Raw genomic sequence first — 129,033 nt, forward strand, 5'->3', positions numbered from 1 at the left:
TTTTAGATTATTCATTATAGATGTGTTTAGGAAATCGCTAAGAGGAAATCCAGATTTCTACTGGGTAGAAAATATATTTTGCGATTCCCTATCTACCTTTGTACATATGGAACAGCAATTTAGCATTTCTTAATGGAACGAAATTCCGATTCAGTTCATTAAGAAATGCTAAATCCTTACGTACATATGGCCCCATATTCTTATAATTTGTGGATTTCAGGAACACGTACTCCTGCAGGAAAATCTTATGATAATATTTCGTTAAGTGGCCGTCTTTCGCCTTCATTTGATCTGCAGTGCAGTACTTTTGGCTTTAAAATTTGTAGTTTTATTTTATTTATTTTCAAAAGTTTTATATAGCGCTGGCTACACCCGGAGGTATCAGAGCGCTTTACATGAGCATCAGATCATAGTTACAGGTTACATCATTACAAAGGTTACATAGTTCTTAGAGCATGGCTACATAGTTACTTGTAAGGTCGAGATAAACAATAAGCACAAAAACGTAAGGGGAAAAGCAGGCAAGGTGAGAGATTCAGGGGGGGGTTGGAGCAGGGGAAGTAGTCAGATAATGAAGGCGGGAAAGAGGAGGGTAGGGTGAGAGACACTGCATGAGAAGAGGAGGGGTTACTTGAGGACAAACGTCTATAGCTTTATATATGTCCTGGATTCTGTGAGTGGCCTTTTCTCTTCTCAGTGTCATCTTCTTTAAAGAGACTCAATAAAATTCCTACCTATAGGGTTTTTCCTTGGTAGCATTCTCCACATCACAGGATTTAGAGAGGGGTCCTTCTCAATAAGATGTTGCAACAGCCATAAGGCCTCTATCACTCATGCTCAAATAAACAGAATATTCCAGATTCATTGTGCGTGTACGGTGGTAATACACCTATGTGTTTTCCTTAAATCTGCTGTACAGAGGAGTATAGTACAGCCTGCAGAGCAAAAGGAGAGGCAAAGGGAAAACACACCGAAATGTGGATGTGAAAATGTGAGTAAAAACACTGATAAACAGCAAGATGGATGTTTTCATCATCAGAGAAGTAACTCCCAGGGCAGGGAAAGTCCGAGGCGTGAGAAGAGTGAGCTAGCATTCCAACAGCTGCTCCTTTATTTGTGGTTATTGTTGTGGGTGATCAGCAGGCGCATAGCGCCACGCCTGTCACCAGAACGGAAGCGCTACAAACCTCGAGGTGGCGTGAGCGCCGCGGGTCCGGGGGTTTCCACCCCAGATGATGTTGCAATCTTGACACTGAAAGTCTGCAGAACTGTGCAGCCTGCGTGCCCTCCTGCCAGTGACGTCAGAGCTCCGAGCCCTGCAGTAGGCGCTGTGGGCGCAGGGGGCGCTGCTGCCCCGTCCATGCCCACAGGAGAGCGCCTACAGCGCAGGAAGGCGGAAGCGAGGCGCTGCAGCCGGAGCCGGGGTGCACGGGAAGAGGAGGGGCGCAGCGGGTGGTCGCCCCGCAGCATGGTGACGTCCAGGCTCGCCCCTGCAGCGCTCACCCTCAAACAGGTACTGTCTGTCTGTCTGGCTGGGACTGCGGGCCTCTGCGAGCACGGAGGCCACGAGGCGCTGCTAGAAGTAGCAGCTGCTACCCCTGGTACACCCTCTGCTACCCCCTTGCACACCCCCAGCTGCTCCTGGCACACCCTCTGCTACACCTCTACCAACCCCCTGCTAACCCCTCTACTACCCCCTGCTAACCCCTCTACTACCCCCTGCTACACCTCACACCCCTGGCAACCGCCTGCTACACCCTCTACACCCTCTACGCTACCCCCTCTGCTACCCCCTCTGCTACCCCCTCTGCTACACCCCCGGCTACACCCCCGGCTACCCCCCCCCGCTACCCCCCCCCCGCTACCCCCCCCCGCTACCCCCTCCGCTACCCCCTCCGCTACACCCTCTGCTACACCCTGGCACACCCCCTGCAGCCCCTGGCACACCCCCTGCTACCCCTTGGACACCCTCTGCTACTCCTTGGACACCCTCTGCTACCCCTTGGACACCCTCTGCTACCCCTTGGACACCCTCTGCTACCCTTTAGCTACCCCTGGCTCTGCCAGCTCCGGGTATCCCCTTTTTAGGAGTCACTAAGGCAAGAACAACAGAGGGGGCTCCAGGCTGCAGTAAACAGGCCAGCAGCCATCTTGGTATTTTGGGGCCTCCATGTTACTAAAGGTTCTGCTGTTTAGTGTGTATGCGCGTTGTAATACATGAAGACACCACACGAGGAACATGACAATCACCCAAGATACGCCCATGTGTGATGAGCTGTGAGGCCTGTTTTTTAATGTAAAGTCCACATTTGTAAAGCGGACTTGTAATCTTTAACTGTGCATCACATAATCTGCCGCCAGACTGCATACCTGCCAAATCACACAGTGCCACCGTGTGACACACGAAATCGGCTCCCATCACCCGGGTAAGGAGCTGATATCACACGGTGGCAGAGAAAACGAGCAGAAAACCTCTGTAAATAGTGGTTTTCCAGATCATTTTATGAGGCTTTGAACTGCCCACATCCATTGAGGGTTGAAAAAACACCAGGGCAAAGCACCGGCAAGTTTTTTTTGGTGGGGTGGGGTGGGGTGGGGGGGCATAGGGTGGTAGGGTTTGGTGGTGGTGGGGGGGGGGGTTCAAAAGTGCCTCCTAGCTACTTTTTTGGCACAAAGTCACCCCCCCCCTCCTCGGCCCTGCCCCCTGCTCACACAAAGAGATTGTTCTTCAAGTTGGTAGGGTTGGGACTGGTATTGTGCTGCTTCTTTGCACTTTGTTATTGCGTCCAGATATATAACACAATAAGTGACATGCACCCAAACTGGTAAACGTCGTTTACACCGCACGACCTTTACCACGCTGCCATTACAATGCAAGTCGTTACTACGACTTGCGCTTGATGGCGCTGTTGGTTAAGGAATATTGTAATTTTATATTCAAACACCTTCCCTACTGTTACGTGGACTGGTGTTGGAATATAAAATTATAATATTCCTCAATCCGCGCCCTCCAACGCAAGTCGTAACGACTTGCGTTGTAATAACCCCGTTGTTAAGTACCATACATCCCCTAAACCAAGCTAAGACTATTGTCTTTGTCGGTGGTTATTAGCTGTTTAAGATACATGATCGTATTGAAATCGTCTTTATGTAGCGCTTACTATCCTTGACGAGGCGTCAAAATATTTTTAAAAAAATGATATTGAAAATGTTCCAATTTTGAAATTATGAGACTGTGAATTAAACATTACTGAGGTCTATGTAAGGCTACTGGTCTTCGGAGTCTCAATCACTCCTGTACACGTCCCTTCACACCCAGGGCTCGAGTCGGGGTACCACGCGGGTGGACGGCGTCCCCCCACTTATTTTACCGGGAGCTCGATAACTGGAGCAAATGGAGCCACACATTCACTATTTGGCCTCTCTGGGGCAAGATCGGAGCTCATTCAGAACGCTGCTCACACGCTGGATTCTCTGATGCAATCGCATCTAAGGGGTGAGCAAGGGGAGGCAATGAGTCTGATGGTGCAAGCCACCTTTCGTGACGTCGCTTCCTGTTGTGACATCAGCGCCCCCCCACTTCTTTTTTTTAGGACTTGTGCCCTGTTCACACCACATTCCTCTGCAGTCGACGGTAGTCACTACTGCCCTTTTATTCTCCACCTCTGTCTGAAATCCTCCATCTGCATATCTCACACCTCCTCTCTCTCGTCTTCACACCTGTCCCCCGTATATATCTCCTCACATCCCCTTTACTTCATCACACGCTAATTGCACCCTCTCACCTCTAAGCACTACATGTTCTGTGACTTCCTCCTTGTCCGTATTATCACCACTGTTTATCCTCTTCACAACCACAGAATCACACTGGCAAAAGGCACACATGACCATTTCTCTGTGCGCACTTCAGAGATGGCAAGGATTGCGTGAACTTGTGTTTTTTACATTTTTATTTTAAAACTTTTTATTGAGATTTTGTATAAGCCGGATAAATAAACCACACTAAATGCACTGAGTTGGAATATTGTGAGACTGCATAATATTTAAACTTGCAGGGATTGCAACCTCAATGTTTTCTGAGAGAATCAGTGTGTTTTTGGCAAAGGCAGTAGTTTTTTGGGTGGCTGAACTAAACTTAATAGCTTTTATGTTGGCAGAATTGTTGAGAAGTGTCAATAAGGGATCATTGGCTAACAGGAACAGTAAAGGAGAAAGTGGCAACCTTATCTGGTTCCCTGGTGGAGCGGGAAGAGATCGAGAAGAAGCCATTGATTTTAACTCTGGCTAGAGGGGCGTCTTACAGAATTATAACTATGTTAATGAAAAAAGAATCTAGATTGTAAGATTTAAGAACCGCTTCTAAATGTGGACAAGATACTTTATCAAAGGCCTTCTCGGCGTCAAGGGCGATGGCGGCTGTTGGTGTGGGGATGGTTTTGGCCTTTTCAATAACATGGCAGACGGCGTGTGTACTGTCGCCAGAAAGTTGTCTTTCAGAAGGCCTGATTGGGCTTAATGAACCAATCTAACGGTAATCAGCTCCAGGCATTTAGCTATGATTTTTGCATATTTTTTAGCTCCCAAGTTAATGAAAGAAATTGGGTATTTTTTTTTACATCTGTGTGATTCTTGCCCTCCTATGCTAGTCTCTGCAGTAAAATAGACTTTACCATTTAGTGCAGAATAGCTCAGAGCGGCTTCAAATGAGGATAAAATGTTAATCCGCATTTGTAAAGCGCGAACTACTCACCCTTACTGGTCTCAAGGCGCTGGGGGCCGTCGTGGAAATTAAGTGAGCTATTGCCCAGAGTCACATGGTGCTGGGCTGAGCTGCGGCTGGAGCCAGGGATCGAACCATGAACCCTGTGCTCCGAAGTCAGCCACCCTGGCCGCTGCGCCACACCTCTCCAGAGTGTGTCAATCATACTTTTGTAGAAGACCTTGGGTAAACCATCTGGTCCAGGCGCCTTTTCAGTCGGTATGGGTCTAAATTCTGTGGAAATCTCCTCTCTCATATTGGGTCTATCGAGAGGTTCCCCATCAGAGAAGGAAACCGCATTAGGAGGCAGGTTATCGATTTAAGCAGGTCAAGCCCTCGTCTTTGAGGAACAAGCGCTAGCTTTGGGTTTAGAGATGTCCAGAATTGTGGGGTCTCTGCGTTTGAGACCATAGATATTTACAAGATAGAGATCGCGTTCACCATGCGTTAATCTAGTTATGGGCCAGCAACCTTCTTTGTCTCGTTCAGACGAGAAGATTGATAGGCCAGACATTTTAGAATTGAGATTGATGACCACATTTTTCTTTAGCGGGCTATGCCTTCTACCCAGCCGGATCTCATTGAGACAGCATCTTTATTGGTGATTTTGGTTTCCTGCAACATATTACTTACCCCTTAAGCTGGTTACTATATTCGCACAACCAGGAGTAGTGGGTTGGAGTGAGTGTGAGGAACGTTATGTGGCAAAAAGTATGATTTTAACTGGACGAGAGCCCATTATTGAAGGGATCTATTAATTGTGTGGGAACTCAGCCAATCTAAAACTCCCCTTAACTGGAGGAGGAGCTGATGCTTAGCTTGGTGTTTATAATTTACGCACCAATTTCAAATTACAATAATTCCCGATCCTCCATTCACAGTGTTGTTGACTTTCTATCCACACTGCCATAACTCTAACTCGCCACTCCACCATACACACAGTTCTCACAAATGATGTCAGTTGAGATGTCATCTGTGTTGCTATGAATGTTAAAATTTCACATGGTACAACTGATGGAATATGAAAGGGAATAAGCAGTGTATCCTAGAGGTGAGAGTTATAGTAATTTGAAGGTGGTGCGTAAATTATAAATTAAAGGTTTAACTATAACCTTAGAATCCTTAACGTTTGTGTAGTTTAAGATTGGTTTGCATAGAAAAAAGAAAGTTATAGTATTTAGACGGTGATGTGTAAATTAGAAGTTTAAAGTATAACTATAACTTTAGAATTTCTATTGTTTTTAAAGTTTAAGTTTTGGTTTGTATTGGAAGAACAAATAAAGTTATACTAATTTGAAGTTGGGGCTAAAATTCAAAATTTAAGATAAAACTATACATTTCTAATGTTTGTGTAGTTTAACGTTATAGTTAGTTATAGAGAAAAAACCTTAACTAACATTAAAAACATAAAATAGAAATAAAAAAAAAAAGCAAAGGTTAAAGGGACATTATAGTTAGGTAAAAATGACAGTCAATCTGGCATTTGAACTTTAAAAAATGGTGAAATTCGCCAGCTATATTTCAGTGACCTATAATTTACCCCACCATGCATTTAGTTGTCTAAACTTCCGTATGGAAATTGCATGGGGGGGAAGGCATTTGGAGACCTCAGTTTTTCCTCGGCCCCCGCTTGACGAATCTCCCCAAACCTTTCCAGTACGTAGCTCATCTGGATGAACATTTTGTTACATTTTCCATGAAGATTCGTCAAACGGCGCCAACGTTTTATTAGGCTTGGTAAAATAATAATAAACCAGTCCCATAATAGTGAGTACCTGTACTGTGGGACCCTTTCACAGGGTGCAGGCGTGCCGTTCCAGAGAATCTGAGCTCTGATGGAACACTGCATTTCGATGATGCGGGAGCTCACACGGGCAGTGGTAGATCGTGCTTAGTTGACCTCAAGAACGGACTCGAATGGGTACATATGGTTCATCGGAAAAATTTGACATTTTCCGATCAGGGGCACTAAATTCAAGCATTGCTTGGTGAATAATTGGGTGGTAATCATCTACACCTCCTACTAACATTGCACACTGCACAGAGTGAATGACTCATTGACTCACTGCGGTCACCTACCCTGAGCCTGTTTTGTAACTTTTACTGGAACCTTAAGCCAGACTCAAAGCCCTGAGTAGCAGGTGTGAGAGCCCTGTTATCTAGTGTACAGTGCCACCATTTTCTGCTCCTGAATCTCTATTTAGGCAAGGTTTTATCTAAGTCTACACGGCTATCAGCAAGGTCACACCATGTCTCAAAGTATATCTGTTGGACTTGGCCCTGTTTGGCAAGTTCACCCCTAAACTTTTTGCCTCTTCTGTGACCTGGTGTTGGTGGCTTTAGGCCTCTGAGCACCTTAGCACTGTGGTCCAGTGTAAAGTTCATGCGCTCTCGGTGTTACATTGGTGAGATTGGCCTCCCATAGGAATGCATTGGGGATTCCCTGATCAGTGTGTGTCAGTGGTAATTCCTGTTATGAGAGGAGCAGTGTGGTCTAGTCTGGTACGGTTGGAATTGTAATATTAAATGCTGCGCAATGGTGTGCGCAGATTTAGTATGACTATTTGAGAAATGCCACTTTTAGAAGTTGGCATTTCTGTGTGCTATGCGTCTGCCTGCCTGATGTGAATTGCATGTTTGACTTTTGAGTGACAGGGGCTGGTGAGGTGTGTGTGGCTCCTGGAGGGGCAGGGTGAGTCAGCGCTAGGCTAAATGGGACATCTGCATTTGGAGTAGGTGGGAGGAGAAGTCCCTGGGCCCTGAATAGGATGGTGCCTGCCCTAGTGAATGCTGGCTCTGCCCCCCCTGTGGTGTGTTTAATGACGAGACCCCACCTAACAATGGGGAAGAGGAGCCCTGTCAACAGAGTGCTCCAAATCCCCCTGAACCAGTTGCATCTGGTTCCCCCAAAGCCCTGTGTTGGCGCAAACAAAGAGAAAATACCGGGGCTGTGACCCCATGAAAAGGTGCTGCACCTGACTTGGGGGCGTGCTGCTGCTGAGGCCCAGGAGGAACCGCCATAAGGGCTTACCTCCCTACTGGAGGGCCCTGCGTGCTGGCGTCCCTGGGCCCAGCTATGCCCCTGGACCTAGGGGAACATTTTGCGTGGGCTTGTTCTTCAGGACCTTCAGGACTTTTGGTTGAGGAGCTGTGACATCCTGCGCCCTGAGAGCGCTACGTCTTGATGTTACCCAGAAGAGGAGTGCATGGGTTTTTGCAGCGCTGAGCTGCTTGTGCTAATGGAGGGAATCCCGGTGTTAGGGATTCCCCCTAGATGCCTAAAGCGGCGGGTGCCCACCCGCTTATTTGGTATTTAAATAGTGGGTGCCCACCCCACATGGCCGCTTTTTGTTTATTTCTGATGCGGGTGCCCACCCCGCGTTGCTTGCCTTAGCAGGAGCACACCCCGCGTTCTACATTTGAAAATCACCACGCGGCCCGAGCCGCTAAAGAAATCTTCTCCGGGTCACAGCTCAGTGCGACCCGGAAGTCAGTCGTTGCCTTTGCCTGGTTGTGGGCGGGGCCTCGTGATGGCCGGAAGCAGGGAGTCCTGAGCCACGCAGGCTCCACATCCAAGCCCAGGGGGCCCGGGTGAAGTGAGGAAAGCCGCCAATTGCAGCGCGGGGCTCCCGTGAATGAAGCCCGCGTGCAGGAGAAATGCTGGTGTTGGTCGGCGGGGCTCTCGTAGCGAAGAGAGAACCCTGCATATTGCTGAGCCAGCGAGGGAGGCGACCGGGAGAGAAAGGAAAGCGGCGCCTGCCTGAGCAGGGCTTCCGTGTGTGGTGAGAACCCTGCGTGTTCCCAAAAGGAGACGGAGACCCGGAAGAAGGAAGGAGCCCATGTTCAGGCTTGCAGGAGGACGTGAGCCTACCCCACCTCTGCGAGCTCCAGGCAGATTTCCCGGTCCCAGGAGAGGTACCGGGTGAAGAGCAGAGTGACCATTAGCCAGAGGAGCAGAGTCCTCCCCCGAGAGCCCCGGTGAATGGTGGGACCCCTTTGGGATTTGCCTGCACGGAGCCCCAAGGAAATGGGACTGGGGGCCATTTGATTTGCAAAGTCATGGAGTTGGGCTTGGGGGCACTTTTATCTGTAACCAGGAGAAAGGGAGTGTGTCAGGCACATTGTCAGTGCCCCCCCCCCTCCCCCCCCCCCCCCCGGGTCGTCCTAGGGCACAGAGGTGCCCGTGCTTCTGTTTTCTTCACAGCTGCACCACACCAGCGCGGGCAGCTGCAACGTTTTGGGCAAATTGTTTTCAGAGTCCCAGAGGGGGTCCTGAGGCCACGTTAGTGTCAGTGCTTCCCTTTTGGTTTCTCAGTTGCGCCGCCGTAGTGGGCAACTGCAACCTTGGTCTACATGTTGTTTAGAGAATCCCAGTGGGGACCCGGAGGGCACAGTGGGTGCCAGTACCCACATCTTTGCCTGCACAGCTGCACCTCAATTACCGGCAGCTACCATGTTTAGGCCTGCGCAATTGCACACTTTTGGGATTCTGCTGCATTGCGGCCAGCTTTGGCAGTTTGGGACAGAGGGCATTTGAACACCAGCGAACGGCCAGTTGGCCTAGTAGTCCGTTGTAGGTTGGTAGGGCGCAGGGCCCTACTGTGATTTATGTATGATGTGCCAAATGTGATTTATGCACCCTGATTTATGATGTTTAGGCTCATGAGGTTATTGCATAGTGTATTTGTACTGGTGAGGCCTAATGCGTATTGTGTTTATTCTTAGGAGGGTGTCTAACGCTAATGTGATTTATTGCCTAATGTCATGTTATGATAGTTTAGGATGGTGTCTTATGCATAATGTATTATATGCCATGTGATAATGCTTTGTTCAATATTGTACCAGTAGTTACTGGTTGTGTTTTGCATTTACTTACCTGCAGCTTGATGGTTCTGACCGTGGCCCGATTGGCCCAGTCCTGTATATAGTCCCCTGTGAATATTGCCTGTGCCAGTTGGCACAGTGTAAATGTGTGCTTATGTTTCTAATGTGTTTATGAGAATACAAAGGCTATTTTTTTATATAACCTTGTGTGGAGTTTCTTTTGTGGAGTGCCTACTGTGTTGCTGCTGTGTGTGTGTGTTGCGCAAACGCTTTACACATTGCCTCTGGGATAAGCCTGACTGCTCGTGCCAAGCTACCAAGGGGGTGAGCAAGGGTTATCTTCAGTGTGTAACTCCCTTGCCCTGACTAGAGTGGTGAGTTCAGCCTGGCTTTGGCGCAATCCTCAGCTAACCAGAAATCCCATTTCTAACAATATCCAGCTATGGACAACGGTGACTGTCAGTGAAAGAGTAGAATATAAACTTTTGTAAATTCTTAAGAGCTAAATGCAATTTCTCAGAAATAAGGTCATGAGAAGGTGGTGCACATGTATCGTACATCTGCGTATGTATTGTAATTGCATTTATGTAGCGCTTAATACCTCTGATGAGGCATCAAAATGCTTTTTCGTCAAGTAGCATGCTAATTTGTAGCCCATAAAGGATTAGTCGTGAATTTATATAATGAAATATGAAAGTAATTTGAGTGGTGGGTATGTTAATCTGTTTTTGGTTTGAGAAGGATATTGGAGGTATAGAAGAGGGAAAAGGTTTGCATTTATATTGCGCTTGCTACCCCTGATGAGGTGTTGAAGTGCTTTTTCGGTGAATAGCACGCTTCTCCGGAACCCATAAAGGATTAGTGGTACATTAGTATAGTGAAATATGAAAGTAATTTGAGTGCTGTTTTTGGATTGAGAAGCACGGTGGAGGGATAGTAGAGGGAAAATGGTTGCATTTATATAAAGGTTGTATTTATATAGCGCTTGCTCCCCCGATTAGGTGTTGAAGCGTTTTTCAGTGAGCAGCACGGTACTCTGGAACCCAAACGGGATTAGTAAGAATTAGTATAGGGAAATGTGCAATTAATTTGAGTGGTGGATATGTTAGTCTGTTATTTGGATTGAAAAGGAATGGTGAAGGGATAAAAGATGGAAGAGTCTAGAAATGTTTATGTAGAGTTTATAGCCGTAGGAAGGGGTTTTGGAAGAGAAAAGGGGAGGCGGAGGGGGAAGAGTCAGATGCAAGGGTTCAGAAAGGCTTGTTTGGGAGATCTAAATAGTAAAAGAGGTGTGAGATGATGCAAGGAGGGGTAGAGAAGGAGAGAGTCAAGAAAGGGTTATTTTGGGGATCATAGTAGTGGTATGGGGTTTGGGATGAATGAGAGAGTAGAGGTAGAGGATATATTGATAGAGGTACCTGGTGAGAAAAAGGGTAGTGCATTGGAAAGAGTAGTAAAATGAGGTTTGAGATGAGTCAGAGAGTTGCATATAACGTCTGATCTGTTAAGACGGCCATAACATTGAAGTGAAACTGTGGCAACATCAAAGAGGCGAGTACTTTGTAGGGTTTGTTATGGAAATGTAGGGGAGACGGGGGTTGAAAAGGCAGAAAGAACTTAGTGATTGATTCATAGTGACAAATTCCACTTAAGTATTAAACCTCAAATGAACACCCAAAGACAATAAACTTGTTGCTTGCCCGGCCAAAACGAAACAAAATGCGACAAGGGACTCTGCATTTCAGTTGTTTAAGTTTCTATGAGGGGGAAGAGGCCCAACAAACTACCCAAGGTAAGAAAGGAGAACGTTCAAAGCAGGTAGTCTTTGAGGAATAATGACTGAAACAATAACGATGCGCAGTGTAAGCAGAGACGGATCAGAGGAATGGAACCACACAAAGCACGGTCACTTACCAACCACCGCTTCTTCCTCATTGGAACGCGGTAACATACAGTATTATCTGGTTTTCGGAGATTACTAGGCTTCTGCAGCCAAAACCATGAGGGTAGAATGGCTAAAAGACAGCACAAGTACATTTTTATTTATTTATTTTATTTATTTGAGTTTTATATAGCGCTGGCTAGACCCGGGGGTATCCGAGCGCTTTACATACGGATCCACAAACTTACAAAATTACATCAGTTACAAGTTACATCAGTTACAAGAAAACATTTCAAGAGCGTCGGAAGACAGAATAAAAGGAGCTTAGAAGGGTAAGGGGGTGGGGTAAAGAAATAGGAGGGAGAAAGGACGGATAGAGAGACGAAGGAGAGTCTGCCCAACGTCCGGCTGGGTAGGTGACGGCCGTGGGGGAAGTCCACAGCCCATCTCCTCTATAGCTATCAGGTAGCTCCACCGGGCATCGGTCAAGCGGCTAGGTCTCAATGAGAAAACAATTAGAGATCAAAGAGGAGGGATAAATGGAGCACACAGAGGAAAGTGAGTGGAGTAAAGGGGTAGGAGGGAGAGTACTACGGAGAGACGAAGTAATGTCTGCCCAATGTCTGGCTAGGTAGGTGACGGCCGAGGGGGTAGTCCACAGCCCATCTCCTCTATAGCTATCAAGTAGCTCCACCAGGCATCGTCCAAAAAGCAGAAGATACGTTGACTGATGCTTTAAGAGTCACCTAAATATACTTGTGCCTGTATGTGTAGAACATTAACCCATTGCCGAAAGGATCTTGTTATTTGGATAAAGTTAGATTTCAACTCCTTTTTACTCACTAGATGTTTGCTGAACAGTACAAATGGCTTGGTGTTTAACAGCTTTTGTGACGAGTGAGTGTAATTCAGAATTGATTTCTGTGTAAATACATGGGTACACCTTGATAAATTGGGTGAAATTAACAATAGTTTATATAAATAATACTAAAGTACGTCTATATTAGGTGGTCTGAGGCAAAAACTCCCCTCGCAAGTGACTGAAGTGGTGAAGTCAATAATCTGGCTTGTAGATTATCCGGAAGCAGTTGGGAGTGGCCTTGATCGATAGAGCGAGGAGCAGGGTGCGGTGGTGGCGGTGAGCGATGAGGTCCCAGACAGCCGCACGGGATAGCAGCACCAGCCAAGGATAACCGACCCGAATGGCGGGTTCACGGTAACCTCAGCGGGGTGCCTGCTCTCGACCTCGCAGCCGCGCTGTGCTTGTGGGTTGCATACCATCCTCAACGCCCCCATGGCTACTCCTTCCTCCACCGTCCGCTCTCTCTTTCAAGTTGTATCGGAGCATTGATAAAAAGGAGGCAGAGCGGTAGGTGGCTCTTTGGTCCCCAGTGAAGCCAATTGGGGCAATACAGTGACCGCATGTAGGCAGGCTGCAGTCCTCTTGAAAGTGGTGCGTAATCAGTCGTCAATAGGCCAGTGCGGCTTGCACAACGTCCAGGGGCCGGCAGGCCCAAACGCTTGCCTCTGCCACTGCATTACTGCCTCCCTGTAACTTTAATTAACCTTAATCTACAACAAAAATCATTTAAAACAAGACCTGCCTATATCGATCATCTGGTGTCCTCGTGCCCCCTGTGACGTGACTCGTGGCATAAGGTGCATACAGGTAGGTAGCTCTTGTGCAGGAAGGATAAAAGCCTTATTAAGTGTCCCGGGGTGGCTGGGGATCCGAGGGGTTGGCTGACCTCCTCAGGGGGAACCTGCTCGGTGGCGGAAGGTGAGGCGGAGACCCGAAATAAGGTTCTTAAAGAAGGCTTTATTTTAGTATACGTCTTTCGGTTCCTGCTGGTGATGCGTTCTCTGGCGAACGCTGCTGGGTCGAAAGTAGGCTGTCGAAGCGGGTCCAGGATGGCTCTTGCTTCTGTACTCACAGTCGACCCCTCGTGCTCCGCATAGGAGGAAAGAAGACAGGAAAAGTATCAGGGCTGGATTCCCCGTTGATATCAAAGGGACCGGGAGTGAGGGAAACCACTGACAGGTGAAAACAACACGCTCTTTAGAAGGGGGGGGGAGTGCTCGTGAGAGGGAGGGGTCGGGGTGGCTTCTACCCTCATGGCACGTCACTCGGTGCTTGTAGGGACGTGACCGCCCATCCACCCTGCCATACGCCCCCGTACCTGCTGTAGCCACGTTCCTCCCTTGGGACCGTGGCGGGGCGGGTCGCCTAACCGTTGGCCTCCTGGCTTCTTCGGCACCTCTGTTCTCCTGGGCTGCTCGTCCTCTTCTTCCTCCGTACTGCTCCGATTTCTCCTCTCCTCTCCTGGGCTTGCCGCTAGGGAAACGCCGTCCGTCGCTTCCTGGATCCGGGGTTCTTTTGACCTCGCCGCGTCACACCCTGGGGGCGTGGTCTCGCTTCTCTGGTCCGTCTCCTTAAAGGGGTAGATGTCCTCCTTGTCCGCGGTCGGCCACCAATAGTCCGGGTCGCCTCCTCGCCAGTCGGCTTCTGCTTCTGGGTCCATGAGCTGAGGAGAAGAAACGGAGGTATGTGAAAATGCGGGGCCGGACCACCAGTCGGTGGCCGGGCCCCCGTCCATGGTCCCCCGGGAACCCGCCCCGTCACACATCTCCACCCCTGGACTCTCCCGATCGGGGAGAGGAAAGACACGGGAAAGGAAGTCCGCGTTCCCGTTCTCTTTCCCTTTCTTGTGCACCACTGTAAATGAAAAGGGCTGCAGAGAAAGGAACTATCGGAGAACCCTGGGATTGTGTCCACTATTCTGGTGCATCCACCTCAATGGGGCATGGTCGGTATGGAGAATGAATGGCTGTCCCTCCAGGTAATAACGCAGCTTCTCTACCGCCCACTTGATGGCCAAGCCCTCCCGTTCTATGGTGGAATACCGGGCCTCTCTAGGAAAGAGTTTCCTACTTATGTATAACAGGGGATGCTCTGGGCCTGTTTGGGATAGGACCGCCCCCACCCTGGACGCGTCAGTGGCTAGTATGAAAGGTTTGGAGAAGTTGGGGGACGCCAGCACAGGGGCCGTGGTCATCGAGACCTTCAGGTGTTTGAAGGCCTCGAGGGCATCCTGGGAGGGTTGTTGCAATTCCCGGGGCCTTACGTCATTCCTCAACAGATCTGTAAGGGGAGAGGCAACTGCTGCAAAGTTAGGGATAAATCGCCTGTAGTACCCTATTAACCCTAAAAAGGCCCTTAGTTCTTTTTTTGTGGAGGGAAACGGCACTGCAGCAATGGCTCTCACCTTCTCGGTTTGTGGGGCTATGTGTCCCTCCCCCAGCACATACCCCAGGTAGTTCACTTTCGAAAACGCAGCCCGTGACTTCTTGGCGTTGATGTGCAGGCCCGCCCGCCGGAGAGCGTTCAGGATGGTCTTTAGGTGTATTAGGTGTTCGGCCCAACTCCCACTGAAGATGACGATGTCATCAAGATATGCCGAACTAAAGGAGAGAAAAGGTCGTAACACATGGTTCATGAGGCGTTGGAAGGTGGCCGGTGCCCCATGAAGTCCAAAAGGAAGGACGGTGAACTCGTAGAGGCCGTCATCCGTCATGAAGGCTGTTTTCTTTCGGTCTTCCTCACGAAGAGGCACCTGCCAATACCCCTTCGTGAGGTCAAGGGTGGTGATGTACTGCGCCTCGCCGATCTTTTCTATCAGTTCGTCCACCCTAGGTATCGGGAACGTGTCAAAGGTGGAGACAGCGTTCAGTGCGCGGAAGTCCATGCAGAACCTTTTTGACCCGTCGGGTTTCGGGATCAGCACGATCAGGGACGACCATTCGCTGTTCGAGGGTCTGATTACCCCCAGGTCTAACATCTCCCTGACCTTCTGCACGACAGCCCGACGAGCCGCAGGGATCCGGTATGGCCTCTGTTTCACCACTGTACCCTCGGGAGTGTTGATGCGGTGTTCCACTAGACGAGTGTGTCCGGGTAGATCGGAGAAGATGGAGGCATACGGTTGTAAGACGCCTCGCAGTGCCTCCTCCTCAATAGGGGACAGGTCGAGGCTCACCACGAGCTTTCGTACGGTGGAAGGGGCTTCTGGTCTTGGAGAGGCGCTGTTGACGCTGCGAGGGGAGGGACCAACCATTCCTTCAGAAGGTTGATGTGGTAGCTTTGGGTTTTACGTGCTGACATGCGTAACCGGTAGGTGGTGTCCCCAATTGTATCCACGACTTGATATGGCCCCTGCCATTCGTTCTTGTTTTTGCCGCCTACTGAAGGGAGTAGTACCAGGGCCCACTTCCCTATGGAGAGGCGCCGCAGCCGCTTTCCTTGGTCATAACGTTTCTTCTGCGCCGCTTGTTTCCCTTCCAAGTTGGAGTAGGCCAGGTTCCTCAACTTGCCCAGTTTCCCTTTTAATTGTTGGGTATAGTCCAATACTGTTTTCTGGTCGTATATCTCCTCGTTTTCCCATAGGTCTTTTGTGATGTCTAACAGCGAGCGGGGCATGCGTCCGTACAAGAGCTCAAACGACGAGCACCCCAGGCTGCTTTGTTTTTGCGCTCGCAGTACGTACAGGGCCAAGGGCAACAATCGATCCCATTCCGGGCCCTCGGATGTCAGCATCTTCTTGAGGACGGCCTTCAGAGACTGGTTGTACCTCTCCACCAAGCCGTCGGTCTGGGGATGGTACACCGAGGTTCTCAAGTGTTTGATGTTCAATGTCTTGCAGATTTCTTTCATCAGTCTGGACGTAAACGGTGTCCCTTGGTCCGTCAACACCTCCTTAGGGAACCCGACTCTGGCAAACAGCTCCACAAACCGGTCGGAGATGGCCGCGGTGGTGGGGGCCCTCAAAGGAAACGCCTCGATGAACCGGGTGGCGTAGTCCACTAAAACCAGCGCATATACATGTCCTTTGGTGGTTCTGGGCAAGGGGCCGATCAGATCCATCCCTACTCGCTCAAAAGGGACACCTATGATGGGTAAGGGGTACAAAGGGGCTGCACTCGGGCGATGCGTGTTCCTTCGTTGGCAGACTTCACACCGGGCACAGTACTCCTGTACCTCTTTATAAATGCCCGGCCAGAAGAAACTCCTCAGGATGACATCCGTGGTTTTTTCTTTTCCTGCGTGGCCGGCAGTGAGGTGGGTATGCGCATAGAAAAGTACCTGCTCCCTAAAGGCCTTTGGCACCACCAGTTGAAGCAGGCTGTCTTTCAAGGCTAGCCGGTATAAGAGCCCGTTATTCATGAGAAACGTCGGGTAAACCATGGTTTGCACTCCCTGTTGGGCGTGTGCTGTTTCCCAGGCGTTGAACAGGGTTCTGTCCTCTGTCTGTGCGAACCTGAAGCTCTGGTCCGTAACCCACGGCTCCGGTGTGATATAGGCAGGCCGTGGACGGTTGCTGTTCTGGGAGGGTTTATGCAGCATGTCCCTAAACATGGTAAGGAATTCGGGATTATCAACACCCAAAATGACGTCTTCGGGTAAGGTGTCCACCACCCCAACCCGAATGGTACACGGCCCTCTAGTTTTGTGCTTCAGGGTGACTGAGGCCAACGGGTAGGACTTCACGTCCCCATGGACGCATCTGATGTGTACTAAGGTCCTAGGCACGTACTGGGTTGGGAACACATAGCGTTTCTGCACTACTGACTGGCGACAGCCTGAATCAAGGAGTACCCTAACTTGATAGCCATTCATCCCCATACTTACATAAAAGGATGCACCCATTTCCGCAGAATATAGGACAGTCCGGGGCAGATACCCGACTTCCATGGGTTCTTCGGGGGTCGTTTCCCTCGGCCACATCCGCGCGATGTGCCCCCAGCCCCCACACTCGTAGCATTGAGGACCTCGCCCCATGGGTGATACCATTCCCGGAGGTTTGGGGCGTGGTGGTTCCAGGAGGGGTTTGGGTTTTCGTTCCGACTTGAGGGGTATGGGATGCTTCGAGGTCTTCTCACAGTCCCATGGGAGCGCCTTCGGTTGCGCTCTCGCGAAATTCGCCGCCATCTCGATAGCCTGCTCAATCCCTAATCCTGAATGCTGTCTTAACCACCGTTGACTGGCATAGGGGAGGGCTTCCATGAACTGTTCCAAATAGACCTTTTTAAGTATCTCTTCTTTGGAGCAGGATTCTGGGGTCAGCCATTTGTCAGCCATCATTTTGAGTCTGAAATATAACGTTTTCGGGTTCTGTCCAGGGATGCCTCTCTCCTTCCGGAACCTGACTCTGTAGGCTTCTTGATCTAGGCCCAAGTGATCCAGGATCACTCCCTTAATGGTGGCATAAGGGGTGTTGCCCAAGGGGTTGGCCGCTTGATAGGCAGATTGGGCCTCTCCGGTGAGCAACGGGGCGAGGAAGAAAGGCGACTTCTCTTCGGGCCAGCCTAGGGCTCTGGCGGCTCTCTCGAAGTTCATCAGGAAGGCGTCAGGGTCTTCCCCGGGGAGGTATTTCTGGAGTGCAATGCCTGATGGATTAGGGGTATGCACACGAAGGTCCCCTAGGGGGGTTGCTGCAGCGGACGGCATCGTTTTCAAGCTTTCAATTTGGGCAGTGAAGGTGGCTTTGAAGAGCTCCCGGTCTGCCTGTGCCGACGAGAGTTGCCGTTCCACGGCCCACTCCAGCTTCTCCTGCCCTTTAATCATGTGATGAATCAGGGCGTCCATCTCGGGGGTGCAGACGGACTGATCTTCTGATCCCACTTCTGACACCAGTTGTCCCGGGGTGGCTGGGGATCCGAGGGGTTGGCTGACCTCCTCAGGGGGAACCTGCTCGGTGGTGGAAGGAGAGGCGGAGACCCGAAATAAGGTTCTTAAAGAAGGCTTTATTTTAGTATACGTCTTTCGGTTCCTGCTGGTGATGCGTTCTCTGGCGAACGCTGCTGGGTCGAAAGTAGGCTGTCGAAGCGGGTCCAGGATGGCTCTTGCTTCTGTACTCCCAGTCGACCCCTCGTGCTCCGCATAGGAGGAAAGAAGACAGGAAAAGTATCAGGGCTGGATTCCCCGTTGATATCAAAGGGACCGGGAGTGAGGGAAACCACTGACAGGTGAAAACAACACGCTCTTTAGAAGGGAGGGGAGTGCTCGTGAGAGGGAGGGGTCGGGGTGGCTTCTACCCTCGTGGCACGTCACTCGGTGCTTGTAGGGACGTGACCGCCCATCCACCCTGCCATACGCCCCCGTACCTGCTGTAGCCACTTTCCTCCCGTGGGACCGTGGCGGGGCGGGTCGCCTAACCGTTGGCCTCCTGGCTTCTTCGGCACCTCTGTTCTCCTGGGCTGCTCGTCCTCTTCTTCCTCCGTACTGCTCCGATTTCTCCTCTCCTCTCCTGGGCTTGCCGCTAGGGAAACACCGTCCGTCGCTTCCTGGATCCGGGGTTCTTTTGACCTCGCCGCGTCACACCCTGGGGGCGTGGTCTCGCTTCTCTGGTCCGTCTCCTTAAAGGGGTAGATGTCCTCTTTGTCCGCGGTCGGCCACCAATAGTCCGGGTCGCCTCCTCGCCAGTCGGCTTCTGCTTCTGGGTCCATGGGCTGAGGAGAAGAAACGGAGGTATGTGAAAATGCGGGGCCGGACCACCAGTCGGTGGCCGGGCCACCGCCCATGGTCCCCAGGGAACCCGCCCCGTCACATTAAGTTAATTAAGCTGTACTATTTTTGACACCCTCGGGCAATGCACGCTTTATAAAACTAATTCATTCATTCATTCATGCCATCCGTCCCAGCAGACAAACTGCTTCAAGCCCTTTGGCTGCCCCATCACCCGCCGGTGTGCTCGTGCCTCCTCTGATCCAGGCATGGTGCCTCAAGTGGAGCCTGCATAGGCTGCCAACTGCTGATGACCTTTTGAAACCATTGTTTGGTGGGCCTCAGGTCGGGTCAAGGGGCAATCGGGATGTAGGTATATTTACCGATTAAATCAGCTATAGTGACATAATTTTAGTGCCAAAAGCTTTGGACACAAGATCTGTACCAGGTTGGTGTGGCTACAGCGTTAGTGGCCATTGCATTGAAGTCGAGCAGAGGGGGTAGCGGAGAGGTCTGGCTAGGCCCAGGAGCAGTTTGCAAGCCCCTCGTGCGCTCCCCCGCCCACGTTTATTCCACACGGTTCATCATGGACCTGTATGAGATACAGGTGTTTGTAGATATGTTTTGAAAATACACTGTTGTCTCGCTTGCGTCGCTAAGGAACATGAGGTCTGGGCGCCCATGTGGGACCTTACAGTCACAGAAAAAATGGAAGATCATGAGAAAAGGTCAAGGTAATGCTCAGCTGATGAAGAGGGGGGCCCTCCAGATCCTTAAGTCATTTTAGCTGCAATGCCAACGCTGGGTGCTGGTCCAAGTGCCTCTTTTCCGCCAGCCAAAAATAATAACAGTGCTGCCAATCAGGCCTTGCAGTCCTATATGATGGAATTTTTTAAACGATCGGATAAAGTTAATCATGAGGAAAAAGTGTCTACCGCTGCATCAGCTCCAGTAGCTCTATGCCCATCATCAGCTGATTGTGGTGGCTCGTCCCACCATGGTGCCGCTTTGGGTGTTTGTCTGACACAGTCTATCAACGGCAAACGCTCAAATATCCCTCCATTGGTTAGTTCCAAATAAGGATCTATGCGGAGTCTAAGTGTTGTGCCCTCATCTTATTCAGCAACAGTGGCACCCGTTCAACAAACTTGTCCAACCATGGTAGTTTGTGCTGTCCAGGGCAGATCAAAACTCCATTTCAGTCTCAATAATAGTGACAATTCTGTAATATGTCTGGATGATAGTCAACCAATGTAATCATTTAACCATTTATATGTTTGGATGATAGCCAACAAAACCAAAAGGCCTCTAAGAAGCTGAAGCTTAAGATATCACCTCCGAAGTTAACAAGCAACGTTAAGCAACATCAAACCTCGAGCCCAGAGAGCTTATCAATCATACATATAAAAAAAACAAAATGGACGCCTTCAGTCCAATATCTAGTAAGTTGCAAGCACTTCAATTTAAAACCAACGTTCATACCACAAAAAAATATTTTTCATAATGTGATAGCAAAAGACCAATTCCCCACAAAGTTAGATCAAATGGATAGTTCACTAAACTCCGCTGTTCTATCCTTTTTGGATAAATATGATGTACTTAACCTTGAAGAAGTTAGTTCCCCCAAAGACCAACTCTCCTCTGATGTAGGAGTTCGGGGGAATTTATTAGGTACAATAGTTGCTATATAATCTGATTTAAACTTCCAATCTGACAAATTAAATATCCAGGTGGAGTTATTAAATACACTTGCCTTATATGTTGCCGGGATACCAAACTTCTCAATCTAGATAGTTTGCTCGTAAAAGCGCAATCTTCTGTAAACAATTAACAAATAAATTGCACGTGCACATATACTAGATAATGTCTCATAACTTCCAACTATAGTAGTTTCCTTAGTTGATGAGGTATAAAAATTGGCTCCACAACCAAGGTCTGAGTTACCTACACCATCCTTACCAGACACCAGCTTGGGAATAGTCGAGGGCTGTGATAATGGAAACCCAGTGCCCCAAACACTTCAACCTGTTACTTTTGAATATGCTCAAAATAAATAATCAGTTGATGTGCCATCACATTGAAGACAAGAATCAACTGAGAAGACTGAACAAACCTTGGGGTCAGATGATTTCGACAGTGAAAGTATCCAACTTTTAAATACTTCAGATCCCCCCATGGTTCCGACTTGCATCCTCCTCCAACAAAAAGCTAGGAAAAGGGTACACAAGGCCCGGAACAAACCAAGAAGGCACCAGAAAGTTTGATTGCAAAGAAGCCTATGGATTGTTTTCCCACTTTAAATTAAGCGGTCAGCCCCAACAACAGTGGGCGCCACCATCAGTGGGTACATGCGTGTCCACCCTCGAGCTTAGCCATTTAGACCAGCTTAAATCTCAACTAGGTCCTCAGTTAATGGAACTTTGAGTATAGGATAGTCTACTAGTGAATATCACCCAATGTAAGAATCCAGAGGCATGCATGATATATTGAACCGGGAAACACTATTAAAGCTTACATCTTCTATCCCTGAACTGTCCTTTATCACACCAGTGGATCTTCTGTCTGTACAATATAAACATGTCTCACCAAACTCTGCACATGAATATACGATTACTAATTGGTACAACAATGAAATTGCAAACAAAATATTTGCCCGCTGCTCATTTTTTTTTATATAACGGGGCATTGAGGTTAAGAAATCTTCCCCCTCAAAATATACTTCCGTGCTGGGATTGGTAATTCCAAATCCAAAGGATATTTTGCATAATACAAGATATGCAACCACTAAGAAACTAGCTCCTCTTCTTCGAGGAGCGAATAGAGGTCTTAACAATCCAATAAATGCCATAGGCCTCTCAATCACAAATTTTTCTGGAGTTCGCACCAGCGAATTACTCACTAAAAATAAAGTGACATTGGGAGATTGGGCTTGGCTTCTGGCTACTCTTACTAATAAAACATCTGGCGGTGGGGACTGAAGCTTGAATAATATCAACAAGGAAAATACGCAAATTAGACTCTGATCTTGGAATGTTCATGGTCTGGCTCGATTGTTGACTGACCCAGATCGATATCCTTTTTAAAAACCTTTGAAATCTTAGAGTTTCAGGAAACGTGGAAAGAGCACGGTACTCCATTGATCGGTTACAAGGACTTCGACCTCATAGCCCGGCGTTCAACTATTCGCTCCAAGGGCGGCCGCTCTGTTTACATTGCAACAGAATTGAGCGATCAAGCAGAAGCTAATGACCTCCAGCTGCCATGGTTACAAGGTGTGTTTTTACTGTTTGCTTTCCAGTTAGTAATATTGAAGATTTAGTTAAGTAGGAGAAGAATCATTATTATGACCCAACTGTTTACTCTGTGGGACACTGTTAAAACGTTGGCACTTCCCACAGGTTTAATCATCTCCGGTGATTTAAATATACATCTTGTCTTGCCCAGATCATCAGTTAAGTCAAGTAAGGCTGCAGCCAAGTATTGTTGAGATAACCTTCAGTAGCTAGGCCTAATAATGCTCAATGAATTCTTTCCAGCTAAATTGAGAGATATACCAACATTCAAAAACTCCAAATATGGTTCAATCATTGACGACAATCTTGTAGCAGAAGGATTGGGCCCAAAAATGACTGACTATAAAGTAATTCCAAGGGCTAAAAGCGATCATAACCCTCAGTCACTATTGCACATCTGCAAGTATGTTGTTTGAAAAGGCAATGTGCTCGATCAGCCAGTCCTTTTGGCTTATAGTCTGACAATGCTGGTCTGGCTCCCGGATAAACAGTCCGAAATATTGGAATTTGCTGATTTATTAGCAGTTGCAGTCCAGGCACGTCAAGTGGCGTAAGTATGGTGGATAAGGGGAAAATTATTTCCACAACATTGGTGGAAACATTTACTGCAAAAAATCAAAGTTCGACTGCTAACAATTGTTAGACCCCTAAGCTGTTCCACCTAAAAAGGCTAAAACAGGGCCTTCAGGGCTGCCTTCAGTCAACGCCATTGGTCAATCTAGCTCTCCCTTAACCCCTTCACTGCGGGGTGTTTCCCCCCCCCTCTGTGCAGGGGGGTAGAGGGACCGCGCGCGCCGCCACCGTGCTTGTGACGAGCTCAGCTCGTCATGAGGCACAGCGGAGCTGCACTCATGACGATCTGAGCTCGTCACGACCACACCCGTTTTCGAACGTTCAGCACAGTGGAGAAATGATCCCCACGTGCGAATGTTCCAGCGGCTGTGACCAGCTCAGCTCGTCATGAGTGCAGCTCAACCGTGCCTCATGACGAGCTCGTCATGAGCACTCAACGGGTTTAAAGGTGAGGTCATTAAGAAGGACCCAACAAGAAGTTTGGAAGGTGAAGGTACAGTACCAAGAGGTGCTATTAAGTGCCACCAAGCCTAACAATTCTAAAGCTTTTTGGGGAGTAATCAATGAATTGGGAAAAAAAGAGGTAATAGAGCCCACAATGTCAACATAACTGAGAATGTATGGGTGGAGTTCACCATTAATCTGTATTAACCCAACCCAATTGACCCAGCAAGGAACGAACCCCTTGTGAAGAATAATATGACGCCAGAAATAAGTTGCCATAGTCAACCTTCGTCTATATATAAGTCTGAACCGCTGAGCAAAAAAAGAAATTACCACTTTGCTTCACTAGATCAGATCAAATGGGGCCCCCGGCCCAAATGGTCTTTACAATGCTATATTTCGAGCCAATTCTGGTCTGTGAGCAGAAGTCGTGACTCCCCTGTACAATGAAGTTCTAGGGGACAGGAGTTGGCCTAAGGACAAGGGCGGTCAACCTCGAATCTGGGGAACTGGGTTCGAGTCTCGGCAATGACTCTGACCATCCTGTGTTTCTGGGCAAATCACTTAATCTCCCCGCGCCCAACAAAAATGAATGTGTCCTCATGTGATGCTACTGGTGCTAAGTAAAGCGCTCTGATACCCGGTTCGCGCTATATAAAACTCAGTTAAAAAAAAACAACAACATTCCAGAGCCCTGGTAAGGAAGCCTCCTGCAACCAATCTACAAGAGTGACTCAGTAGATAACCCTTCAAACAATTGGTTAATCGCTTTAACTGATGTTGAGGCAATGGATTTTGCTTCCTTTTTACTGGTCGGCTTGACAGAATGGGCAACAACACAGGAGCTAATTCCAATTAACCTTTTGGGATTTCAAAAAGGCCAATCTGCTATCACTTATTTACTGGCATTCACCCTGTAGGCAGAGTGAGCTGTTGTAAAACAATACAATGTATATATCTGTTTTATAGATTTAAAAGCTGCATTTGATTCTGTTCCATAAGCTACACTGGGGGATTCCCCAAAACCTTTGGGAATCTTTCATACTGTTGTACTCCAATAGATTTGTACAAATTAAATTCGAGGATGACTTAAGTTAAAACATTAAAACTTGTCATGGCCTTAAACAAGGTGGTGTATTGGCCCCGTGTCTTTTTAATATTTTTATGTTAAATCTGTTTCACCATCTAGAAGCCAATAATGCTCACCCTCCTAAACTCGCCAATTTCCATAAAAAATATCTTCAGTATTCCAATTATCTAATTTAGCCAAATCCCTGTAGGATTAAAGTGGATAATCGCTGCTTTTGATGAATAAATTGCAGCAAATCGTTTGGAACTGAATATAAAAAAAATAAAGGTAATGGCAATAGGTTAATCGACTTCTAAATATCGAACCTGGCAAGCTAGAGGAAGGCCAATTGAGATTGTGAGGTCATATAAATATTTGGGCATCCTATTTAATAATAAAGTCTAGTTTAAAAGCCATTTTAATGTACGGAGAGCGAAAACTTAATCTGTGATATTCACTTTTAAGTCATTACGAGATTCTGTAAAATTCCAATTGTATGAACATATTCTCAAAGTTATCGCAGCCAAGTTGCTCCTGACTATTTCCGATGGCTCCCCTGTCATTAAGGAAAAGAATGGCAATCTATTGGACGTATTGATAATAAAGGCCTACAAGTCTGTTTTTAAAATTTCAAAAGCTAATGGACAAGCTGAAATACGTCAGGAATTTGGACTCCGAAGACAAACTATAGTGAGCCAGGGGTTGTTCTTGAAATGTATGCATTCTTCTTTTTTATCAGAAGTTAGGTGTCGATTAGGATGGTGGACCCCCGAGGTGGATGGACCGTCCGCAGGGGCAGCGGCGGCCCCTCCATAGGAATTAGGATGTGACGCCACATCCTGTATATTTAACATTGCGGTGGTTGCTGCTTAAAGCAGCACCCGCCGCAAAGTAAAAAATGCATGCTTTGCATGTGCATGCACAAAGCGGCAGGCACCGCGCGGTGCCTGCCGCTTTCTGCATGCACATGCAGGGGGGTACCATAGGTACCCCCATGTGCACCCCCCTGCCCCCAACACACTGGGGGCCCGCAAGGGGCCACCAAAAGCAAAGGTCCACATGCTTTTCCACGGCGGAAAAACCGCTGCGGAAAAGCATGCCTCCGCACACATCATAATATGCAGACACCGCCACCATATTGTGGTCCACACCCCGCGGATCAGCGGCGGACGGACCTGCCGTCCGCCGCTGATCCCTCTGCCATCATAATCTGGCGGTGGGTGTTTTCAAGGACCGTGGCGGTGAATCCGCATCCTCCGGGCCGGCGGTGGCTTCCACCGGCCCGGAGGATGCAGATTCACCACCATCATAATCGACCCCTTAGTTCTTTAACATATAATTGCTGGTAAGAAATTATCCATTCTGAACATGCTGGGGCCTGGAGATCTTACCTGTCCGGGTGCTTCCAAAGCTTCGATCTACAGTCGGGGTTCCCTGATATGAATAAGCCATGTTTTAAACAGTTCCTAAATAGAAGGATAAAAGTGAATTTGTTCCCTGCTGATAAGGAGGCATTAGCTGCAAAAAAGTACGCCTGGACAGTGGTTCTCACCAAAGACTGGAAATTCAGCCTTATTTGATGTCCAATTTTCCATCACATATGAGCGATTACGTTTCTAAAATTGCGACTGGGCAGATATCCCACTAAGAGTGTTACTCCAAAATGGATCCGGCAGTGGGCATCTGGAGACAGTGCAATGTATGGGCTTATGCAAGAAACTTCATTACATATGGCATGCATCTGCCCAAACTTGCTCACTGGACATCGCATACTGTTAAAGCATGTGGAAACCATGTTTCGATGCTGGGGTGAGATCTCTCCTCCAGGCCCTCATATTATGCTTATCAGGTGCGTCAATTATATTGACTTGCCTGTTGATAAAGTTTTTTGACCATGGCAGAAAGAATGTTAGTATTTTACCATAAGCACCAGTCATTGCTGCTGCTTCTCCAATGTACATAATGTTTACAAGCAAGATATTGGTCGAAGACAATTTCAGCTTTATGTTTATCTTGATGAATGATGCATGAATTGGCTCCAACAGACTTGAATAATTTCCATATGGGACCTTGATGAATTGGTTAAATCACAGATACATTTCTGTGTGACACTTTGACTTAAGAGTTTTTTTCAACGATTTATGATTTTTATGTATATAATGTGCCTGCCACTTTATATAGCTCTTTGTGGACGCCTAGAAACGCAGCTTTATTTTTTATTGTGATGAAATCTATATGTATTGGTATTAATTGGACTTGCGAGTAATTTCATGTGGCACTTTGATGCATCGCTAACTTTGAGGAACATTTATGCATATAATGTCTATAAGCACTTGACACTTTGATGTAACCTGTATGGTTTTTATGGCTCGGGCCTACGCCTCCACGAAGTGGGGGGCGGAGCTTCCGAGCTCTTATGTATTAAAAAAAAAAAAAGAATTCTGAAAGGGGTCTGGGCTGGCACATTCCTTACTGCGCGCAGCCGTTTTTATGGCATCTGCCTAGTAATTCGTTTTCGCTGTGCTGTCTATTTAGTAGCCTTGACGTGATAGGCTATATGTAATTTACGGGCGCCATCTTGGGCATATTGTCGGCGGTTTCGCGCACGGCAGACTTATTAATCTTAATTAGGAGCTGTCAGAGTGCCCGTGTAATGCAATCCAGATGGTGCGAGCGCGTTCACCATTGCATTGCATGTATCATGCGCGCGTTTAATATTTACCTTTCGCGCACGGCAGTCCATTCATTTTAATTAGGAGCTGTCAGAGTGCCGCGTTCACTCATTAGTGTGAATTAAGGGGCGCTAAACACATTTGATAGTAACCTCGCGCCGGCCCACCGAGCTGCACGTTACCCCCCAGCAAGAAGGCACTTTTAGGAGTACAGCTGCGGCCCAAGACCACACAGCGCGCCGCCGAGGCAATGCAGACCCCAGATGAATGCGCACGTGATGCTAACTCTGCACACCGTGGGTGTTTGTCGGCAGCAGGACAGAACGAAGTATCACACACTATCACCGCGCAGGGCTGTGCACACTCAAAGGCGGTGAACCAGCGACTCCCCCCCCTCGCACAAGAGCCTCAGAGGCGTCTCCACCACGGGGTAGGAGCGGTCTGCAGCAGCCCCGGGGACGCTGGGAGCCAAGGGGCACAGACTAGTGCTCAGTCAACCACCACTCACTCCCGAGAGACGCATTACTGTTTCTTTCAGGACGTGTATTCCGCCCCCCCCCCTCTCCTGCGAATAAAACCGATGTCTGCAAAATCTAAACCCGACATTTCTATTTTTAGGACATACATATATATCTCCCAGTGGCGAGCTGCCTCATTGTCAACTTAAAAGCGAGTTTTCCAAATGAGAACCAGCTCGGAACTCAGAGCCGGGGTGTTTTTAAGTGATACTGTCCGTAATATGTGTGCTTTACCTAGCGCCAATATACGGCGCTAATCTGCGCCAGAGCGCTATAATTTGAACCCGTCAAGCAGTAATGTGCTGGAAGATACAGGAAACACGAAACTTTACAGCGCTTACATGCAGCAGAAATGTCGGTATGCGCTGTATAAAATAGAATCTCTTATAATACAGTTCGCGCGTTTCATTCCGAGGCTCCTCCGAGGGCAGTTCCGCGAAACACGTGTTTGCAGCAAACAATCGGTTCGTGAGGATTGTGTGAGGGACAATATTGCGGATTACACAGATTTCTACAACATGCCAAAGGAGAAGGGAAAGGGCGCGTGAACTGAGGCGCTAGCTTTTCCTCACTTTTCACTCTTCATCAAAGACGGCAAGATACGTTCTCCAAAGCAAATGAGCTTGTCAAAAACACACCTACCTAGCAATTAACAATTTGAAGAGAGCAGTGTCAGATAAAGGTTCCTCCCTGTCCTGGCTGCGCTTAAATCGGGAGCGCCTCGCGCTGGAAGATGCAGCCCTGGGCGCTGTATGTCTTCTGCTTCCCCCTTGGTGGGGCGCTGGAGGGGGCAGGACATAAGGGCCTGGGAGCAGATTGCTTTTTCAAAAGCAGATGTGTGTGGCGGCGATGTGAGACCACCTTACCCGGCAGCCCCGGGAGGAGGGCAACGCCAACTGACCTGACCGAGGGTCTTTTATCTCGTATACCAGGATAAATGACCGGAAGAAAAAGATGTCCCTGGAGACAAGGAGGAATGAGGACAACATTCGGGGACACCTCAGAGAGGAGAGTTTGTGGAGGAAAACACAAACATGTCGCTGGTCACTTGCTGATAAAACTTTCTGTTTCTGAAATGTTTCTGTTTTGAAGCACTAAGTAATGAGTTTGAGGCAGAGCGACAGTAATTGGTCAGATGGAGTGGTTGCCATTAAATAGGTCCAGCAAATACCGTGTTCTAAAGTCTGCAGCCAGACCCATAATTGGCTAATTGCTATTAATGAGTCTTCGGTGACACAAGCATGTTTATTTAACACATGGAGTCGGGTGCGAAGCTCTGCGGGGTACTGAAAGTACAAACACAGCAGAAGTGCATGTGAGGAGATGGGTGGCGCACATGCATGGAAGGGCATTTAAAAGGTAAACTTGAGAACTTTGCAAAAGATACTCAGATGAATTATACCTTCTTTCTGCAACTCATACAACCATGGCATTATCCATATATATCTACCAGGCTAGTAGTGAGTAGAGTAGTGAGTAGTGAGTAGAGTAGTGAGTAGTGAGTGTAGAGTAGTGAGTATAGTGAGTAGAGTAGTGAGTAGTGAGTGTAGTAGTGAGTAGAGTAGAGTAGTGAGTGCAGAGTAGTGAGTATAGTGAGTAGAGTAGTGAGTAGAGTAGTGAGTAGTGAGTGCAGAGTAGTGAGTAGAGTAGTGAGTAGGACATCACAGGCAGCAGCTGTGCAAGCTTCTTACACTCACAAGGAGACCACAGGCAGCTGAGTTGCAAGCTTCTCCCACTCACAAGAAGGACATCACAAACAGCAGCGGTGCAAGCTTCTCACACTCACAAGAAGGACATCACAAACAGCAGCGGTGCAAGCTTGTCACACTCACAAGAACGACATCACAGGCAGCAGCTGTGCAAGCTTCTTACACTCACAAGGAGACCACAGGCAGCTGAGGTGCAAGCTTCTCCCACTCACAAGAAGGACATCACAGGCAGCAGCAGTGCAAGCTTCTTACACTCACAAGGAGACCACAGGCAGCAGCGGTGCAAGCTTCTCACACTCACAAGAAGGACATCACAGGCAGCAGCTGTGCAAGCTTCTTACACTCACAAGGAGACCACAGGCAGCTGAGGTGCAAGCTTCTCCCACTCACAAGAAGGACATCACAGGCAGCAGCAGTGCAAGCTTCTTACACTCACAAGGAGACCACAGGCAGCAGAGGTGCAAGCTTCTCACACTCACAAGAAGGACATCACAAGCAGCAGCGGTGCAAGCTTCTCACACTCACAAGAACGACATCACAGGCAGCAGCAGTGCAAGCTTCTTACACTCACAAGGAGACCACAGGCAGCAGAGGTGCAAGCTTCTCACACTCGCAAGAAGGACATCACAAGCAGCAGTGGTGCAAGTTTCCCTTACACACTCACAGCAAGTACTGTGCCAAGGCAGCAGCAGCAACAGAGCAAGAGTCCCTTACAAAGAACAGGAACAGCACAGAGATGCACAATGCAATCTTCTCATACTCACAGGCAGCAGCGGTGCAAGCTTCTCACACTCACAAGAAGGACATCACAGGCAGCATCTGTGCAAGCTTCTTACACTCACAAGGAGACCACAGGCAGCTGAGGTGCAAGCTTCTCCCACTCACAAGAAGGACATCACAAGCAGCAGTGGTGCAAGCTTCTCACACTCACAAGAACGACATCACAGGCAGCAGCAGTGCAAGCTTCTTACACTCACAAGGAGACCACAGGCAGCAGAGGTGCAAGCTTCTCACACTCACAAGAAGGACATCACAGGCAGTAACGGTGCAATATTCTCACACTCACAAGGAGATCACTGGCAGTACACACCACATGAACACACTCCATAACACATAGCAACAATACATTGGCATTTACAATGCCATTAGTTCAAACTCAAATAAATCCGAGCCCAATTGCATTTCTAATGCTTGTTTGTATGGGCTACAACAAGTGTAGCTTTATTTTTAACTTTGATTAATTTTATGTGTTTTAGCTCTAAATCGAATAGTCGAGTGATACCACAACGTTGTATGGTTCATATAGGAACATTATATGTTTAATGTTGGAAAACGTATTGTAATGTATCTCTTTGTGATGATTTTAAATATTCAGACAATACATTTATTTGATTTCATAATAAGGTAAGGGCATGGGACAGCAGGGATTTTGTTGACTGTGATACTGGTCTTTTAAAGTGTCTTTGTGGATTGAGGGATGTGGGTTCATGTGCCCATAAATTGAAAGAACAACATCTGGAACTTCCACAAGGGCAAACAATGGCCTCCTGGTTCGGAAACCGCTGCTCCCTGCAGGATTCCAATACTTGTGATCTGAGAGACTTGATTTTAGAAACTGAAGTAGGACTAAAAAGGCAGCATTATCGAATAAACTCAAGGGCAATTATGAATTGAAAGATGTTTATGAAGACGCTGTTTTAGAGGTTTTGTTAGTGTCAAAACCTGCACCTCTTATTTTTAACAAAGGGTTGGATATTTTGAGCCCTGTTCTGTAATGTCTGCTGGTGGAATATAATATTGAAGTACATTTAAAAATAAATAAATTCTTGGTACTCACCGTGCCCACAACCCTGAGATATTAAATAAACAGTTGGTACTCACTGTGCCCACAACCCTGAGATATTAATTCAATCAATCAATCAAAGCATTTGTAAAGCACGCTACTCACCCGGAGGGTCTCAAGGCGCTTGGGGAGGGGGGGGTCCGCTACTGCTCGAACAGCCAGGTCTTGAGCTGCTTCCTGAAGGCGAGGTGGTCCTGGGTCAGGCGGAGGTGGGTCGGGAGGGAGTTCCAGGTCTTGGCGGCGAGGTAGGAGAAGGACCTTCCCCCTGTGGTGGCTCTTCGGATGCAGGGGACGGCGGCGAGGGCGTGGCCTGTCGATCGAAGCTGGCGTTTGGGAGCGTAGAAGTTGAGGCGGCTGTTGAGGTATCCTGGGCCTTGGTTGTGCAGGGCTTTGTGTGCGTGGGTGAGGAGACGGAAGGTGATTCTCTTGTTGACTGGGAGCCAGTGCAGGTCTCTCAGATGTCTGGAGATGTGGTTGCGACGGGGGATGTCCAGGATGAGTCGTGCTGAGGCGTTCTGGATCCGCTGGAGTCTCTTCTGGAGTTTGGCGGTGGTTCCGGCGTAGAGGGAGTTGCCGTAGTCCAGTCGGCTGGTGACGAGGGCCTGGGTGACCGTCTTCCTGGTCTCGGTGGGGATCCACCGGAAGATCTTGCGTAGCATGCGTAGGATGTTGAAGCACGACGAGGAGACGGAGTTGACTTGTCTGGTCATGGATAGGGAGGAGTCCAGGATGAAGCCCAGGTTGCGTGCGTGGTCCGTTGGTTTGGGTGCGCTGCCTAGTGCGGGGGGCCACCAGAAGTCGTCCCAGGTGGAGGGTGAGGATCCCAGGATGAGGACTTCCGTCTTGTCCGAGTTCAGTTTCAGACGGCTGTTCTTCATCCATTCGGCTACCTCTTTCATCCCTTCGTGTAGGTTGGCTCTGGCGAGGATCAGCTGGGTGTCGTCGGCGTAGGAGATGATGTTGAGGTTGTGCTGGCGTGCGATGGCTGCGAGGGGACTCATGTAGACGTTGAAGAGGGTTGGGCTGAGTGAGGAGCCTTGAGGAACGCCGCCGATGACTTCGGTGGCTTCTGATCTGAACGGGGGGAGGCGGACTCTCTGTGTCCTTCCGGAGAGGAAGGAGATGGTCCACTCCAGTGCCTTCTCCTGGATTCCGACGTTGCTGAGGCGCTGTACTAGGGTACGGTGGCAGACAGTGTCGAAGGCCTCGGAGAGGTCTAGGAGGATGAGGGCCGCTGTTTCTCTGTTGTCGAGCAGAGCTCGGATGTCATCGGTGGCTGCGATCAGGGCGGTCTCGGTGCTGTGGTTGGCCCGGAAGCCAGACTGCGAGAGGTCGAGGAAGGCGGCCAGCTGCTTGTTGACGGTCTTCTCGATGACTTTAGCGGGGAACGGGAGCAGAGAGATGGGTTGGTAGTTCTTGAGGTCGGTGGGGTGGGCTGATGGCTTCTTTAGTAGGGCGCTGAGTTCGGCGTGCTTCCAGTTCTCCGGGAAGGTAGCGGTGTTGAAGGAGGTGGTGATGATGTCCCGCAGGTGGGGTGCGATGACAGAGTCGGCCTTGTTGAAGACGTGGTGAGGGCAAGGGTCGGTCGGAGATCCGGAGTGGATGGAGTTCATCGTGCGGACGGTGTCTTCGGTGCTGATCGGGGTCCAGGCGCGGAGGGTGGTGGTGGGGGGCGGTGGTTCGGTCGTGACGTGCGTCGATTGAGTGCTGAAGCTGTTGTGTATGTCTGCGATCTTGTTGTGGAAGTAGGAGGCGAGGGAGTTGCAGAGGTCTTGCGAAGGGGTGATGTCGTTGTTTCCGGCGTTGGGGTTAGAGAGCTCTTTAACGATGTTGAAGAGTTCCTTGCTGTTGTGTGCGTTGTTGTCCAGTCGTTCCTTGAATGCAGTTTTCTTGGTGGTGTGGATCAGTTGGTGGTGTTTTCGGGTGGCGAGCTTGAGGGCAGTCAAGTTGTCCTGTGTTGGGTCTCTGCGCCAGGCTTTCTCAAGGGCTCTGCAGTTCTTCTTCGAGTTCTTGAGTTCGTCGGTGAACCATGGGGCTTTCTTGGAACCCACTGTGCCCACAACCCTGAGATATTTGCATGATATCTCCAGCTGCTATTAAACAGAGTAAATTAAATATGATAATTTAAGCAGTAGGGTTTCTGACGTTGTGCTGAATAGAGTTAGTCTACACAATCTTGTTTACTGCGCGCGAGCAGAATTGACAAAGTTTATGTATTGAGAAAAAGTCTTGAGATACTATATTACTTTGGCATGGTGGGTAGGTGGTCACGAGAAGTGAGTTAGTGACGGTGGATCGAAAAACACTTTAAAGGTAAAGGATTTAGAATTAAATCTGTGTTTCATAAGTTGAGCAAGATAATCAAATTTGACTCAGATGCATTGTCTAGTGGGCACTTAAATGACCGTGTCTTTCGGTTGCACCTTGTCATGTGGTCAGTGACAGGAAGTGATGTAAGCAGGGTGTTGTTGCAGTTCATACATTATCATTGCTGGACGAGGCGCTATGGCAGTGGGAAGGGAAATGACGCCGGGTAGCTGATGGGCTGGTTATCTGTGTGGTTTTAACTTTCTTGTGTTTCTTTCTGCACTGTAACAACAAAAAGAGAGATTTGATAACGTGAGGTTTGTTATTGTTGGCATTGGCGCTCATGAACTAGTTTGAGGTTTTTGCCCTTCTGTTCAGAGTGATTACAGGGTGAACCGAATCCCACTCCTTTTGAAATTACGCGGGTCCAGTACCCTCCACTTCCTACCCAGGCGAAATTGCTCCTGCAGCTTTGTGCTATGAGTAATGAGTGTGTGCAAAAAAACATTTACACATCTTATTCTGAACTGTATGTGGGAAAAGACATCCAGTAACGTGCTTAGTTTGTAAAAAAATAAAAAAGTCACCTCTGACTGCAGCTTACAGTTGAAGTTTTATAGTTTTTTAAAAAGATATATTAATATAGTTTAATGCTCCACTATTGAACGTTGCTTGAAAATACGCACACTGTGCCCCCGACATAGTAGTATGTGCCAGTGTTTACAAATAAGAGCTGGTGCTCAGCACCGGAAAACACCGGCACAAATTAAGCACTGCATGTGGCACTTATATGAGGGTGTTTTTTCATTTGTTGTAACCGGACAACTTTGAATAAGGCTCTTCATGGAAGTTTTGAACATCATGGCCCCTTCAGGGGTCCGGCCTACTTGAGTTGAGGGATAAATGTTGGTGTCTCTCCAGAGCTTCACATCTTCTAGGCGTGCACTCAACTCACCAGATCATCTTATACAAGATACCTCAATGTGTGGATAGATTTGACGAGCTGCAAGGTTGTTGTTTACCTTTGAGAAGAGTGTCACCCTCCACCTGTACCCAGGGTATCTCTGACGTCACCCCAGCATTCTTTCCTTTGAGTACCCCTCAACTCCCCTTGAACAGCTGCGCCGGCCCATATTCTATGCAGGTGATGGCTGGTGACCTACACCCCAGCCAGTGACCAGTCGCACCGCCCCCACCTCCACTGATTCCCACCAAGGGCACACAGACAGTGGCAGTGTGCATTACTGTGCATGAGATACGAACGGTTTACTCACCGGAGTCGTTTCTACAAGTGTTCAGTCTCTGGTGGCTCAGTGGACTAATGCGTCCACTGTAGGGCCCTGTGTTCCTTCTCATTGTCCCTGGTTCAAATCCCAAGTAGGGTGACCAACCATCCGTAAATTTCACGGACAGTCCGTAATTTTGGCCGTCTGTCCGTTGTCCGTGAAGGATTCTTTAACGGACGCCATTTGTCCGTAATTTTAACCAGGCACAGCTTCCACCCACCTCCCTTCTGGACACCGATGCTGTTCCAAAGCTCAGATACCCCGAAGCATTGGAGAGGCACAGCGGGATGGCAACCATCACACCTTCAGCCCTTGACTTTGTAGTGTAGTTCCTATTATCCCAATAGGCTCTGCGCATTGGAATAATATCTTCAATAGTATAGACCTAGGGCAGACGTTAACTAGGTCTTCTATTGTCGATATTAGACTTAAAGTTTTGGTTTTGCCAGCTAGCTCAGAGTTCACTAGAAACTTTCTCGAATAGACAAGGAGGAGTTTAACTTCCCTGGATAGACAAGAAGGGATTTAGTTTCTGACAACCATAGAACATGACAACTTTGCTCTCCCCCAATCAAGAGTGTATCTCTAGAGTCGTGTGAAAACAAAAGACAACTTATTTTACTCAGTCAGTACGTGCATTCTTAGTTTCACCAGTTTGTAGAGAAAAGGAAGAGACGGGCGTGTTCAATAAAAGATGTTATTTATTGATCAGTCTCTTTTCTCGTACAAGAGAAATGAATCGATATTATTGCGATACTTATGGTTAAGTAAAGTGCATACAATAAAAGCAGAAGTATAAAATAATACTGCAGAAGCATTGATATGGTTTCTAAGCCATATGATAGTTAAAATTGATAAAATAGATACATACATATATACATTTGACTAACCGTACTCAACTGGTGCTTCTAACCACGCCTACCCCAGTGTACCTGACCTAAGCCTAATACGTGGGCGGGAGTAGATAAGTAGCAGTTCAAGTTAAGTTTGTTTTGCCAAGTGACTGACTCAAGAATTCTCTGCAAGGGGTTGTTCAGTTCTGTACCTGAGATCTAGAATGGTTGAGGGCTGGTATCTCTCGTCTCTGGTCTTGATATTCCAGCTGCCTGCGAGGGCTGCTTGGAAGCGCCGGAGCTGGATTTCTCGGCAGGAGAAAAGCAGCTTCTCGTTCTCAGCGCGTCAGGAAGGCGGGGCAGTGCGTGTGGGCTTCGCTCTCTGCTGGGCTCCTCAGCGCGTCTCGCTGCTCCGATCTCGTCACCACCGCGTGTGTTTGCTTAAGGCAATGTCGGTAATATTTATACCTGTAAGGTGTCGAGATTGACGTAAGGATGGACATGGATGCGTCAATAAGGATGTCATACGAACGGGCTTGTTCGCACATTCTTTTGCTGAAGTTCTCGGTGAAATCAAAACAATGGCCGCAGGGATTTTCCCATGTTGTCATAGGTTTGATTTGTTTTGAGAACTCCGTATGCCTTATCAGGGGCTGGAGGAATAGTGCTTGTCTAATTAGATGGCATGCGTTATTACCTAATCAGATAACACGTTTCTGTGCCGTGGTGTGGCTTAATCAGATAACGGTTTTTTGCACCGTGGGTCGGCTGCTAGTTAAGTATTAACCAGAACAGGGCCGGGAATAGGGGAATCGATACAGAACCTATAGGAATACATCACAACTTCAGCCCTTGATGAGCTGTTAATAGGTGCTTGAAGGTGACAGAGGGGGGCGGCAGCTTCAGGAGCAGGGGCATCTATTCAGATGCAAACAGCCCTGAATGCATCATGTCTCTGCAATTTAGAGGGGGCTCACACATTCCATTTCTACCCAGGGCCCCAAACATCCTAGACTCGGCCAGATTACACCAAGGCAGCATGTGTTTCTCTCTCGTCACAGAGCTTAATTACTGTCACTAAATTGTAAGCAAACCTCGGTTCTTCAAACATGCAGTCTATAATGTAATAAAATTAAGAAATGGCACAATCGCACCCACACTGATTAACAAAGAATGGAGGACAATCAGTTAAACCAGTTCTCTTAGAGTATCTCCTGCAAGTACTGTACATCACAGTGGGGGGTGGCATTTTGGACAGAGAACCTGTCATCTCGTTGTCTAGTGCAGGAGGGGGCGCGTAGCCCTAGATGATACTAGAACACTGCATGCCCACCCCTGTGCCCACCCTGGTGGATCCTGTTCCCCCTCCTGTGATGGCTCCTGTCCCCCCTCCCCTCTGCCTGTAATGGCTTCTGTTCCCCCCCCCCCCTGTGAATGCTTCTGTCCCCCCACTGTGGTGGATCCTGTCCCCCTCCCCTGCCTGTGATGGCTCCTTTCCCCCCTGTGGTGGATCCTGTCTCCGCCCTGGGTGGCTTCTGTCCCAGTCCTGGAATGGCTCCTGCAGCGAGGGTGAAGTTCCTGATGGGTCTCTTCTCAAAAGGGCTCAGCTCAAATTAATATGGAAAGGTGGGCGAGTAAGTAAGTGAAGGGATGGGTTGATGGCTGGATGAATTAGTGAAAGGGTGAATGGATGAATGGATGAATGAAAGATTGAATAAATGGATAATGAGAGGATTGATGGATTGATGAGTGAGGAGAAGGATGGATGAGAGAAAATGTAAATAGCTGGGTATGGGTGGAAGGGTAGCTGGATGATGGATGACGAGAACGATGGATGAGTGGAAGGCTGGATGGATGAGTGGAAGGCTGGATGGATGAGTGGAAGGCTGGATGGATGAGGGGAAGGCTGGATGGATGAGGGGAAGGCTGGATGGATGAGGGGAAGGATGGATGGATGGAGGGGAAGGATGGATGGATGAGGGGAAGGAAGGATGGATGGATGAGGGGAAGGAAGGATGGATGGATGAGGGGAAGGATGGATGAGGGGAATGATGGATGGATGAGGGGATGGATGGAGGGGAAGGATGGATGGATAGATAGGTGAGGGGAAGGATGGATGATGGAAGAAAGGAAGGATGGATAAGGGGGAAGGATGGATGGATGAGGGGAAGGATGGATGGATGAGGGGATGGATGGATGAGGGGAAGGATGGATGGATGAGGGGAAGGATGGATGGATGAGGGGAAGGATGGATGGATGAGGGGACGGATGGATGGATGAATGAGGGGATGGATGGATGGATGAAAGGAAAGAAAGATGAGGGGAAGGATGGTTGGATGAGGGGAAGGATGGATGGATGGAGGGGAAGGATGGATGGATGGAGGGGAAGGATGGATGGATGGAGGGGAAGGATGGATGGATGAGGGGAAGGAAGGATGGATGGATGAGGGGAAGGATGGATGAGGGGAATGATGGATGGATGAGGGGATGGATGGAGGGGAAGGATGAATGGATAGATGGGTGAGGGGAAGGATGGATGAAAGGATGGATAAGGGGAAGGATGGATGGATGAGGGGAAGGATGGATGGATGAGGGGAAGGATGGATGAGGGGAAGGATGGATGGATAAGGGGCTGGATGGAGGGGATGGATGGATGGATGGGTGGGTGGGTGGATGGATAGATGATGAGGGGAAGGATGGATGGATGGATGATGAGGGGAAGGATGGATGGATGATGAGGGGAAGGATGGATGGATGAATGGATGATGAGGGGGTGGGTGAAAGGATGGATGATGAGGGGAAGGGTGGATGGATGGATGATAAGGGGGTGGGTGAAAGGATGGATGATGAGGGAAGGATGGATGGATGATGAGGGGGTGGGTGAAAGGGATGGATGGATGATGAGAGGAAGGATGGATGGATGGATGATGAGGGGGTGGGTGAAAGGATGGATGGATGGAGAGTGGGTGAAAGGATGGATGATGAGGGGAAGGATGGATGGATGATGAGGGGATGGATGATGAGGGGGTGGGTGAAAGGATGGATGCATGGATGGATGGATGATGAGAGGGTGGGTGAAAGGATGGATGATGAGGGGATGGATGGATGGATGATGAGGGGGAGGATGGATGGATGATGAGGGGAAGGATGGATGACGAGGGAGTGGGTGAAAGGATGGATGGATGATGAGGGGAAGGATGGATGGATGATGAGGGGGTGGGTGAAAGGATGGATGGATGGATGATTAGGGGGTGGGTGAAAGGATGGATGGATGATGAGGGGGTGGGTGAAAGGATGGATGGATGATGAGGGGGTGGGTGAAAGGATGGATGATGAGGGGAAGGATGGATGGATGATGAGGGGGTGGGTGAAAGGATGGATGATGAGGGGAAGGATGGATGGATGGATGAGGGGAAGGAAGGATGGATGGATGAGGGGAAGGATGGATGAGGGGAATGATGGATGGATGAGGGGATGGATGGATGAGGGGAAGGATGGATGAGGGGAATGATGGATGGATGAGGGGATGGATGGATGGATGAGGAGGAGATGGATGATGAGGGGGTGGGTGAAAGGATGGATGGATGATGAGGGGGTGGGTGAAAGGATGGATGATGAGGGGAAGGATGGATGGATGGATGAGGGGAAGGAAGGATGGATGGATGAGGGGAAGGATGGATGAGGGGAATGATGGATGGATGAGGGGATGGATGGATGAGGGGAAGGATGGATGAGGGGAATGATGGATGGATGAGGGGATGGATGGATGGATGAGGAGGAGATGGATGATGAGGGGGTGGGTGAAAGGATGGATGGATGGATGATTAGGGGGTGGGTGAAAGGATGGATGGATGATGAGGGGAAGGATGGATGGATGATGAGGGGGTGGGTGGATGGATGGATGATGAGGGGAAGGATGGATGGATGATGAGGGGGTGGGTGAAAGGATGGATGATGAGGGAATGGATGGATGGATGATGAGGGGAAGGATGGATGGATGATGAGGGGGTGGGTGAAAGGATGGATGATGAGGGGAAGGATGGATGGATGATGAGGGGAAGGATGGATGGATGATGAGGGGATGGATGGATGATTAGGGGGTGGGTGAAAGGATCGGATGGATGATGAGGGGAAGGATGGATGGATGATGAGGGGAAGGATGGATGGATGATGAGGGGAAGGATGGATGGATGGATGATGAGTGGGTGGGTGAAAGGATGGATGAGTGGGTGGATGGATGAGTGGGTGGGTGGATGGTGGGTGGGTGAAAGGATGGATGAGTGGATTGGATGGTGGGTGAAAGGATGGATGAGTGGGTGGGCGGGTGGGTGGATGGTTGGGTGGATGATGGGTGGGTGGATGAGTGAAATGATGGATGGATTGATAAGTGCAAGGGTGAATGAATGTACATATGAGTGAAAGGGTGGATGTAAGGATGGATGAGTGAGTGAAAGGGAGGGTAGATGGACAAAAGGATGAATAGATGTGTGAAGGAGTAAAATGATAGATGGATGAGTGATAGGGTCAATGGATGGATTCATGAGTGGATGAGTAGATGGATGGATTGGTGGGTGGGTGGATGGATGGATGGAAGGAAGGATGGCTAAGTGAAAGGGTCGATGGAGAGAGAAAGGGAGGATGGATGGATGACTAAAAGAGTGAATGGGTGGAAGGATTAGTAAGTGAAAGGATGGCTGGATTGGTGAAAAGGTAAATGGCTGGATGGATGAGTGAATGGATGGATGGGATGAAGAGTGGATGGATAAGTGTACAGATGGATAGGGTGAAAGGGTGGATGGATGGATAATGGATGGATGAGTGAAAGGATGGATGAGGGGATGGATAAAGGGATGGATGAGTGAAATGATAGATGGAAGGATACATGATGGATAGGTTTGCAAATGGTTGAATATGTTTGGAAATGGCTGGGCTTAATTATATACTATTGCGCGACCTCTGATGTGTCTGTAAAACCTACCTATTGTCCTGAAGGTTTGTCCTGAATTTTGACCTCCTGTCCTGAATTTGTGTCCTGAATTTTGACCCTTTGTCCTGAATTTTTACACTCACCGTCCTGAATTTGCACCAATGCCAGTTGATCACCCTAATCCCGGGGGCCCACTCAGCTTCTCATCCTTCTCAGGTCGATAAAATAAGTACATTCGAGTTAGTTAACATTAAACACCTGTCATTCAGCGCCAATATATCCTTCCTAGTGAACGAGCGCTTTACAAATACTACACGTCCTGTTATGCTTTGTGCAGTAATTCTTCGGTTGAAAGTGAGACTGACTCAGTGAAAATATTAACCACGAGGGTCTCCTGTTTGTTTGAGAAACTCGTGACAAAGTCTTTGCAGTGTGTTCTTCCACCTGCAGCAGATTTTCTTGCGTTTTTACATTCTAAAGCATTTAAATATTCTATCATCCCTTGTAAAAATAAATTGCCCATCCAACAACACCTTTACATTTAAAGTAATGACCAGGTTTAAAAGATCAGCGATTTAACTAAATGTTACTGGAGTAACATAAGATAATACATATGGCGTGGTGTTTATACAGTCACGAGACATCTCTGGGTTGCACAGGCGTTGCAAGCATGCGAGGTATGCACAGACATGCAGGGAGTGGTGACAAGAGAGAGTTTGCTGTTTCCGGTGGCACGCAGTGCCAAGAAGTTTTGAGCACTTTTCAGCTTTTGTGCCGCACAGTAACGAAGAGGAGTTAAAGGGCAGAGGGGGGGCTATTACAGAGGGCAGAGAGGCATCTTTGCAGGCCTCTGAGCCTGCTGGCCAGGGGGCACGCGTTGTTTCCAGAGAGGGGACGGCCACACGGACTCCACGTGCGTAACTTCACTAAGGGTCTTAAATACGAGGTGTGATGTGATGATGTGAGTTCAAGAACTTTGCGGGCATCTGATTAGACGCCACTTGGTTATCTAGATTTTCGGAAGCCATAAAGGCGTATTCAATACAGGCCAGGCAGGAAGTTACAACCGCAACTAAAGAACTGTGAGACGGTCTGATATATGCAGATTTTAGGCAGGGCCACTGTAATTATGCGGCAGAGGAGGGAGGGACAAATTATACTGCAGGGTTGCGTAAATTATGCGGCTAGAAAAGCCAATTTATACGGCATAATGCTGCACATTTTTTTTATTGTATTCCAATATTATTTTGTCATCTTTACACTTGTTAACACTGTCCGGGCTTCGGTTGCCCCTCATTTGCTCCAGTTTAACACTCGGATATAACAATAAGCAACAGAAGGGTGACCAGCCAAGCTTTGCAAAGGGCCTTACACTTCGTAGCAACACGTGTCACCGCGCTTTTATCTACTTTTAAACGGTTTGAGTTAGAAAAATGTTAAAATCTGCAAATTATGCAGCAGATGGTGGATTATGTGGCAAATGCGGCAAATTTATAATTATGTAAAAATGATGCGGCTACATAATTGCATATTTCGAGTGGCCCTGTTCTTAGGCCAGTTTCATGCATTTTATTTAAGCTTAACTTTAAGCCTCTTTTTTATGCTTGCCATGTGATCATCTTTCTTAGCTGCTGTGTGTTTGTGCGCAGTTTATTGTAAAATGTTTTGTCTTGCGTTATGTTAAGGGAGGTATGTGTGTTATATCCTGCTGCGAGGGGGGTCTAGAATGGAGGGGACGCTGAGGTCATGGGTGGGGAAGTGGGGCTGAAAGAAGCACCAATGGGCAGTAGAGTGGCTGTGGCAGATCTGACTTTGTTACGATAGTTATTTCAATAAATAAACTCCAGTTACCCACATGCTGCTTTCATTTTCAGAGCCTCTCCCTTGGAAGGGAGTTTCCAAGAATGCAGTCTCTTGTCACGAGACCTGCAAAGGCAGGATGCTACACCCACACTACCCCACAGTAAAAGTGACACCGGAGACCTCAGAGGATGTAAAGTGCTGTTGGCTTAAAATTCGGGACTGTCTGAAACTGTTGTACTTGACATTAATACTAATCAATGAGAATAATGTACCCACATCGGTAGGGAATATTAGGAACAAAGTCCACCCAGTTCTATGACCCTGGTAAAGCATGAACCTTCAAAGGTTTATTAAGGGACCCTCACCCATGACTACTGCGTTGCACGCATCATCATCGCAGCCCTCCCTCACAATAATGGTACATCTGGGTGGGCTCAGTCCAGTTCAGGGAGCTCTTGACATTGTAGGGATCGGATTGTCTAAAACTATCCAGTGTATTCATTAAATGTTAGAATTTATTTTAGGTTAATGGTAAGATTAAAAACAGTGGTACTGGTATAGTACCTGGGAAGATGCTTTGGCACATTCATCATTGGTCTACATGTTTCGGCTACCCTCTATAGGTCTGTGGGCCTTCGTCAGGACTGAAGAATTCCCGTAAACAATATTTTCTGGAATCCTGTAATGATTCCAGATTGGTGCACCATTTAGAAGAACAGGCAACATGCCACACTCATGGACGCTCACATGTGTCTGCTTTCCACAGGACTATAGAGTCTCACACAAACGTCGTGTTTGTGCAGTGCATTCAAGGCTACAGAGTCCCACATGACTATAGAGTCTGACACAAGCGCAATGTTTGCGTAGTGCAGTCAGGACTATAGAGTCTCCATGTGACTATAGACTCACACAGAAGTGCAGTGTTTGTGCACCACAGTAAGGACTTCAGAGTCTCCACGTGACTATAGAGTTTCATATAAGAGCAGAGTTTGTGCAGTCAGGTTAAAAGAGTCTCCGCGTGACTATAGAATCTCACAGAAGAGTGACGTGGCAATAGAGTCTGACACACGTGCAGTGATTGTGCAGTGCATTAAGGGTGATAGTCTCCACATGGCCATAGTGTTGGTGGAGCAGAGCAACAGGTACATTTGAAAAGGTGTACTTCGTTTGAATAAGTTGAAGGTGGGGGTTGTGTGAGCAGGTGGATGGTACAGCCTCAGCTGCAGATGTTCTACTGGAGCCAGAAGGGCTGGGGCGAACATGTGCTTTAGAAGCCAATGGTGTTTGCAATTCTTTGGTCCAAGACTGAATCTTCTTCTGGATCCAGATGGGCTGGGGTGACTGCAGGGCACACACAGATCTGTTGGGAGCTGCACAATCACGTGGCTGGTCTGGGGTTCAAACCCACATGACCAACTAGTGAACATCAGCCTAACTTCTCATGCAGGGTGTCTGGGGCCCCTCGTGAGTGGGCGGGGACATTGGGTGGACGCAGACATGGAATGGAGGTCACCTGGAGGGGTCGAGTGGCCGGATGTGTAGATCTGGAGTGAGCTTGGGTGGCATAAGGAAAGTATATTCACATTTTAAATTCAGTCACTTTCTCATTCATGCATTTATAGAAAGAATTAATTAAAGAACAATAACTCTTGGAGAATATTATTGTTTCTTTAATTGATTATTAGCACCCTGTCTCGGAGTGGAGGGGTCACTCCAAGGTTTCTTTTACATATTTATAGAAATAAAATATTGCAAAATGTTAGATTTATTTTTGCAACTACGTGTTTGGATAAAATCAAGGAGATTTCCTCTATCTAGTGGTGCTAATATCACCCCCACTGCCTCCCATGACAGAACCCGCGTGCACATGCCGGACCCCGCACCCCGTAACAAGCAGCTCTCTTCGCAGTCTTCCAATTGTGATCATATGAGGCCGTTTACAGCTTTCTGTTTTTTCTAATTCACATCAAAATCACAGGAAAAACAGGACACGCACCAAACTGTACAAGTACACACCTCACCCCGCACATCTTCATTAAGGCCAGCAACTCACTCTAAACATCTGCCAGATAACCATTACCAACTAAAACACTGACCGCGACAGGACCTGGGGTGATGCAGGGCCCCAGCAAGGACTGACAACTTTTTCAAACGGATGGTTTAATTTGATCCAAAATCAGCCGACACGTGTTTCATCGTGTTGAAGTGGAGTCAACACGACTCTTCAGGGCTGATGAAATAAAGTATGTGAAAAATAACCATCAAGTATGATATCACCAGGGAGGTAACGACAACACAAGGCGCAACATACAAATTAAAAGTACAAAATTGTGCTTTATTATTAAGTATATGTACTCAGGATAAAACCATTGGGGTTCAAATATATAATCAATTTATACACTTGACCTATTCTAATTAAAAAACAACACTAATTGACAAACAAAATAAAAATATCAATGACACAATTAATAAATTCATAAGACAGTGGCAAACAATAACAATCTTCGACGCGCGTTTCGGCGTTTGAACAAGAACGCCTTCTTCAGGAGCCACAATTAAAATCTGAAAAACATATATAAGGAGGATTAAAATCACCATTGGGGGAGAGGCATTTGCCTCTCTACATAGTTTTAATACATAAACATATTACCATTGGGAGAGAAGTACTAGCCTCTCTACATACTTTTCATACATAAACATATAACAATATTGTGAACCGCCTTGCATATCAGTGAAGTTCCCTGCTTAGTAGCCAAACTGTAGCGCTACATAAGTTACAACAATTATATTATAATATTTGAGCAGTAGTGTAGTTGCATCCTACCCAGGTCCTACAAGATACTCAGACCTGGACTCATTACTGTTACCTTCTCAACATTTACCAAAATTCCGGAGAATCTTATTTCAGACCGAGTTATATCGTGACACTATTTTTTTATAAATATAAAAAACAGCAAACTGGTAATTATAGAAAGGACAGTCTAATTTATCATTCCTTTTGGTATCTATTCCTTGAGATTATACTGACTCAAAGTACCGCTGCATATTGTTGATGCCTCCCATTATTTGGTTCATATGAACTGGTAGCTATATTTTAGATTAATCGGGAATATTTTCTTGTATTACACTTGATTCTAGCTACATTGTCCTTACCAGGAGATCGCGAGTTTTGACTTGTTTCCAAGTGATGGCTGGAACATAGGGGGACACTCTGTTTCTAAACGGGAGGGCAGTTGATGGACCCCAGTCCGTATCGATATATCCTACCAATCCAGCTAAAGTACTAAACAACAACAAAGTGGATAAATATTTTCTGTCTCTCGTATTAAATAGGATTTATTTTTACACATGTTATACAGGTCTTACCTAGTATTAGTTAGCAAAATGTATTGCGGTCGCCCTGAATGGAGGCATCCAATCTTTAAAAGTGCTGAGAATCACAAAAGATAAAAGAGGAAAACCGAACTCATTACCTCACCACAGATGGACATAAAGCAACAACTACTGTGTCATTGTATGATGGGTACAGAATCTTACCTACAGAGTGTAACCCAAGAGGGTTGCTATTTTCAAAGCAGACGGCTCTTCATCGGTATAGCGCTCGTTACTTTGGGTAATTTCTTTTTTTAAAATAATAAAAACTGTGGGTATAAGATAGCAGCAAACCCACCGTCAGTATTAAGATTCCACAACAGTGTCAACAAATTGCACGACACCATTTTCAAAACTGATAACTGCCCGACACCATTTTCAAAACTGATAACTGCCCGTGAATACACCCTTCATGTCCCCCAGCTGCAGGGACGCTATCAGTGGGCGTGGAGTCTGCGGGAATCAATACTACCGCAGCAACCTAGGGCTTCTCTATTTTAAGGTTGGAGAGCGCTCTTTACTCTACTATTCGCATCAACCGACCGAAAAAATAAAATCACGGGTATGGGGCATCTGCTGGGAAAGCGATAAATGAGATTCACCGGATCGGTATACAAGCTGACTGCCTTAAACACACACTTAATTTTGATAAAGAAAAGGCGCCAGGACTTACCAGCAGATGGTAAGAGGGGTTGATGGTATTAAAAGTCACAAGAGACCACAGTCGGTTGATCTGTTCCCTTGACGATATCTTTTGGACAAGAGGGAAAAATACAGAACTCAAATTACGGCAAAAAACACTGAAGTGTCTTTTCTTCCTAAGAAATACAATAAATCAGCCGTTCGCTTACCGAGAATAAGTAGGAATATAACGTTCACATCAACCCGCGGGCGTTCCCAACGATGGATTCCTGGCGTCCCGCGGCCGTTGGAAAAGATAATCGGTTCGCGGACACACCTACCTATGCTTAAATAGGCATGATGTAATTGTCCCTCGATGTGGTTGGTTGGCCGAAAAAGCACTCCTACATCACGAGTGCTCTCGGTTGCAGGAGTATAGAAGGTGGACTATGCGAGCCATATATCCGGGTCACTTAGCTAGATGTAGAAAAAGGACTAAATAGTACACGTGCCCTGGAAACGGTATGATGTGTGCTATGAGTACTCTCGGTTAAGGGAACATGGAAGTAGGACTCCGTGAATCCTATAGCCAAATCGCTCAACTGGATACAAAAAAGGGACTACATAGCGTGGATGCACTGCAACTCGCATAATATGCGCTACTATGTTGCAATCTATGTATACAAAACCACGTTTTAAAGGATATAGATTATTGGGCATAACACAAACTAATAGTTAACAATAACCTTACCATTATTGTCAGGAGATCGCCGATATCACAACAAACATGGGAAACTATCGTTACAGTGAAACATATTTCAATATGGTCCATCTAATAATCAAAATTTATGGGATGCTCAAAAAATGTGCATCTCAAGTGGAATGCAAAAGAAGACTATATACAATTAAGAAAAAAATAAAAATAAAAAATAGAGGTTTCAGTTATAACGGACTCCAACGGATGGAAGTAAATTTTGCAACTATTTTGCCAATGATGTCATACCTGCCCCTAGGGGCAGATGGCATTCTCCCACGGGATTTCATTATTTAATCCTTTTTTGTGTGTGTCCAAAACGAAAATCCAAAAAACTTCACGTTTTTTCCTAATAGCGCACCCTCCTTTACTGTCTGGAGTTTTAATTTTTTCTAGGATGCGCCAATGTACGTCCTCTGGTTTATGATTTAAATCCAGAAAATGTTTCACTAGTGGTGCGTTCAGTTTCTGCGTTTTGATTGCTGATCTATGTTCAGTGAGACGTGTTTGGATGGATCTACACGTCTCACCTACATATCCCATACCACATGGGCAGCAGATGAAATAGACCACATTCGTGGTTTTGCAATTCCACAGATCGTAGGCCTTAGAGGTGTAACCATTATGGGTGAATGATTCACCACCCAAAATGGTCTTACAGCATTTACAAGAGGAGCAAGGGACTGTACCCCGTACTGGTAAATTGGTCAATAATGATCTTTGGGTTTGCTCGCCATTCTGTCTAGAATTAAATTTTGAATGGACTATTTTATCTTTTAAGTTCCTATTTCTCCTATGTGCAAATAGGGGTTTGATTAAGGCAGAAGTGGAAGAAGGGTTGCAGTTCAAGATGTGCCAATTGGCATTGATAATTTGCCTAATCCGTTCGTTCATAGTTGAATGGGTAGTGACACACACAATGCGATCATTAGCTTGCTTATCTTTAGGGATGAGTAATGCATCGCGATCGAAAAATCTTGCACGTTTATATGAATTCCGTATTAATCTATGCGGATATCCACGCTCACAGAATTTTTTTCGCATAATTGCTGCTTGTTTGTCATAATCTTGTAAATTTGTGCAATTCCTGCGCACCCTCAAGAATTGCGAAAAGGGGATGCTCTCTCTTTGACATTTCGGATGAAAACTGCTGAAGTGCAATAAAGTGTTTCGTGCTGTTTTCTTCACGAACAGATCCACCTCCAATTTGTTCACATTTACACGAATGAGAAGGTCTAAAAACTCAACTTGGTTCTCATTATATTGAGCAGTGAATTTAAGATTGTCGTCTGTTAAGTTGATCCACTCCAAGAACTCAAGGAGCGTCTCTTTCCCATTGGTCCAGATAAAAAAGATGTCATCGATATATCTGGACCAATGGGAAATTGACTCAAAGAATGGTGCTACCTCATTGTCTATGAAGCGTTCTTCGAATCTGGACATGTATATATTTGCTATCGATGGGGCAACCGACGCACCCATACTGACACCTCTCAATTGGCGGAAAACATTTTCACCAAATTCAAAAAAATTGTCTGTCAGGACAATGAATAAACAGTCTATTAGAAAGTTTTTTGGGCATGTGATATTATGTTTGTCTATGAACCAATCTGTAGCTTTAATTGCTTCATCAATAGGAATGTTGCTATACAGGGATTCTATATCAAGGGTTACAAGTATATCCCTTCCTTGAATGATATCTAGATTTTCAACTAAGTTAATCATGTGGCAAGTATCCTTAACATACGATTTGATTTCTGGAATATGGGGACGAAGAAAATGATCTACAAATTTCGATAGAGGTTCTGTTGGAGTCCCCAAAGTAGACACAATGGGTCTATATGGGGGATCTTTCGGATTCTTATGAATCTTAGGTAGACCATAAATACAAGCAGTTTTAAACTTGTGTGTGTTTAAAAATTCATGGTCCTTGACACTGATGTCTCCGTCAGATAATGCACCATTAGTCAAGATAGTAATTTTTTTAATAGTGGTATTAATAGGGTTGTTTTTAATCTGTAGGTATGTGGTACTGTCACTCAACATTTTCTTCATGTTATGTTCATAGTCATTAGAATTAAGAACCACAATGCCTCCGCCCTTATCGGCACTTTTGATTGTTAGTTCTTTATTATCAGAAAGGTCTTTAAGGGCACGAAATTCATGTAAGGTGAGATTATATTTAGGTTGAGGTATATATTTTAATGTCTTTTCCAATTTTTTCATTACAACCAGCTCAAAAGCTGCGACTTCAGGCCCCACTTGATCTAGTCCGGGCGTAAATGTAGAGGGAAGGGAGATTGCAGTCTGTCCAGGTATAGAAATATCTGAGTCATCTTCTTTATTAAGAAAGAATTTTTTCAATCTAATTTTTCTAAAAAGAGCAATTATATCTTTATGTAGCTCAAAGATATTCACAAAAGAGTGGGGAACAAAAGATAATCCCTTTGATAGCAGGGCTTCACTATAACCATCTAACTTATTTGAGGACAGATTGAAAATGGGGATTACATCCCCTGTCCCCAATATTGCCTGTTGCGGGTTTCTCTGATGAACTGTGGTTCCTGTTGTGGATGTTGTTGGTGTTGAATTTGTTGGTGTGTAGATTGTTGTAAGTGTTGATTCATTTGGAAATGCCCCCGAGTTTGTCCTTGGTTCTGAAATCTTACCCTGGGGCGACCCCGTCGAGGCCCCCTGTTCGATAAAAAAGGGCGTCTTTGGGGTCTGGAGTTGGAATATGTATTAAAACCACCATCTGATTCATAGTAGGCATTGCTAGTACCTTCTCCTTCTGAATCTGAGGAGTCGGTGAAATTATTAATTCTTTGTGGTGCATTTCTGGACTCGTCAGTATAATGATTCTGTTGGTAGAAATCTTTATTCAAGAAGGGGTATGCCACTTCTTCTGAATAGAATCTTTTCTCTCTGTTTAGTTTATCTGTTTTACGCTTATTAAGGTAATTACTAAACGACTCTAAATCCTTATTATATTCTTCAAATTCCCTAACACGATGACAATAATTACTTAATATTTTTATTTATTTTACATTTTCCTATAGCGCTGCATTTTATAGAGCCATTGAACTTTCTACCACAAGATTTCACTGTAATCTTTTACTTTATTAAGGACGCTGACACTGGCCACTATGTAGAGTCAATATAAACAAGGGTTCTTATTTATATGGCTTGTGACTGAAAAGGGCTAGAGAGCACAGAAACAGAGACCTAATTAAGGCAGGTGTGACAAACTTTGAAGCTCGGACTTTCAATGGTTCTGGTCAAGGTACAAATACGAAGCATGTGCCATAGAGAGATGTTACTGTTTGTTAACTATAGAAATTGCCCCTGAAGTGCCACCGAGATCTACATTTTTCCCCATTGTCAAAGATTTTCATGTCTTCTGGAACATAACTTTCGGCCTCTGCCGTTGGTAAGAGAGGATAGCTCTCTCTCCTACGAACACTTTGTTCCAGCACCACTGGCTTGGGCGCCTTTGTGTGACGTTTCCATGCTTCCTGGTTTGAGTACTTGTGTGTGACATTTCCATGCTTCCTGCTTTGAGTACTTGTGTGTGACATTTCCATGCTTCCTGGGATTACAACTGACTTATAGAAGTGCCAGTTGAGGATTTGGGTGGAACCAATAGAGTAAGTGGGTGGAGCCAGTGGAGGGAGTGGGTGGAGCCCAGGGAAAGTAGGTGTGGCCTCCGACAAACATTTGAGCACCTGCACTTCATATTTTACAAATTAAGCACTGCTCATCGCATCAAAACAAGCAAGTTGTCAGTCCTTGAATGCAGCTCTTAGGGTTTGGAGAAATTTCAGATGTTGGCGCTCTACCTGTAGTATACGTTACACCTGTAGGAAAACAAAATCTAAAAAGTGGTGCGTAAAGAGCGAACGGAATCACCCTAAAACTGTCCCAAGACAATCAAAAGATTACCATAAACAGTACACAGCAGAGCTCTCGCAACCACAAAACAGTGTAAATAAAGACAATGTAACAATAAGGTAACAGAAAGCAGCAGATCTCAGAATTCGTGTTCTTTTTCAAACGGATGGTTTAATTTGATCCAAAATCAGCCGACACGTGTTTCATCGTGTTGAAGTGGAGTCAACACGACTCTTCAGGGCTGATGAAATAAAGTAAACATATGTATAGTACATTTCACTATAATACTTCTGGTACACTTGTCAGTAATACAGACGTGCACGGAAGTGAGGGTGACGAATCTTTACGTGCCTACCGACCAGATTCGCTGTGGGCTCACACGAAGATGTTATTACGTATGATGGAAATTATTCTTGACAATAACTACTTTATCTTTGACCGTAAATGGTTTAAACAGACAAAGGGGGTAGCTATGGGTTCGAAATTTTCCCCTTCCTTTGCCAATCTATTTATGGGGGCCCTTGAATCAGATCTCATTTGGGGCCCTAAAGGTGTAAGCTATATCGACTCCATTTTGTTTTGGGGACGTTATATTGACGACTGCTTTCTGCTTTGGTCTGGCACTACAGATTCTTTGAATACTTTCTTCAAACATCTGAACAACAACACATGGGGCATACAATTTACCATGCAGTTTAGCAGCCAAAAGATGGAATTTCTAGACTTGGAATTCTACATAAGAGATGACAAACTTCACAGTAAACTATACAGGAAACCCACTTCCTGCAACTCTATTCTCCACGCTTGCAGCTCTCACCCTACACACCAAATACAGGCTATACCTTATGGTGAATACTTGAGAGCGAAACGAAACTGTAGTGATCCTAGAGAATTTGACAGCTGTCTAACCAATATGAAAAACAGATTTCTGAATAGAGGTTATCCCCTCAAAACTCTGAATTCCGCAGAGAAAAGGGTTCGTCGCGCCTCAAGACCAGATTGTCTAAAGAAACGTGCCTCCAGAGATTCCTCCACCCATAAAATTAGACTCATTACTGAGTTCAATGCACTACATCATGCAGTCTCCAAGAGTTTCAATAAACATTGGAGATTGCTAACTGAAGACTCAACATTAAAAGAGTGGCTACCAGAAAGACCAGCCATTACATACAGGAAGGGTTGTACACTTAAGAACAAACTCAGTCCTACGGTCCCACATAACACCTCAGCCGTAGATTGGCTTACCACACATGGATTAGGTTTCTTTAAATGTGGCTTCTGTTCATTGTGTATTTGGGGCAAACATGGGACAAAAACTTTTAAAGGTCATGATGGGGTCGAATACACTATCAGACACAATATCACATGCTTAACGAGATACGTTGTATACATTATTGAATGCCATTGTGGCAAGATATACGTGGGTAGTACCATCAGGCCCCTTAAAGAAAGGTTAGCGGAACATATGCGGGCTATTCAAAAAAGAGATCCCAAGTACCCGGTTGCACTGCACATTGTGGCATGTCAACCACTTGAGGATGAGGTGAAGGTACGTTTCTTTGGTATTGATGTAATCCCCCCAAATATTAGGGGGGGCAACAGAGAACTTGTTCTGAGGCGTAGGGAAGCAACGTGGATCATGCGTTTGCAATGCGTGGAACACGGGCTGAACTATGACCCAGAGCTTCAATTCTTTTTAGGAGACTGATGTCCCTTGCTTCAATGAAATGTTGCATATGAATCACTAAACTGTAATGTGCCAATATATTTATGATGGATATATATTCGTTTAAACTGAAATGATAACTGCATGTACGAATCCATTTATAAATTGACCTTATGGTTTGTCAGGTGCTGAGTACCACGATGTTAACTTCCACTCATGACTGATGAAATCAATAGAAAGAAATTGCCATCATGAATTGTAATTGATAAATTTACATTCAGAGTTTAGGAATGCATACATACAGATTTTTATGTCACCAATCACTATGCAACTTCACCTTTCACTTATGGGTGCTTAAAACGAGGCTCACCATCAGGACGCAACTATTGACACCTATTTCTTATCACACACGATCTTCACGTGATCACCCAATTCACGTTCTCAATTTTACTAATGGGTAACTTTTTCATGAGACGTAGTTTTTGTCGTGAACTAAGCCCCTTATGGAATTTTCAAAAAATTTTTACTCAATCATCTCGACCTGATTCGTTATTTCTCCTTTTGTTCTCTTTGTTATTTAATTCTTGCTACATAGGAGATTTTGCCAATAGATCTGTAATTGATCTTTGTTACACTTTGATCTCATCATATACGAGAGCCTTGAGACGAGCACCCAAAATTTCTAACAGTTAATTTTCTCGCCTTTAACTGACAGTGTCTTCTTACCCAATGGCACCTTATATTGTGTATTTTTAATTTTGTTACCGCCAAGGAGGTGACTCATAGCGAACCTTTATCTACATCCAAGATGGCGTTTACGTTTTGGACGTGGCACTCAGACTGACACGCTCCAGTCTCTGACCGACTTAGCCTATATCATTACCTTCCCTTTTCCGGTCACGTGTCCGTCCATGGAACACGGCGACCGGGAACCTACTGAGGAGGGATATCGGCTGAAGGTAAGGACACAATCTTTTGTGTACTTGCGTTTTTTCATTACCTGGCTCTAAGTGTGGAAATATTCTCACTATCGTTTTCCCCTTTGTGTCCTTTCATTTTAGTTCATTTACCTACAGAGAGTATTACCCAGAACTCAACTTCTTAGCACTTGACCAGTCGGATCCCCTCCCGGTACTGCTAAACACCTACACGTGTTTAGGTATGTACCCTCTGACCTATAGATATATTTAACTGCTACGACAATTCTTAGAATGTTGACCACTACTCGGTTTGTCTTACTAGGTCATCGTCGCAACTTTATTCATTTTGCGATCTTTTCTTTTCATGCAGTCTCTTTTGGAAATAACGAGCAACATTGTAAAACTCACCGCCACAGCGTTGTGAACGTTTTTCTGCTAACCCGATACCAGGGTTCTCTGTACTCTTTACATATTGACATATCCGTCAATATCTACTTAGGGTAAGCCATGGCCAACACTGGGTTATCGCACCCTATGACACATACCGCTTGCCTCTCATTGAATTTTCTCCCTTCCCTACTTTTTCAAAAAACTTGAAAAACCTTTTTTCCTTTTGTGTACATTTAGATACACCAACCACCTCGTACGTTTTTTCATATCTACCCATACAAACCTGGGGTTACCAGGTAGGCGAATATTGATAACAGTGAGATTTTCACGAATTGCATGTTTTTAGTCTGCACATAGACCCGTTTTTGAGTTCGTGCATGACACACATACCTAGTGCTCAATAGAATGTAATAATGGACACTTTTACACCCTGAACCTTCACTAACGCGGTTCCCTCGTGAGCGAGAGACTGATAGTCACGTAATTCTGGTTTCTGTCAACAGTAAATGAACTGTTGGAATGGTTTTTATGGTTCACTGCAACCCTCGCACTTTACAACCATCACTGTGTTGCAAGTGTGGATGTGCATGGTACGCAAATCACTAGACGACCACTAGGCACGTAAAGATTCGTCACCCTCACTTCCGTGCACGTCTGTATTACTGACAAGTGTACCAGAAGTATTATAGTGAAATGTACTATACATATGTTTACTTTATTTCATCAGCCCTGAAGAGTCGTGTTGACTCCACTTCAACACGATGAAACACGTGTCGGCTGATTTTGGATCAAATTAAACCATCCGTTTGAAAAAGAACACGAATTCTGAGATCTGCTGCTTTCTGTTACCTTATTGTTACATTGTCTTTATTTACACTGTTTTGTGGTTGCGAGAGCTCTGCTGTGTACTGTTTATGGTAATCTTTTGATTGTCTTGGGACAGTTTTAGGGTGATTCCGTTCGCTCTTTACGCACCACTTTTTAGATTTTGTTTTCCTACAGGTGTAACGTATACTACAGGTAGAGCGCCAACATCTGAAATTTCTCCAAACCCTAAGAGCTGCATTCAAGGACTGACAACTTGCTTGTTTTGATGCGATGAGCAGTGCTTAATTTGTAAAATATGAAGTGCAGGTGCTCAAATGTTTGTCGGAGGCCACACCTACTTTCCCTGGGCTCCACCCACTCCCTCCACTGGCTCCACCCACTTACTCTATTGGTTCCACCCAAATCCTCAACTGGCACTTCTATAAGTCAGTTGTAATCCCAGGAAGCATGGAAATGTCACACACAAGTACTCAAAGCAGGAAGCATGGAAATGTCACACACAAGTACTCAAACCAGGAAGCATGGAAACGTCACACAAAGGCGCCCAAGCCAGTGGTGCTGGAACAAAGTGTTCGTAGGAGAGAGAGCTATCCTCTCTTACCAACGGCAGAGGCCGAAAGTTATGTTCCAGAAGACATGAAAATCTTTGACAATGGGGAAAAATGTAGATCTCGGTGGCACTTCAGGGGCAATTTCTATAGTTAACAAACAGTAACATCTCTCTATGGCACATGCTTCGTATTTGTACCTTGACCAGAACCATTGAAAGTCCGAGCTTCAAAGTTTGTCACACCTGCCTTAATTAGGTCTCTGTTTCTGTGCTCTCTAGCCCTTTTCAGTCACAAGCCATATAAATAAGAACCCTTGTTTATATTGACTCTACATAGTGGCCAGTGTCAGCGTCCTTAATAAAGTAAAAGATTACAGTGAAATCTTGTGGTAGAAAGTTCAATGGCTCTATAAAATGCAGCGCTATAGGAAAATGTAAAATAAATAAAAATATTAAGTAATTATTGTCATCGTGTTAGGGAATTTTCAGAGGAACACTTTGCCAAGCCTAGAATGAACCTGAGCAAAATGTATACTTTTGATGCAGTTGGGGCATAATTCTGTTGTCCTCTCTGTCTCGTGGTTACATTCTCTAGACTGAGATTGCATATTAAATGCATTGACATTTACTGACATTTTCAATAATCGATCATCTATTGGTAGCTAAGAATTATAAATTAAGATGCTGCCTTCAACAAACAGCATTTTCTACTAACCCACTTCAACTCAGCCTTGTATGCTCAAAATATACATTTTTTGTGCAAATTAAATGCTCCTTATACCAACGTTTGAATTTAAATACAATAAAACATTAAAATCTTCTCTTTTCTTCCAGCCACATGTAAAATGTAGACAGTGTTTCTTGGTCTGGTCATCATAGCACTGAAAAATAGTAAATTACATCCATGACACAATATTTGTGTCCATTAAAGAGGCTCTTTTTAACTTCTGAAGGCCACACGAGGAATGTGTGCCAGATTCAGGTTGTTGAGCAGCTGGGGGAGGGGGAAGACACTCTGAGAGGGCTCTCATGGTTATTAAAAGTTTTTTAGCAGCAGAAAGGGGAGAGTACGGTCGAGCCTACATTAAGACTGAACTTGGAGCGTTTTCCAATCTTGATTAAGGTATTTCCATAGTAGACACATACATACTGCAGCTCTGCCAGCCTCCGCCATAAATAAAAGAGTTAGGGCCTTATTTGCAAGCCGCTTGCGCCACTTTTGCATCCTTTTTAACATGGGAAAAGTGACGTACGGGTGGCGCAAGGGGCTTGTAAATAGGCCCCTTAGTTGGAAAAATACATCCGCACGACTCACTCAGGAAAGCCAGTGGCACGGAGAGCTTGTTTAATCGAATGCTCAGATGGCGCACGGTCTTCATTAGCCCCTGGCCAGGACTAGGAGGCGGGAAGCCGCTACACCACGCTGCAGGGCCGGCTTTAGCACTGGTGGCGCCCTGTGCGACAATGTATGTTGGCACCCCCCCAATGACCACCTCTGCCACGGATTCCCTCGCTACCACCAGCTAATAGTGCCCCTCAAATCTCCATAGCCAGTCTCTCAGATTCATTGAGTTTTATAGCGCCACTCATAGCAGTGTGAGGTGTCAGAGCACTTTACATCATACACACATTTAACAGAGACAATGACACAAGTAAATAAGTGTATAGGAAAGATAAGACCGAGGATTACAAGATTTAGGAGTCACATGTCATCCATACTGGTAGGCAGGATAGTTTAAGAGTTTTAGCTCTAGAAAAGCACAAATTCAGAATTTAAAACATAACACTAATTGTTAGGGGTTCTATTAATTATAATGATAATTTATTTCTACCCAAATTAATCATTTTTGCAAGATTGAGTGAAGGAAAGACCGGGCAAATAAAACATGTTGGTCTAATATAAACCTTGAAGTTTGCATTCATACCTTTGAGGACAGTTAGTAGCTCATTGCTCTATATTTAACTTAAGTTATAAACTGCAAGTAACAAAAAGATCTCTCTGACAATAGTAGTAAACCATTGAGCTTTTAACATTATATGCACTATGTGATCTGCATGGCACAAGTTTTTAGCAGCAGGCACATTAACTCTCTGAGCTACCTTACAAGGAGTCATATTCCAACTAGACAAAAATTCTTCTCTCTCCAGGAAGAACATTAATCATCTGAGTAATCTTGACATTTTTATTGATGTCTGAAAATTGCTGGAGGCTAGGAACTTGGCAGCAAGTGGTTTTCGAGCCATGGTAACCGTCACAACACTACACTCAACAAAAAAATGAGCATGGCATGACTACTTATTACTTATAGTTACTGGTGGTGGTTGGCCGGGGCACTGCCTCTTTATGTCTCGCCTACGCAGCGCGCCTGCGCTGCATAGGAGAGAAACCTACTGTCATCGGTACAGCTTTGGGGGCAAAAACGTGCACGTCTGGCGATTTCCTTGCGGGAGCGCGCAGCGCCATATGGTCGGACGCTCCCGCAAGGGAATAGTGCAGGCCCCCCTCCCCTGCTGCGTGAGGCGTGCCCTTGTTGTACCTGGTAGCAGTGTAACTCCCTCATTATTTATAAGGCAGCTGGCGCGCGCTTGTTGTACCTGGTAGCAGTCTAACTCCCCTCATTATTTATAAGGCAGCTGATTACCACCTTCACCATCACTAAAATAACAATATTTACTGTCTATCAATGACATAAGATGTTGCCCAGAAATCTATGTATTAAAATGTTGTCATATGTATCAACTTCTACTAAGTAATGTGAACCACTACAAAGCAAGATACAAGTAGTAGTTCTCTTACCATGTACCCTAATCGTGCAGCGCACTGAAGGAGTGTTTCCCCAGTATTTTTGTTTACAATCAATCTGCGAGCCTCGGGTGGGGCAAGGTGGGTGTTTGAGTCTGGAGAACCAAAGGCGCTAACCGGCCCTCGCTTGCAAGGTGTGCCAACATCCTGAGTCTTCTTGGGAGTTGGGGATTTCACTGCCACAGTTTTGGGTGACGATCCCCGCCGCCTCCGCTTAACCTATATTAGAAGAGACAAAAAAAAGATACTTGACACGGAATAATGAAAATGGTATGAGTGCTTGCTAAGGTACAAGAAAAAACTTTTTCAAGGGGGAAGAAGTCTTGAATATTTGACTCAACAGGATGTTATATTTAGGTTTCTTCCACTGTTTATGTTAAAGCTGTTAAATCAGGTTAAAGAATCCACACCAATTACCACAACAAGACATTTCTAGACCCAGTATCAATGTGCTGACAGTGCATTGATAGTACACAACATATGCGGGTGCAGGCAAAGCCGAGGTTTCGTGCCAGAGCTGGGGAAAAGCAGGAAACGATGTGTCGGTCCTGTACGAGAGGGAGGGAGGTCCCTACACAGTGCTGCCGCTATCTCTGTTCAATTCGGAGCTGGAGGGTACTTGGAGAGCTCGGAGAGAAAACGCTTTGATTCTTATTCAGCCAAGACCCCACCCCTCCCTGCAATTCAAAGCATCTGCAATGCAAATTAAAGTTCTGCTTCCATCAATATCTCTACTGGTCCTTCAGATCACCTTTTCATGGGCAGCACACTGCACCTAATGCAAACAAGCATTGGCATAGTTAATAGGTCTTTCTTTTGGGAACTTGTAAGTAAGTATAATACTTCACGTTTACATTTACTTCGTATTTAGGATGCAGTAAATGTAAACGTGAAGTCTTACACTTCTGTTTTTTTTTTTTTACTTACAAGGTCCCAAAGGCGAGACCTATTGGCTATGCCAATGCTTGTTTAACTGATAGGCCTGGTCTGCAGGTGCTGGTGCTGCTGCCTGCCCTCAGCGTCATCCACTGTTGACTCGTGTGCCGGGGCGTGCCATTCTAAAAAGAAATCTGCGCACGCTGCTGCCTACCCTCGTCAAACCAAATCTAGGCCAATCAGTGTCCTCCTATCCTCCTATCGGCAACACTGAAATAAGGGCCGGCGGCGGCGCCTAAGGCAGATTTGCAATGCGCATGCGATAACGATATTGGCAGTTAATAATTATGATAGGACCAGTCTGGGTTTATTCATATCATATGAATCTTGGCTCTGGAAGCAGCCGCAACACTCTTTACCGGGATTCATCATTAGGGAGATAAAAAGAACGGTCTCTGCACGGAGTCAGTAACTGAGTGAGGTAATTGTATGCTCAATGCCATATGACATACAGACGCATGTAGACCCGGCTATCATAAACAAGTGCCAGTGCTAAGCACCGGAAAGCACCAGCACAAATTAAGCACTGCCACTGAGTTTTCTGCAGATTGGAATTACCGCACTGGCCCCTGGCACACATTTGATGTCAGAGGCGCGCCTGAGTAACCAATGAGACAAGTCTTGGAGTCTGATGCCTGGAAGTAGATGAAATATCTCTGCTGTTGGAGGGGTGGGGGCTGCAGGCTGCAGAACTACTCTATCCACTAGGGGTGGGCGGAATTTGCGTAGTCGCGCTTCGAAAAGCTCTGCAAAACTGTAAAAAATCTCTGCTAGCACGCAAAAGTTCTGCGAACACGCAGATTTGCTTGTTCTGCCCATTCGCGATGCTTTTTTCCTGTTCGCGAACGCTGTTTGCGTACTCAGGGAGAAATATCTTGTGAACACGCATTTTGAAAGTGGAAACAAGCAAAACATTCCGCAGAATGCTGAATTTTTGGCAATTCTGCATTCTTTGCGGAACGCAAAATTACACAAATTCCATGAGCAGAGCGGAATTTACTGCCCAGGCCTACTATTCAACCTCTGCTTTTCAGGCTACAATAGACAGGCCACTGGAATTATGCCACAGGAGAGGGCCTAATTATGCCACAGGGTTGAGAAAAGTATGCGGCAAGAAAAGGCACAATTATGCAGCATAATGCGTCGCATTTTGTGATAGTATAATTTTATTATTTTGTACTTTTTACACTTACTAACACTGTCTGGGCATTGGTTGCACATCATTAGTTCCAATTTGATACCCAAATGTAGCAATAAACAAAGGAAAAGTGACCAGTCAACCACTCTGGAAGGCCTTCCTCTCTGAGCAACGTGTCACTGCGCTTTTAGTAACAATTGAACTATTTGAGTTGAAAAGAATTGTTTTTGTTAAAATCTGCACATTATGCTGCAGGCGGTGGATTATGTGGCAAAGGTGGTAAATCGATATGTGAAAAACTTAGCCGGCAGAGAATTGCATAATAGACATTAGATGTTCTATGCGCAGGTGACGTTGGTCAGAGGGTTCATGTATGCTTTTAGGGGGTGGGCTGAGAGATGAACCTTAGGCACTCCTCAAATGAGTTTGCAGTCATTCGATGAGTAAGGTGCCAAACTGACAGCTTATATTCTGTCAGCTAAGGAACAGATTCAGCAGCGTATGGATCCTTGGATGTCAATTTCATCCAGGTGCCTGATGTGAATGGGGATGGGGTGTGTGACCGTGTCAAATGCTGCAGAGAGGTCAAAGAAAATGAGGGCCGCCAAGGCCCTCTGTTAAGGATCATGCTGATGTCGGCTGTGTTGGCAGTGAGTGCTGTTTCTGTACCATGGTTGGGACTGAATCCGGACTGCATGGCGCCGAGGAGCTGGTGGGTGCTCATGTGGATACAAGAGTGCATCTCCCACCCAAAACATCATAGAGCAGAGCCCAAAATGCAAGACATTGTAATGTCAGTTGAGGTTTCCAAGGTGGCACTGGAACACAAAATGGACATGATAGCCATTGACTTAAATCTCCTGAAGGCAGACTTGCAAAAAATTTCAGGTTGGGTGAGAAAGGTGAAATGCAGGTCTACCTGTGCAGCTGCAGAACCAGCTTGCAGTCACTCTCCCTGAAAGTGACCGCAGTCGAAGATGTCAAAGGCCGCTCGAAACAAAGTAATATGCACATTGTAGGAGTCTCAGAGGGAGCAGAAGGACCAAGTCTCAATCTATTTGTGGAACAATTAACCCTAAAGATCCCCAAAGGTCTCTTGACTCTCGTTTCAGTGGAAAGAGCACATCGTTCAATTGTGGCACTCCAAAACCTTCCATCCTACCTGTCCTGATAGACACTAACGTGCAGGCGGCACACCTGCAGGGGGTGGATGAAGCCTAGCTAGCACTTTTCCCCAATCTCATACCAGCTTTTCAACAACAGAGACTAACATTTTTTAAATGTAAAGAAAGAATTATGGAAAACTGTCATTAAATACGTGACGTTATATCCAGTGTGTCTGCGAGTGGTGGTGAAGGGCAAATCTTGGCATTTTTTGTCACTACAGTATGTCTGGGCTTGGAGGAAGGTGCCATAACAGGACATGGTTAAAATCGAAATGGCGAAAATATTTAAAAAATAGAAGGACAGAAATATTAACGAAACAAAGACGGACGGAAGGAAGTGATGGGACCACATTTGAGAAGGAAGTGACTCAGCAAACTTGGCATGAGCAAGCTGAATGAGAAGCAGGAGGACAAGAGATTATGGCAATGGCCAAGCTGACTAAGTTAGCAGAATTAAGAAAGAGGCAAGACGTATAGCTATATCTGGAACACAATCCAAAACAGAGGAGGATAAAATAGGTGAAAGCCTCAGGGAGTGAAAAGAAGATAAGAGAGGACTTGAAGTCTAATGTACAGTGGGAAAAGACAGTTATTAAAGTCTCAGATGTATAACTATGTAAAGAGATGCTGAAGGGAGGAGGTAGACCTACACATAGCCTAAAAATTGAATTTGCTTTTTAGATCTTTGCGAGACGGTATTATCAGCATACACTAGGTTTAGAGATAGCCCATTGGTTGGCTGCATGATCACACTCATATGGTAGCATTTTATTGGTTAACTTCATTTGGCTTTACTTCCCCTTCTTATGTTTGTCCCCTTAGAGCATGGATGCATTACTTTTCTCGTTCCACTACACTTTTCAGGCAATACTTTTTTTCTTTGTTTATTTATTTATTTATTTATTTCAAAGGTTTTATATAGCGCTACTGGACCCAAGAGTATCAGAGCACTTTACAAGGATGGTGAACATAATGAGGTAACATTAACAATCAAGCGAAAAAGAGTTCCAGTATGATAATGCATTCAACAGGGCTAAGGGGGCAAAGAAACAGAGAGATAAAATGAAGTGGAAAATGAATATTAAAAGTTAGGAGAGAGAGGGGGTGAAGAGAGTGGGAGTAAGAAAATGAAGGGATTGAGGGGGGTGGGAAGAGGAGTGGACAAGGGAAGAGAAAGGAGTGAACATGTTCAGAGTCAGTAACATTAGGTACCCCAATACTTGTTGAGAAGAAGCACTTTGAGTTCCTTTTTGAAGAGAGGGTAAGAGGGGTTGCAGTGAAGATCCGTAGGGAGAGAGTTCCAAATTGTAGGAGCGTTACCAGAGAGCGCACGGGATTGGGTCTTTTGACATTTGAGTCTGGGTGGGATCAAGACAAGGGAGTTTGTGCTCCCCAGGGACCTGGAGAAAACTGCTTTGTGTAGTTTTGTTGCAAGGTAAGAAGGGGTGTTTTGGTGAAGAGCTTTGTGAGTGATGCAGGCAATCTTGTAGGTGGATCTTCCTTCTATTGGGAGCCAATTGAGATTTTTGAGGACGGGGGAGATGTGATCAAATTTTTTACAATCAGAGATGAGTCTTGCAGCTAGATTGAGGACAGATTTAATCGGTGCAAGATGGATTTTAGGGGTGCCAGCCAAAGTGGCATTGCCATAGTCAATCCTGGAAAGGACAAGCGATTGGACAACAAGTTTGAAATCGTCTGCTGGAATAATTGGTTTAAGTTTCTTGAGGTGGAGAAGGATGTTGCACTCCACAAGAGTGTGTGTGCTTTCCAGCTGTGTCCCTAGTGTGATTCTCTTCTCCTCTGTTCTCTCTCAACCGTGTGATTCTCACCCACCCACCTCCGTGATACACTTGCCCCTGTGTGCTCCCCAGCGTGCATTGCTCTCTCTCGCCTGTGTGCGTCTACCCCCTCTCAGCTCGATGTTCCTTTATCCCTCCCTGTGTCCCCATGTTGCTTCCCACACCATCCATGTCTCTTCAGCCCCCATATGCCCCTTGTTACTTCTGCACCCACCCAGCCATGATTCTTTATCGCCACCTCCATCCAAATAAAATGTTTTTCACATTGTTTTCTTTTTATTTGCCAGTCCCAGTTGGATCAGTAAATTGAAAGAACAAAATGTTTTCCAGGTCATTCTATAGGCTCATACATACATTGTGCATATGCTTACGAAAGGATATGATAGCCATTTTTTTAGGTTTCAGGCTGTGCTTGAGAAATTTATTGTTTTTAATATAAACCTAAAAGGACTTACATCCCGCCTCGTCTCTCTCTCTCTCTCTCCTGGCTCCTCATTGGTTCCTGTGTGTGCCCCTTACCTTTCCTCCATTTCTATTATCTTTACATATTTTCCTGCATTTACCAATGCTTGTTCCTCATCTGTTATCAGTTTCCCGCCGCCGAAATACTGTTAATATCCGCTTTGATGGAACTATATTTTCTTAAAGTTTTTTGCTTTTTACTATTGCAGCATATTTATAAAACAATTTATCACCCGGAGAGATTAAGTGTTTTGCATAGAATCACCGGATGTTGTACTGCGCCGCCGGGACTCCAACTGGGATTCCCAGCTCTTGAGTCAGCAGCTCTGGCCACTGCACCACATCCTCTCCACTCCTGTTTTATCTGTCAGGGAGCTCTTTATTAACTATGTAGGCGAAAGGATGCATTGCCAAGGCTTGTCTTATTTAGCCATGTTTCACTGCATTAGGGATGCTGTACAAGATAGATAAAACCACTGATAAAACCAAGAGTTTGCTATGGTACAACAGGCAGTTCAGGAATAGAGGAAGCAGATCGTTTCAAACCTGCATCACAAGATTGTAAGGATGGGTGAGGCTGGGACGGAGTTTCCAACACAGATAGAAATTCTACAGGTTGCAAGTGGCGAGTACAAACATGCACATACAAATATGTAGCCATGAAGAGAGAGAGGGACAGAAGGATTGGAGAGCAAAGGAGGAAGTCTAAAGGTGTTAGCCTGCAAGGAAACTGGTGGGGCACCAAAATTAAAAGAATTGTGACGCAAATACTATTAATAGTATCAAATAATGGTCTCGCCTGGTAACAACTAAGCAATTAAATCAAGATAACTTAATTATAAAAAAGAACATAGGGCACCAGGAAATAATGCAAATATATTTTCAAAGAATTTGACCCCAACATTTTGAAAGCAGCATCGACACTACTTAGGAATTGTGTATTAAGTGCGTGGTGAACACCTAGTTCTCGTGAAGAGACAATAACCAGTACAAGTGAAACACGTGGAAGTGAAACAAGTAAGCCGGCGAACGGAAAATACTATTGTACTTGAATATTTCTATGTTCATTGGTATTTTTTAACAAAATCATGTCATTCATTACAATCCGTAAGCGTGTTGACGTATGTCGACGGTGTTTCTACATTCACCATGTGTGTAGTACACAATTTTTAAGTAGTGTTGATGCTACTTCCAAAAATTGTTACCCGGTGAGACATTGTTTGATACTATAATCCACCCTGGTCTCAACTGGGTTTACGGGTCTCTCCTGTTGTTTGTATTATACAAATGCTATTAAGGAACAAACTAGATATTGTGTTGCTTCAGTAACCCACATGGTGGCACCCAATGTCACTTCATTGGGAAGAGCACTATTTCATCCAGAGCAGTGGTTCTTAATCTGTGGTCCAAAGACCCCTGGGTGTCCATGAGGCCTTCACAAGGGGTCTGCAACTCATTTAAGAAATTAAATAATATTAAAATGAAACAGGCACAATACAAAAAGTTCACAAGAAAGCAAAACAAGCATTTGCAATGCAATAGGTCTCGCATTTACGTGAGTTTTAGCTATTGGCATTGTAAATGACAATAACTTTTATTTATGTTTTGGTTTTTAAAATGTAAATAAAAGGCATTGTCCTTTACAATGCCAATATCTTAAACATACGCTAGGCTCGACCTAAACATTGTAAATATACAGCAAGCACTTATTTAATGGTTAATTGCAGTTAGAGAAAGGAACTAACTAGGTCTTTAACTTTAGGAACACCATTTTTGAAGACTGCAAACGTGTAAAAATACGATACTCTTTTCCAAATTCAAAAACTGTATTTCATTGACCTGTAGAACCATTTCACCGTAGTAAATCAAATTATAGCAGTGTATTCAGATGTATTTTTTTTAAATTGTTGTTTTTCAAACATGAATTTAGAAACGTTCATGCGTACCCACCCCCACACACACACACACCCCCCCTCCTCCCCTGACAACAATGCCATTAGTGATTACTTTCTAAGCACAGGAGATGGTTTGAGTTCCTCTTCTATGTGAAAATGAAGAAAAATTAAGGAAATTGAAATGAAACAATTGCCCAGGGTCACACAATTTGGTCAAGATGAGAAGCCGGGATTCATCCCAGGTTTTCTGGTTTCACATTGCGTGCTTGAGTTCATCCACCAGATATACATGCTTTGCTTCCCCTACATCCACTTTACAACCCCGCTGGCATCAGTGAGGCCCTCGGTCACACCACAGACCAAACTTTGAGCAGCAGGCTTTACCTTTAAAGATTGCTTCGCCAAAAAAAAGACAATGTGGAAACAGCTCTCCCTCTTAAAAAAAATGTGAATTCAATGTAATAACTGTTGTGCTTCGGAGCTTGATAAAGAACTACAGCAGGAATCAAACACACATTAAGATCAAGTTTAATGTTTAAGGAATACACCCTGCACAAGTTACTTACTCACTAAAAGCCGTGTAAACATGTCGTTTCTTAGATTCACCTGTCTATTTCAAAATGTTGTCACTTTCAGCCATTTCCGAGCTTATTTGCCAATTGAAATGTGGGAAATATACACGTGGTGTCTAAAAAATATAACAACAATAAATTATTATCAGGGCATAAAACCACTAATTGCGATGTAATTTCATTGTGATTTACATATGATAATTAGTGCCTCCCACTATTTTCAGTAATACGTGTGCTCTGTGCAAACATTAAATATAAACAAACTAAAACCTTCAACAGAGCCGCAGTTGTACAACAACGTGCATAAAGTATCCGAACATTAAACTCGAAAAGGGCGCCCACATTCCGAAAACGCTACTGGATCGCACAAAGACGCTATACACACGCACGTAGAAACATAAAACGAATGTTTCCTATCGTAAATCTTGGAATGCTGGCACTCACCTCCCTCCGTTGTGAACCATGTGCACAAAGTGCTGTGCTTTATCTCAAGCTGTAAAACGCCCTGGCGAGGCCCCTTTCTATCTGTGCTTCGTGGAGCTACTTTAAGACACCGAATACTTCGTCACCCTGCAGGCTCGCTCCGGTGTGTTGTGACAGAGTGACAAGTGCAAACAAATGCAGAAAGTTGGCTCTTCTCTGTCCCCCCTCCTTCCTCCCTTCCCGAGAGGCCCTGTGCATGCCTTTAGAGGCTTCTCACAATTTTCATGACAGCCTCTCTAACTGGAAAGGCTGTGGGAGGAAAACAAACAGATGCCAGGGTGCTCTAAATATAATCCAGAGAATACAGAGCATGTCATATTGCTGCGCGGTATGGCTTACTCAGCAGTCTTAAGGCTTTCTCATAATAACGTTTTATTTGCAACAAACTGACCAATATCCTAGGAAAACATAGTTAAGGTAGCACATCCCACACCGGCGGACCAGGGAACAGCAAAGCAAGCTTCCTTCAAATTGCCACTTCGCTTAGAACTCTGAACTAGAAGCGGCCCCGGGGTGTGAGGACCGCCCCAGTGAGCGCGGCCACTAAAACTAGAAAAAAACAAGCATGCAAGTGGTGCACGCGCGCCACAGCGAGCGATCTGTGTTCAATTATTGCGCCCGTGTCTGGGCACGATAATTGAAAACAGATGTGGCCGGTGCGGGTAACCAACACCAATAGGCAAAGGCGGGGCATGCACCCGCCTGTGCCCAATTGCGTGCTGTCTTTATTTGAAAGACGCAGGCAAAGCCTGGGAAGAAGAAAAAAACACACGCACAAGCGTGTGGTGAGCTTGGGACGATTTCTGAAGCCTCTTACTAAAAGTCGAGCAAGCAGCGCTGCTCTAGACTCAACGTAAAAAGGGCCCAAATCTATAAAACAAAAATTGGCTGTACCAAACCTGAATGTCTGATTAAACACTCCTGCCACTTTGAGCTCTACCGTGGTCGGCGCCTGCCCCGGGCCCTATCACTCCCTTTATTGCCGGTATGCTGCGCCTGGCGTGCCTGGGTGTGGGCGGGAGGGCCCCTAGGTGTAGAGATGGAGAGACAAAATAAAACAGCAGCCCTTTTCTTGGTGGTTTTTCTTGTGACATATTTGTCTCTCATACGTGCCAACATTTTGGATCAGGGAATGGGGATATTTTGAAAATGGAATGCATTTTCCCAATTGACTTATATTGAAGTAGAGGCAATTTCAGACCATCAATTGTCTTCAAACGTATTGGCAACTTTAAAGACGATCGTGCGCCGGATGCCAAAATTGTCCGACTCAACGTGTAAATTTACTGCTAGTGCCCGTCAGACTGTTAGGTCAACAAGAAGGCATGCAGGCGACGAACGTCTGCACACGTCCTTAGGCGAAGTCAGCCGGCTGCCTCAACTTAGTTCCAATGCCTGTTCAACTTCTGACTCAATCAGAAGGGAGCGGGCTGCATAACGTCTGCACACATGCTTTCGCGAACTCCGTGGGGTCAAAGACCTTTGACCCCACGGAGTTCGCGAAAGGATGCATGCCTTCTTGTTGACCTAACAGTCGGACGGGCACTGGCAGTAAATTTACACGTTGAGTCGGACAATTTTGGCATCCGGCGCACGATCGTCTTTAAAGTTGCCAATACGTTTGAAGACAATTGATGACTCTGATTTCCCGAGCATAATGCTGTGTCGGTCAAATTGTTAAACCATTGGACCTGAGGCGTTCCAATTTTTAATAGGAGGATTTTGTCGCAGTCAGACCGTCTTTTTGCCTCATCAATGCTTAAAACGTTTTGGGCCCTTTCGATGTCCTGAGGCTTAGCGACCCAAAGGTTTCCACTTTTTAGACGTGACCACGACAACCAGCGTGACTGGTCTCTCCCTGTACAGAGCCCAGCTGGGCCGTACCACATGAATTGCCCCACCCTTCCCTCCCCCCTGTGACGTCCTGATGAAGACCCCGTGAAAGGACTTTATTAGGCCTACTATTAGGGGTCGAAACGTCGACTTGTTTCCTCGTTGTTGAAAATCCGGCACACCCACGATTGTTCTAATAATCAACTGTGACTGATGAATTTTCTTACATGAATTCCTTGAATTTTGCCTGTATGATGGCCTTTGTTATATAATTGTATGTGATTTACATTTGAATTTGGTATTATCCCTCCTTTTTGATACTGTGTTATTCTTCTTTACTCTGAACACTCCCTTGAGCACTACCTTCCCTTCCTTTTTCCCCTCGGGGCTTAACTATTGATGAATTATTGTGATTTAACCTTTGCCAATCGGCAAATCACAGTATATTGGTAATAAATCAAATTACCAATTGAAAACCATTCTTTGTGAATCTGTGTTTGAGTTATATTGAAAACTGTTTAGTGTATGTTGTCCACAATACACTTTTCTCTGCAAGAGAGCAGCGTCTGGATTGGCTGCAGTGCAGAGCGCGGTTACCAGTCTAGTCTCTAGTGTAGCACTAGCAGGCCTTCTTCCAGAGTTTCTATATACATGGTACCGTGTGGGTGGGAGACTCCGCCCAACTTAGCAATGGGCAATTATTTTATTGGCTTATTGTTAAGCCATGCAGTGATTGGTCATTTCTACCATTGCTGGGCAAATCAGCCACCTGTCTGTCTCTCCTCTCCGCAAGTAGAGCGAGACAGACGCACAGGCACACGGGTCCATCACGACACATCGATTAACAAAATCCAGCATTTGGTTCCAGACATTTACATCTGAAAAGTAAAAGTAAATGTGTAAACATTTTAGAGTGCAGAAAAGATGTAAACCTTTCTTTTGAATAGTATCTGGAAACCTATTGCTATGGTATCTTTTCTCCTTTGAGCCCGGAAATATGCAGTTACTTTTCGCTGTAACCACATTTCACCTGCTGTGTTAATTAAATGGCATCAGAGAACGGAAACAGCCTCTTCTGCCTGGTTAAAGGGAGTGTCAGACAATGTGTCGACTGAGCACGTGTTTTGTGATGCACCATGTAAGGACCAGGATGTGGTCCATCCATTTCCTTCCTCTGGGGACCAAAACATGTTTCGTCATAGGTGTAGCTGTGCATTAAGGCCTGGCTGTAGGCCTGCGACTCAGGGAGATTAAAAAGTGTTGGTCAAACATAGGTCTTCGGGTCAGGAAACGCCAGACTTCAGGGAGCTATACCAAAGGGTATGATGGACGGAGCGTTGGAGCAAATCAAACACTCGCCCCCAGTCAACTGATCTGGGTTTAATCCATCACCATTCTTTAGCTGACTCCACCACCCCAGTTCAGACATGGCAATATGCAAATCAGTCTGACCCTGTGCCTCATGGGAACAGTCCAACCCGAACTGCCAAGCCATGTCTTCTCTGGACTGGAAACAAGCATCCTGGGACCGGTTTTGAGTTCATAACCCTCATCAGCCAGGATAGCTTGACTCCAGTGCCAAAGTGAGCAAGGGACCCACGTCTGAGCATACCCTGCCAACTTAGGGCGAACAAAGCGATACCAAAGGGGATACCAAAGGGTTCAGGGAGCTGTCGGCATCTCTACCCAGCAGTATCTGAGAAATGGAAAGGATGCAAACCTGGCAGCTCGTAGCCACTGGTTTCTGAGCTGAGCCTGGCCCGGTTGAGCTCTTCTCAGGCTTGAGGAGTCTTGTGGGGGGCGAGGTGATGGCAGGATGTGTTGTGGGACATCCTACTGCTGTCCCAGCAACCTGGGATAGGTTCAACCTTCCCTGTGCAACCAGGTCACCTGCACAGGCTCTCTTCCCTCTGATCTCCTACCAGGAAAGTAGCCTGGGCAGTGGGCACATCCCCTATGAGTAACCCTCACAGCCACCAGCAGGGTGCAACATCCTAGGGCTGGCTTTAAGCTAGCGACTGGGCGACTGCAGGCTGTAACATGGTGAAACCCCACTGAGTTGCCCTGCCGTCAATAGCTGCTTTATTGATTGCTCTTGTTAAAATATTTTTTTTAAAAGCATAACCTCTACCAAAGACCATGGACTCTTGCCAGGTCATAGCAAATAGCGCTGCGCATAGAAGTGTTTCGCATTTCACGCAGCGCTAAGCTCAGAATGTGTAAGTTAAAGTACTTACCTGAGCACAGGAGGCTGGCGGGCCTTGGGTGAAAGCAGTCTCTTTTGCCCCACGTGCCCGGACAGTGCTCTGGCCTCTCAGCCTTGTCGCCACAGATCAGGCCCCCCCAGCACCGCGGGTAGGCCCCCTCATGAGTGATGCAGGTGTGAGACAAAAACCACGACCAGCCACACTTCAGGCCCTTGCAGACCAGGTTGGAGGTCGTGTTATCCAAGTTCAGGTTGCAGACGGTGCCCCAATCACCGCTGTACCGAACCCCCATTCTCCCATCACATCTGCTGTAGCCGCCCCTCCAGTCGGAAGGCCAATGAGGCTGCAAGGAAACATGCCACCGTCACAGGAAGTACACCACCTTCTGTCATCAGCTCCAGAGCTTTAAGTGGGATGAAGAAACTAAGGGGTCTCTCAAGGGGCGTGGCCAATGTAATTAAGGGCGTGGCTTAAAAACACATAAGCTAAAAATCTGTGCTTAGCATAGTGTGCCGCCCGACTTGTTTTTGGTTGTTTCTGTCATTTAATTCAGATATACGATACAAGTAACATCATATCTACAACAAGTCAGGGATATAAACTTTTCCAATGGTTGTTAGTTGCATAAGATAAATAAATAGCAACTATTGCTTGTATATGATATTGAAAAAGCTTCCACCACGACAATGTTGGAAATCCAGAGAGAAAATGACTGTTTAAAGGATTTCCTTCCCCTACAATGCTCACCTGGCATGACGTCATGCCGTAACTTCTCCACTAGTGAGAAGTGAGCAGTGAGAGCACGCGCACATCGATGTGACTGTTGTCACTGCAGTCTGTAAAAAAAAGGCCTGCCTGTGCCAGGGCACAAAACAGAGCACGAAAGAGACCCATTTCGAGGCCCCGTTTAAAAAACTGGCGGTGCTCAGCAACCATGAGACCCGGCCCACTTAAGCCCTGATCCGCTCCCACTACAACCACTAGCCTTGATTGATGCCTGGAGATCATGTCTGCTCACCTGCGATCCCTGAACCCTCTGTAGAGTCGCTACGCAGTGCCTTCCTCGCGTGGGAAAGTTGTCTTCTGCCTCAGGTTACAGCCTCCGCACCTATCTCGGAGTTGGACAGTTTACATTTGGTGTCATTTGCGAGCCTTCACCGCTATTACATTCCTTTTTGAAGCAAGAGTGAGTACCGTTTGCATCTCTCAGTACATATTGTAGGTAGGTACCAATTCAGTTTAAGCCAATAGGAAGTATGATAATGCTAGAGTATGAGAGGCTGGACACATTGGTTACATTGCAGTGTTTACACTGCAATACCTTTACAACGCGGGTATTGCAACGCAAGTCATTACAATGACTTGCACTGGAGGGCGCTCTATACTAAGGAATAGTGTGATTTACTATTCCAACACCTTCCCTACTGTACATAGACTGGAGTTGGAATAGTAAATCTTACTATTCCTAAGTCCAGCGCCCTGCAGCGCAAGTCGTTGTAACGACTTGCGTTGTAATGCCTGCATTGTTAGGTATTCTAACATCATATATTCGTGAGAGACGGGCCTTGCTGAGCATCTGCTGTATCAACAAATTGGCTATCACGTTCCCAGTTAGAGTAAGCATCAGCGTGGTAGTAAGAGGCGGAATAGGCAAGAAAAGGAGTTAGTAGAAGTGTAGGACTAACTAGAAGTGTGATTTGGGGTAAATAGGAGTGAGTAGGTGCAAGTTTGTGTAAGTATGAGTAAGTAGACGTTACTGCAGGACTGAGTTGGAGTAAATAGAGACTTGAAATATGATTAGGCGTAAGTAGGATTAAGTGCAGGGTTAAGGGTAGAAGTAAGAGTGATGAAGGAAAGAATGAATGGTAATGAGGGAGAAGATGAAAGGTGTTAAGACCGTTTTGAGAACGTCCCTGTGGACTTGATTGCACCTTGCACTGATTTGACACCCACTCGCGATACTGTACACGACAAACCAATATCTTCTGTAAAATCGAAGGCTATCCTTACCACATGCAGCGTGCTCTCTGGGATAGGTAGTCCGAATATTGGAAGAGCATCTGGCGCACAAGAAATCACCCAACAGTCTCCCACTCTGAGGCCTGAGAAGTTGCAAGTCAAAACATTTAAGGAGGAGAATCTCAAATCCAGTCAATAGAAGAACAGAGCCTCCCGGAACCTCAAGTGCTGGTAGCAAATGAAGCAACCGCTGATCATACCCCGTGGCATCAAGAGATCATCTCCGTGTTAGCGATTATACCGGTCGTTCAAACAATACTGGGCAGAAGCTGCTGTGGATCCTGGAATTTAAATCGAGAGGTCTCCAAGACGTTTGAAATCGTTCAAGCATCCTAAAGTTGATTAAAGCCCTGCAAGGCATGGAACATGTCAAGTCCAGTGATACTTCAAGAGTTAAGTTCATGCTGGCTAGAGGGCGTCAGCACACGGATCCTACATTGGTTACCTTTTCATCCACGGTGCTTCCGGCCCAGATCATGGAAAAGAGAAAGCACTTAAAAGCCTGGGGTATTGAAGTAATCAATTTCCAAGGGGATCGCTACCCCCATGTGCTCCTACTAGGGCCATCACTAAACGAGCACCCATTGATTGACTAGTCCCTATTAAGGGGTGCAAGTGGAGGGCCCTTCCTCTTGGCTCAGCATAAAAACAACTTGGACTCTACAAAGGTGCTAGTTAAATGACCAAACATGCAGATTCAGGCCTGCAGTGAAGTTGGTTACAGATAACGAGCATCAAAATCCTTGGGGTTGGCTACCGGGAGCCCTATCTCGGTCTGGGAGTAAGCATGATTGGGTGGAGGGCGGACCACCAGTAACGGACCAAGGTGGCCATTCAGTTTCCTCTTGGAGCATTAGTGGCTTACAGACAAAAGCCATGGACCCAGTGTTCACAGGATTTCTGGGCTCTTGTGACATGCTAATGCTTCAAGAGACTTGGGCGGAAATCAGCATCCCCCTTAATGGATATAAAGAGTATATAAAACCAGCAGAAAAAATTTGCGCCTATGGAAGAGCGAAAGGTGGCCGGACAATATGTCTTACACTGTCTCGTACAAGGCATTTTGCTACATTTCAGGGTGCAAAGAGGCCACCCATTGCTTACATGTGGTTGTTTGCTTCTTGTCTGTGCGTTTCTTTCCTGTTTGTGTTTGTCTCTCCCATGGAGAGTGGACGCATTACTTGTGTCCTGCCACTGCTCAGATTTCAGGTACTACCCTTTTCTTTTGGCTTAAGCCGTCTACAAGAATGCATGTGTTTTTCTGCTTTATTCCTTGTGTACTTTCCCCTCCACATTCCTCCCCTAGCCCCTCCCACCCACTCTCTATTGTTCGTCTGCTTGCCTCAGCCCCTCCCACACACTCTCCATTGTTCGTCTGCTTGCCTCAACCCCTCCCACACGCTCTCCATTGTTCGTCTGCTTGCACAGGCCCCTCTCACCCACTCTCCATTGTTCGTCTGCTTGCCTCAGCCCCTCCCACACACTCCATTGTTCGTCTGCTTGCCTCAGCCCCTCCCACACACTCCATTGTTCGTCTGCTTGCCTCAACCCCTCCCACAAGCTCTCCATTGTTCGTCTGCTTGCCCAGGCCCCTCCCACCCACTCTCCATTGTTCGTCTGCTTGCCTCAGCCCCTCCCACACACTCCATTGTTCGTCTGCTTGCCTCAGCCCCTCCCACACACTCCATTGTTCGTCTGCTTGCCTCAACCCCTCCCACAAGCTCTCCATTGTTCGACTGCTTGCCTCAACCCCTCCCACAAGCTCTCCATTGTTCGTCTGCTTGCCCAGGCCCCTCCCACCCACTCTCCATTGTTCGTCTGCTTGCCTCAGCCCCTCCCACACACTCCATTGTTCGTCTGCTTGCCTCAGCCCCTCCCACACACTCCATTGTTCGTCTGCTTGCCTCAGCCCCTCCCACACACTCCATTGTTCGTCTGCTTGCCTCAGCCCCTCCCACACACTCCATTGTTCGTCTGCTTGCCTCAACCCCTCCCACAAGCTCTCCATTGTTCGTCTGCTTGCCTCAGCCCCTCCCACAAGCTCTCCATTGTTCGTCTGCTTGCCTCAACCCCTCCCACAAGCTCTCCATTGTCCATCTGCTTTCCCTAGCCCTCCCACCCACTCGCTTGTCAGTCTGCTCCCCTATCCCTCTCCTCGGAACTCTCCTGCCCACCAACGCCCTTTTCTCTCACCTTCCCTCCCTCCGTGTTGCCTCTGGGGAGAACACCGCTACCAATAACAAAAAAAGAACTGTGATGCTACCTGCATCATAGCGCCCGCCTTTTTTAAATTAGACTCCAAGGTGTGATTTATACCTTGTTCTTGCTTCCTCCTGAGCCCGCCTGAGATTGACCGAGGCTGGGCTGGGCTGCGCCATATCACCAACATCTCATTCTGGTAGTGGACCCTCTCTTACACGCATCTTAAAGGTACTGTGTCATAACAAACCGTATCCTCGTTTCTAGGGTCTGGCCAGTATGAGTAGGCTAAGCCCGGAAATGGGTGGGTGGTCGTGGGGACATTGGACTCTTTTTTTACTAAGGGCTGAGTCGGTACTTATGCACCAAATTGAATTAACGGAGCGGAGACTATCCCTTGAACCTGTAATAAATATTGATAATAGATCTGAGCCTATGGCCCTAGCTCCTGTTGCCCTGCTTCTTGTCTAACCTTGGAAGTCCCTGCACCCCAAAATAACAGTTTCCACACAACAGTTCAAGGCCCTGAAATTCTGGAAACTCACACAATACGGAATAGTGCTGACACTTCAGGGTCATTGAGTAAGCCAAATGTGGTTACCCGGGGCCAGAAAGCTAAATCCAAAACCAATCATGTGAATATTTCTGCGCCACACCCAAAGGAAAGGCCAAGCCATGGGTAAACAACATCTTCCAATACCCAAGCTTCGCAAGAACAAATCTATCGACATAGAGCTCATTCATGAGCCAAATTTTGACAATGCTGAGACTGTCTCGGGGGTCGATTTCCATAGAGGCTGACTTTTGGAAAAAGATCGAAACTATGGTAGCAGTCCTTCTAGATCCTTTGATTCAAAGGCTTTCGGCTATTGAAACTAGAATGTTGGTCATTGAAAGACCTATGACAAATAATAACCAAAAATATGGCTGAATGGACTTGGGGGGAGAGTGATGTTCTCAATAGGAAAATGGATACCAATATACCTACTATTACTATGGATACCCGGAATAGACAGTCACGCATAAAGGGGAAGGAGCTGTCACAGCATAGAGTGGAAGATCCTTTACAGGTAAATGATCCGGCCCTCACCCATGCCCGGGTAGTAAATGTCCTAAGTGGTAATTATCGAGGGGATGAGAGACATCACATCCCAAGTTTAATCTGAGGCAAATTAAAAACCATTGAGGGTGCTCACACAAACCTCCATTTACCTCCTGAAGCTACCCCGTACTCTGTCATATTATCTAATATTCCTCCACTGTCGCCCGGCTCTTTTGAGCACTGGTCCTCCTTGAAGAACAAGTCATTGCAGTTTTTGAGAGAGAAGACTGGTATGGATGACTTATTGTTCACTGAATTTAAAATGGTACGACTGTTTGGGTGGGTTGGGGAATCCTCCAAGAAATTTCCAGGGGACTGTATTGTTTTATCTTTTAGATCCCCGGGCTTATTTAAAACTATTTTGGAAAGGTTTAACACATAGCCTTTGCCCGCTAAGGGAAATCTCCATTCTACCATTGGGCTTTTTAGGTCGAGGTAATATCCGGTCTGCCGAAGGCAGAACCGGAAGTACAGAGATCTTATGTTTTGGAGTAGGGCAGTTTAAACCCGCCTCTCTGCTCCGTTCGCTTCCATTGGCTGGCTTCCTAAACGGAGGCCAGCCATTGGAAGAGAAGGGAGTCACTCCAAACAAGCCCCGTCTCTTTCAGATTCGGGGGCGTAAGTTTTGCTGTTCTTTAGCTCGTGACGTCGTCCGTCACTCAGGACAGCAAAACCACGCCCCGAATCCGAAAATTGTGGTCCCTTGCGGCCGCCATTTTGCTGCTCGAGCAGCGTCTAACGAGGACATGAGGTAAGCCTCTGCCCCCCTGTTTGTGGCGTTCTTCGTGCCTTTTTCCTGCCCCCCCTGTTTGTGCCGTTGTTTATTGCCTCTAACTCCCTGTTTGTGCACTCCTTCCCTCCGCCCGCTACATGGCACAGATTTCCCGATTGCGGAGACTGTTTAACTTAAGTGCTGCTCGTTATGCTTTGTTTCTCGGTTTCATTCTTACAAGAACCCCCTCCTTTCCCCCCTCTCTCTATGTATTTGGTTCTCTTTCTCGCTCGCGCTCTCTTTCCTCCTCGCCAACCCACCCTCAAAGTATGCCTGCATTTGCCTCCCCCCTCTACATTGCCCACGTGCTCTGCCCTTGAGATTTGTTTCCGGTAAATCCTGCCTCGTTTGGTGCATTCCTGGAAGGATGCTGCGACCGGTCCTCGATCGTGTTGCACACAGAGCTGCCCGTCATACAATAACACACGAGCCCCTGCGGCCACACACCTACCTAACGCCGGGGAACCCCACCCTCGGGCAATAAACGGGCCTGTTCACCGCATGACGTCACCAGCCTGGTGCTCACTGTGACGTCATCTGAGCATAAACTTCCAATAAAAACAACTGGACTCATTGGGTTAAAACTATGTGTGTTGCAGAATTGGAGCGACTGCGTCATCACCAAGAAAGAGGATTTCAGAATCAACAGGTGTGGAGCTTTAACTCCTTCACAACGAGGTTCTCAATATTGGAATTATGAGTCCGGCAGCACCTTCCGCAAGGAGGGTTCCTTAACTCACAACTGGCGGCCTTATAACTCCATTAACGAGTAGGAGCCCGCGGCCATCCCACCACAGGAGTCTGTCGAGCATTAGGGCCACCAAACAGTGAGGACCCGGGAATAGCGCCGCTATCACGCGAACAGTAAGTCCAGCATTTAGCCACAGTGACATCACGCTGAACAGTAGTGCAGCCTCCATGACACCGAGAACGAGGAGTCCACCATTATGACTAATATGAGGGTAAAAATGAGAAATACATCATTACAACTAATGTGACGTCAACAATGATTACAGTCATTCTAAAGTCACCAATCAGGAGGCAAATATTGCAGCCACTATGATGTCAACGAGGCGGAGCCCAGAAACAAGGGGCCAGTCCTATGACACCATAAGCCGGGTAGGAGGGCGGGGTCCTGGGTCGGAACGGTGGTCCTATGACACCATAAGCCGGGGGCAGCAATTACCCAAGGGCATCAAGGGGAGGATGCATAGTCTGCCGAGAGACCTGCTACCCCTCCCTCCGGCGGCTCTCGGGGGCACAGAGCCTCTATGACAGAGGCTGTCTGTAGGGGGGGGGCGTCTTGAAGGCCTTCACTCTTGCAATTCCGCCGCCGGGTCAGATGTCCGCATGCAGATGGTCTCCGAGAGCAGCCAGCCGCCCAGGGCTCAGGTAACAGGCACTCTGCAGAGCGCTCCGGCCTCGAATTCCGCTCCACACGGAGGCCTTTCAAATAAACATCACCTGCCTATAAAAGAAAGAACCGCGTGCCAGCCAGCATGCCTCTTGATTCCGGGCCTTCAGGGCAATGGTCGCTCTTTTAAGTTCAAAATATTCACATCGGAATGATAGTACTAATAATAACATTTAGCAGAATTAAAGTGTTCTGGTATTAGTCTTTCTCGGCATCGTTACCAGCTAAAGAATGTTATGCGAAATAATTAGGCTCACGCTGGTACTACATTTATCTGTGCAAAACGTTGCAGTTGGCATCCTTATCTCCTTTCTTCTACCTCCGCAAGATGCTTTCTCGTCCTCCTTCCTTGCCTGTTTCTCCAATGTTTGCCTCTGTTTCTCTGCCTGTCCTGCTCACGATTCTCTTATTTCCCTTCCATTCGCTTTCTCGCATTTGTTGTTTTTATTGTTGTCTGCTATTTGGCTTTTTCCTCTGCCTTTGTGACCGTCTTTCTCGCTCTATATCTATCACTTGGCTGTCTCTCGCTGTCACTCTGCTGCTCGCCTCTTTCTTTGTGCATCGCCTGTCTCTCCCCCTCATAAAGTTGGTATTAAAAATAGATTTGTAGGCCAGCCAGCAGGCTTGCAGTCACAGCCTTTGGTTTATGATGCAATTAGACTGAAAATTGTCGTTTTCGTGTTTTAGACATTATCTGCCACGAAACAGCCATACTAAAGGGGGTAAGGTTGGTGACAGGGTTAGAGTTTAACATATTTGTCTCGAAACAGCAGAAGCTTGGGTTTTTTAGTTACTAGTATTGTAGTTTACCTTCCATCGTGCAGTTAGTGGTGCATTTCTTTCTACTGGTCACTCTAGTCACCTGGCCTGGGTGAAAGGGCTGTACATGCTTTTCTCCTGGGGAAGAGACTGGGCTCACTCTTGCATTATGCCTTACTTGTGTTGGGAACCGAAGCCACCTGTGCCTGTTCCCCCACCCTTCTTGCTCCACTCTCTCTGAGACCCAGCGCTCTGAAGTGCTGGCTCCTATTCAGTGTGCTCGTTTTCTTGCCTTCTGCCCCCTGATTGCACTCGTTTTTCTTGCCTTTGCTCCCCTGATTGTGCCGTTTTTCTTGCCTTTGCTCCCCTGATTGTGCCGTTTTTCTTGCCTCTGCCCCCCAGATTGTGCCATTTTTCTTGCCTTCTGTCCCCTGATTGTGCCGTTTTTCTTGCCTCTGCTCCCCTGATTGTGCCATTTTTCTTTCCTCTGCCCCCCTGATTGTGCCATTTTTCTTGCCTCTGCTCTGTCTGTGTGTGTGTGTGTGGCTCTGTCTGTGTGTGTGGCTCTGTCTGTGTGTGTGTGGCTCTGTCTGTGTGTGTGAGGCTCTGTCTGTGTGTGTGAGGCTCTGTCTGTGTGTGTGAGGCTCTGTCTGTGTGTGTGTGGCTCTGTCTGTGTGTGTGTGGCTCTGTCTGTGTGTGTGTGGCTCTGTCTGTCTGTGTGTGGTGTGGCTCTGTCTGTTTGTCTGTGTGTGGTGTGGCTCTGTCTGTGTGTGGCTCTGTCTGTCTGTGTGTGTGGCTCTGTCTGTCTGTCTGTGTGGCTCTGTCTGTCTGTGTGGCTCTGTCTGTCTGTGTGTGTGGCTCTGTCTGTCTGTGTGTGTGGCTCTGTCTGTCTGTGTGTGTGGCTCTGTCTGTCTGTGTGTGGCTCTGTCTGTCTGTGTGTGTGGCTCTGTCTGTCTGTGTGTGTGGCTCTGTCTGTCTGTGTGTGGCTCTGTCTGTCTGTGTATGTGGCTCTGTCTGTCTGTGTATGTGGCTCTGTCTGTCTGTGTATGTGGCTCTGTCTGTCTGTGTGTGTGGCTCTGTCTGTGGCTCTGTCTGTCTGTGTTTGTGGCTCTGTCTGTGTGTGTGTCTCTGTCTGTGTGTGTGGCTCTGTCTGTCTGTCTGTGTGGCTCTGTCTGTCTGTGTGTGGCTCTGTCTGTCTGTGTGTGTGGCTCTGTCTGTCTGTCTGTGTGTGGCTCTGTCTGTCTGTGTGTGTGGCTCTGTCTGTGTGTGTGGCTCTGTCTGTCTGTGTGTGTGGCTCTGTCTGTCTGTGTATGTGGCTCTGTCTGTCTGTGTGTGTGGCTCTGTCTGTCTGTGTGTGTGGCTCTGTCTGTCTGTGTGTGTGGCTCTGTCTGTCTGTGTGTGTGTCTCTGTCTGTCTGTGTATGTGGCTCTGTCTGTCTGTGTGTGTGTCTCTGTCTGTGTGTGTGGCTCTGTCTGTCTGTCTGTGTGGCTCTGTCTGTCTGTGTGTGGCTCTGTCTGTCTGTGTGTGTGGCTCTGTCTGTCTGTCTGTGTGTGGCTCTGTCTGTCTGTGTGTGTGGCTCTGTCTGTGTGTGTGGCTCTGTCTGTCTGTGTGTGTGGCTCTGTCTGTCTGTGTATGTGGCTCTGTCTGTCTGTGTGTGTGGCTCTGTCTGTCTGTGTGTGTGGCTCTGTCTGTCTGTGTGTGTGGCTCTGTCTGTCTGTGTGTGTGTCTCTGTCTGTCTGTGTGTGTGGCTCTGTCTGTCTGTGTGTGGTGTGGCTCTGTCTGTTTGTCTGTGTGTGGTGTGGCTCTGTCTGTGTGTGTGGCTCTGTCTGTGTGTGTGGCTCTGTCTGTCTGTGTGTGTGGCTCTGTCTGTCTGTCTGTGTGTGTGGCTCTGTCTGTCTGTGTGTGTGGCTCTGTGTGTCTGTGTGTGTGGCTCTGTCTGTCTGTGTGTGTGGCTCTGTCTGTGTGTGGCTCTGTCTGTGTGTGTGGCTCTGTCTGTCTGTGTGTGTGTGGCTCGCTCTGTTTGGCTCGCTGTGTGTGGGGCTCTGTGTGTGGGGCTCTGTGTGTGGGGCTCTGTGTGTGGGGCTCTGTGTGTGGGGCTCTGTGTGTGGGGCTCTGTGTGTGGGGCTCTGTCTGTGTGTGTGGCTCTGTCTGTCTGTGTAGCTTTTTTTGTAGGTGGCTCAATGTGTGGGTAGGTGGCTGTGTGTGTGGGTGGCTCTGTGTGTGGGTGGCTCTATGTGAATGACTGTGTGGGTGGCTCTGTCTGTGTGTGTGTGGCTCTGTCTGTGTGTGTGTGGCTCTGTCTGTGTGTGTGTGGCCCTGTCTGTGTGTGTGAGGCTCTGTCTGTGTGTGTGTGGCTCTGTCTGTCTGTGTGTGTGGCTCTGTCTGTCTGTCTGTGTGGCTCTGTCTGTGTGTGTGGCTCTGTCTGTCTGTGTGTGTGGCTCTGTCTGTGTGTGTGGCTCTGTCTGTGTGTGTGGCTCTGTCTGTCTGTGTGTGTGGCTCTGTCTGTCTGTGTGTGTGGCTCTGTCTGTCTGTGTGTGGCTCTGTCTGTCTGTGTGTGGCTCTGTCTGTCTGTGTGTGTGGCTCTGTCTGTCTGTGTGTGGCTCTGTCTGTCTGTGTGTGTGGCTCTGTCTGTGTGTGTGGCTCTGTCTGTGTGTGTGGCTCTGTCTGTCTGTGTGGCTCTGTCTGTGTATGTGGCTCTGTCTGTCTGTGTATGTGGCTCTGTCTGTGTGTGTGGCTCTGTCTGTCTGTGTTTGTGGCTCTGTCTGTCTGTGTGTGTGGCTCTGTCTGTCTGTGTGTGTGGCTCTGTCTGTCTGTCTGTGTGGCTCTGTCTGTCTGTCTGTGTGGCTCTGTCTGTCTGTGTGTGTGGCTCTGTCTGTCTGTGTGTGTGGCTCTGTCTGTCTGTGTGTGTGGCTCTGTCTGTCTGTGTGTGTGGCTCTGTCTGTCTGTGTGTGTGGCTCTGTCTGTCTGTCTGTGTGTGGCTCTGTCTGTCTGTGTGTGTGGCTCTGTCTGTCTGTCTGTGTATGTGGCTCTGTCTGTGTGTGTGGCTCTGTCTGTGTGTGTGTGGCTCTGTCTGTGTGTGTGTGGCTCTGTCTGTCTGTGTGTGTGGCTCTGTCTGTCTGTGTGTGTGGCTCTGTCTGTGTGTGTGGCTCTGTCTGTCTGTGTGTGTGGCTCTGTCTGTCTGTCTGTCTGTGTGTGTGGCTCTGTCTGTCTGTCTGTGTGTGTGGCTCTGTCTGTCTGTCTGTGTGTGTGGCTCTGTCTGTCTGTCTGTCTGTGTGTGTGGCTCTGTCTGTCTGTGTGTGGCTCTGTCTGTGTGTGTGGCTCTGTCTGTCTGTGTGTGTGTGGCTCGCTCTGTTTGGCTCGCTCTGTGTGTGGGGCTCTGTGTGTGGGGCTCTGTGTGTGGGGCTCTGTGTGTGGGGCTCTGCGTGTGGGGCTCTGCGTGTGGGGCTCTGTCTGTGTGTGTGGCTCTGTCTGTCTGTGTAGCTTTTTTTGTAGGTGGCTCAATGTGTGGGTAGGTGGCTGTGTGTGTGGGTGGCTCTGTGTGTGTGTGGGTGGCTCTATGTGAATGACTGTGTGGGTGGCTCTGTATGTGTGTGTGTGTGCGTGGCTCTGTCTGTGTGTGCGCGTGGCTCTGTCTGTGTGTGCGCGTGGCTCTGTCTGTGTGTGCGCGTGGCTCTGTCTGTGTGTGCGCGTGGCTCTGTCTGTGTGTGTGCGCGTGGCTCTGTCTGTGTGTGTGCGCGTGGCTCTGTCTGTGTGTGTGCGCGTGGCTCTGTCTGTGTGTGTGCACGGCTCTGTCTGTGTATGTGTGTGTGTGTGTGCACGGCTCTGTCTGTGTGTGTGTGTGGCTCTGTCTGTGTGTGTGGCTCTGTCTGTCTGTGTGTGTGTGTGGCTCGCTCTGTTTGGCTCGCTCTGTTTGGCTCGCTCTGTGTGGGGCTCTGTGTGTGGGGCTCTGTGTGTGGGGCTCTGTGTGTGGGGCTCTGTGTGTGGGGCTCTGTGTGTGGGGCTCTGTGTGTGGGGCTCTGTGTGTGGGGCTCTGTGTGTGGGGCTCTGTGTGTGGGGCTCTGTGTGTGGGGCTCTGTGTGTGGGGCTCTGTGTGTGGGGCTCTGTGTGTGGGGCTCTGTGTGTGGGGCTCTGTGTGTGGGGCTCTGTGTGTGGGGCTCTGTGTGTGGGGCTCTGTGTGTGGGGCTCTGTGTGTGGGGCTCTGTCTGTGTGTGGGGCTCTGTCTGTGTGTGGGGCTCTGTCTGTGTGTGGGGCTCTGTCTGTGTGTGGGGCTCTGTCTGTGTGTGTGGCTCTGTCTGTCTGTGTAGCTTTTTTTGTAGGTGGCTCTATGTGTGGGTAGGTGGCTGTGTGTGTGGGTGGCTCTGTGTGTGTGTGGGTGGCTCTATGTGAATGACTGTGTGGGTGGCTCTGTATGTGTGTGTGTGTGCGTGGCTCTGTCTGTGTGTGCGCGTGGCTCTGTCTGTGTGTGCGCGTGACTCTGTCTGTGTGTGCGCGTGGCTCTGTCTGTGTGTGCGCGTGGCTCTGTCTGTGTGTGCGCGTGGCTCTGTCTGTGTGTGCGCGTGGCTCTGTCTGTGTGTGTGCTCGTGGCTCTGTGTGTGTGTGCGCGTGGCTCTGTGTGTGTGTGTGCGTGGCTCTGTCTGTGTGTGCACGGCTCTGTCTGTGTGTGTGTGTGCACGGCTCTGTGTGTGTGTGTGTGCACGGCTCTGTCTGTGTGTGTGTGTGTGTGTGTGTGTGTGGCTCCGTGTCCACAAATACTCTCTACTACTCTCTAATGCTCACCTATTGCCATTGTAAATGACAATACCATTTATTTATGTTTAAAAAAATTGAAAAAAAAGTCATGAGCAATGCCAATAGCTCTACCTTTAATAATGCCGAGACCATTGCATTGTAAATGCTTGTTCTACCAGCCACCGAGAGATCTGGGGCCTGACATAGAAAGGTGTGGGCGGAATCCAATATTTAGATCAGCCCTGAAAGGGAACAATTCACAGTAGGATCCCCCTACATCATTGTGAGCTGGTACGACTGACCCTGGCTCCGTGATGTTATGTTAACAAGAATACAAGTATCTAATATTAGCGTCGATTCGACCCTGCCCTGCCGAAATTGCCAATAAGATTTAATGGCGATGAAACATGTCGGCTGAAAAGAAGTGGTTTGCATGTATGCAACCGGTTTTAAATACCTGAGTAAGGACACGAGAGAAGAAAAAAGTTGGTAATCGGTGTCGCTTACTTCAGTTTTTATTATTCTGGGTCCTGTCTTGTTTGATAGTCGCATAAAAACACATAAGGGTGTGTGTTACTTTGAATCTTTTTTGTTTTTTTTGGGACACTTATAAGTTATAGCAAAATGGTTGCCGATGATGACAAAAGTGAGCATAGCTGGTGAGTACCAATCAGCAAGCCCCACTGGTGGTGCGCACGTGAGGTACCATTTTGCTTTTTTCACAATTTTTGTTACGAACACATATATGGGTGTGTTATTGGATATACATACTCGAGTGCCCTTTGTAAATATTGATTGGGTATAGCTGTCATTGGACAAAGAGACATTTTTATATAAATAAAGGCAAATAAAGTGGAATTACACTACCTTGTAAAGATTAAGGCGTGTTTAAAAAAGGAAAGAAAGAATTCCATATTCCAAAATAGAGATTTGATAAGCCTGAGGGAACAGGTCTATTGTATGTATTGATGTTTTGAGAGGAGGGCGACCTGCTCCTGAAATTCCCTCTATAGCTCCGTATTGATAGGATAGAAAGGGTGAGACCCAGACAAACTAATCAATATCCTATGTACCTCCATGGTATCACTCAAACCGGTATGAGCCGTTGAGTGGCCTCGGTGATATAGACTGACTGGTATAAAATATGAGTGGGCTGGAGAAACTGGAAATCACAAACAGCAACCCAAAGATAGTTCCTGATCCCCCTAATGGTTTGGTGGTCTGCTTTCATGTAATTGACCTAGTAGATATTTCTCATCCATCACAATCAGCCTTAGTAGGGGGTGAGAGGCACAATGGGGACTCAAGTACCTTGCTAGCCATACCGGCCAACGCTGTTTTTGGTGGTGGGGAGGCAGATATACCTGCTCAAAACGCACATGCACTAAGAATGGTCTCATGAATTTTAGACGAGGCCTGGCTATCATATATTAAGATGTTTGACATTATCTGTCTCCAAGAAACATGGCGCAGGGATGAGGTGGTTATTAATGGGTTTTGTTCATCTAGTGTCCAGGCAATTCCGTCTGTTGAAGGGAGGGAAATGGGTGGCTTAGTGACCCAGATCTCTGTAAAATTTGGATCAATAAAGACAGAGAATACTGTGGACTCACCTTGGTTTCAGATTATTTTAATCTCAAACCTAACTGATGTCCCAATATTGCTGATCAACTGGTATTATAATATCTTTGACCATAATGAATGTGGGGTCATTAATAGTCTAAATGAGTAGCTCAATAAGGCAGTGGCTAAATGTTTACCTGTATGCATAATTTGCCAATGGGATTTTAACTGTACTTTGTCAGTATAGTACGCACATGGTTTGTGTGGTGCTAGACACCAAAAATCAATCTCTCTCCCATTATAAACACACTGTGCAGGGTGAAGCCCTAAATGATATTTTTGTAATTAATAATTTATGTTTTGTTGATACTCTGGTCGGTACTCCACTTAAACAGTTTACAACATTTCGGGGGGGAAGGTTAGGGTAAATACTATAGATTTTATACTGATTTCTAGGAAATATTCCCACTTGGTGAATAACTTTGTGGTCTCAATCCCTCCAGTGATCATAACCCTCTGGTTGCCAGCTCGCAAATAAAGGCATTGAAGGGCATTAGTGAGGATTACCCTTTGAATTACAATCCTCACCAGGGGTTGAGATTAAAATGGAGTAAAATAAACCCTGTTAAACTTGAAGAGACCATTGTGCGATCTAACATGGACAAGGTCATGACATGTTTATCTGGCGCTTCTAGCCCGGAGCTGGTAATGCAGAGCTTCGAAGAGATCTGTGAAGACGCGGCTATTAATCGGACTAGCTCTGTGAAGAAAAAAGAACCACCGGACACAAAATGGTTTAATGCTGCATGCTCTAAGGCCCAAAAAGACCTTAAAAAAGCCTTGCAAATGGTCCCCCATGCTGTAGATTTAATTAGGAAAGCAAGACAAACTTACAAACACGTTATTGGGCAGAGAAAGGATGCGTTAAGAAGACTCGCATGGGAAGATTTGGGGAAAGCTAGTGCCCTGATGGATTCTAGAAGTTTCTGGGAAGTGATAAATCGCCTCTTTTTTCAAATGAGACTAGGAATATGGAATCGTTAATAACAGGGGATGCCTGGATAGCTCATTTTTCTAAGATATCTAATCCCAAAAGGGTCTCATTGCAAGACCAAGACATATCGGTTAATCTTGTTACTGCGAAACAACTTAGCTTATCCAATTCTATTGGTGAGGTTGAAGACGCATTGTTGAAGGGTATTTCTGCAAAGGCCCCAGGGCCAGATGGTGTCCCTTTGGACATGTTTAAAGGCAATCCACTCTTATGGGCACCGTTACTGGCTAATGTTTTTAAATCATTAATAGTAGGCCGCATTCCTGTCTCATCGAAAGAGGAGGTGGTGGTCCTGATATACGAAAATGGCAGCAGGAACGATCCTGTTTGCTAAAGGCCCATCTCCTTAATTGATGTGGCGTGTTAAGTCTTGGGGAGGGTAATTCTTGCCCGTCTTGAGTCGTGAGCTAATGACTCTGGCCTTATATGAGTTTGAGTTTGAGTTTAAAAGTTTTTATATAGCGCTCTTTCACCAGCGGTTTCATGGCGCTGTAACTAGCAATTCTCCACAGGGGAAAATGGAGGGAGGACAGGTGACCGGAAACTAAATAAAGGTTTTGCTGAAAAAATAAGTTTTAAGTTTCTTTCGAAACTGGGAATATGAAGTTGGGGATCTGAGCTCTAAGGGTAATGAATTCCAGAGGGCTGGGGCAAGGGTCGCAAATTTTGAACCCCCCCACTTTTTCCGGCGAAACCGGGGAACTGTCAACAGAAATTGAGACGAGGATCGAAGCTCCCTAGCTGGAAGGTAAGGGATAATCGCCGAAGAAATGAAAGCAGGGGACGTGCCCAGTCGAGCCTGGTAGGTGATGGTCGCAAGCTTGAACTGGACACGTTCCCGGACCGGAAGCCAATGTAAGGTTTTCAGGAGGGGAGTGACATGTGAGGATTTAGGAAGGTTAAAGACCAACCGAGCCGCCTGGTTTTGAATCATCTGCAACTGCCTAAGACTATATGCAGGTATACCTGCATATAGGGCGTTGCCGTAATCCAGGCGGGAAATGATCATCGCAAGGACAATCCACTTCAAAGCCTCGAAGGTGAAAAATCGAGAGACCTTGCGGATGGTAGGGAGGGAAAAAAAGGAAGAGGAAACCACAGAACTAACCTGGGAGTGAAGGGTAAGGTGAGGGTTAAGTTTGATGCCTAGAGTCTTGACAGAGGTAGAGGGGACCGGAGGGAGACCAAGGGAAGGGGGCCAAAAAAGTGAAGACCAGGGACTGGAGCAACCACCCGTCAACACCAACTCGGTCTTATCGGGGTTGAGTTTGAGGAGGTTGAAATCCATCCAGTCCCGGATAAAAATCATAATAGACTGGAAATTAGAAATAGAAGCAGAAGAAGAAGATAGATTGAACACAAGTTGGAGGTTATATCCCATTCACAATACGGTTTTAGAAAAGGAATGGGCACAAACGAACAATGGCTTAACCCCTTCACTGCGGGGCTGTTTCCCCCGCTGTGCTGGTGGGCGGGGGGCGTGCACAGCGCCCCGGTGCTCATGACGAGGTCAGCTCGTCATGAGCCACGGCGCTGACCATGCCCGTTCCAATGGAACGCTCAGCACAGCACGGGAATCAGCCCAGCATGCGAGTGTTCCATGTAACGGGCGCGGTAGCTCGTCATGCGCACCGGAGCGCCGTGACTCATGACGAGCTGACCTCGTCATGAGCACAGGAGTGGTTAATCTCTCCTTTGTCGTGGGTAAGTACATGAAGGCCAAGAGAGGATCAATCCACTTGGCCTTTATGGACTTATCCAGTGCATTTGACACAGTTAATAGGGGGAAGCTGTGGTTACTTATGGAAAGGTTGGGCTTCGAGGAGGCACTTATCACCCTTTTACGTAGGATGCATTCATCTACCTCTGTTTCTATACGTTACGGACCAGGAGGTGAAAAAACCAGGCCTATCGCGTCCATAGAGGGTGTATGCCAGGGATGTATTTTGGCCCCATTTGTATTCCTTTTATACACAAACGGGGTGGAGAAATTCCTAATGGAACAGCAATTGGACTACCCGACTATAGAAGGGAAGCCGGTTCCCCTGTTGTCATATGCTGACGTCACTGTACTGATGACTTTGACAGCTAACAGTCTTCAAAAAGCCCTGATCGCGTTTACTGATTTTATGACGGCATTGGATCTCAAAGTCAATTTTAGCAAGTCCTTTATTATGGTTTGTGGCCCTAAAAACACAAAAACGAGGAAATTTGTGGTTAAGGGAAGAACCATTGAAAAGGTACCCTCTTTTACATATTTAGGGAATGTTTTAAATAATAAATTGAATTGGGACCACTCAGTTGTAACCAGGGCCCAACAGACCAGTAGAATCATAGAGGGCTTGTTTCGCTTTGGGTGCAAACTGGGACATAAGCCAGTGGCAGAAATTTCAATCTTCTATAAATCAACTTATGGGGCAGGAGTATGGGGAAGCCAAAAAACCAGTCAGTTACAAATTTTGGAAAACAAGTTTATAAAAAGATTGTTGATGGTTCCCGTCTTTTCTCCCACAGAATTCTGTCATTTTGAACTAGGAATGGACTATGTTGAAGATAGAGTTAAAATTGCCCCCTTGATTCTATGGGGAAAGTGTGGTCGTCGGACGAATGATCATTTACCAGAGCGATTATAAGGGATTGCTTAAATTTAGAAAATGTATCGCCCATTCCCTGGCTTTGCTATGTTAAAAATTCCTTTAATAAGATCGGACTGGGAAATTATTATAATAACCCGGATGGTATACAATCTAATATAAAATTAACCATCAAAAATGCTTACTACAGTGAGCTAAGAAGATCTAATCTGGAAGATGAGACCTCAAATCATGGGCTGCTAAACCATTAGCAATTTTATCTATCTTTTAGTATCCATACACAATCTCGCTTCCTCCTGACCAGGTTTCGTCTCTGCACACTGCACTTATTTGTGGCTTTCTCCATTCAGGTGAGCTGGTGGGAGAAACTGACTCCTTGCCCCTGTAATAATTTAGCTGAACAAAGCACAATGCACTTTATGCTGTTTTGCACTTTATATAAAGATACAAGGGCACACTTTATGAGGCCCATCCTGAGGTAAATGTCCCCCTGCTCATACCAGGATGGTTTTAATCACTTACAATCTTTGTCCAATCCCGTCATTTGTTGGGCTGTGTTAAATTTTATTAGAACTGCCTTATTAATCCGGAAAAGGTATGATAAGGAAATAGAGAAAAAGGGCTGTAAGCAATCATAGGGTATCATTTTTATCATGACATCCTTGGACTGATATAGAATATGGATTTTATGGATAATCATGTTTTGAAATTTTATATGTTGTTTGGATATTTATTTATTTATTTATAAAGTTTTATATATATTTAATATGTCTAAAATGCTATATGGAAAGTTTTAAGATCTGTTTTATCATTTTATCTATGTACTTTTATGATTCTTATGAATCGAATAAAGTTTTTCAAACTAAACAAGAGTGAAAGTATGAATGGATAAAAGAATGAATGGATGTATAAGTGCATACTGTTATCCTTCAGTGCTCCGGTTCACTGATTATTACCTAGATCTTACAAGTGTGAATACCTAGCCTCATAAGGTCTTGTACCGAAACCCACAAAAAACCTGAAAGCCTTCGCTTTTCTTTTTCAGATGTCAGTTCTGTTTCGCTAATTGATTAAAGTCACTTCAGCTCCTTTGAAGTTATGAAAGTTTACGATCATAACAAATTAACCACAATTTCACATGAAACTTGCTCAGGTTTCAGTCTAAACATGGTGAGAAAAAGTAAGTCGGATCCTTTGAGGCTCACTAGGGTTTCTACAACTCATGGAGGTTGGGGGGGGGAGGAGAGAGACTAGACAGAAAAGCAACCATTCAGAGAAACTACTGGAAACCTTGCTGCTGCATCAGAAGTCAGACCGCTGGGGGCAATCCACTGAGGTGACGGGGAGTTTGCTCAGCGGGTTGATGCATTCTGTAGCCTGCCTTCAAGTTCCACCCACCTTGTAGCCTGCCTTCCACCCCTCCACAAAAGGCTGGGTAGGCTTCTTGGCGCTAATCCAGCCATTGCTTCTCCTTGGAAAGCCTCAGCATCGTGGCAATGGCCATGTAGGGCTCCGAGTCCACCCTATTGTTAGAGGATCAACATGCGGCCCCCTCAGCTCATTTTACAGGTGTGGACATGTGTGTGCTGTTGTGTTGTCTGTGCTTCTGGTGAAACAGTTTGGAGCAAACCCAGAGCTTTACTTTTGATTTTGCTCTAACAAAGGTGGGACCGACCTCAGGGAACAAGAGCTGTTTGTTTATGTTTGGAATGAGGTAGTGAACATTGTGGATTGATGGATGAATGAATGAATGAATGAATGGAGTGTGAACATGAGTGGTTTATGGATGTATGGATGGTCTTTAGGGTTGAAGCCGACCACAGCGAACAAGAGCAGTTTGTGTATGAATAAAGGAATGGATGGATGAATGGATAGATGGATGGATGGATAGATGTGATCCAGCGCCCCTATAGATATTCTGTCTCAGCAACCAGATACTCACCATTAATCATAATTCCCTCACAAGGCCCATTAACCAACGAGACAGATTTTGGGCAGCTGAATCATGTGACCTAATTAAACAGAACCTTATTCAAAAACTATTTTCACTTTTATATACAAAACCATGGTTTGCGCATAAAAACATATTAATTAAGTCACTAATGTAAATGGATCAACTAGTGGTAACTAGACCATAAATAACAAGGCCAGCTTGTTGTTCAAAAGTCTTATTTTATTAATTTCATTTCAGTAAGTGCATTTTATTGAGTTCTTTATTTGCAATTTCAGCAACTTTTATTTGAGGATTAGCACATTAGAATGACAATTCAAAGTATATCAATTAGCATGAATTAAGCAAATAAACAGTTTCCATCACCTAAGTTCCCTAACTAAAACTCACTTAGCCTAAAGAAATAGTCATTAACCCTATTGATCCTTACGTGCTCCAAAAGGTCCTTCAGCACGGCGCGCCTTTCAGGATACGGAAAGCGAGAGACGCCCTCCCTCCAAAGGGGTCAGTTTTTATACCTTTTCTGACTAGCTAAAGTATCTTTATCACACATTCTTTCTGAAAATCCGAGCTTCTAATTGGCTGAGCCATGTCAGTCCACCATTAGGTCATATTTTTCTGACCAAGTCCGGGGCCTCATCATAGCCCTTATTGTTCTTAGTTTCTCCATCCTTTTGCTTCCTCAAAAAGATACATTCTCCGTGCACAAACTTCTCACTTCCTAATCTTGGCAGGACATACTGCATCCTGTCCTTGGAAATGTCACCAAGAACACATTCGACTCGACCATGATTGCTTCTGCGTTAAACGTTTGTCAGTTCAGCAAAATTCTCTTTCGTCTGCGCATGAGTGAAGGCTTCACTCTGGTCAAGTTTCATACTCTGCAGCACTGCCAGCCATTTTCTTAGGCCCTTTCGCCAAAACTAATGTATAAACAAACACAAGACATCAATTAATGAAAGAATAAGAATTTGTTCTGTTACCCACCCTCCTTTGCTAATTATTAACCCAATAAATGTTACCTAGCTGAAGCAAAGAAAGCAGCAAATAGGATTCTTTCTCAAACGTGTGCCACATAAAGACGAAAAGACATAACATAAGCACACACAAATGAGCACATGCCATTAATTAAACAGCCGCAAATATTAAATATATTATATATTATATATATATAAATATATTATATTTAGTATTAAATTACCCCCCCTCTCATTGCGAGCTTAGCGCTTCTGATGCCAAGTGAGAACCGCCTCGTGCTGAAAGCTGGATGTTCTAGTAAAAGGTGACCACAGAAGGTTACCTGTTGGCATGGTAGCACAGCTGTGGTTAGAGACACTAATCTATAGCATGAACAAAAAAGGATACAGCTTACAAAGTACTACACAAGTTCGATGTATATGCCCAAATTTAGTTAACATCGGTACGTGCAAAGTAGGGTGAGGAGTAGGCGTGGAACTGTCGAAGAAAAGATGTGAGTAAACTATAGTAGAGGACAGCATTGAAAAGGAGAGAGACCTCCAGTTGTCGTGTATCCCAAAGGATGAGGAATGGAGCGTTGAGAGAAGTGCCTTCTTGAGAAGGGTTGTGGCCTCACAAAGACATTACTTCATGTAAGACCAGTGCAGTCGAAAATAGCTGATGAGTTTTTGCCTCAATACGAAGACTCTCTGGAGCATAGATTAGAACATTGTAATATTTAGAGCTCTATTGAAGCCAATCAAGGGGAACGAGTTATTAATATAATACCAGTAAAGGACCGCTGTGGTCTTCATGACACCCTGATGTAATCCCCCTCCTCTAATTTACTACAGATAGATGGCATTTTTTAGGGGTGGGAGGGATGTGGAGAGATTCATCAATAGCCACAAGAGGATGCTTCTTCCTCCTCCCCTCAGCTTCCGCTGTCACTGTTCTACAAGCTGGAACCATGGAGGTGGATTCTCCATAGCATCTGATTGACCCTCAGGTTTGTCAAACTATGAGTGGAGCAGTGGGGTAGAGCCAAAGGAAAGGGGGTGTCTATAGCGGTGTCTCCTTCTCTTCTTCAGCTGTCTGCGAACAAACCGCAATAGCTGTTGCAGCTGCACGCCGGCATGAACAGCTGCACGCTGACATGAACAGCTGCACGCCGCCATGCACAGCTGTATGCCTGCGTGCACAGCTGTAGCTGCCTGCTAGCTTGCATATTTTCAGCTGCACGCCAGCACACACTGTTGCAGCTGCACGCCGGCATACACCGCTGCATAGCGTGCACAGCTGAAACTGCACGCCAGGCATGCACAGCCACAGCTGCACGCCAGCATGCACAGCAACAGCTGCACTCAGGCATACACAGCCGCAGTAGAAGCTGTCATACACTGGCAGTGGCTTCCACAATAGGTAGGAGCGTCTCAGTAGTTTCTAAACCAGTTGTATCTCCCGGGGTTCTTTTATTCCCATTTGGTCAATGCACATCTGGATGGTAGCATTATTTAATAGTCTCACAGTCTGTCGCAGAGGTCATTTCTATTGGCCTTCGCCTTTGGTTTGGGCCAGTAACACTTTACCAGGTCTTTCATGACCGGTGTGGTTGGATAAAAGACTATAGCATGGAACTGCAAAGTTTAATAAAGACAGAATAGCGGTCATTGTCATTAATCCTAACTAGGCTTAAGACGGACTGCCACCCAAGGAACCATTTTTTTAATGCATACTCCTTGTAAAAAGACACCAATAATTTCTGCTCACTTTTACTGAGTACTTTGGCCTAACCTTACAAGGGAGATAAACATGGCTTTTATAAGCGTGATTTGTGTTACGGTGATGCAGGCGAACCTGCTGTGCCCATAGAGTTTCTGCTAATTAGATGCTCTAAATGATGATTTGAAATTTATTAACTATTATACGTTGAAATTAAATAACGGTAAGATTTTTCTGTAGTACTACTGCTCACATTTAAATACAAGTTGCAAACTTCGACAGGCGGGCACAAGCTGTCTTTCAAGGGGCAAAGGAGAGGCTGCCTGTTGCGTTGGGTAGGGTAGAATACTCCTGGGAATGAGGTGGGCGGAGGGGGCAGTGTGGATCGTGTCTTATGGCGGTACTCACTGGTGACCAGTATCAATGACTTTCTTTTGCAGTTTCTAAGGCGGCAACAGGTCCTTGGCTTGTACAGAAAGATCTTACAGACTGCCCGCCAGATACCCAATGAAGTCGACCGCCAATACGTGAAGGAGTGGGCCCGGGAGGAGTTCAAACGCAACAAGGACGCCACTGATGAGGTAGGGAGAAGAATGAGATAAATGTGACAGGACTATAGGTAGAGAGTGAGAGTCTGTCATCGCAGAGAAGCGGAGGGCAAGACAATCCTGGGACGAAGTTGAGATTGAGTCGATGCTGGGAAGAAGTTGGGGTTGAGTCGATGCTGAGAAGAAGTTGAGGTTGAGTAAATGCTGGGAAGAAGTTGAGATCGAGTCGACAGTGGGAAGAAGTTGAGGTTGAGTCAATGCTGAGAAGAAGTTGGCGTTGAGTCGTTGCTGGGAAGAAGTTGAGATTGAGTCGATGCTGGGAAGAAGTTGGGGTTGAGTCGATGCTGGGAAGAAGTTGGGGTTGAGTCGATGCTGAGAAGAAGTTGAGATCAAGTCGACAGTGGGAAGAAGTTGAGGTTGAGTCAATGCTGAGAAGAAGTTGAGATTGAGTCGACGCTGGGAAGTTCGTAAAAGTTAGTGAATGCGAGAACAAGGTGAGAGCACATGGATGCTTTGCTGAAGGTGACATTACGGTGATGGGCAGTACTGCAGAGGGTTAGTGAGGGGCAGGCGGGCATAGGGGAGTTAACGATAGGGGTTGGTGAACGCCCACGATGGCCAGTGTGGGCCTAGGTTCTATGAGGGTTATAGTTATATTTTATATATATATTATAGTTATAGTGTTGAGAGGGATTACTGAAAGAAGGCAACGGTGAACATTAGTAGTGGCCCTTGTTGAGGATGCTCTCTGAAGTACAGATGGTGTTGGAGGTAGAAGACAGAGGGCGCTGGCAAACTTCATATTGGACCGTGTTGTGGCGTGTCGTTGAGTGAGAGTTGGTCTTTGTTCAATCATAGATGGCTCTGATGAACGTCGAGATGGGAAGTCTTGTGGTGTGTCATTGAGTAAGAGATGGCGGGTTAGTCATAGACGGCTATGATGAACGTCGAGATGGCCAGTGTTGTGGGAGTCCGTGCGGGAGAGATGGTGTTGAGGAGGCATTGGGATGGATTGCATTCATGAGGAAGCCAGCATGGGGTAAAATGTTTGTATTATTCGGATTCTCACGGGGTAAGGACAGATGAGGCGACAGTATGATTAAATTCTAAGGGTATGACAAAGCGTTTTGATAAAGCAACCACACGTTAATCGCTGACACACTTCCTGTTTTCAGTTGTACAAGTTATGTAATGAGGAATAGTTCCCCTAATCGTCCTGCTGAGTGTTGTCATTCAAAGCATCAGTTCATGTAGTTTGTGTCGTATTTTCAGCAAAGCATTTTTGTACTATTTTCAGTACTCCGTGTTCTAAAGAAACTGTCTTAAACTTCCTATGGCATACAATAAGCCAAAGCACATTGCATATTAGTGAAACAGCATTTGTGTTTCCGTATTTCAATTTACAGTCCAATTCCAGTGTAAAGTTATTTTGTGAATAGAGTGGTGTTTGACGACCCAGTGGTCGTTAGTCAAGTGATGATCAAGTGTGGACCAAAAATACACACTAGTAATGCTAGTAACGTGTTAACATATGCACAAGTCACTTCATAACAGTAAATCCTACATTGTATCCAGACATAAGGATATTTATCCTCATTACGACTCACCTCGGGAGGCCAAAGGGTTTACAGTTTACCCAGGTTTACATGGTTTTGTAAATCTGGGGCAGCGTCAAAATTCATGGGTGTTGCATGGAAACACCCACTGCAACGCCAATGGAACGCCTCCCGGGCACAGTGTGAGGCAACGCATCGATGTTCACTGCGTTGCTTTACTCTTGATGTACGAGGCCGTTCAAAGCCATACAGCGTGACTTTGCCGGTCTTCATAAATCTGATTGAGATAAGCCCACAGAGACTAGTTTAGCATTTTTGGAAAGAGCAAAACACCAGCCCAAATCCATCTGGTGACGGAGCAAGTGGCTGTGACCAAAAAGTTAAAGAAACTGTTCCTACAAATATAGATTGGACTCCGAGCTTGTGGGAGCTGCAGGAGATGGAGAAATGAACTTTCTGCATTTGAAGGGAGGTGGGGGGGAACAGCCTTTACAACGAGGGCATTACCACGCGCTGCCATTACTACGCTGCTTTTACAACGCAAGTTTCAACGACTTGCGCTGGAGGGCGCTGTTGGACAAGGAATAGTTTAATTTTCTCTTCCAACACCTTCCCTACTGTAACGTGGGCTAGAGTTGGAATAGAAAATTAAACTATTCCACTATCCAGCGCTTACAGCGCAAGTCGTTGTAATGACTTGCGTTGTAAAAACAGTGTTGTAATTTCACGCGTGGTAATAGCCCGCGTTGTACTGTCATACAACCTTCTTATTAGAATGGGACGGGTGGTAGATATTTGGCCATGGACTAAAAGGGAGCTGATATGTGCCGAGGTCCTAAAGATTTTGGAATAGTATCTCATGAAGGTTCTCATTGGTAGGACCCCGGAGCAGCCAGGGAGGACCAAACCATCTGTTGGGTCTCTGAATAGGGGTGCCTGGGCGAGTCCAATTGTTCCTCTTTGTGTTTGATCCATCTGTATAAAAACTTCAATAAAAAAAGATAGATATATATATATATATTTATATATATATATATATATATATATATATATATATATATATATATATATATATATATATATATATATATATATATATATTCAGGCACATGAAAAAACACAACCCTACGCGTTTCGAAGCCTAGACTTCTTGCTCACGGGTAACATTGTTGTGGGCGGCCATTCAATTTAAAGTGATACAATGTAAACAGACTTCCGTGCACGTGATCAGAAAGTGAAATAGACAAGTTACTACATTTTAGCAAAAATGTCCACGTTTGCATGTATAAACATTTGAAGACTCACAGTATTAATCTAAGCCTCGGGATTTAACACAAAACAATCAACCGTGTATTGATTGAAATATAAACAAAATTAATAAGCAAATGCAGCCCAAGTGGGCAAAGTTCATATTATTGCTCTAATTTTTAAAGAGCCATATTTGTTAACAGTTCGATGGTGTGTAGCCCATGTGGGCACAAGCAATCCCGTTGCTGCATGAGTCCTCAGTAGAATCTGTGAATCAAAGGACAAAAGATGCACTCAATTTTTTTCTTTTTTCAAGTCTACTGATCAACATGTGATTAAAAACTTTAAAATCCAAAAAGAATGAAAATTACTTTGCAGGTAGACAGACAACAAACTGTGTATACTCTAAGTTTGTAAATGGACAGCTAGCTCTTCACCCATATTATGCCCTGCGGGGTGTGTGGTGTTATATCGGATGATGTACCGGGATTCCAACTTACGCAATTCCAACAACCTATTGCCCCCCCTCTCCTTATTTTCCACACAATCAATCACAAAGAATTTCAGTAGGTTTGGGTCCTGGTTGTGTACGGTAGAGAAATGCCTTGCCACCGGATACTGTGGATTTGCATTTTTTATTGCTCTCAGGTGTTCAAGTGCTCTAAGCTTAGCTTTTTTTGGTCGTCATGCCAATGTAAAATTTATCACACGGGCACTGCAGTGCGTACACTGCATACTCAGTATTGCAGCCTAAAAATTTAGTAATTTTGTGTTCTGCTTGACTGCTACAAATCTTGAGGCTCTTACATTTGTGGCTATTTTTATAAGCCTTGCACCTGGTGCATGGAAAAAATCCAACAGTTTGTTTGGTTTTAGATGGTTTTTTTACTAAGGCATTACTCAATGTGTCCTTAAGCGATTGCGCTTTCCTGAAGGACACTGCGGGATTCTCACTGAGTACCTCTCTCAAGTCCTGGTCCAATTTAAGAATGTCCCAATATTTGCTGAGACTTTTCTTAAGTGCCTAAGATCGACAATCATAAGTAGTGATAAATCTGATTTGCTCAGAGTTCTCACGTATTTTGGGAACCAACAGATCTTTCCTATGCATTTGTTCAACCTTATTTTCAGCTTGTTTTATCACTGTGTTGCTGAAACCCCTCTCCAGGAACCTTTGACACATGACAGATTTTTCCTTCTCAAAACCAGCCTGTGTACTGCAGTTACGTTTGGCCCTGATAAGTTCCCCAAAGGGGAGGGGGGGCAATAGGTTGTTGGAATTGCGTAAGTTGGAATCCCGGTACATCATCCGATATAACACCACACACCCCGCAGGGCATAATATGGGTGAAGAGCTAGCTGTCCATTTACAAACTTAGAGTATACACAGTTTGTTGTCTGTCTACCTGCAAAGTAATTTTCATTCTTTTTGGATTTTAAAGTTTTTAATCACATGTTGATCAGTAGACTTGAAAAAAGAAAAAAATTGAGTGCATCTTTTGTCCTTTTGATTCACAGATTCTACTGAGGACTCATGCAGCAACGGGATTGCTTGTGCCCACATGGGCTACACACCATCGAACTGTTAACAAATATGGCTCTTTAAAAATTAGAGCAATAATATGAACTTTGCCCACTTGGGCTGCATTTGCTTATTAATTTTGTTTATATTTCAATCAATACACGGTTGATTGTTTTGTGTTAAATCCCGAGGCTTAGATTAATACTGTGAGTCTTCAAATGTTTATACATGCAAACGTGGACATTTTTGCTAAAATGTAGTAACTTGTCTATTTCACTTTCTGATCACGTGCACGGAAGTCTGTTTACATTGTATCACTTTAAATTGAATGGCCGCCCACAACAATGTTACCCGTGAGCAAGAAGTCTAGGCTTCGAAACGCGTAGGGTTGTGTTTTTTCGTGTGCCTGAATAAATACAGCACAGTTCATTATTTGGGCCCCGGCTCTGGTTTTTTCCTTTATCACGGATTTATTTAACCAGGTGTGTGTGGAATTTGGACGGGGTTGGCGATCCCGCCGGGAGCCTGCTGCGTGAAGTGGCTTGAGCACGCCGAATCTTGTGTGTCTCATATACATATATATATATAAACCTAAAGAGAGAGATGAGCTTTTGCTGTCTATGGTTATGAGGGAGGAGGCAGAGACTTTGTACCTTAGGGAACTAAGTTTGAGTCCCGGCTCGGCTCAATATCCTCTGATTCTGGGCAAATCACTAATTTATGTGTGTCCATAAATGTTTGTAATGTAATCTGGTGCTCATGTAATACGTGTTAATGCTCTCTGGCGAAGTTGTTGCTGTGTAAAACTGTATTTTAAAAAAGCATATGCCTCAGGGTGTGTTTCTGTTTGTTGCACCCTCAGCAGGTGTTGTGTTTTTCCACATCATTGCATTGGCTTTTCAATAATCAACAAACGGTGGTGGTGGTTTAAATGGTAGCACATCACTCTTTGTGTATAATGGGGATTGGTATACAGTATGGGTGCCCGTCGAGGTTAAGAATTTACACCCCACTACCTCAGCTGTCAACCCATTGTGGTTCAACTGTGTCATAATATAGAAATAAACCTGTTCAGTAATTCATTCATGGAAAGTTATCCTATTCTACTTAGCTCAGAGATCCCACCTTGCTTCCTGTACCCACTGTGTGCTGGTTACAATGGGACCTTTCTTCCCTGGCTCATTTCTTTAACCCCTTCGATGCTGATGACGAGCTCAGCTCGTCATCAGTTACGGCGCTCGTACGCTGATGACGAGCTGATCTCGTCATGTAACGCGGCTTTTCGCAAAACGCAGCGCACAGCGGGAAAACCGCTAGCGCGCATGCGGTTAACAGATTGAAGTGTTCTTTATCACCCTGTCTCAATGCACCCTTCTCACCGATGCTCCTGTTTTCCAGGTGGTGATCCGAATGATGGTCACGCAAGGGACCATGCAGCTGCAAGAGCTGGAGAGATCCCTGCAGTTGGCCCAGTCGTAGCCATGTGAGGATGAAGGAGAGGTCTGGACTCCTCTCGGCCAATTGTTGATGAGGAGTGAGACCAGTGACTCTTCGGCTACAGCTGCAGGATCTGCCAAAGATGGAGAGAGACAATACTAGACATCTTGACGTGTGTCGCAGGAAGCGTCTGTGTCCTTCCATACTGACCGAGGATGCTCAGTGGACAGTTGAAAAGTTTTAAGTTCAACAACATAATTTAATTTAAGTTTAATAAATTGATAACATTCTGCTCAACACATATTCTGTTCTATTCTGTGAATCTTATAAAGCGCACAGCTACCCGAAGGCCTCCCAGCACCAGGAGGAACAATAAAATACAGAGTGGTTAGTGTGGTCTCCGAAGATATCTTTTATGAGTTGTCATCAGTATCTCAGGGAACAGTCAGTGTGCCCTGTGTCCAGGAGAGATGGGGCTTTAAATCTACTGTTGACCATCTCCAAGAGAGGCCCCATTGGTAAAGCCACTCTCTTCAATGGGACATTGTGGACTCAAAGTCTTGGAATCTTCCACCCAAAATGTGTTTGAGCCTCCACCCATGAGCATTATTATGGTCTGAAAATATATTTAAAATGCTCCAGCAAGGACATCCTGCCAGTTTTTTTAGTTTACCGGAGCCCAAATGTGCTCAAAAAGGCTTGGAGACGCTGTACAGGTGGTGAAGCCAAAACTGAGATTAACCTGTAGTAAACATTATCTGGATAAAGAAACACTGTCCATCTGAGAGGACAACGTGACCAATTTGAAATTTACATTGTTGAAATAAATGTTATTTTTTGCGCACAAGCCTCGTGACGTTGATGCATTTTCCCGTGAAATGGCCGCACCCAGAGTCCCGCCTCCGGACGTTTGCTCTACGCAGAATGAGGGACCGTCCTTTAGGAAACTGGTCTTACACAGGCCATACTATACTGACAATGACAGGCTGTATCATATCATACTATCCAATAAAGTCACCCTCACTTCCCTTTACCCTGAACCCTCAAGTCACCCTCACTTCCCTTTACTAGTACCCACCGACCCCTAAAGTCACCCTCACTTACCTTTATCTACCCCGAACCCTCAAGTCACCCTCACTTCCCTTTACTAGTACCCACCGACCCCTAAAGTCACCCTCACTTCCCTTTACTAGTACTCATGACCCCTAAAGTCACCCTCACCTCCCTTTACTAGTACCCACCGACCCCTAAAGTCACCCTCACCTCCCTTTATCTACCCTGAACCCTCAAGTCACCCCCACTTTCCTTTACTAGTACCCACAGACCCTAAAGACACCCTCACCTCCCTTTACTAGTACCCACCGACCCCTAAAGTCACCCTCACTTCCCTTTACTAGTACCCACCGACCCATAAAGTCACCCTCACTTCCCTTCACTAGTACCCACCGACCCCTAAAGTCACCCTCACCTCCCTTTACTAGTACCCACCGAACCCTAAAGTCACCCTCACCTCCCTTTACTAGTACCCATCGACCCTTAAAGTCACCCTCCCTTCCCTTTACTAGTACCCACCGACCCCTAAAGTCACCCTTACCTCCCTTTACTAGTACCCACTGACCCCTAAAGTCACCCTCACCTCCCTTTACTAGTACCCACCGACCCCTAAAGTCACCCTCACTTCCCTTTACTAGTACCCACCGACCCCTAAAGTAACCCTCACCTCCCTTTACTAGTACCCACCGATCCCTAAAGTCACCCTCACCTCCCTTTACTAGTACCCACCGACCCCTAAAGTCACCCTTACCTGCCTTTACTAGTACCCACCGACCCCTAAAGTCACCCTCACCTCCCTTTATCTACCCCGAACCCTCAAGTCACCCTCACCTTTACCTGTACCTATCTCGAGCCCTCAAGTCACCCTCACTTCCCTTCCCTAGTACCCACCGACCCCTAAAGTCACCCTTACCTCCCTTTACTAGTACCCACCGACCCCTAAAGTCACCCTCACTTCCCTTCACTAGTACCCACCGACCCCTAAAGTCACCCTCACCTCCCTTTACTAGTACCCACCGATCCCTAAAGTCACCCTCACCTCCCTTTACTAGTACCCATCGACCCTTAAAGTCACCCTCCCTTCCCTTTACTAGTACCCACCGACCCCTAAAGTCACCCTTACCTCCCTTTACTAGTACCCACTGACCCCTAAAGTCACGCTCACCTCCCTTTACTAGTACCCACCGACCCCTAAAGTCACCCTCACTTCCCTTTACTAGTACCCACCGACCCCTAAAGTCACCCTCACCTCCCTTTACTAGTACCCACCGATCCCTAAAGTCACCCTCACCTCCCTTTACTAGTACCCACCGACCCCTAAAGTCACCCTTACCTGCCTTTATTAATACCCACTGACCCCTAAAGTCACCCTCACCTCCCTTTATCTACCCCGAACCCTCAAGTCACCCTCACCTTTACCTGTACCTATCTCGAGCCCTCTATCCACCTCTTAACCCTCGAGCCATCTTCCCCTCCCTTTGCCTCCACACCCCCTGAGCCCCCAAGTCACCTTCACTTCCCTTTATATATACCCACCCGAGCCTTGAAGTCATCCTCTCCTCCCTTTAGCTCTACCTCCCCCTGAACCCTCAAGCCACCAGTAGAACACTACAGTGCCGCCATGATGTTCCCGTCTCTCCATACCTCTACACTGGCGAGCCGCCACTCCCCACATGTGCCCTCACACTCTCCTGGGCGTTTGCAATCAAATCATCTGCCTCAGTGGACACTCAAGCCCATTGCACCAACAGTGCCTCATTTTTTTGACGCACTGGCGGCGCAATGGGCTTACCCATATTTACAAGGCCACATAGTGTCACCCTACAAGACCTTTCATGACCTTGTACATATGGGTCCCTTTCACGCATAACTCTGCATGGAAGTGTTGTTCCACAGGTGTTGCTTTGGCTGTTCACACGCAACACCCATGGAATCTGAAGCATTCCCAGATTTACAACATTTTGTAACCCTGGGAATGCGTCAGAATCCTGCGCCTCCCCAGAGAAGGGGTAGGAGTGGTGCCATGAGGAGAAATACTTTTATTTTTCCTCATTCTTTCCTCCTCTTTCTATGTGTGCTGAGAAAGAGGAACATTTAATCAATTATTGTTTTGTGCAAGAAGGTTTTCCTTCCTGCACAAAAACAATAATCCCCACTAAACAGGCACCATTGCAACATGACGCTGGGTGTCTGTGCTGGCGCACAGCTGTTGTTTGTGCGTCGGCACCAGGGGAGAAGGACAGGAATGCGCTGTATCTTGTAGATATGGTGCATTGCTGCCTTTATATATTGCTGCACGGCTGTGCAGCAGGAAGGCTTGCTGTGCTGCCGTGGTTCAAAAAATATTAAATGAGGCCCTTAGCCTGGAGGTGAGAGTTCAAGGGGACATGATCAGTCCCAGCGAGAAGCGACCAACGAGATGGTTAATGGAGATGGATTAGAAAAGCTCATACTTCTCGGAGTAAAATCCACATTTGCCATTCCTTCCGAGAACTAGACTGGGTTTAGGCTGAATCGGGTGGGAAATGGGTAGCGGTCAGGCTCCGGTGACGACATGTCCTAAGGCTCATGATGAGATATAGACGGTACCCTGTTGGACCCACCTTCCTCTCTCTATTCCGTTTGACTCTTTCCCGGTTTTCTCTTTCTATACCCTCTTCTTCTGCCCCTGTGCAACGGCCCAAGCCTACCCTGTGCTGTGAGTGGCTGCAGCAGTGGCGACCGGCATAGTACGCTGGTGGCGGAGCAGGGGCAAATGGTTGCGTGGGGGGTGCGCAATGCAATTAAAAAAGAAAAACGTACCTTGCCGTTGGGTCCCGCGACTCTACTCCTGCTCTCCTCGTCGGACTCAAGGAACAGAAAGCACATCCAGGCTCCCCTGACCAATCACAATGTTGCAATGCAGCATTGTGATTGGGCTGAGCGCCGTGTTTCGACGCTCAGCCAGGGAATGAGGCTTCGGCCTGTTCTCCACGCAGGCTGTAATGCAGCCTGCATGGAGAACAGGGAAAGTGCGTGTGACAGTTTTGGGTGACCCGAGAGGGCCGGCCAAACAGTCATGTGCACTTAGGAGGGGGCACACCACTCCTCCCCTCCTCTGAAAGCAGAGCAGCCCCCACCACCCGCCCGCCCACAAAGCAGCAGGGAAACCAGTACTGACGGAAACATCAAATGATCCTAACTTCAGGTTATCATTTTATGTTTTCTTTTCTTTGCACTGCTTAAAAGCAGTGGGGCGCCGCTACTCTGCCATAGCGGAGGAGCCGCCACTGGGCTGCACGTCGATACCCTCGCCTCCCCAGGGCTCCTCTGGGGGGTCTTGGAGTCCTGAGCTGTGAGGGGAGACCTCAGGTAGGCACTTCGGCTGCTCTACCTCCCTCGCCACCCCCTCACAGTACCCTCCTGTAGAGGAATAGAGAGGTTAAGGGCGGACGAGAAGACCCTTTGGGTGGGGTGGCGGAGTGGGGGGGGACCTGGGGAAAGGAGGACGCCCCCTTGAGAGAAGGTAAGAGAGCTACACATGCCCGACTCCTGCCCAGGTGTAACGAGAGAGAGGGGGAGAGAGGGCAAGAGAGAGAGAGAGAGAGCAGACCGGGAGAGATAGAGTCAGAGAGAGGGAGGGATCGAGAACATCAGAAGTGCTATAATATCCCTGAATGATTATAAGGAACGACAAACTCTCTGTAATAGAAAGTAATTTCAACCCCTGGCATGCTTCGGATGGCCCCGGATCGTCATACGTCAAGGTGGTCGTGTGCGGAGGACGGCCGGGGGCCGTCCAAATCCCCCCCACTAATTAAATCACACGCACAGCGTGAAAATGTGCGCAGCATGCAAGGGGTTAAAGGCTGCGTAAATGATCAAGCGTGAAAAAATAGCGCCATGGCTTCTAAGAGCTGTGTCGCACACTATTCTTAAACAAGGGCAGTATCGGCTTAACGCATGGGCACGCTGGGCAGTTGCCCGGGGGCCCATGAGCATAGGGGCCCCATGCAGATGCGAATTTAACACTCATTTTCCGTTATACATTTTTATACCTGTGAGTGGTTGAGTGGGCAGGGCCCAGTGCACTGCTTGGCCCGGGGGCCTATAATGCTGTTACGACCGCCTTGAACAAGGGCCCAGATTTCTAAGGAGTTGCGTTATCCTTGCATCACGGAAGTTGATGCAAGACATTAAGTGATATCTACTAAGCCACATAAGGGACGATTAGTGCCGCATTGTGTGACTTTGTAAAGAAATGTAACGCAACGCAGCCGCTTGCACTGCGTTGCATTACATTTTGTAGCGTTGGGTGTTCCACGGGTGGAGCAGGAGCATTCCTGTGCACCCACCCACGGAATTGACACAGTCCCAGATTCACTAAAAATCGGAAGCATGGGATTGCGCCAAAGCGGTGAACCTTCCGAGGATGGCGTTGCGATAAATATTTGTATTTCTCTTCATTATTCCCCTTTTCTACGCGTGATGCATTCTGCATCACATCTAGAAAGTGGAAGTTGCCTCTTAAGATTATTATTGTGCTGGAAGGCTTTCCTTGCTGCAGAAATACAATCCCACCCATAACACAGGCACTCTGGTGGTGTGGCTTACTGGTTAGAGGCGGCAGACCCGGGAGCAGAAGTCGGCCTGGACCAGGGTTCGATTCCCGACGCGGCAGGGTCGCGGACCAGGGTCTCGCCTCGGTGCCTACTCTAACCAGGGGTCCCACTCGGCAACTCTGGGCATTAGCTTGCCTAATCTCCACAACGGCCCCCCCCCCCAACGCTGGGGATGCTTGGCTCCACCTTGGGCATTCCCAGAAGGAACCATCCCACAGGGAAAGCCAGGACGGGTTCCCCAGCGGTATACAGCGCCTAGATGCCCCCCCGGTGATTCGCGCGCTTTACAAAAATACATACATAACATAACATAACTCTTGTACTATGATGCAAGGGTGCCTGCGTTGGCGCTCTGCAGCACAATCTGCACCACGCTGGCAGACCGCACAAGTGCGCCATATCTGAGTAGACATGGCGCCTTCACGCAACACAGCGCACCAACTTCCCTTGCTGCGTTGTGTTACATGAAACTTTAGTAAATCTGGCCCAAGGTGTCCAGGCTTTCTTCTATAGGTTTAAGCACTAAAGTATCCATACCTTCTGCTGGCTTAAGCTCTGTATGTTGCTAAAGTACCTCGCTTTAGTCAAGAAAGCCTCTGAGGCTCGGAACTGCAAGAAAGGGACAGATTAAAGGGCATTATTTCACAAGCTGTGGTATTTTTAAGGCCCCGCGTCCATGCCGCAACAGATGTACTTATAGATTTCAGTCGCGGCTCGCATGGTTCGTGGGTGGGGAGAGGGTAAGGGGATTACGTGGGGGGGTGGATTAAAAAAAAAAACTTACCTTGCTGGGTCCTGCGCCGCCCCTGCTCCTGGCTGGGCCCTGCACCCGCTTTTTCCTGCAGAAACAGGAAGCAGGCATCCTTCCTCCCCTCCTATAAGCCAATCACAATGCTGCAATGGCAGCGTTGTGATTGGTGTGTAGGGCGCCCCTCCCGGGCACCTGATGGGAGGTCATCTTCTCTGTATAGAGAAAACAGCCTACATAGAGAAAATCCAGAGTGTGCATGACTGGGGCCGGCCAAACAGTCAGGGCCCATAGCATTAGGCAAGACACTCCTCCTTGACCCCCCCCCCCCCCCCCAACCAGGCATACCATTCTGCTTTCTCGCAGCAGAAACATAAAATGGTATTTAAAATAACATTTTATGATTGTTCTTCTATAAGAAAATAGTGAGGCAAAGCTCCTCCGCCCTAATGGAGGAGCCGCCCCTGATTAAGCTGCCTGCTTTATTAACCGCATGCGCGCTAGCGGTATTCCCGCTGCGCGCTGCGATTTGAAAAAACCCGCGTTACATGACGAGCTCAGCTCATCATCAGCGTAGGGCACGTTATGCTCATGACGAGCTGAGCTCGTCATGAGCGCCGAAGGGGTTAATGAAGAGACAACTCACATGGCTAAATACCACTAGATGGCGCCAGAAACAAGCTACTGCGTTTTCTGTTTATTAAAAACTTTAAACCAGGTCCGCATCTATGAAGGGCCTTGCTTCAGTTTCAAGGCCTGGCCCCAGCAGAAACTTCCAACATGCCTGTGCACCTCACTGAAGTAAGTGAAGTCGCACAACCAGGGCTATAAGTGGGCCGGGTCTCACCGGTGCTGTGCAGTTTTTCAAAGGGGGCCTTGAATCGGGTCTCCATCAGACTCTGTTTTGTGCCCTGGCACTGGCAGACTGCAGTGACAGGCACATCCATGTCCCCTTCCTCACACTGCTCACTTCTCACTAGTGGAGAAGTTACGGCATGACGTCATGCCAGGTGAGCGTTGTAGGGGAAGGGAACTCTTTTAAAGAGAGTCGTTTTCTCCCTGGATTTCCCTTCTCTTTATGAAACCAATAGTCCTGGCTTGTTGTAGGTATGATGTTACTTGTATCATATATCTGGATGCAAAGACAAAAACCAGCAAAATACAAGTCGGGCGGCACACTATGCTAAGCACAGATTTTAGCGTAAATGTTTTTAAAGCCACTCCTTTAATTGCATTGGCCACGCCTATTCGAGAGACCCCCCCACTTAAAGCCCTGCGCACAACACCGTGTTTAACTGATGTCCGCAGGGGGTCTCTAGACCTACAAAAACATCTGATTATCCGAGTATTAGACCGGTTTTTTAGCAGAGCCGAAAATATATTCAGTCTGTCTCGTGCCTCTTATAATGCAGGAGCTCTACAGACAAGAGGGCTAGCTGCAGAGACCGTGTGGGCTCAGAACCGTGTGGGCCCCGTGTTTTATTTATTTTATTTATTTATTTACGGTAGATATGTGCCAGCGGCGGGTGCATCGAAAGAGAGCCGTGAGGCTGCGTGCCAGGAGCTGACTCAGAGACACGCGGCTCCGACACTGAAACGCCCACGGTCGGGACAGGGGCGGCCTTAGGCATGTGCAAGCCGTGCACCTGCACAGGGCCGCCAAACCCCAGGCGCCACCACACCAATATATATCCTTAATATAATAATCCTCTGAGGATGGATACATATTTGCGTGGCGACCCCTGGCAGGGATTTGGCGGCCTCCGGCTCTGTTCCACTTCCAAACACCCTGACCCCCCCCCTCTTCACTGGCCTCCGCGCCTGTGTACCTCGGGGGCCCCCTACCTATACTCCCTGCCCAGGGCCGCCATGAGCCTAGAGCCGCCCCTGGTCGGGAAGTTCACCAGAGTTCAGGACCGTTCCTGGAGGCAGGCCCGCCCCGCTGTGCCAACAGCTGCGGTACATGATGAGCAGCAGGCATTAATAAAATACAGAACCAGGAAACAACCTAGAGGGAAAAGAAACTACTACACAATTAAACACATTCAATGTTTACATTTGCAACAGAAAAGAAGACATTGCATCCCCAAGTGAAACGAGGCACTTTTTTGCAACACATTCTTGGAAACCGTTTTTTACTAAATCACTGTACATATTTGATCACTGGTTCCTTGTTTCACTTGGGGATGCACTGCACAAAATATTAGAACTGTTAAAAATCTCTTAAAAATGATACATATCAATGTCTTCTTTTCTGTTGCAAATATAAACATTGAATGTGTTTAATTGTGTAGTAGTTTCTTTTCCCTCTTGCATTATCCCCTTCCTTACAAATGTATTGCCATTGTGCGTTTATTATTCATTGTGTCTACAAGAACCACTGTCTCTTTGGTATAATACAATTACCCTGGTTCTTAGTAAGTAGGGTGCCCCTGTAATCTTAATCGAGGATCAGGTGGGCAGCATCGTCTGGAATGACCTGTGGTCTGTGAAGCAGAGAGGATGGAAGCAAGGCTTAGAGAGAAGGATTTAGCATCATCAAGAGAGGACCCAGCGAGGGAGGATACTGCTCATTTATCATCATCGTTGCAGTCAACGTCAGGGTTTGATACTTCTACCAGTGATGAGTGGCTTCACTTGATGCTGAAAAGGCCTTCAGCTCCTCAAGCTGCTGGTACCTAAGCGGGACCCGGAGCAGTTTGACCTCTGGCCCTGACCTTCGTGGTGTTTGCAAGCAGTGAGAAGAAAAACCCCGCAAGCGGGACTCACCCAGAGCGGGGGCCAACCCCAGGAACAAGGCCCCCACTCCACCGCCATCACAGCCAGGAACAGCAGGAGCATATCCATGTAGGCACGTCCCGCCGGCCAAGCTCGGGAAGACGAGCCCATGACCCGGAAGCAACATCTCGGGAACTCCAGCCCCAGCTGCAAAGGACCGGCAGGCACACGAAGTGCACAGCAGAACACCGGCTCCAAGACAGACTGACTCCCAGCAAGCCCGGCAGGCCAGGAGACCTTCCAGGGAACCCCGCACAGCCAGGCAGCCGGGCGGGGGGAACAGAGAAGCTACGCCACTCCAGCCCAGCAGGAGCAGCACCAGCACACCATCCAATCTGTTGACAGATAGAAAAAAGAACAGGAGGGCTGCTGGGTAAGTACTGCTTATGTACTCCCGGGGGGAGGGGCAGTATTAGTATCCCAGCATTCCTCTTGTTTTTTTCTGTCGGGAGATGATCATCTCCACTTGTAATTATGAAGGTGTCGAGGACGGAGGGACCTGGGGGTAATACACACTTCCATGAAAAACGAAAGGTGAGTTGATGGGGCGTAATAGTGGCTGCAGCTTGAAAACTAAAGGTACATCTAATCCCCAAGTTAGGGTCCTACCGCAAACCCTCTGCACCCATTCAACCTTAACCCCACTGGAAGAAATGAGATTCAGAGAAGGCTATGCATTGATGTTGTTCTCATACATATTTATTTGTGAAATTATACAGTATGTCATATGTAGTGTATGTGTGAAAATGTCTGATTTTAGTTAAAGTGGCGGTGGGAGCTACAGATAGGTTAGTAGGGAAGGGGTGGGAGCCAAGCTTCAGATGCATCTCAGCTGAAGAACGTGTCGTCCTTGTAGGGTTTGTGCTGTAGACACCAAGACACCCTGGTCTCCCTTACTGGGGTTTTTATGTATGTTTAAGTGGGCCACGTCCTTCCAAGTCTGAGACCCGGTAGATATTAACAATGGGAATTGGAACAGGTCTCTGTGTGCCCTCTAGTCATGTCCTTACAGTGGCAGTTCCTTTGTAGGGGCGTTGCCCCACTGATTATTTGCCCTCAGGGGTCCGCTAGCAGCAGCACTTAAAGTTCTTATAAATTTCAGCCTGCTGCAGGCATGCCATTAGTACATGATGTCACTTGCAGGGGGTGGGGGGTGTTAGGAACAACTTGCAAGCGGCATTCAGCTGAGCAAAAATGCGCATGTCGGGTTGGCCGGGTGCCTGTCCCTGGCCAGCCCGACATGCTCAATCTTACTGGCCTTCCGCACTCTTGCCTGTAATTGAGATGGGGGGAGGGGGTCTAAGCCGCAGCCCCATGTCCCCTTAAAGAGCGGCAAGGTCGCCTGCCCCCGGCCAATCCGGGCGCTTCTTTAAGAGTGCCTGGATTGGCTGCTTTCAGTCACAGGGTAGAGCCTGCATAGAACGGGGCAGAGCCTGTGACTTGGTCCATGCGCATATTGGCCAATCACTGCATGGCTTTATGGTAAGGCCGTGCAGTGATTGGTCAAGGTCATCAGCCTCGCGCTCTCTGCTCCCTCCGTACGTGCGTGCGTGTGTGCCTGCGTCAGTGTGACCGTGACTAGACGAGTGACAGTTGGGAGTCGGAGGCTCGGAGTACTTGGGCTCCACCGGAGTGACCTCGCCGCCCGCCCTGGCCTGGGAGGCCTCGCTCGGTCTACTCGTCTTCACTGTCGCAGTGACCTCGCCGCCCGCCCTGGCAGGCCTCGCTCGGTCTACTCGTCTTCACTGTCGCCTCGAACGATTATTCAAAGGCAGGGTAAGACACTCGTACCCTTTCCAGTTGCTCCAATTCCATCGGGTCAAGTTTTTGTGCTTTATAAACATGCCAGAAAAGAAATGCTCCACTAAAATGCTGCCGGAACGCACCCCCGACAAGCATAGATAGATAGATAGATAGATAGATAGATTATGGAGCAAGAGTGCCATAAGGTGACACGAGCCTTATGTGCCTTTAATTCTGGTCCAAAATATTTGGAAAAGTCAAAGTTTTGAGGCTCAGCAGTGCCTAGAAGGATATGATTAATATGTATGCATTATTCTATATCTTGCCTAGGCTACTTTTATGGTTGGTAAGATATATAAAGAGATGCACCAACAATTCTATTTATTTTTTATTGTGAAAATTGTTGTTTTGGCGAACGTTTGTGCCACCTGTTCTCTCTGTTTTAAGTATAGATTTAATTTATGGTCTGAAGAGGTTTACTGATGAGGGTAAGTACTTGCCAAAAATGCTCCTACTAAAAGGCAATTGTCTTCTTGTCGAGAATATGTAGGGGGCTAACCATTGACCTTTCTTCTTTTGCTTCCTGACCCTGGGCATCACCAGTGTCACTTGAAACATGCACGCTGTGTTTGTTTATGACCTGACAAATGGCTTGCAGCCTACATAAAGTGGTTTGGTGACAGCAGTGGCTTCCAAATACAAGCAATAAAATGCAAGCCTTTGATCAGGGCACAAACAAAAACACAGATTCCATGGAAAGGAAATCCCAGGAGGCCCCACTTGATGCATTACATTTTGCTATTTGAAGATCTGTATAGCCCATTGAACAATCAGGGCTACAAGTACCAGAATGCCCCAAAAATCTGGACTGGATGTGATAATGCCCCGTGGAATTGGGAAGCTTGATAACTGGGTGTGTCTTGCTTACAGTGGATCGGTTTGGGCGTCGATCCATAATATTTTCTTTTGCTTGCTCATTTCCCCTTTGATCGGACAGAAGAGCCACAAAAGAGTGTTGGTATGGTCCCCATCTCACCTTCCACCACTTGTTTCTTTCTTTTTCTCCAACGTTTGTCGGTTGCTTCTACCTTTATGCTGAGGTGAGTCCCGGCATGGCCCAAGCGCTCACACCAACTAAGGTTCACTCGGCATAGGGAATGAAACTCAACGAAACTTACTGAAAATAAATGTTTCGTTTGTGATAACTTTATTTCGGTCAACGACCATAAAAGCACAGATAAAATATGTACATACAATAAAATACATAAATAATTAAGAACCAACAGTTAAAACATTATTATACAGTCAGTTATCAAACGAAAAATGGCCATCATTATAATCAGTCACAATTAATCAAAGTGGACCTTCTACGCCACATGCCGTACAAAAAGCGGGAGACCGAAAACACAATGAGGGGTGATGTATCATATTTTAAAATTCTAACGGCTTGAGCACAATGTTTTAGTCCCAGATTTCTACATAGTGGTACCAGCCAAGCTCTCCGGATTGCGCTATAAGCAGGGCAAAAGAACAAAACATGGGCAATGTCTTCTTTGCTATTGTTACAGACAGGGCAGATTCCCTCCTCTTGACCTGCCCATTTGCAGGTCAGTGTCCCAAGTGGCAGGCAACCGTGCCTTAATTGTGTATATAGTTTTCTTGCAAGGGGAGGTTCTATTTGGTCCAGAAATTCCTCCCTTCTGGGCACGAGTTTTACCTGCGAAAATTCCGAAGACAACCTGCCCATACTTGGCAAGCGGTGCAGCAAACTTAGGTTGTAGTGCCTCAGAGAGGCCAGCAGCTCAGTTCTCCGCACCACTGGACAACTCTCCGCCGGGGTCTCCCATATTTGGGGCATTCCTATTCGATATGCAATAGTTTTAATGTGGAGCAACCAGGATATTTTCTTACTCTTCAACGACCCCCAGACAGCAGCGAACTCAGCTCTGTAGTCCGCAAGCTCAGGTACTGTCCAGAGCCTTCTCCAGTACAGGAGGGGTCGGGCCGCTAATAGTTCAGAGATGGGCTCCACACCTAGGTCAAATCTCAAGGGTATGAGCGGGGTGCTTTGGGGTAGACCAATCAGAATAAATGTAAATAGTGCCCAGTAAGGACAAAACTGCTTGCAATGAATGAATGAGGGAACCCCCCAGGGCTAAAATAATCCGTTAGAGCAGCAGTCTTGAGCAGAGGTCGCAAAGTCCGCTTGAAAGTGGCCAACATGCTCAAAGAGGCAATGCTACCTGGCACGAGTGAATCAAAGGTGCCCAGAGGGCTGAGGTAACAGATGTTGTTTCTACACACTTCTTCCACTCTGGGGCTCAGTCCCCTTCAGTCTCCCCTGTCCCCTTGTCCTGCAGTGTTTAGTGTCTGTTTTGTTTGCACTGCGTTGTTGTTTGTTCCTAAACTCCTGAATCTGCAAGTTCTGCTTTTACCATCACTTTTGTTCACACTGTTTATAAAGCATATCTCAAAGTCTGTTATGACGTTCTGTGGTTATACTAAGTAAGCAGCTACCTACATTATTATATGGAAACCCTTTATTGATGTCATAACTACATATTCAAAATTGCTTCATTAACTTTCTTGCTTTCTCAAATTTGCTTATAAATGTGCCATTTGGGTACTGTATTTTCAACATTTTCTCGGTCACCCCAGTGAACTTAGCTGCAATTTTTACGCCTTACCACTTTCAAATGTCACCAACCGCCACTGTGTCCTTAACTGTAATGCCAAAAACACTGAACGACAAATGTAAAGGGCGTTAAAGTAATACACGTCAGCGATATAGTTCCTCTTTATATTTCACATGTTTCACTTAAGCTTGCATTCCCTAAGAGTGTTCGCTACTTCCAGGAAGTTGTGTTTGTGTAGTTTTTCGTGTCGCATATTATTACTCTTGTATATTGTATACTCTAAACTAAGTGGCCTCTCGGTGTTTACAACGGGACGCAGTTCAACACTCTGGAGTTGAGGCAAAGGCAGTGTGAGTTTCTCTTCTTCAGGTCGGGAGGGTGAAGAGGGCTAGAACCGGTGGCAGAAGGTTTTCGATAAATGTGGCCACTTTGTGGAATTCACTGCCCATACAACTTCGCTCGGAAGCTAGTCTTCTCCGGTTCCGCAAACTTTTAAAGACGTTTCTGTTTTCTGTTTAACCCTGCATTATTCTTGGGTAGCGTTATTATCTGGCTAGCGCTGGGATGCCTACCTGGTAACCAGGCGCTATATAAAACTCAGAATAATAATAATAATAATAATAATAACAGACCTCTGCATCAGGGTCTGCCGCTCTAACCATTGAGCCACACTTCTCCAGGTGTGACATGCAGATGGACAGGATGTGGAGAGAAAATTAGCGCTCATGTAGCGTTTAATTCACAGGCTCACAATTTCAGAACTGATACATTTTGAATATTGTTTACAAAAAATCATTGTATTTATTTATCTGAAATAGCTAACAACCATTGACAAAACCAATAGTACAAGATGGTTTTAGATGTGTCAGTTGTTGTGTTATATATCTGACTGCAATAACAGAAAGCTCATTTAGGAACCAACATATTGGTTGGGTGACACACTATGGGAATCAAAGAAATGTAGTTTGTGTTTAAGCCATGCACTTTAGAGACTCTGCCACACACACTTACTTTTTTCATCCACTTAATGCCTGAGTGAGCCTCATTTCCAAGGGCCCCGTTCGCTACAGTGAGCAGGGTGCGGGCCATTGTTAGTTGTGCTGGCTGTCTGGGCCCCTAGTTATGGTTTAAAGGTGAAAGAGACCTAGGACAGGTGATGACTGTCCGGACCCCTGTGGGCCTTATTCACAGTCCGCGTTGCCCCAGGACAGGGACATTAATTACTGCCTCCTAGAGGGTCACTTATACGATGGACTGTCTCCATGGATACAGACCGCACCTGCTCATGGTTTCATACTTCAGAGTTGGCACTGCGTATCCTTTCGTTTGTGGTTATCACTTCAGGATTACGTCATCCGCTGTCACACAAAATCACCATGGCAACAGACGGATGCTTCACAATTGAGTCACTGGAGCGGAGGATCATCGCCCCACTTGAGTGCCCCCCCAAACCCCAGAGATTATAAATAAAATGGCAATTCATCAACATTTTATTTCTTATCCTCCCTTCCTGAACCGAGAGTCAGGCGGTGGGGGGAGGGGGGTACAGAGGGGGAGGGGAGTCTGCTGAGTGACAGCAGGGAGGAGTGGTGGGCAGAGGGCTGCCTTTGCACTGTTTAAAGTGCACATGTCCCTTTGGACGGCCATCTTGCCACGGCCAGCAAAACATTCGCACTTCAAACCTCTCAACCCAGATGTCTTAAGACAGCTAGGTTGAGAGCAAGTGCAGGCATCAGTGCCCTGGGGAGCGCCGATAGAGTTGGCTTCCACCGATCAGGGCACTGCTCGCTGCTGGGTAACAGCACATGAGCAGACCAGGATTGGTTGAGGGAGTTTGCTGGGGCCTGCCCAATTCAAAGAAGTCACAGTAAAAGAAAGCTTTATTAAAGAAAGCTGGGGACGATCCTTGTTGGACTTGGCCCTTTTGGCAGGTTCACCCCTAAACTTTTTGCTTTTATATGTGACCTGATACTAGTTGTTTTTAGCTTCTGGGCACTTTAACACTGTGTCCCAGTGTAAAGTGTGTGCGCAGTGTGAGTGCGTGGGGTGAGATTGGCCTGCTCTCCCATAGGAATGCATGGAGAATGGGTGTGTCCATGGTAGTTCCTGATGTGTGGGGAGTGCAGGGGAGAGTTTAGTATGTGCGAACTCGTGAGATTAAATACTGGGCGACGGTGTGCGCAGATTTAATGTAAATGTACAGGAATTTATATAGCGCAAATCACCGAGCGGTTTCTAAGCGCTTGCTTAGGGAACCCGTCCTGGTATTCCCCTGTGAGATAACCCCGGCAGGGTTATCCGCAAGGTGAAAGCCAGGCATCCCGCCGCGAGGGGCCGTTGTGGAGATTAAGCAAGCTATTGCCCAGAGTCGCAGAGTGTGACCCCGTGAGTTGAGTAGGCACCGGAGCGAGAATTGTCGAGTCCATGGACATTTTTTTTTTTTTTTAGGACTCAAGACCCCGCCGAACCGGGAATTGAACCCTGGTCCCGGGCTGACCTCGGCTTCCAGGTCTGCCTCCTCTAACCAGTGAGCCACACTTCTCCACCTGTAGTGTGTCTAGTGTGTCTAGTGTAGAAGTGCCACTTCTACAATTTGGCATGTCTGTGCAGTAAATGTGAATTGACTGTCAGGCTTGTGATTGGCTGGAGCTGGCTGGTGTGCCTGGCTCCAGGAGTCAGGATGGGTCTGCCCCTGTGGTGAATGGAGAGATCTGCATGTTGATGGGAGGGAGGAGTACACCTGTGACCTGAATAGGGCTGGGCCTTCCATCCACAATGCTGGCTCCACCCCCTGTGGTGCGTCTGATCTCCCTAGCCTGTCCTGTGAATGGGGAGAGGGGCTGAGAAAAAATAAAGTAATTTCAAAAAGGGGGTGGTGATGGACAGAGTATCTGAGTTAATCAGAACACTCCTACCCAGTCAACAGATCAGGGCTTGATCCATCACTGTTTTTTAGCTCACTGCACCATCCCAGTTCAGAACCTGGCTATATGCAAATTAGTCTGTCCCTGGCCCAGTGCATCATGGGAACAGGGCAGACCAAACTACCAAGCCAATTCTTTACTGGAAAGGAAACAAGCTTCCGGGGACCGGTTTCTGGCATTACAACCGTCTTCGGCCCGGCTTGCTTGAATCCTGATGGTGCAGTGAGCAAGGGACTCACATCTGAGCATACCCTTCCACACTTATGGTGGCCAAAATAATTTCAAAAAGGGGGTGGTGATGGACAGAGTATCTGAGTTAATCAGAACACTCCTACCCAGTCAACAGATCAGGGCTTGATCCATCACCGTTTATTAGCTCACTGCACCATCCCAGTTCAGAACCTGGCTATATGCAAATTAGTCTGTCCCTGGCCCAGTGCATCATGGGAACAGGGCAGACAAAACTACCAAGCCAATTCTTTACTGGAAAGGAAACAGGCTTCCGGGGACTGGTTTCTGGCATTACAGCCGTCTTCGGCCCGGCTTGCTTGAATCCTGATGGTGCAGTGAGCAAGGGACTCACATCTGAGCATACCCTTCCACACTTATGGTGGCCAAAATAATTTCAAAAAGGGGGTGGTGATGGACAGAGTATCTGAGTTAATCAGAACACTCCTACCCAGTCAACAGATCAGGGCTTGATCCATCACCGTTTATTAGCTCACTGCACCATCCCAGTTCAGAACCTGGCTATATGCAAATTAGTCTGTCCCTGGCCCAGTGCATCATGGGAACAGGGCAGACAAAACTACCAAGCCAATTCTTTACTGGAAAGGAAACAGGCTTCCGGGGACTGGTTTCTGGCATTACAGCCGTCTTCGGCCCGGCTTGCTTGAATCCTGATGGTGCAGTGAGCAAGGGACTCACATCTGAGCATACCCTTCCACACTTATGGTGGCCAAAATAATTTTAAAAAGGGGGTGGTGATGGACACAGTATCTGAGTTGATCAGAACACTCCTACCCAGTCAACAGATCAGGGCTTGATCCATCACCGTTTTTTAGCTCACTGCACCATCCCAGTTCAGAACCTGGCTATATGCAAATTAGTCTGTCCCTGGCCCAGTGCATCATGGGAACAGGGCAGACCAAACTACCAAACCAATTCTTTACTGGAAAGGAAACAAGCTTCCGGGGACCGGTTTCTGGCATTACAGCCGTCTTCGGCCCAGCTTGCTTGAATCCTGATGGTGCAGTGAGCAAGGGTCTCACATCTGAGCATACCCTTCCACACTTATGGTGGCCAAAATAATTTCAAAAAGGGGGTGGTGATGGACAGAGTATCTAAGTTAATCAGAACACTCCTACCCAGTCAACAGATCAGGGCTTGATCCATCACCGTTTTTTAGCTCACTGCACCATCCCAGTTCAGAACCTGGCTATATGCAAATTAGTCTGTCCCTGGCCCAGTGCATCATGGGAACAGGGCAGACCAAACTACCAAGCCAATTCTTTACTGGAAAGGAAACAAGCTTCCGGGGACCGGTTTCTGGCATTACAGCCGTCTTCGGCCCGGCTTGCTTGAATCCTGATGGTGCAGTGATCAAGGGACTCACATCTGAGCATACCCTTCCACACTTATGGTGGCCAAAATAATTTTAAAAAGGGGGTGGTGATGGACACAGTATCTGAGTTGATCAGAACACTCCTACCCAGTCAACAGATCAGGGCTTGATTCATCACCGTTTTTTAGCTCACTGCACCATCCCAGTTCAGAACCTGGCTATATGCAAATTAGTCTGTCCCTGGCCCAGTGCATCATGGGAACAGGGCAGACCAAACTACCAAGCCAATTCTTTACTGGAAAGGAAACAAGCTTCCGGGGACCGGTTTCTGGCATTACAGCCGTCTTCGGCCCGGCTTGCTTGAATCCTGATGGTGCAGTGATCAAGGGACTCACATCTGAGCATACCCTTCCACACTTATGGTGGCCAAAATAATTTTAAAAAGGGGGTGGTGATGGACACAGTATCTGAGTTGATCAGAACACTCCTACCCAGTCAACAGATCAGGGCTTGATTCATCACCGTTTTTTAGCTCACTGCACCATCCCAGTTCAGAACCTGGCTATATGCAAATTAGTCTGTCCCTGGCCCAGTGCATCATGGGAACAGGGCAGACCAAACTACCAAGCCAATTCTTTACTGGAAAGGAAACAAGCTTTCGGGGACCGGTTTCTGGCATTACAGCCGTCTTCGGCCCGGCTTGCTTGAATCCTGATGGTGCAGTGAGCAAGGGACTCACATCTGAGCATACCCTTCCACACTTATGGTGACCAAAATAATTTCAAAAAGGGAGTGGTGTATGCGTTACAGCCGAAGACGGCTGTAATGCCAGAAACCGGTCCCCGAAAGCTTGTTTCCTTTCCAGTAAAGAATTGGCTTGGTAGTTTGGTCTGCCCTGTTCCCAGGATGCACTGGGCCAGGGACAGACTAATTTGCATGTAGCCAGGTTCTGAACTGGGATGGTGCAGTGAGCTAAAAAACGGTGATGGATCAAGCCCTGATCTGTTGACTGGGTAGGAGTGTTCTGATTAACTCAGATACTCTGTCCATCACCACCCCCCTTTTTTGAAATGAGAAAAACAAAGTGCACAAGAACCAGTTGTCACTGGTTCTCCCCTTGCCTTACAGCTCCAGACAAAGAAATTGTGTATAAAAAAAGGGCTGTGACCCCGTGGAGTGGTGTGGCTCACTGGTTAGTGGCGGCAGACCCGGAAGCAGAGAACGGCCCGGGACCAGGGTTCAATTCCCTACGCGGCAGGGTCGTGGACCAGGGTCAGCGGACTCGATAATTCTCGCCTCGGTGCCTACTCTAACCAGGGATCACACTCGGCAACTCTGGGCATTAGCTTGCCTCATCTCTACAACGGCCCCCCACATTCGCCGGGGATGCCTGGTTTCACCTTGGAGATACCCAGTAGGGACCATCTCACAGGGATAGCCAGGAAGGGTTCCCCAGCGGTCTACAGCGCCACGACGCCTCAGGGCAGCAGTGCGCTTTATAAGACACATACATACATACCCCATGTGAAAGGTTCTCTCTTTGAACTAAACTTGAGGGGTCCTGCTGCTGCTGCTGCTGGGCGCCAGGAGGACTGCCACTGGGGACTGCCTCCCTGCTGGAGGGCCTGTGAGCTGGCCCCTGGGCCCAACCTTTGCCCCCCCTGCCCTCTAGGAATCTCCCTTGGACTTTGGACTGCTGTGTCTCTGGGCGCTGTCTTTCACATTGGGAAGAGCGCTTTTACTTGTCTTTGCAGAGCGCTGTATCTTTGGCCCAGAAGGACTGTGGAGGGCTTGTGGCACGAGGCTGCAATCCTCTTGGATGGGCGGACCCCTGGCGTGGAGTTATCCCCGCGATTGTGCTTGTTTGCAGCGCGGGTACCCACCCCGCATTTCCTGCCGCATGTTTGCTGATTTTAAATATCCCTAGCGGGTGCCCACCCCACCAGGGATTTTGGATTAAAACGGGTGCCTACCCTGCATTGCAAGCAGCCTGCCGGAGTGACGCTGAGGGCCGCCACGCTGCCCGATGCGACCCGGAAGTGAAAGACAGTCAACAGGAAGCGGACGGGAGCCCACCCAACTTTCCTGTGACCTGGAGGAAGCTTGCCCGGCCGGAGGAGTGAAGCAGGCAGCAGGAAGACGCCACTGGTGCAGCCCGATGGCGGAGGGGGCGCAAGGCACATTGCCGGTGCCTGCCCCCACCGCGGAAAAAGTGAAGAAGGAGCCGGTGTCTCCCATTGGGGCTCCCGAGAGTGAGGGAGAGCCCCGTGGCACCAGCTGAGGAAGCGGAGAAACAGGAGAGGCCCAACGGAGTGCGGAGGGCTCTCCCAACCCCGCCTGCAGACCGGCGAGGAAAGGAGACCGGAGAGGAAAGGAGACCGGCGAGGCGTCCAGACCGGTGAGTGGGGGCTCCATGTTCTGGGTACCCTGCGAGGCCCAATACCATTTACTCTTCCTGAGAGGTCTCTGCCTGATAGGGGGCTCGCTCCAACGTGGGGGGCCATTATTGTTTGAGCCTATGTGGCTCCACCGATCTGGGGGCCTGATTTGTTTAAAGTCCCTGTGAGTGGCTTGGGCCCTCATTTGTCCCACAGAGCCCCGGGGGGCTCCCATGCTTTTGGCCCGATTGATTCTCAGAGCCTAAAGGGCTCCACCTTGGGACATATTTACTTTGGGGCACATTTCATTTTAAAGCGATAGTGCGCTCCATGAGTGCCTAATTGTGTTCAGGGCCTAGGTGGCTCCCACATGCGCAGCATTTACCTACAGAGCCCCGTGTGGCTCCAACGTTTGGCGCATTGTTATTCTGAGGGCCACTAAGAGCCCTTACAGTTTACTTACCCAGCTGCCCAGCAAGTAGTGGGCAGCTGCACAATTAGGTTCTTCATTTTTAGGGGACATGTTCTTTAGGATTACACAGCTGCCCAGCAAGTAGTGGGCAGCTGCCACGTTTAGGCCGAACCCTTGCGCATCTTTGCTGTGTCTGCCTAGGCAGCGCGCCCTGACTATTTGGACTAAGGGCATGTGAGCCCCATGGAAGGCCAGTTGGCCTGGGGACAATACCTAATGTGATTTTGCGCAAGGTGATTGCCTACTGTGCTTGTGATAATAATTGCCTAATGTGATTTGTGCGTAATGTGCAATGCCTTTATGCCTGCTTTAGACCTCTAACTGTGTTTTCATGATTAGGAGGGTGTTTTGCCTAGTATAGTTTATGCTAGTGAGTTTGTTTACCTGCGTGATCTATCCCTAAGGTGATTAGAATTGCGTAGTGTTCCTACCTTTTACCAGTGGTTACTGGTTGTGATCTACCATTGTTATTTTGTGCTACAGTTATTATATGTTCTATAAGTGCTATTTCTACAAAGTGCTGATTCTGACGGTGGTCCATGTGGCCCTGTCATGTGTATATAATCCCCCTGTAGATACTGCTCAGTGCCAGTTGGCACAGTGTAACTATGCGATTATGATCTAATGTGTTTATGGTAATACAAAGGCTATTTTCATATATAACCTTGTGTGGAGTTCCTTTTTGTGGTGTGCCTAGTGTGTTGCTGCTGTGTGTGTGTTGCGCAAACGCTTTACACATTGCCTCCGGGATAAGCCTAACTGCTCGTGCCAAGCTACCAGGGGTTATCTTTGGCGTGTAACTCCCTTGCCCTGACTAGAGTGGTGGTCTCTGCCTGGCTTTGGCACAAGCCTCAGCCAACCAGAAATCCAATTTCTAACAATCCTGCTATACAAGAAAATGATTGCCACAGACCACTTTTTCCGTACTTGGCCAGAGTCCGTGAGGGACATGTAGCATGCTGTATCTGTTCTTTTATAGAAGAAACCAGCTTCCTCAATTCCCATCAAGCCAGTTTTCGGCCGGCTCACTCCACGGAGTCGGTCATTTATGACTTACTGGGAGCTGCTGACAAAGGGTCAACCCAGGCCCTGGTACTTCTCGATCTTTAGGCGGCCTACGACATGGTCGACCATATATAGTCTTGGTGGATTGTGCCAGGGCTGCAAGCTGTCAAGGCATCACTCAGGAGTGTGTCATCTTGTTTCTGAAGGATCGTTCACAGTCAGTTAGGCTTTCTTCTTTTCGCTCTCTGAAGGTTAAGTTAGCCTGCCAAGTGCCTCTGGGATCGTTCTTTTTCCCCTACTACGTCTTCAATCTATATATTTGCCCTTAGTGCTCACCCTGAACAGAATGCAAGTCAAAGTGTACAATTATGCAGATGACATGCAACGGGCTATTAAAAACTCGTCAGAATCGAAATCATCCTTGTAGGATACAATGGTATTCATTCGGGATCGGATAAATAACAACCAACTTGAATTCAGATAAGACTGAAATTGTTTTCATTGGTAAGCAACCCAATCTGTGGAACGCTGCCTTCTGGTCCTCCTCAATGGGTTGTCCTTTGCAGCCCAAGAAGTCAGTCAAAGGTCTCGGAGTTGTGTTTGACTCTAAGCTGCCAATGAAACCTCAAGTAGGGGTTGCAGTCTCAACCTGCTTTTTCCAACTCCGTAATATTAGAAAGATTGGTCGACGTCTCTCCTTTGAGGCTCTTACACAGGTCATTATTGCACTGGCCAGCTCTATAGTTGACAATGCTAATTCCCTCTACTCAGGCTTTCCGAAGGGTCTAGTTGGCAGACTCCATGTAATACAGAATCCAGCTGCCAGGCTTCTGTACCAACAACCTTGGAAGTGTCAGATTAAGCCCCTGTTGCGGGAACCTCATTGGCTACCAGTTGAGCAACGCTCGGTTTTCAAGACTGGTTGCATTATTTTTAAATCTTTACAGCGTCGCAGTCCGGCCTTCATTTCGGGTCGCATCCACAAATATACACGGTTGGATCCCACCTCAGGATCCGCTCATGTGAACCTTCTTCCTACCCCTTCTCCTAAGAGGAAGACGCTGGGTGGTTCCAGTATATTGACACTTCACCCCCACCTCTGGGATACCCTACCTTCTGACATCAGGTTTGCCTCAAATTTAGGAAATGCCTGAAGACCTGGCTTTTTAGGATGTCTTACAATTAATTGTAGTATTGCTTCTGTAGCTCTAGCGCCGAGAGGCCTTTTGGCAGATGTGCACTTTACAGAATCTGGTAAAATATCATTGGCTGAACTGGTGTCACCTACAGTTCATGTGCCACTAGAAAACCACTAGACATTCACATCTCTAAAATGCAATGTCATGAATGTTAGTTTACATATAACTACAACAGGCCCAAACACAACCCCACAACTTGCAAAAGGCATATTATCACTTTCGAAGGTGATAATGGATTGATTTGATCAGAGGTGGCACGGTTGTCCACTTGAAACCCCTCTAAACTGATGTGAACCCCTAAGATTAAGGGCTAGATGTAGGTAATCCGAAAATACCGATTCTAAAATACCGAATTTTACCGATTCGGTATTTCAGAATCGGTATTTGGGATGTAGATAATAATAATTTGGTAAAAAATACCGAATCGGTAACATTTACTATTTACCGAATCGGTAATTACCGATTCGGTATTTGCCATTCATTCCTACGGGCCTGGAGGCTCATAGGAATGAATGCCAATTACCGAATCTGTAATTACCGATTCGGTAAATACCGAAAAAGTCAAGGGTGGCATGGTGTCACTTTGACACCCTGTTGCACCCCTGATTAGTGCTTGTGTGCCATATGGCGCACATACATGCCCTTAGGGCATGTATGTGTGCCACATGGCACAGGTGTAAATGCACATATTAAATATACATAGGAATTCGTTATTTACCACCAACTAATATTTGGTGGTAAATAACGAATCCTTAACCCGTTTGCTGCTTCGAACGTACCAGGGAGGTAGCTTGCCTGACGCCCAACGGCCGACGGCAACAGCGAACGGGTTAAAGCCCTGTTAAAGCCTGTAGCACTGTTTACAGTGCTACCTACATTTCAAAATACAGATTCGGTAATTTTACCGAATCTGTAAATTTACCGAATCGGTAAATTTACCGAATCTGTATTTTGAAATGCCCTACATCTCAGTATCCAAAAACCGGTCGGAAACGGCCGAAAATCGGTATTTTCAGCCGTTACCGACAGGTATTTGGATACCTACATCTAGCCCTTAGTCATTCAACCTGCCTAGTGACAAACAAGTAAATTATTACCTGGCAAGCGAAAAATATGTTTACCAATAGCTTAATGTACACTCTTTTGGAGAAGTTATGAACTCCCATTGATTGTTGCCATGGAAAGATTGTTATGTGAGCCAATCCTGGCTTTATTATCCACAGCATGCTGCATTCTTGTACATGTAGTCTTAAAGAATTCATTGCTAAATTTGGCTCTAAAATCTGGAAAAACAAAGTGCTGTTGGCTAAAAATATGCCACATGACGTGAGCCCACACTACCTGTGAAAAAACGATATAAAACGTAACTGTGCCTACAATATGTTGTTCCACATTAGCAATCAAACAGCAGAAAGATATTCACCTTTATGGCACACGTGGTAACCTTCATTCAGCCTGCCCACCATGTGTGACACTGAGCCTTCCCTTGTCCAAAGCCACAGCCAACAGGCATCTGGTAGTGATAAAACCGCAGCTTACCCACCTCCTTGGAAATACTAAGTGAACACTTAAGTTTAGTGTTCAATAAGGTAATTCAGTCGGGCATCTTCCCAGATGCTTGGAAAATTGCTTCAATCCTTCCTCTTTTAAAAAAAAACTAATATTGACCCTAAGGATCCCAGCAACTATCGACCCATCGCCAGAATTCCATTCCCAGCTAAAGTACTTGAAAGATTACTTAATGCACAGCCTACTGCATTTATTTCCTCTAGGAACCTCCTGGATCACTCACAATACGGGTTCTGGGAGGGACATGGACAGAGACAGCTCTGGTCATGGCGGCAGAGGAACTTAGGACAATACTAGATTCAGGGGTTATGCCCACATTTATTTTATTTGATTTTATTAGATCTATCGGCGGCCTTCGATACAGTGAATCACAAAATCCTAGCAAGTAGGCTAGCGGGGATACCACCCTCACACTATTGTCATCTTACTTAGCTGATAGAATCTTCTCCGTCGAACTTGGAACCTTGTCATCCAAGGATTTTAAACTTCCTTGCGGTGTGCTATAGGGCTCATCTCGGAGCCCTACACTATTTAATATATATGTAGCTCCTCTGACCTCGATCATCAGGCAGTTTGGGTTCTCTGTGGTCTCCTATGCAGACGACACCCTGTTGGTGGTGTCCGTCTCAAGACGTGGAGGAGACAGCTGCCCGTTTCAATTGCTGTATGACGCAGGTTAACCAGTGGATGCAGCCCAACTGCCTGAAATTGAATGGCGGTAAGACTGAAGTCCTGCCTGCTGGGCTCTGATTCACCTTTCTGGTCACCCAGTTGGTGGCATGCCAGTCTGGGCGACTGTCCAGTTCCAGTGACCAAGGTCAAAAACCTAGGATTTATCTTTGATGATAAACTGACATTCAATAGTCAGATCAACAGGCTCTCCGCTACCATTTGGTTCATTTAAAAAAATGTTCCGGAAAATCTGTCCATTCGCCCCCCCCCCCCCCCCGATGCATTAAAGCACTGGTTACAGCATTGGCCCTCTCCAGATTGGGTTACGGTAATACCCTATACGTGGGGATCCAGCCTCAGTATTTATCAAGACTGCAGCTTCTGCGGAATGCGGCAGCCAGATTAGTTTTGGATATCCCTAGGTTTGAGCCAGTCTCCCACGGATTAAGAGCCTTCCACTGGCTTCGGATGGACAAAAGGATTAATTTTAAATCCCAATGCATGGCCTTTAAAGCACTACATGGCACTGGGCCTCAATTTTTGAGGACTCACCTTAATTGGTATGTGCCGGCCAGAAGTCTAAGATCCGCTCACACTAAACGTCTGCAAACATCTAAGTTCAAGAAGGCTCGCTGGGGCGGAAGAAGCTTTCTGTTAGGGACAGTCAAGACTTGGAACCTACTCCCAATCACTATAAAGAGCAGCATGTCGCTACTTTCTTTTAGAAAGGCGCTAAAACCTGGTTCTTTTCCAACGGACTCATCCTGTATACCACGCCAGCACCGCTCTGACTTACCGACTCTAGCGCCAAGACACCCTCGGGCATTCGTGCGCTTTACAAATGCACAAATCAATCCTCAATCTCAACCCCTCTGGGCTCCACCCAATGAAATCATGCCAGAGGGAGCCCGAAGGCCCTCCGTGGAAGGTGATTTTATTTGTGGGAGGAGGTGGTAGTCTGCAGGACGAGGGGTCGGTAGTGGCTGGACTCGTCCCTCCAGCAGCCCCCGACTGTCTGCGGAGGAGGGCAAGGCACGCTTCCAGGGATCAGTGACCTCATGTAAGTATTCCTATGGTGGCTGGTGTCCTTCAGCCCCATGAACTCGATGCCCTCTAGGTGGCAGAGAAAGATGCAGAGAGGTTAGTAGGAGAAAGGGCAGAGGGACTATAGATAACAGCCTGGTGAGGAGGATGTCCATATTTACCTATGGGCCACTCTGCCCCCTACAGCCCCCCACCCCCTCTGGTGCCTCCCTCTCAGCTCAGCTGCTCCCCCCCCTCAGAGCCAAGAAGCCATACCTCAGGGTCTATTGAGGTTCCTCTCTTCTGGGCCTTCCTATGACTCCTTGGCTGAGACACCTCTGATCATTCTCCTCATCACTATGTAGTATCAGTCCAACCTCTGGCAGATGATTTTGGGTTTAGCCCTGATCCCCTAAGTCTTTCTTTATATTAGAAAACGTATTAACTGCCCTGAGCTGAAGTGAGTTTAAGGATTGGATCTCTTAGACTTTGTCACACAACTTGTGGAAATGTTAGAGCCTGGGCCTCCGGTGAATACCACAAGTGTCAACACTTTGTGCAGATTCCTCTAAGGGCACCAGATTTCTGAGATAATAAAAAATAAAATGGTTAAGCCCGTCATCTAGGACTACTAGGTCACATTACCCAACTCCATAACTTGTGTAGTGCGTTTTTCCACCGGTGGCGGGACCATGAATCCTAAAGAGATTTTCAGAATAGGTAAGAGGGGGCTGCAGATGTTGAATTTTTGGATTTCATTTTACCTATTTGGGAAGCTGGTATCTTCCACTGGTCCTACTCTGGCCACATAGGTGATGAGAGTTGAGGTGCAGTTCTGTAGCCATATTTGTTTGAAAGGTTTTATATAGCGCTGGCCAGACCCGGAGGTATCAGAGCGCCTTACATAAACAGAAGCAGAAAAAGGTGGGGCAAAAGTTCTGGGTGGTTAACAGGGAAAACAAAACATAAATAATATACAGGGGTAACAATTTAAGGCAGAGAAGAGAGGAAGTTATGTAGGAAAGGAGATTGAAGTGAGGGTTAGGAAAAGAAAACCAATGCAGGGGAAACAGAAAACAAGGTCAAAGGAGAACATTAAGGACCCCAGTATTTGTTGAGAAGGTGATATTTAAGGTCTTTTTTAAAGCTGAGGTAGGAGGGGCTACAACGCAGGTCCATCACCAATTTCCCTTGATAGGAGAGGGTAGGTAGAGAGCAAGCCTCTTGTAAGGTAGCATCCGTGTCTTTAAAGCTGAGCATGCGTGCAATGATCTGCCTGTGCAGGGCCCTGGCGGTAGTTTGGGCTTGTGGGCCCGATGGAGCCGCTCCACAACGAATCATGCTGAGAGGCGATTCGAGGGCACTCAGGATCTAATCCAGGTCTCCAGGAAGGTCGTGGACTGCGCAGGTTCTGTGCCTTCAGGAATGCCAATGAAGCGAAGATTGTTCAGGCAGGAGCGATTTTCGAGTCTTCTACCCTCTGATGGAGCTCATTGGTGTGGGTCAGTAACCAAGAAACCGGCACATTCAGTATCACAACATCATCCTCCATCGAAGATATGCTGGATTCGGCTTTAGAAATTCTGGCTGTGGCATTCAGAGGTCTTGTCTTATGAAAGCCATGTTGATGCGCATTTCCCCTTGTTTGGTCTCCACAGAGTCTTGGGAGGAACGTATGGCCTGGAGGATGGTGGCCAGGTCTCCTTTCACTAAAGAATTCTTGGCCGGAGTGGCATCACCAGCATTGGAGAAGCCCATGGAGGTTTTGCCTATCTTTGCCCTTGATGAGTACGAGGGGAGGGAGATGCCCCAAATGAATGAGGCCGGGCCAGAGAGGAGGCAGTTCTGTCAGTGCTGGAGAGTAAAGTGGAGCTCAGTGATGTAGGGAGCACCCCTACCCTACCCCTCCACTCTACCAGCGTCACACCAGGATGCGCCCCACGAGGAACCATCTCCTCAATGCGAGGCCGTAGGAAGGACAATGGAGCAGGAACAGAGTCTCGAAAAGGAAAGTATCCGAGCACTATCAACTGGGAGCGGCGAACCACCCAATGGGCCTCCGCATCACCCATGGGAGTCAGCACAACTGCCCGCTCACCAAACATGGCCTTCTCACCTACCGGATACCTTTTCCACAAAATGTCACCTAGAGTTGGGTTGCCGTCAGCTTTGGGCAGACGTGGCTGGAGCAGTGGCACAGGGCATTCCACTCTGGAAGGCTCCCAGCCAACAGCACAGCCCCCTCACCCTCCCAGTGCGGCAGGAAAGGCACCAAACAGGAGGTCTCCACTCTACCCTCTCCCTCCCAGCGAAACGGGGGCAGATCAGTAGGAGCCCACATAGTCGCTCCACCTCCGGCACAGGCCACCACCAGGACACCGACAGCTCAGGACAACGGACTAAAGGTAGGGCTCTCCCAGCGGGCTGCCATTTTGTTTGCGGGCCGCGGTTCGATGTTACCGCTCCGGGAGACAATTCCGTCAGCTGTAGGACTTCAGTGAGGTGGTCACTGGAACACACTGGAGTGATTAGGAGTGACCATCGAGGATGTGAGCAGATGACAGAGTGGTCCAGAGCACTCTTAGAGTGTGACCGCCATCTTGACGCTCGTAACCACGTCCCCCCCACTATTTTTTAAATGAAAGAGTGTTTTTGTTCATTCATTTGTGTTGTAAATGTTTCTCTTCGTTGGGGAGGAGTTGTGAGACAAAGAGAGGTCAGTCTTTCGTTCAGTTTTTTCCCCATGCAAAAAGAAACCTGCCGCAGGAGTGTTCTAAGTCAGTGGCAGGTTAATGCACGGCACGTGATGTACAGCACAAGCTGCAAACACTTGGTTACAGGTGAGTAACATTTCCCTGCTCACAGATGTACGGTACAGATCAGAGTCTGGTACTTGAACCACCACAAACATCTCAGCCTCCAGGTCCTGACAGAGTCTAAAACAATCTAGTGGAATACAGGTAAGAGATCACACTCAGCCAGGACACAGGG

At 46.9% G+C, this 129,033-nt stretch overlaps 1 protein-coding gene across 1 annotated transcript; it reads left to right on the top strand.

The window, feature by feature from the left end:
• The first annotated feature begins 1,311 nt into the window (after positions 1–1,311).
• Positions 1,312–99,974, top strand: LYRM2 (LYR motif containing 2). The gene is made up of 3 exons (XM_078679048.1): positions 1,312–1,513; positions 93,807–93,947; positions 99,639–99,974. Exons 1-3 carry the CDS (start codon positions 1,361–1,363, stop codon positions 99,717–99,719), a joined length of 375 nt encoding a protein of 124 aa, XP_078535174.1. The 5' UTR covers positions 1,312–1,360; the 3' UTR covers positions 99,720–99,974.
• The last annotated feature ends 29,059 nt before the right edge of the window (positions 99,975–129,033 follow it).

The sequence above is a fragment of the Lissotriton helveticus genome, chromosome 2_2, assembly GCF_964261635.1.
Source record: "Lissotriton helveticus chromosome 2_2, aLisHel1.1, whole genome shotgun sequence".
NCBI lineage: Eukaryota > Metazoa > Chordata > Amphibia > Caudata > Salamandridae > Lissotriton > Lissotriton helveticus.

Coding starts and splice junctions, on each gene's coding strand:
- LYRM2 (XM_078679048.1), top strand. CDS start 1,361: ATGCCCACAGGAGAGCGCCTACAGCGCAGGAAGGCGGAAGCGAGGCGC. Junction 1,514..93,806: donor CAGCGCTCACCCTCAAACAG/GTACTGTCTGTC, acceptor TTTCTTTTGCAG/TTTCTAAGGCGGCAACAGGT. Junction 93,948..99,638: donor ACAAGGACGCCACTGATGAG/GTAGGGAGAAGA, acceptor CCTGTTTTCCAG/GTGGTGATCCGAATGATGGT.